Below are 144,179 nucleotides of genomic sequence, written 5' to 3' on the forward strand. Positions count from 1 at the left end.
CACGGAGTAACTGGTATACCGTGGAGTGTTCAGGCCGGAAGCCAAATTGTTCCACGATTATTAAATTTTGATCACGGCAGAATTCATTCAGGCGTTTAAGTAAAACAAATTCATTTTTGAGAGAGATGATATGAGGCTAATAGGCCTGTAGTTGACGGGAAGATTTAAATTTTGACCCGGTTTTGGAATAGGAATGACTGCGGCAATTTTCCAAAAAAATCAGGGAAGTAACACCTTTTAAGCAAAAGGTTAATCAAGACCGTAATCCATACAATATACATAATGGGGAAATTTTTACTCATGCGGTTCAAAATTTATCTATACCAGGGGCCTTCTTCAGCTTCATTTTATCGATGAACTCTAGCAGCTCAGTTGGATCAGTCGGCCTGAGATCAGGCGTGATGAGTTGTGTTAACCTTGTAAGGTCCCTCACTTGAAATTCTAAGTTAATGTTGGAAGTGATAAGCGAATAATCGCTAGAGTTCGAAGACAGGAAACAACAAAAGAGAAGGGTAAATAACCCTTTATTAGTTCTATAAGATTTAACAAAAGTCCGCCTGGGAGTGAACAAATAAAGTCCGCACTTTGGACTTGAACTTAAAAGACTAAGAATTAAACTAAAACTAAGATTAACTAATTAAGTATAGCCAAAGCTATCAAGATACAATGAGAGTTGGCCCCTTAACCTATTTTACTACGAAGCTTAGCAAGGGCCTGAGTACGGCCGAGCGTATAACAGCTTTGAGAGAGAGAGAGCGGCCAAAAAGGCAGACGCGCGTAGTTCAGAAACTCTGTTTCTCTCTCTGTCTCGGTAAGTAACTTCGTGGTTTAAATACCGATCCTTCTCATTAAATATTCAGCAAATTCCAAAACTACGTTCTGGCCGGAAGTAGTAAGTTGAAGTTAAGAATTTGACAGGAAAGGAACTTTAACTTAAAATTTAACTGTTAATAAAATTAACATAATCCTTACATAGCTTCCGACCAAACTTTAAATACTCGAAGAATAAGGTCTCAAAACGACCTTGTTTAAGACTTTAAAGTCTGAAAACTTACATTAACTACACTCTTCCAACTTGTACATTAACTAAATGACTTTAAAGTTTCGTTTTTAGGGCCAACTTTACAACAATTCTAAAAGCTAGACTAAAGCTAGGAAAAATGAAAATTTACAATGCATTCTTTCTGGACATTATATCTTGACATAAATCTTCTTCCTACATACTCTTTATTCAGTTAGACTTATTTCAGGTCTTGATCCTTCCATATCTGGAAGGAAATGTTATTAGTAATGCATTTTTACAAAACTTGACTTTAAATCGTAGCTTTACGCTTTTAATTCATTATTTGGCCCTTATGCACTTTCATTCATCTACAGATTTATTTCACCCATTCTCTCCAGCAAATGTACTGAAATGTACTTAGGGTCTTCTATGTTGTGTTACCGCAAACAAACTACCGCTACACAACACCTAACTTTGTTAAAATTTGACATACTAGACCTGCCAAGACTCCCTACACGAAAACTGTTTCCTACTGTAGTAAGCAAAAGCTTATATTTTACTTTTAAACGTGTTAACTGGAGATCCTAACATTAAACACATATAATCCTTACATACTCTTGACTCCACAGGTCCACATATGTGGACCTTCAATTTTGCAATGCTGGAAATATTCAAGCACACTTTTACTCAATTGCAATTCGATTATCACGTACGGGGATATTTCAGTTTTTCATTTTTACCAATGGATAGCAGCACAGGTGCATACTTTTGAAGAAATCAGAGCTACAAGCGTATTGTTTTTCAAAAATTGCGCCGTCTGAAAGTCTTCGAAAACGTAAGTAATAATTAATTAATTAATAATTTAATTAATGTTTAAAGTGAATATTTAGAGCTATTTAGTTTGAGCTTTTGTTTGACGTTGTTGTTTGCTCGTCAAAGTTATTTTTTGTGGCAATGCATTGAAATGTGTATAGGTCCACATACGTGGACGTCAGTCCGTTAGGGAAGTTATGCTCAGTTGGTTACTGTTATACGTTTTTTTAGTATTACAGAATTTTAGTCACTGTTTCTGAAGTTTGTGTTTCAGAAACAGCTCACTGATGGTCTAACTGATTACATACATCTAGTATGTAATTGTAATCTTAAATTATTTGTATTTTTACAGGGTTTTTTTACCCTTTTCTCGCTTTATTTTTGAATTAAAATAGAATATTCATAATATTGGACTTCTATTCTTCATATTTTTTACCTATTAAAATAAAGACAATGCATAGTTATAACTGACCTGATTTTATGTTTTTAATATAATTTATTGTTTGTAATTTCTTTGTTATTTCATGTGATTAGTTGTAACTGATAGTAACTCAAGTTAACATGTTTGCAGGATGACTTTGAGAATGCTCCACAGCCTTTTCAAACCTTGGCTTCGTTTTTTGAATACCTGAGCGTGGAATGTTTTGAAGAAGTAGCTGTTCCAACTAATTTGTGTTCTGTTCATTAGAAATACGTATAAATCTGTAAACACGAACGCAAATGAAATAATGCGACTTGTTGGTCTCAATACTTCGATGGGCACACTCAAATTCCCTCAAGCAGAATTATATTAGTCAAGAAACTTATCAACAAGATGTTTTCAGGAAACAATGGCAAGAGACAGACTATTCACTCTGCCCCAAAATTTTCATTTTGCAGCTAATTAAACATTCCATGAAAATGATGATAAACTTTGGAAAATACAAACGTTTTTAAATCCCATCAAGGAAAAATGTCTTATTTTGCCTTGACCGCAAAACATTTCTTTGGATCAGCAAATGAGTCATTTCACGTACTATCGGTGTGTAGCGGCAGCGCCAAACAGGCGATACAGGCTCAAAAACTCTGGAGAAAAGCGCCAATTGGCGAAACAGTAAACCTGCTTGACAACCCTACGGGCTGACGTGAAGAGAAGAATTTTCCCCGGCAGTTCTGGGTAAGGCTCCTATATACCAGGCTGAATCATCAGGCATTCGCGCTCCCAAGTGGGAGATTTAATGGCGGCTGTGTAGTTACGGTGCAACAATTGTTTGTGTTTTTTGTGTAAAATGGGCGGATGTACAGCTATTATTTGTTCAAATCATTCACGGAAAGGTCATACATTGGTAAAATTTCCTAAAAATGAAGAAAGAAGAAAAATATGGGTAAATAATTGCCGAAGAGACAATTGGAAACCTGGTCCAGGCGCTGAACTTTGCTTAGTAAGTATAATGTTAATTACGCCTTCATTTAGAGTTTATATCTTCTCTGATGTTTATAATGTGCAAGTAAAGTGAAATTCTTCTGTACAATAACCTGAGTATCTGCTAATTTCTGTAATAATAGCTATAATTAAATTAGTCTAGGGTTAATGTACCCGTCGCCAAACATCGCCAATGTAGATGTTTTGAATGTGCAAAAGAAATTTCTCTTCTAATATAAAGCGCGGATTTTGTTTTCCTGTTCTAATTGTGGAATTTATACTAATGTAACATGAAAATCATTAGCATATTGAAATTTATTAAAAAATAAATAATAATTTGGAAAGTCAAGATAAAATATGAATACTAATTCAGAAGTCAAACAACAAAAATCAGCGTTAATTTACAAAGTTTTCACAGGACTAGTTTCGATGGTTTTACCGAACCATCATCTTCAGCTGCAAAACCGCAAATGAACAGGATAGGAAATAATGTTTAGATAAGATAAGAAAGCCTGGACAAGAATAAGCAAGTGGCGCCATCTGTTGGCGAAACCAGAACTAAAACATAATTTCTCTAAAAGCCGAAGGCAAATTTGGATTGGAATTAGGATCGTTAACTAGAACAGAAAGATTTTTATAAATGTGAAATGCCTCTAGAAAATCCAGTTCTCCAATGGAAGATGTTTTTCGAATAATTTTGGCAGCAGAAAAATTGAAAGTGTGATTTTCGGACCAACAATGTTGAGCAACAGAAGATTTCTGTGTTTCCTTTTTTCTAACATATGCCTCATGTTCTTTGACGCGAAATTTTAAGGCTCTCTTAGTTTGGCCAATGTAAATTAAACCGCACTGGCAAGGAATTCTATAAATACCCCAGGAATTCATATCCGGAATGGGGTCCTTGAGTATAGAAGTTGGAATTTTATTGATGGGAGAGTAAACAACCCGAAAGTTAAATTTCTGCAAAATATGTGCAACTTTATAGCTAATTGATGGAAAGAAGGGAATGACAACAGAATTTTTATAATCTCCTAAAATAAGAGTGTGGCTTTTAGTGTGTTGAGATGAGAATTTTTTAACTGCTTGATTAATAATGTTGGGTGAAAAGCCCCTGTCAATAGCTATTGCTTTTAAATAATTTAGTTCTTCATCAAGGGCTAGTTTGGAGGAGCAAACTTGAAGAGCACGGAAAACATAGGAATAAAATGAAGCTAACTTTTGTTTAGTCGGATGACATGATTTAAAGTGTGGTGGAAGGCAAACCGATGAAGGTTTACGGTAAACTGTAGTACTGAAGTTGGATGTGTTACGTGTGACCAGAATGTCGAGAAACGGAAGAGAATTGCAAGTCTCAAGTTCAAAAGTGAACTGAATAGCAGGATCAATAGAATTCATTGTTGAAAGAACTCTATTTAAATCATCTTTATTACCTTCAAACAGGGTAAAAGTATCGTCTACGTAGCGGAACCATGCCGGGAAGTTTAAAGTTTCAAACAATTTTAATTCATAATAATGCATGTAGATATCAGCCAAGATGGGACTGAGGGGGCTTCCCATGGCTAATCCCTCAGTTTGCTTGTAATATTTATTTTGGAAAACAAAATGTGTTTGTTTCAAACAGAGTTGAGTGAGAGAAATTAGCTCATCAATTTCGATGCAAGAGAAATGAAATTCGCGAAGTCTGGTTTCTAGACATCTTAATGCACCCTCCACTGGGACATTGGTGAATAATGATTTTACATCAAAAGAAACCATGAGTAAATTACGAGGAGAAATGTTTTTAACCTTTTTTACAAACTCTATTGAATTTTTTATGGTGTAAATGTTATTGTCTAATAGAGTGGAAAATCTAGAAACTAAATATTTAGCTAATGGATACGAGGCAGTACCTAAATTTGATACAATAGGGCGGAAAGGTATGTGTATGTGTGTGTGTGATTATGGCAAAGCCTCGAGGGCTATCTGCCTAAGGGGAGGGATGCCTTCGTGGAGGACTTTCTAAGGGAAACTGGCTCGCATACACGTTACACATGGGGAAAACCACGAAAACGCCCATGCAGTCAGCTCGTTCGCGGGATTCGAACCTCGGACCGAACTACCAGTGTTCAGCGACTTTACCGCTCGGCCGCTGGTGGGCAGGGCGGAAAGGAATACCACTTTTATGAATTTTGGGAAGAGCATATAATCTGGCACAATTCGCAACAGATGGGATAAGCGAATGTTTTAAGTTGCTTGAAATGATTTGCGAAGATTTGATCGCAGTTTTTATTTTGAATAAGTCCGAAGGTGAAGGATCTTTAGGGATAGGATTATATGGACCTTCGTTTAAGAGTTTAGTGACACCATCGATGTAAGTGTTCTTATCCATGACGACTATCTAGCCACCTTTGTCGGCCTTTGAAACGACAATATCCGGGTTAGAATGAATCTCGCGCATTGTAGCTCTTTCTCTCGCAGTTAGATTTGGTTTCAAAGGTTTATTATTGAATTTCACATTATGAGCGATAAGATGCCTAATCATTTCTTTCTGTGAATCTGAAACTTTACTGAACTTGAAAGCTTTTTCGATAGGAGCCAAAATCTTTGGAATCGAGGGTTTACAGGTTTGTGAGAAGTTAAAATTATATTTTAGAATTCTCTCTTGTTCTTCTGAAAGACTAACATTAGAAATATTAACTATTGGCTTGATGTTTACAATGGGAAGATTTTTTGAACTACTTGAACTGGAAGACTGTAAAAGAAGTTTTTCGAATTTAACTGCAAGGGTGTTTTTATGACGGTTAACTGCATTCTCCGTTCTAGACCAAGACTTTTGTTCAAGGGCAGTGAATTTTGGATATGTTTTAGCGAGTTCCAGATGAAGCTTATAGAGTTCATGTTCAATTTTGGACAATTGTTGACGTGTATCCCTTATCACGGACCGAAGTAAGGCAAGTTTGCAATTTAACAGAATTCTTGAAACGCGACTCGAAGGTTTTTGATTAGATTTGATTTGAATAAAATTGGGGATCAATTTTTTACATTTACATTATATGTTATATGCTCTTCACAAATTTTACATTATATGCTCTTCCCAAAATTCATAAAAGTGGTATTCCTTTCCGCCCTATTGTATCAAATTTAGGTACTGCCTCGTATCCATTAGCTAAATATTTAGTTTCTAGATTTTCCACTCTATTAGACAATAACATTTACACCATAAAAAATTCAATAGAGTTTGTAAAAAAGGTTAAAAACATTTCTCCTCGTAATTTACTCATGGTTTCTTTTGATGTAAAATCATTATTCACCATTGTCCCAGTGGAGGGTGCATTAAGATGTCTAGAAACCAGACTTCGCGAATTTCATTTCTCTTGCATCGAAATTGATGAGCTAATTTCTCTCACTCAACTCTGTTTGAAATAAACACATTTTGTTTTCCAAAATAAATATTACAAGCAAACTGAGGGATTAGCCATGGGAAGCCCCCTCAGTCCCATCCTGGCTGATGCATTATTATGAATCAAACTTACATGCATTATTATGAATCAAAATTGTTTGAAACTTTAAACTTCCCGGCATGGTTCCGCTACGTAGACGATACTTTTACCCTGTTTGAAGGTAATAAAGATGATTTAAATAGAGTTCTTTCAACAATGAATTCTATTGATCCTGCTATTCAGTTCACTTTTGAACTTGAGACTTGCAATTCTCTTCCGTTTCTCGACATTCTGGTCACACGTAACACATCCAACTTCAGTACTACAGTTTACCGTAAACCTTCATCGGTTTGCCTTCCACCACACTTTAAATCATGTCATCCGACTAAACAAAAGTTAGCTTCATTTTATTCCTATGTTTTCCGTGCTCTTCAAGTTTGCTCCTCCAAACTAGCCCTTGATGAAGAACTAAATTATTTAAAAGCAATAGCTATTGACAGGGGCTTTTCACCCAACATTATTAATCAAGCAGTTAAAAAATTCTCATCTCAACACACTAAAAGCCACACTCTTATTTTAGGAGATTATAAAAATTCTGTTGTCATTCCCTTCTTTCCATCAATTAGCTATAAAGTTGCACATATTTTGCAGAAATTTAACTTTCGGGTTGTTTACTCTCCCATCAATAAAATTCCAACTTCTATACTCAAGGACCCCATTCCGGATATGAATTCCTGGGGTATTTATAGGATTCCTTGCCAGTGCGGTTTAATTTACATTGGCCAAACTAAGAGAGCCTTAAAATTTCGCGTCAAAGAACATGAGGCATATGTTAGAAAAAAGGAAACACAGAAATCTTCTGTTGCTCAACATTGTTGGTCCGAAAATCACACTTTCAATTTTTCTGCTGCCAAAATTATTCGAAAAACATCTTCCATTGGAGAACTGGATTTTCTAGAGGCATTTCACATTCATAAAAATCTTTCTGTTCTAGTTAACGATCCTAATTCCAATCCAAATTTGCCTTTGGCTTTTAGAGAAATTATGTTTTAGTTCTGGTTTCGCCAACAGATGGCGCCACTTGCTTATTCTTGTCCAGGCTTTCTTATCTTATCTAAACATTATTTCCTATCCTGTTCATTTGCGGTTTTGCAGCTGAAGATGATGGTTCGGTAAAACCATCGAAAGTAATCCTGTGAAAACTTTGTAAATTAACGCTGATTTTTGTTGTTTGACTTCTGAATTAGTATTTATTCGGCGTGTTATTGTGTCTTAAAATATGAATGTTTGCTAAAGATATATGTAACATTATACTATAGTTGCAATATCGTTGGAATGATATATAATTTTTTTCTTTATTTTATAAACACTATTGTTAAAAAGTTAGATGAGTTGTTTATGCACGGTGCCCACTACTCTTTCTTGGTTAAAATAACTTCCAGAATTTTGACATCTGAAGTCAATAGATAAAATTAAATAGTGTGAGACAAAATATATATAATCTGACTTCAATAATTGCAAGGATTGTGCAAGTTTATTTATAATCACAGTATTATACAATTTGGCAATGGAGTAAAGATTTGGAAATGAATGCAGAACATTCAAATTAGTATTTTCTTGTTTCTAATATATAGAAATATAGTCTATTTGCCAGTATAAAAGTTTTACTTAAAAGTATGGGAAAGCAGATTTGTTTCATGCATGATCTTTATAATACTGGTATGAAATGAATGAATTTTAATCTGTAAACAATTTTTTGTTAATATTGAAATGCGTTTCTTTGGGTACATTTTTAGGCACTTGTGGATCATGTCAAACAACATGCAATAGAAAAAAGATGTCCGTGTGCATAAATTTTCCCATTGTGTTTCTTCATTTTATCTAAATTTCAAGGATAATTCTTTTCAATTTTATATGGCATGTTATCAGTATAAAGGCTAGTGAAAATAAATTGGTATGTGTATCTGTTTTTGAAGTGTAATGCTTAAATATAAAGATGGTGTGTGTTTCTTCATTTAAACAAAATTTCAAGGATAGTATTTTTCAGTGTTGTACTGTTTGTTATTTCTCAATGTAAAGGGTAACAAGGGGAAAAAAACTGGTATGGTATATCTGTTTTTTAAGCATGATAATTTTATTTATTTCTTTAGTGATGCATATATATAGAGAGAAGGTGTTTGGTCCAACTGAAATTATAATAAATCTAATTTTACTAGATCTCTCCCTCCCCTCAGGTGTAGAAAATTTTCAAGTGCAGAAAGTTTATTTGCAGAATTAATTCATTTCTGATAAACTTATTATCATTATTTTTTTATATAACATGTTATTAAGTTACACATTTAACTACTGTGTAATAAAATTGTATTTAGGGCAAAAAATTAACTATAATTTTGCATCTGGTGACTAATATCATATGCTTCTAAGAATATTACTTTAACTTTTTCCATGATTTTTGTATTTCAGGAACATGAAACTGTTATTTTGATATACTTAAATAATAAAAGTGTGTATCTGAATCAATTAATGGATACAAATATTTTACAGTTATTTTTAGAAGATATTTGCCATATCGCTTCTAATAATTCATAAAGTATGTTAAAATATAGGTAAATAATTTGGTGCAGAATTCAAATTTAGGGTTTAAAATATAGTGAATCATAAGACTAAATGATTTTTATTGTCATGATTTGCCTGGGCTTAAGAATGTACTTTTCGCCCGGTGGAAATTGTCATCAAACTGTCCTGAACAGGCTTTTTGTTGATAATAACTTCCAGGCTTATCAGTACCTCCTTTTGAGTGGGGGGTATGCAAATATAGTACCCAATTTAAATTACATTGTGATTGTAATAATATTGTGGTATTAAATAAGTGATTATAATTACAATTTAGGTAATTGCATTGTAATTATATTACATTGTATCTGTGAACTCTTAATTTCATTACTTTATGCAATTATGTTGTAAGTGCATAATCTAAATGCAATAATATAATCTATTCGCAATTACAAAATAATTATAAATGCAGTTACATCTTAAATAGAGGCCATTTTAATACTTTTAAATTTTCGCAAGATAACTTCCCATTAAGGTTCATTTGGAGGAAACTATGCAAATACTAAAAGAGAAGTTATGCTAAATTTACATATTTTGTACAGTACTTTCTTGTTATAATGCTGTTCAATATATCTTCAATACTTTTGTAAATTTAACGACATTCTTTGCAATCACTGTGATGCTTTAAAAAGAAGTTTCTTAGCTATGCTTTCTAATAAGAATGGGTTTAATATTAAGTATTACATATAATAACTAGCAGTTAAAAAAACTTGACTGCATGAAAATGCTGTTGCTGTGTAAAATAAAAAATAAGCTTTCTTTTATGCTTTGAAATGAATTACATGTGGTTAAGTCGTCCTTTTACAATTTAAGAATGTGGTTAACACACATTCTTAAATTGGACAGGTTTTATCTAAATTATTAGTATAAAATATATAAACTATGAATTATTTTGTAACATAACTCAAATTACAAAATTCATTCTGTGTACGTTCAAAGTTATTATCTTTTATGGAATAACTGTTTTTTAATTTAGGTAAAAATTGGATTTTTAGAAGTATTACAAATACAATGCAACACAAAGGTGATCTGATTGAAGAGGAAGGACTTTTTATTACGGTTTCTAGTTCGTATTTATATTACATTTGATGAAAAGCATCCAAAACACAGAATGCTGTACTTTCTTCTTCCATATATGTTATGAAATATTTCACACATTTAAAAGAAAGTGTTTCTTCAGAATCTTGCACAGTTATTTCCATATACCTCAGACTTAAATGACAACATATTCTTAAGTTATTTTTTTAGTATGAATTTACAGTGTTTTTATGGAAATTTTTGTTAAAATGTCATTAAGATAAATTTATTTGCACACTCTACGCTTTAACTATTTTCCCATTTGACACTATTGAAAGTTTTTATTCATATCTTATTTATTTTAGTCTGCTAACGAAACTGAAACATCTAAAGAATAAGTTATTTTGAATATGTTTACAAAATCTACGCGAAATTTTTATTTAAGTGAAAACGTCTATGTACTATTCGAGAATTAATAAATCATCCGAAAAGTTTATATGCGCTGAATGCCGCGCGTCTATAAAATAAATCTTTAAAAAGACAGCAGACATTCAGCCAGCGTGTGCGATAAACGCGCCAAAATTGGCAGCGCGTTCACTCCCTCGCCAAGAGAGAAAAGTTGGTGATTCAGCCTGGTTTAGAGGAGCCTTAGTTCTGGGTAACGACTTCAGTCTGTGTGTGTGCGTCTGTGAAACAACTCTTTTGCCTTCCACGCGATATTAAGCCATTATTATGTATTTATATTACTTCTCCTTATTAAATCTCATTCTTAATGTTAAATGCCTATCTCAATTAAGATTGCTATTTTTCTAGGTAAGGTTATATATACTTTTGTAGGCACGCGTTACTCGCGCGTACCTCACTGGTGACCGTGTCTCTCGCTCCTTCAATTTCGGATTCTTAAGGGCTATCTGTCTCAATCTCTCTTATAAAGCTAAAAATATGCCTTATTTTGATGGGAATGCTCTTTTTTCTGAATAATAACTGCTCCATCCTATTTATTTTCCTTAATTTCTTTCTCATTTTATGGTACGGATTACACACTGTTAAGGAGGATTTACAGGTATGTAGTCAAATGTTCTTCCTTATCTGTGATTGGTCTTAATGTGCTATTGTGATATATTTTGCTCTAAAATTATAGTTTTAATTTAAGCTTAATTATTCATTGTTTAAAACTGATCTTTATGTAATATTGGTGTTCGCAATTTTATTGAGATATTGAATGACTTCATTATTTTATTCTAAACTGATACGTAAGTCCTAAAGCATAGCGCAAAACATTAAGTTAACGATTTACGATATATTTATAATTGTTAACCATGCCAGGATCGGAAGGCCAAACGAACGACGAATCGAATGTGGTGGCACAGGAGCCACAAATCTCACATGTGGCGCTTAAAATTCCCCCTTTATGGAAAAATAATGTTAAACTTTGGTTTATTCAAGTTGAAAGTAACTTTGATCTAGCAAAGATTAGTAACGGTGTTACAAAATATAAACATGTAATTTCTTTCATAGACCCTGAAACTCTTTCTGCAGTATCAGATATTTTATTTAATCCCCCCCGCGACGGAAAAATATAATGCCCTAAAAGCTAGGTTAATAGCGGAATTTTCGGATTCGGAAAACGAACAAATACGCAGACTTATTTCTGAATTGCATTTAGGGGATGACAAACCATTTCACTTATTGAGAAAAATGAGAGTTGGGTGGAAAATGTATAACTGACGAATTTTTAAAATCATTATGGCTGCAAAGTTTACCTTCGGAGGTGCATGCCATTTTATCAATAAGTTCTGAATCCTTACATAATTTAGCAAAAATGGCTGACAAGATAGCTGAAGTGCGCACGCCAACGAGCAATAGCGTGTTCGCTGTCCAGGCAGCTTCGTCGAGTTCCCCCAGCGATCCGAACGATTCTTGTGGCCCCCTAACCAGCCACTGCACCTGAGTCCTATCGTCCCATCAGCCTCCTGAGCTCTGTCAGTAAACTAATGGAGGCAATAATACTGAGCAGATTGAATAAATATCTGGAGGAGCAAAAAATCATCATTCCATACCAATTCGGTTGTCGTCAGAAGCACTCAACCACCCACCAGCTTTACAGAGTTGTGGAGATGATCAGTGATGGCTTACAAAGAAGCAAAGTGACTGGAGGTCTGTTTCTAGACATTGCTAAGGCCTTCGACCGTGTGTGGCTAGAAGCCTTCACATACAAGTTACACAACCTGGGGTTACCAGGCTACATCACTAACGCGATCAAATCCTACCTAACAGGTAGACACTTTGTCGTTCACGTTTCTGGCACATTATCCACCAGCCGCCCTATAAGGGCTGGCGTACCACAAGGGTCCCTTTTGGGCCCCACTCTATTCAACATTTATATGAACGACATACCCACTACACCCAACACGACACTCGCAATGTATGCAGACGACACTGCGATCCTTACACAAAGCGCATTTGTTGGTTCAGCTATACAACACTTACAAGAACACATCCAGGTATTAGAGGCTTGGCTTGTCAAGTGAAGAATTAAGGTTAATGTTGAGAAAACATATGCTATATTGTTTACAACAAAAAAGAAATTTCCAGTCTGCCTGCAGATGTATGGAGAAAGCATCCCCTGGGTCAAGCAGGTCCCTTATCTTGGGGTGATCCTCACTAAATCTCTTACATGGAACCCACATATTACAAATATTATCAAGAAGTTTCGAGCTAGTAAAGCTTTACTCTTCCCTTTAATTGCTCGAAACAGCGTTCTATCTATAGATAACAAGTTGTTCATTTACAAATCTATGTTACGCCCCATTCTGAGTTATGCCTGCCCGGTATGGGCATACTCTTGTAAATGACTTAGAAAAAGACTGCAAGCAGCCCAGAATGGGGCAATTAGACAAATTTGCAATGCCCCCTGGTATGTTAGGAATAGACAGCTCCACAAGGAGCTAAAACTTGAGGAACTCAAGGATTATTACAGCCGCCTATCGCAGAATTTTTATGACAAGCAGGAGGCTATTGACAATCCTGCGATAACTAAGTATAACTATGATGTAAATAATCCGATGAATATTAAGCGCCCGCGGGCCATTATGTGTGTTAACCTGCCTTAATTTCTGTGTGTAATGACTGATTATTATTATACATATATAATCTACAAATTTTTGTACTGTTATTGTATTATATATTATTTTTTCGTATCATGCATGTTGTCAGTTTAGCGGCACCAAAGTAGCGCAGTTACCTCTTTTGTTTTGCCATGTTTGTCTATGCCATGTTTGCCATGTTTGCCTGATATTATATGCCATGTTTGCCATGTTTTGCCATGTTTGTTTTGCCATGTTTGTCCAGCTCTACCACTCGACAGCTTCTGTGCTTGACTGGCTTTCTATCCAGATTATTGCTTTAATTACCGTTAGGAGATATGCTGTCAAAAAATTATGTACCATTACCTGATAATTATGTATATCCACAACATTTTAAGATATGTTCATTAATGCATTCAGTTATAATTCACATATATTCGAAACTATACTATAATTTGTTCGATGAGGGGTAGGGTTAGTAATACCCAGGTATCCTGGTATCTGGCACCACTTTAGATTCTAAAGAAGTGTTGTGGCCCCCTCGAAGAGCTTAAGGCTTTAAGGAGTGAAATTTCTGCCCTAAGTAAACAGGTCGAGCGACTCGCTTTTTCACAAAGCCTACAGACCGTTTCTTCAGCTGTTTGCTCCGATTGGTTAAAACAGGAAACGTAGGGTTACAGAATCTAGCGCTTGGCAACTTTTGGTTCATCGTCTTTACAATTTGTATCTGAGCGTCGTGTACCAAAAAGTGTGCATAACCCACCGGAGAAAGTGCAGCTCAGCGGTAACGAGCGCGAGAAAATTTTTCAGACTTCTAGGTCATCGGTTCTATCCCCGCTCGTAGCTTTCATAAACTCTGTTCTGAACGGATTTATTTTTATTTTAACTTCATTGAATGTTTTTGTCATTATTTGTCTTTTCGCCTTCGGGTGCGGTGTTAAAAATTAAACGCCTTTATTTTCTCTATTTTTGTTAATGTTAATTTTACTTATTTTTATTTACTGGTTTGTAGTCTTTGTACTAGGTACCAGTAGCAAGATTACGATCCAAGATCCCGAAAAGCGTTTCAATATAAATAGCGCATAATGGAATAAAATACAATTTTAGTTATACTTACTCATAATTTAGGCAAAAAGAATGGGTATCTTACGCCCTTAAATGTTTACTGAATGTTTTCATTTGGTTAGTTTTTTAATGTTCCTTTATTTGTATAAATTAATGCGCTATGGAATTTTACACAACAGACTCTTTCTAACAGAAATGACGAAAAAATGCGTATGTTATCTCCATGTAAACACCTTTTCCTTGTAAAACAGTTACGTACTTTTAAAAGTTTAAATTCAAATACAAATAAACTATTAATAAGATCAATAGGTTATTTAAAATATATTCCACACAATTGCTCTAAGCTTTCATTCATAAACTAAAAAAATATCGAATGAAATAAATGCTGTTTCCGTTTGTTTGGCGTTAATTACGACGCCTACAGGGCGATAACTCGCCATTTCAAATATGACCGCCAAGCAGATGTTTCCTCCAATGAGAGCAGCCCGTAGAGAAATGGTCTGTAGGCTTTGTGAATATGCGAGCTACTCTCCCGCGAAAAAACGAGGAATAAATTCCCTCGGGATCCACATAACAGACCATGTAGTTTTTCACGTGAGCATTCTCGAGAGCGCGTTAGGAATTATTGTTATGTTCATTCGCGATTTGGTAATATCGCACGAAAATGTCGAGCACCTTGTTCTTTTTCTCAGAATACTACGGCCCAGGAAAACTAGAAGTAGCGGCTGTCGACCGAAACTCATCGGCAGTCGCGCATTCATGTCATTTACATGTTTACGATAACAGATTAAATTTAAAATTTTTGATTGATTCGGGTTCAGATGTCTCATGTGTGCCAGCGACTTCTAAGTTTAAGAAAATGTATCCTGATTCGTTACAATTATTTGCTGCGAATAATTCCAGAATTTCTACGTATGGAACAAAATTGTTAAATGTGAATTTAGTACTTAGACGAAACTTTTCTTGGAAGTTCTTAATAGCCGATGTACCAGTGCCTATAATAGGAGCCCATTTTTTAAGACATTTTGATATTTTAATCGATTTAAAACGAGGTAGGCTTATCGACAATATTACGAAATTAACTCGAATTGGTTCTCTTTCCGATTCTGAAAATTATTTTTCGGTAAAGCTAATATCAGGTGATTCACCGTATCACAGAATCTTGAAAGACTTTCCGGATTTACTGAAGTTAAAATCTGATTTGGGCAGAGTAAAGCATAGTACGGTTCATTACATAGAAACAAACGGTCCTCCCGTGCATATCGCGCATACCCGTGCAACCGCGTAGGTTAAGCCCTAAGTTATAAGAAGCAGTAAAAAAAAGAATTTCAATTTATGATGGATCAAGGTATTTGCAGGCCATCAAAATCAGGATGGTCATCAGCTCTCTATGTAGTTTCTAAAAGTTCGGGCGATATACGGCCAGTAGGAGACTACCGAAAATTAAACGCGTGCACCGAACCCGATAGATATCCTATCCCGCATTTTCAAGACTTTAATAATACGCTTAGCGGAAAGAAAACTTTTTCAAAAATTGATATCGTTCGGGCATATCCTTATATACCAGTTCATCCAGATCATATACCGAAAACTGCAGTTTGCACCCCATTTGGTCTTTTTAAATTTCGGACTGTGCGAAGCAGCTCAAACCTTTCAAAGGTTTATGAACGAAATTTTTGGAGATCTAAAATTTGCCTATGTCTACTTAGATGATATTTTAATATTTAGTGATACAGAAGATGATCATAAATCTCACTTACGTACTGTTTTTGAAAGATTAACTACATATGGATTTACAATAAACGCTTCGAAATGTGTTTTTGGCGTTCCCGAAATATCTTTCTTAGGACATTTAATTAATAAAGATGGTACCAAACCTCTGACGAACAAAGTTGAACCGATACTTAACTACCCACTTCCTGAAACGGTAAAAGATTTGCAGAGATTTTTAGGATTTTTAAATTTTTACCGCCGGTTTTTACCCAACGTAGCCCAGAATCAAATACATTTAACTTCGTATTTAAAAGGGGCTAAGAAAAATGATAAGACAATTCAGGATTTAAAATCCTGAATTTGCCTGAGGAAGCGCGTAATGAATTTCAAAAGTGTAAACAGTTAATCGCGAATGCGGTTCTTTTAGAACAACCGAAGAAAGATGGCCAGTTGGTTTCACAGGTTGATGCGTAAGACTTCGCGATAGGCGGAACGCTATTACAAATAGTTGATGGAAACTTACAGCTTCTCGCATTCTCACGAAAGTTTTCGCAAGCAGAAAGAAACTATAGTGCGTATGATCGGGAGCTTTTGGCAGCTTATGCTGCTATTAGGCATTTTAAGCATATGTTGGAAGCACGGAACTTTTCTTTAATCACCGATCACAAACCGCTTACGTACGCATTCCGACAGCGTTTGGATAAGTATTCACCTCGTCAGGATAGACAGTTAGACTTTATCTCACAATTCACCACTTATAAAAGGTTCGGATAATATCGCCGCGGACGCACTTTCGCGCATAGAAGCGATAAGCATGCCTAACCCTATCGACTATGAGGAAATTGCTAAAATGCAACAAATTTATACAGAATTACAAACTTTACTTCAAGATTTAAAAGTTCTACAAGTCAAAAAAGTTACCTTACCTAATTGTAGTTTTCCAATATATTGTGATTTGTCAACAGGAACCGCCAGGCCCTTACATTCCCTCGGCATTCCGTGAGAAAGTTTTTGCCACATTGCACAATTTGTCTCACCCCGGCATTCGTGCATCAACAAAGTTAATATGTTCTCAGTTTGTTTGGTCTTCCATCCGTAAAGATTGCGCACAATGGGCACGGCAGTGCATTCCATGTCAGAAAGCAAAAGTAAGCAGACATACTAGAACCACGTTAAGGAAGTTTCCAGACCAATGACAGAGATTTGATCACGTCCACATTGACCTCGTTGGTCCGCTACCTCCTTCTCAAAATAATTACTACTGTTTAACTATGATGGATAGGTTTACTAAATGGCCCGAAGCAGTACTCATCCCAGACATAACTGCATGCACAGTAGCACAAGCTTTCTATGACCACTGGATTACACGATTTGGTTGTCCAGCTGTTATTACTACTGACCAAGGGCGACAGTTTGAAAGCGGGTTATTTCGAGCCCTTTCCCAATTATTGGGAATCAAGAGAATCAGGACGTCTCCGTACCATCCACAGGCGAATGGACTTATCGAGGAATTCCACCGTCCTTTGAAAGCTGCCTTAAAAGCGTATGATACCAGTAACTGGGTAACGGCTCTTCCAACCCTTCTGATGGGTTTCCGGTCCGCTGTCAAGGAAGACATAGGTGCAACCACTTCTGAACTTGTGTATGGAAAGACGATTCGTCTCCCAGGAGAATTTTTCGATTCGACACCTATGGACACGTCCCCCAAACAGTTTGTGGAGGATTTAAAATCTAATTTTGCCAGTGTCCGCCCGACTACGACTTCTAGCCACGGTCAGCGAACCTATTTCATTCATCCACGGCTTCACGAATCCAACGCATGTGTTTGTTCGACACGACGGAGTTCGAAAACCACTGCAAGCTCCCTATGATGGACCATTTAAAGTGCTAGAAAGACGAGATAAAACGTTTGATCTCGAAATAAAAGTGACTAAGCAAACAATCTCCAGAGATAGATTGAAACCCGCTTTTGTAACCATGGACTCTTCACAAGTTGTTCCAAAGAGTGTAAAAAAACCTTCGGACATTGGTATCACCCGTTCTGGACGATTAATCCGACCCACACGTCGGTATGTCACATTTCGTTGACACTGCGGAGGGAGTATGTAACGGCAGCGCCAAACAGGCGATGCAGACACAAAAACTCTGGAGAAAAGCGCCAATTGGAGAAACAGTAAACCTGCTTGACAACCCTACGGGCTGACGGGAAGACAAGAATTTTCCCCAGCAGTTCTGGGTAGCGACTTCAGTCTGTGTGTGTGCGTCTGTGAAACAACTCTTGTGCCTTCCACGTGATATGTAACTTCGATCTGGGACTGTACGCTTCCTTAAGCCATTATTATGTATTTATATTACTTCTCCTTATTAAATCTCATTCTTAATGTTAAATGCCTATCTCAATTAAGATTGCTATTTTTCTAGGTAAGGTTATCTATATTTTTGTAGGCACGCGTTACTCGCGCGTACCTCAGGTGTTACTGAGAGGACAAAAAATATGGCCAGTTCGAATCTCCTCCCATTTTGTGGATTTGATGATATCAAAAAGTTGGGCGATGCATGTACGCTATTACAAGCGAAACAATCTTACGGGTGCTAAATTCCTCATGGAATATCTCATGCTAGATGTATCAGCATTGCGCAGATATGAAGGAAATTTAATAACTAATAGAGAGAGGCTAAGACTCCCTTCAAGTTCAGGTGAGGAAGAATACCCTAAAAAAGCAGAGGAAAGTAATTTCTCAACCAGTAAAAAACAGGAATCTGGATGGGGTAAATCACTTACCAAGACTCATGGATAACAAAAATGCATCTAAACATAGAATGTCAGGGCACACATCAAGAACAAGAATATTCTGTATGAAATGTAAAATGTATTTACGTGTATTAAACACAGTTATTTTGAAAAGTTTCATACAAAATAATGTGTTGATAAAGATAAAATATTAGTTAAAGTTACTTAAAATTAATAAAACAATCATACATTAGGATGTTATTGTGAAATTATATTGTGTTCATGTTTTATTTTACATTTTAAACTAATGGCGGCTTATTATATATTAAAATTTTTAAGTGTTAAAATATGAGAATATTTACTTATTTGAATCCCAAGGTACACATATGTCTACCTAAATTGTTTGGTCCCCAAATATACATCTACCAAAAACAAACTCTTTTTCCCATCTATAGACGGGCCCACCAGCGGCCGAGCGATAAAATCGCTGAACACTGGTAGTTCGGTCCGAGGTGCGAATCCCGCGAATGGGCTGGCTGCATGGGCGTTTTCGTGGTTTTTTCCATGTGTAACGTGTATACGAGCCAGTTTCCCTTAGAAAGTCCTCCACGAAGGCGCTCCTCTCTTTAGGCAGATAGCCCTAGTGTGCTTTGCCATATTCTCAATACAATACACCACCCATTTACCCCAATACATACACCACGATTTTGAATATTTAGGGTAATCAAAACAGGGAAGTGATCAGAACCTAACTCTTGAAGCACTTTTAATTCCATGCCGAAAATAAACATTATAAAAAGCAGCCAGATCAATAACTGCGGGGGACCCTTTTACAGGGTAGTAAGTCGGGACAGTAGGAGCTATGATCTGTACATGGGAGCTCCGAGCCCATGAATTTAGACTAATGCCAAATCTGTTCCTATTAGGACAGAACCAAGCGGCATGGCGTGAATTTAGATCACCAGCAATGATTAGGTGATTTGAGATTGTGAGAAGTTTATCAAAATCACTGATAGGAAAAACATACCTCCCACGAGTAGCTCCTTTTGGGGGAAGGTATGCCGAAACAATTGTAAGGGGGGAAGAATTTTGTATGAAAATTTTGATAATAGTCGCTTCCACATATTTCAAATTTGGGGGGGGGTTATCATGTGACGTTTAATCGAATGTTTCACATAGATACAGGTGCCATCACTTGCATGTCGGCCATATGACATCCTGTCAGTCGAGTATATGTCATAGTTCCCAATTCTAGGAATTTGCCCTGGGATAAAATGGGTCTCTTGGACCAACAGTACATCAAGATCTTGCTTTGCAATGAAATCTCTCATTTCATGGATCTTATTATAGATACCATTTGCATTCCAAGTGCAAATGGAGAGTGAGCTTTTTGTGACAGGTCTTATATCACGATGGGAGTTGAATTTTAGGCCGTAAATTGTAGGTTCTGCAAATATAACAGGAGACATAGGCCGAATATTTAGCTGAATCAGACTGAAAGTTCAGTATAACTTTCATATACATACACTGACTACCAATAAGTATTTGGACACCTATGCAAATGACGATATCTGCGGTCCTAAGGTACGTCACGGTCTCCGCCGGTATATATAGTGTAGGAAACAGCATCGGCTTTAGTCGCATGCAAGATGCCTCACAGTTCGGAGCTTTCTGATTTCGAGAAAGGTATAATTATCGGGTATCACAAATGTGGCCGATCCTTAAGGGACATATCTAACGATCTGAAGTGCCCAAAATCGACAGTGGCCTATATGATTAAGAAGTGGAAGGTGAGGGGTGATTGTCGGAATGTGCCCCGAGTCGGCAGACTAACGAAACTGGGAGATAGAGACCGACGAGTGCTGTCCAGAGAAATTCGGAAGAACCGCACCCAACCGATGGCCCTCATCCGCGAGGATTTTCAAAAGGCATCCTGGAGTATTGTTTCAATGAATACCATCCTTAAGGAAGCATATCTGCTTGGTTTTCATGGTCGTGCTACTGCCCATAAGCCTTTGATTACAAAGTCCAACCGCGCTGCTCGGTTAATGTGGTGCAAAGCACATCGAAATTGGACCGTACAGATCAGTGGAAACGGGTTCTTTGGAGTGACGAATCAAGGTTCACCCTTTACCGTTCTGATGGCAGGGTCTGGGTCTGGCGTCTACCTGGAGAACGTCTCCTGCCAGAATGCATTGTGCCAACAGTCAAGTTCGGCGGAGGTGGATTTATGGTCTGGGGGTGTTTGTCCTGGTATGGGCTGGGACCCTTGGTGTCCATTCATGGTAAGCTCAACTCCGATGCCTACTGCACTATTTTGGATGACAATGTGCTTCCTACGTTGTGGCAGTTTTACGGGTTGGACCCCTGTTACTTTCAGGACAACAATGCCAGTTGTCATGTTTCGACGTTAACCAAGGCTTGGTATGGGGCCAATGGAGTTCATCGAATGGACTGGCCTGCTCAGAGTCCAGACCTGAACCCTATCGAGAACCTCTGGGACGAGTTGCATCGCCGAATTCAGGGGTGCACTGCCCGTGCAAAATCGGTGAAAGAACTTCTATGTCTTCTCCAAGCCGAGTGGAAGAAAATACCATTAGCTGTCATACAAAGACTTGTGGAAAGTATGCCATGGAGGGTCCACGCTGTAATTACTCTCGTGGAGGCTCACACACACACAGATCGTATTTTATTCTCGAGTGTCAAGATGTAGAAACATCTTTTTACTCGACTTCTGATAAAGATCGGGAGGGGGAAGAAAGAGAAGGGTGAAAGAAGTGTGGGAAGCGGATGAAAGAGAGTGAATTCCGCACTAGCGGCGGCGAAAAAAGAGGGGGGGTGTCAAGTTCAGTGTCGTTATAAGATGTTGCCGCGGGTGGTAAAACCGCAGAGTCAGTTTTGCGTGAATGAGTCAATTAAGGTTGTGAATCTTATGTGGGGAGGATATCACAAGGGTAGCGATGTTTTTCTATGGGACGCGGGGAGTGTCTGAGAGTGCTAATAAGGCTATTATGGAGGCTCTACCAACTATTGATTTTAAATAAAGTTAGTTTTTCTTTTCTATCACAGGTGTCCAAATACTTATTGGTAGTCAGTGTAGAATGCCCTCATTAAGGTGTCAGCCTGCCTAAGCTCTAAAACGCTCTAACCTCTAAAACGACAGTCAGAAAGCTAAACAGCAGCCACTCAGCTGACGGAAAATTTCACACGTGTCGATCCCTGTATTGATCGAGACGATGATACGAAATCCAAGAGATGTTTCTAACAAGTAGATCCAAGGCCAACTCGGCCGTCTCGACAGTGTCCAGTTTAGGGCCCATGAATGCACTGAAATGAACTATATATCTGCTCCAAGAAATTGTTCTTAAAATTTCAATACAATTTGGACTTCTGCATCGATAAATGATGCATCAGTTGTTTTATTCAGTTTAGCTTCAGCATTATTTATATATTTTTTTTTTAAAATGCATCTGCTCCAGGATGATGTATTCTTTTATCTGTATTTTTCTAATTTTAGCGTAATGAAGGTATTCTACAACTAAACTGATTTGCCATTTGTGACCTCCAAGATGGCAGCGAAAAGGTTTGTAAAATCGTCTATAGATTGGGCTGCTTTCGCTGAAAGAGTTCCTGCTCATGAAAAAGCTAAATTTCACCTTTTTAAAGCGAAAGTCGATGGCTACACTAAAAGGTAAAACGTTTAATTTTTCAGTATATTTGGAATTTTTTTAAAAGAACGATGTCATAGTTACTCCGATCAAATTTAAATCTCTGACGATAAATAATACAAGTATTCTTGCAACCACTGCTCACTAAATACTGTTTGTTAATGAAATAAATTTTAAAAAATGTGTTTATTAGTACAAAGAGTGTAAGTGAATTTACGAATGTAATCTGTCTACATATTTTAAAAGGCAAAACATTTGCATGTACAGAGCAAAGCCAGTAAAAACTTGTTCCTTATTCATTATATATTGGATGACAGTATTTCCATGAGACAAAAATGGAGTAGTACAATCGGCACGAAGATTAATTAACCTTCCAGCACGCGCACTTAGCAATTTTACATGACCACGCGCGTCTTATTTTTTATGACATCTGTTATTTTACCGTTTTTGGCACGAAAAATGACAGAAATGAGTGAATATTGATAATAAATTTGTTAAAACATAAAATATTAGCCTTATTATTGAAAAGTACAAATGATGTCACATTCAAATAATAGTAAATTATTTTTAAACGCTTGTATTAGTCTGGTGGAAAAGCAATGATGTATTTTATTATAGAAATTTAAAAAATTTATTTTTAATAACTATATTTTAAAACATAAGCTAGTTTTAATATTCATCTGTCCTGTTGATTTATCAGCGAATCGAAGACAACTTGTCAGAAATAAAAGTTTCTTGCAGCTCTTATTATTTCAATTCCAATGCTCCAATCCCATCACTTGAGAGCAAGTCTTTTGCAGTTACATGATGTCCTTTTTTGGTTGATTAGCAACAAATTTTGGTGCTGAAAACCTCGTTTTTGGTTACCATGACAGTTTTAACTTTGTTTTAGCTTCCTGATTTCTTTTTTTTAAGTGAAAATAGATTGATGTGTACATGGACAAAGTTAAGGCAGTATGCATTGCCTAGTTTGTGCAATTCTCTGATATTTTTTTTAAGTGAAAATAGCTCGATGTGTACATGAACACAGAATTTGTGCAATTCTTCGACTACTTATTTTGGTTCTGTGTAGTGGGCATCTTAAAATTGTGCATTCCTGCCGCTAATCCTAGCATAAAAAAAAAATCTTCGAAAGGCAAGGGCCACCCAATTGTAAACTTTTACCATCTTTATCTTATTAATTGACTTCTGTGGGGATTTTGGGTGCATGGGCTTTGATTTAGGAAGCAATAATAGTAAAAAAAAGGGAATGGGAATTCTAATGCTCATGGTGGTTCTGAAACACATGGGGGGATACACTGAATAGTAAAACTGATGATGATATCAGTAAGGATGGCAGTGGCATAAAAGCTGTACAGATAACCGGATAGAAAGTTAATATTAGTATGGAACCTCATTGGAATGTAGGTTTCTTTTAAATAAATAATTATGTGATAGTTACTGGTAGTTTATTCATGAATAATTTTCATTTTGTATGTTCTTATTCTAACCACTTTATATAAATATATAACAAATATTCTCTATTTGTATAAAGCAAATCTAAAATTCTCTATTTGTAGAAAGCAAATATAAAATTAGAATTAAAAATTTAATGAAGAAAATTTCATGAAAGAAATAAAAATAGTTGCTGTGAACTAATTTACAATATCATTGAAATTCTAAGAGCATATGTAAATTAATTGCACTTATCTAAAACCATGAAAAAATATATTATTCCAAAAATTTAAATTTATTATTCCTAAAAATTGCGTAAGTGAATAATTGTTGAGCAGCAATATACACTTAGTCACAAAAGTAAGTATGCAACTCATAGCTTAAGTGAAAAAAGCTCTAGTTCTCAAATAAATATAAGAAAAATATTATTTTGGAGAGTGTTGTTTATAGCTTGTGATTCAAGTCATAGAGTAATGAAAAATAAACCAAATCATTATATTTTAAAAACTTTTTAAGAGTAATTTTGTTAACTACCAGTAGAAATTTAAATCACAAAAGTATATATGCACTCTGAATTTTTGACTTTTAAGTAGGCTGAATGAAACTTCTCGAGTGATTTTTCGTATTTCAGTGATAAGTTTAGAAGTTCTGCTAAAAAGCTTGTAAGTTTGAGCTTTAAGTACATCAACAATTCACCAATGGCTCCACGTGAAAAAGAATTATCAAAAGATCTAAAGGATGCAATAATAAAGCTCTGCAATAATAAAGCTAATAATACTGTCATTAATGATAAGGAAAACAAGTCCCAAAAACAAATCGCTAAAATCATAGGCAAAAGTCCTGCAACAGTGCAAAAATTCATTGAAAAGTTCCAGGCTGAGGGAAATACTCTAAACAAGCCAAGAACAGGACGACCGCCCATTTTGACGGATCGAGAAAGGCGAATTATTATTGGAAATGTGAAAAAAAAATCTGATCATTAGTGCACCAAAATTGACAACTGATCTGAAAAACAATTGGTTGATCTTTACATTATGGTAACTTGGCGATTTTTTGGCGAAAATTTGGCAACCAACTCTCCTACAGCAACCCTCTATTTTTTTTTCCCCGCCTCTATTTTGTCTTCACGAAGTAAAGACATGTTTCTTTTCTTCTTATCTACTGAACACTTCTTCCAACAATCTACTAGCCGAATTACACTTATGCTAGAAATTTTATCAAACAAAACTGCTTAATCATGACAAATATTCACTGCAAAATTGGGAAAAAGTGCACAATACCATACACCTTACGCATTTTTCAAAATAACACATACACATAAACCATGTACACGCCGACTTATTTTTACTTAAAAAAAACATCCCAGAATTGCACAAAAATGGCATTGCGCACACTCTTCACTATATCCATGTACACTGCTTTTTTCTCATAAATTAGAAAAATTTCACGAAAATACATGACAATTTTCTCAATCTTTAAACCCGGTAAAAAGAACATATATGAAATTACCTGATCGCGAAAAAGTATTTACCCTTTACAAATATGAACATTTCCACATATAAAATAAATAAAATATCCAAAAACTTTTACCTCTAAATCATCTATTACATTATACACGTCACCAACGAATTCATACCGCAAGTATAACAAATACTTAGTATCAAATATTTAAATTATTTCCATGCACGTTTATTTCAACTTAAATGTATACCAAATTCCTACAAACATAAAATTCACAAAATAACTATCATTTCATTAAAATATAATTAAATTCAAAAACACTACTTAAAATATAAATGAGCACATACGTTAAATTAATAAAAATTACCTTACAATCCTAATTACTTTAAACTAAATCATTGCTAATAGCAATTTTCCCAATAATACCAAATTCCTTTCCACCTTACATTTAGAACAATGCATAAAAATAATATCCTCAAATAATTAAAAATACTAACTTACCTAATCTTCTTCAGAATCTTGATTACGTGGCGGATACACTTTTCTAATTCATTCAATAAAATTATTGAAAGATTTTTCCTCCATACTTCCTCCGCTAAATAAAAAGCAAACTTCTCTTTATCACAATGCCTAAATACCCATTTCGAATTCACTTTACTTAGGGCCATGAGATCCAAAAATTACACAACACTGTTTCACACAACACAGAATAAAGCTAAATACAAAATTTCCACATTTTTTCCCGATTTCCCCCCTTTTCCGATTAAAGAACCGTAATTCGTCCATTAATATCACATGACATATCCCATGATCTCTCATTTCCCTCACGCAAAATAATGCATAATCAGAACTGAGTACTGCCCACATTATTACCAAAGTCCCAGGTAGTAACCTTTATCGCCTCCAAAATGTCGCCAAACTACCAGTTACCATATTGTAAAGATCAACCAAACAATTTTTCGAAGTCATGCAATCCTGAAACAATTCGTCGTGTGTTACGGAAGGCAGGATACCATGGTCGAAATATGGGAAGAAAACCATTTGCTAGCAAAGTGAATCGCAAAAAGGGAATAGATTTTGTAAAAGAAAATGTAAAGCAGGACACAAATTTTTGGAATTCTGTGATTTTTTTGGATGAAAGTAAATTCAACATCCATGGGTCAGATGGACACCAAAAAGTTTGGAGGAAAGCAAATGCAGCTCTAGAACCAAAAAACGTGAGAGGAACTGTAAAACACGGTGGTGGTTCGATTATGGTTTGGGGTTGCATGGCAGCAACTGGAGTAGGAAATTTAGTTATAATCGACCGAATAATGAATCAATATAGCATTTTAATATTTTAAAGAATAATCTAAGCCAAAATGCTTCTAAATTGGGACTCGATGGATCCTTCACTTTCCAACAAGATAATGATCCCAAACATACTGCTTGGGTTGTTCGGGAATGGCTGGTATATCACGTGCGAAAATAGCTAAAAACCCCACCTCAGTCACCTGATCTTAATCCCATTGAACACTTGTGGGATTATCTCGATCGCCAAGTTAGAAAGCAAGAGATCAAAACTAAGAATAATCTAAAAAAAACTCTTTTGAAGGAGTGACAGAAAATACCATCTTCTGTCACTCAAAATTTAGTAAAATCAATGCCATCTAGATTGAGAGGTGTTATAAAGGTCAAAGGCTATCCAACAAATTACTAATTTTATTTGAAAAATTATAAAATTTGCAATATTAACGTCTTTGTTTTTGTTTGCATACTTACTTTTATTATGTAAATTACATCCTATTTTAAGTTAAGCTCATCTTGCTAATTAAATATTTGTATTTTTTAATTACTTTTCATTTTATTATTAAGCTTGATTTTGCTGTAGTCGAAATAAATCGTTAATTTGAAAACTCTAATATTGTAGGTCTGTTTTTTTCATAGGACATCATCACGTACACTCTGCATACTTACTTTTGTGACTAAGTGTATATATTAGTTCTAAATTTCTCATTTTATGTCATTAATGATAATTTTTCTGCAGCTTAATGCATGAAAATACTAGACATGTTTATATTTTGCTTTCAAAAGAATTGTTTTGTAATTATGAAATATATATATGGATATACTCTAATACTTTTTTTTAATAGGCTAATGAGTTATCCTGAAAAACCACCTGCTATTGATTTCTCAGCATATCGTGCACGGTTGCCTAACCGAGCTATGGTAGATGAATTTGAGAAACAAGTATGTTTTTCATATTATTGGTTTGTGGTGAACTTTATTTTTGTGCTCTTGATATATGTTGTGACTGGCTATCAGTTGTATCATCAGAATCCCACTACCCTTTTTCTACAAATGGGAAAGGCGATTATAATATTTAATTCAATAAACTTGTTTTATATTTGTAACAGATTTTTAAAAGTGTCTTTGGAAGAGAGGAAGTAAATTTTTCATTTAAAACTAAGTTTTTCCCAAGGAAAAAAAAAAAAAAAAAAAAAAAAAACTTAAAGTGTTAACACTGTCGCCACGCTACCTGGAAAACCAGAAAAAGTCAGGGAATTCGAAAATTGACCAAAAAATTCAGGGAAGAGTCAGGGAATTTTGTGCAAGGATCCCACCAAAAAAAGCGAGTTTTGCGCCGACATCGGAAGAGATAACTTTTTTGGCGAATTGTGTATCACGTGAGCGTCATTCGGGCAGCTGGCATAGAGCCAATTTTCGCAGCTCCAATTTGATTGTCTTTTAGAAAGGCAAAGCAAGCTTCCCGTAACTTTTGGTTTCCAGCAACCTCGAGAATCGAGAGAATCGCATGTGCAATGCACGAACTAAAGAAAGTACTTGTTCTCGTATAAAACAAAATGGGTTATATCCTAGTATACGGTACCATGGAGGTTAGGTTAGAATCAAAGAATTATGTATTGTAAAGAAAGAAAACCTCTCTGCAACAGACTTGGCTCCGTTCCATCATAGAGGGAAACAGCTGTGCATGCGCGATATGTCTGTCGGCAAAGCTTAAAACTGGTGAAGTTCGAAGGTCACGTTATCAAGCGTTCATACAATGAATATCGTTTAAAATTTCTTTAAACTCTAAAGGAAAAGAAAATATTTTTTGGCACAAGTAAATTAATTCATAAATTAGTTATTTTGAGGGGGGAAAAAAAACTACGAAAATCCGTTTTTAAAGTTATTGCGAAAAATCCAAGAAGAAACGTTTCTTGGATTTTTCGCAATAATTTAAAAACGGATTTTCGTAGTTTTCTTTTTTGGATTGGATTAGGATTATTCATTTATGGCAAAGCACACGAGGGCTATCTGCCTAAGGGGAGGGATGCCTTCGTGGAGGACTTTCTAAGAGAAACTGACTCGTATACACATGGGGGGAAACCATGAAAACGGCCATACAACCTCGGAGCGAACTACCAGTGTTCAGCGTCTTTACCCCTCGGCCGCTGGTGGGCCGTTTTCTTTTTTGTCAAAGAACAACATTCTTAACATGTGTTTCTTAACATGTGTTCTTAACATGTATTCTTAACATGTGTTCTTAACATGTGTTCTTAACATGTTTCTTAACATGTGTTTCTCAATTTCCTGTACACATCGCGGAGAGGGAAATTCTAGCCTCCATGTTCCGTCGCCAAATCCCTTGGCAAATTTTTCCTCCGCATTCTAGTTACTTCTTTGGTTAGACTAATCTCCATGTATGGTACAACAGGATTTGGCGACATGATGATGAGCAGTAAATGGGTCATTTTGGTCTTGGCGACAATTTTCAAAATCGTGCCAAGGCCTTACCGTATACTAGGAATTTTACCGCGAAATCTTTTTAAAACTTCTTTTTTTTTTTCTTTTTAATAAATACCTTGTCATTTTGCAGTAAAATTAAAAAAAAAGTAATCAGTCTAATGATGTAATATAACTATATTCGCTAAAATATCGTTGATTATTCTAATTCAATTTTTAAGTAATTATCTTTATTTTTATGTTATTCGTATCATTTAATGTTGCTTCTTCTCTCTAAATTTATTTATTATTAGTAAATAATATTTCCAAATTTCAGGAAATTTTCTCTGGCATAATCCTGAAATTAATTCTAGCAGTATGATGACATACCATCACGAAATTTAATGAACATATTTTTTCCTTATGTATGCTGCGAAATAAATATAAAATACCTAAATTTATTAAAAAATATCATTAAATAGATTTCTTTCTTTCGTTTAGCTACAGAATGTCTGCAAAAAAAGCCTTATTTTATTCCAGGTTAAGTAGATTCTAATCTCAATCTTCAGTGGAGAAAACAACTCCTATTATAATTATATTTGTGTTTTCAAGTGTTAAGGTGTCTTTTAAGAAGACACCTCACACAAATTAAATTTACCTAAAATCTAACCTAACTATTTAGCATTGCATTGTGATTTATAACGACCGGATTTGCCTCGTGTTGAACTGGTGATGATCATGAGTAATAATTAAATAAAACATACAATTGTTATCCAATGTGTATATCTTAAATTTTATTAAGTCTCTTAAGTGGAAAAGTAAACAAAATTATCAAACAAAGTATACCAAGAATAATTAAGAATAAATGTCCTCTGGGATTTATTGAATAATTAAGTGAATTTGCTACACAATACTAGTAATACCATAATTAATTTACCTCTTAGCACAGCCAATGTACATTACGCATATAGACTGGAATTTTCTTGAAACACACCAGGAAAATCTGGAAAAGTCAGGGAATTTCATTCTCCTGTTTGAGTGGCAACCCTGTATTAAACAAACGTAATTTGTTGATGAAAACAATCATGCATGAAAGAACTATCGATCATATAGAAGGTAGATTTAAATTTTCATATTTATTTGTTAAATAGAATGTAATAATATTAAGATTACCATTAATCTATTGTATTTGTAAAAATGAATAATTTGACACCTCATGATTTACAAAATAAAAAACTTTTGATTAAATCATTTAAATGGACTTTACAAAATGTATCAGATGAGAGTTTTTGTGCAAGTGTGTATTTGTATGGTTTCTAACTTTGAAATTAAGTTAAAAATTTATTTTGCTTATCATAAAATTTGATAAAGCAACAAATCTTTTTTTGCCATAGATTTTAGTCAAGACTTACCAATTTCGAGGGCAAAGGTCTCTTTCTCTTGCTTATTTTGACATTTTAAGTTTTCTTAAAAATACCATTCAATTTTTTGGGGGGTTATATTGATTTCTTATTTTACTGTTTCAGTATACCTAGACTTTCTCTAGAATTGTCTGTTTATTCTTCACAGTATCCATGAAAAACAATTTATGAATTATAGTGAAAGGTTTATCGTAATTATCTGTTTGCTTTGGATATTGCAGGATTTTAGTTAAAATTCTGGTTTGTCATTGCACAGAAGAATAAGCGGTAAAAATATATTTACGAGTGCCCCTTGGCAATAAATAGCGATTTTTGGTGCTACAGGGACACTGAGTTTGTGCAGTTCTTTGACTTGTTATTTTGGCTTTGTGTAGCGGTGGCATGAAATTATAAATCCACTCATTAAGCTTTTGATATCCGAGAAGGACCTTTAGCACAACAACATAATTTATTACTATTTACAAAGAATTAAGAAAATAATGGAAGGAGATTGCTTACAGATGCGCTAAACAGCCTTCATTCGTGTTTCCATTTCTAATTAACACACTGTCTCTGTATTTTCAAATCACTATCCTTTTTTCTTCTGATGTTGCTATTCCGGAAAAAAACAACTTTCTTTTATTTATAACTAGCAGCTTCGCTGCTAGCCTTCGTCTGGATTTTAAATGTACTGGAAAAATGGCTGAAGGGAACACCAAATGTTAAATTTAAAAACTGCATAGAATTTTACTCTGCAGAACAACTTCATAAAAAAAAGTTATGTATAACAAAATTACAATGAAATAAGCAATATCCCTTAATACAAATATTAATTATCCTAATAAATAAATTAACCAACTTCCCTTTGCAAAATCTTACGAACTCAAATGGCATAAAGGAGGTTAAGAACTTTGTTTCCTAAAAAATCACTCAAAACTTTTCAATATCTTAAAAACAGTGAAATGAGCAATAAATAACATAAAAGAATACAAAAAAATTCTGAAAAGCAAAGTATAATTAATGATAGTTTATCTTATATTTTCAAGAGAAAAAAATTACAATGAAATAAGCTATATATCCCTTAATACAAATATTAATTATCCTAATAAAAAAATTAACCAACTTTCCGTTGAAGAAAAAAAATCATGCAAAACTTTCAATATCTTACAAACAGTGAAATAAGCAAAAAATAACATGAAAGCAACTCAAAAAACATAAAATTCCACGCAGAATTTTAATCTGCAGAACAACTTTATCAAAAAAAAAAAAAATTAATAAAAATGTATTATATATAAAAATAACAATGAAATATGCCAATCTCTTAAAACAGTGATATAAGAAATACAATGAAAAATTGTTGCCAAATATCATTTCTAAAAGAACGAAAGTATTCAAAATGATGGGATTTCATCAAAATCTATCAACAACAATAAGACGGGAAAATTGTTGCCAAAATCACATTTTTAAAGATGTGAGAAGTGTACTCAGAAGCTTCATTTAAAAATTTTTTAAAAAATACAAAATATTATCATTTTTCCAAAATTCTTTCTGTAAAAGCAGTCGCAAGGATAAAAGTTTAACGTGTCCAAAAATCAAAGAAAAATAAACTGTACATTTTTAAAAATAAACTTTTTTAGAAAAAATCTCTTTGAAAAGGTGTTAAGCTCACTTTGTTAAATAAACTCATATTTAATCGATTTATTGAAACACGGAGTTCATTTTAAGTTCTTCGAAAAAATCACTTCGAGGTGCACTGGCTCTTATCTAGATGCCCCTATGTACCAAATTTCGTAGCCGTGGGTCTATTAGCTTACGCGAATATAGGCATATGAAAGCCCAAATTTGGAATGTATTTTATTATCTATTTCATATTTTGTAAAGCATTTATGAGTTTTTGTTTAAGAAAGTTGGGGATTTCGAAACAAGCAAATGGCAACACTGTGTGAAAAAAAAGCATTTTTATCTCCAGCGCACCAGACTGTGGATCAGAATTTTTAGATGTGCGGTTTTAAATATTTTATGATATTTATCATAATTATCTGTTTGCTTTGGATATTGCAGGATTTTAGTTAAAATTCTGGTTTGTCATTGCACAGAAGAATAAGCGGTAAAAATATATTTACGAGTGCCCCTTGGCAATAAATAGCGATTTTTGGTGCTACAGGGACACTGAGTTTGTGCAGTTCTTTGACTTGTTATTTTGGCTTTGTGTAGCGGTGGCATGAAATTATAAATCCACTCGTTAAGCTTTTGATATCCGAGAAGGACCTTTAGCACAACAACATAATTTATTACTATTTACAAAGAATTAAGAAAATAATGGAAGGAGATTGCTTACAGATGCGCTAAACAGCCTTCATTCGTGTTTCCATTTCTAATTAACACACTGTCTCTGTATTTTCAAATCACTATCCTTTTTTCTTCTGATGTTGCTATTCCGGAAAAAAACAACTTTCTTTTATTTATAACTAGCAGCTTCGCTGCTAGCCTTCGTCTGGATTTTAAATGTACTGGAAAAATGGCTGAAGGGAACACCAAATGTTAAATTTAAAAACTGCATAGAATTTTACTCTGCAGAACAACTTCATAAAAAAAAAGTTATGTATAACAAAATTACAATGAAATAAGCAATATCCCTTAATACAAATATTAATTATCCTAATAAATAAATTAATCAACTTCCCTTTGCAAAATCTTACGAACTCAAATGGCATAAAGGAGGTTAAGAACTTTGTTTCCTAAAAAATCACTCAAAACTTTTCAATATCTTAAAAACAGTGAAATGAGCAATAAATAACATAAAAGAATACAAAAAAATTCTGAAAAGCAAAGTATAATTAATGATAGTTTATCTTATATTTTCAAGAGAAAAAAATTACAATGAAATAAGCTATATATCCCTTAATACAAATATTAATTATCCTAATAAAAAAATTAACCAACTTTCCGTTGAAGAAAAAAAATCATGCAAAACTTTCAATATCTTACAAACAGTGAAATAAGCAAAAAATAACATGAAAGCAACTCAAAAAACATAAAATTCCACGCAGAATTTTAATCTGCAGAACAACTTTATCAAAAAAAAAAAAAAAAAAAAAACCAATAAAAATGTATTATATATAAAAATAACAATGAAATATGCCAATCTCTTAAAACAGTGATATAAGAAATACAATGAAAAATTGTTGCCAAATATCATTTCTAAAAGAACGAAAGTATTCAAAATGATGGGATTTCATCAAAATCTATCAACAACAATAAGACGGGAAAATTGTTGCCAAAATCACATTTTTAAAGATGTGAGAAGTGTACTCAGAAGCTTCATTTAAAAATTTTTTAAAAAATACAAAATATTATCATTTTTCCAAAATTCTTTCTGTAAAAGCAGTCGCAAGGATAAAAGTTTAACGTGTCCAAAAATCAAAGAAAAATAAACTGTACATTTTAAAAAATAAACTTTTTTAGAAAAAATCTCTTTGAAAAGGTGTTAAGCTCACTTTGTTAAATAAACTCATATTTAATCGATTTATTGAAACACGGAGTTCATTTTAAGTTCTTCGAAAAAATCACTTCGAGGTGCACTGGCTCTTATCTAGATGCCCCTATGTACCAAATTTCGTAGCCGTGGGTCTATTAGCTTACGCGAATATAGGCATATGAAAGCCCAAATTTGGAATGTATTTTATTATCTATTTCATATTTTGTAAAGCATTTATGAGTTTTTGTTTAAGAAAGTTGGGGATTTCGAAACAAGCAAATGGCAACACTGTGTGAAAAAAAAGCATTTTTATCTCCAGCGCACCAGACTGTGGATCAGAATTTTTAGATGTGCTGTTTTAAATATTTTATGATATTTATCATAATTATCTGTTTGCTTTGGATATTGCAGGATTTTAGTTAAAATTCTGGTTTGTCATTGCACAGAAGAATAAGCGGTAAAAATATATTTACGAGTGCCCCTTGGCAATAAATAGCGATTTTTGGTGCTACAGGGACACTGAGTTTGTGCAGTTCTTTGACTTGTTATTTTGGCTTTGTGTAGCGGTGGCATGAAATTATAAATCCACTCGTTAAGCTTTTGATATCCGAGAAGGACCTTTAGCACAACAACATAATTTATTACTATTTACAAAGAATTAAGAAAATAATGGAAGGAGATTGCTTACAGATGCGCTAAACAGCCTTCATTCGTGTTTCCATTTCTAATTAACACACTGTCTCTGTATTTTCAAATCACTATCCTTTTTTCTTCTGATGTTGCTATTCCGGAAAAAAACAACTTTCTTTTATTTATAACTAGCAGCTTCGCTGCTAGCCTTCGTCTGGATTTTAAATGTACTGGAAAAATGGCTGAAGGGAACACCAAATGTTAAATTTAAAAACTGCATAGAATTTTACTCTGCAGAACAACTTCATAAAAAAAAGTTATGTATAACAAAATTACAATGAAATAAGCAATATCCCTTAATACAAATATTAATTATCCTAATAAATAAATTAACCAACTTCCCTTTGCAAAATCTTACGAACTCAAATGGCATAAAGGAGGTTAAGAACTTTGTTTCCTAAAAAATCACTCAAAACTTTTCAATATCTTAAAAACAGTGAAATGAGCAATAAATAACATAAAAGAATACAAAAAAATTCTGAAAAGCAAAGTATAATTAATGATAGTTTATCTTATATTTTCAAGAGAAAAAAATTACAATGAAATAAGCTATATATCCCTTAATACAAATATTAATTATCCTAATAAAAAAATTAACCAACTTTCCGTTGAAGAAAAAAAATCATGCAAAACTTTCAATATCTTACAAACAGTGAAATAAGCAAAAAATAACATGAAAGCAACTCAAAAAACATAAAATTCCACGCAGAATTTTAATCTGCAGAACAACTTTATCAAAAAAAAAAAAATTAATAAAAATGTATTATATATAAAAATAACAATGAAATATGCCAATCTCTTAAAACAGTGATATAAGAAATACAATGAAAAATTGTTGCCAAATATCATTTCTAAAAGAACGAAAGTATTCAAAATGATGGGATTTCATCAAAATCTATCAACAACAATAAGACGGGAAAATTGTTGCCAAAATCACATTTTTAAAGATGTGAGAAGTGTACTCAGAAGCTTCATTTAAAAATTTTTTAAAAAATACAAAATATTATCATTTTTCCAAAATTCTTTCTGTAAAAGCAGTCGCAAGGATAAAAGTTTAACGTGTCCAAAAATCAAAGAAAAATAAACTGTACATTTTTAAAAATAAACTTTTTTAGAAAAAATCTCTTTGAAAAGGTGTTAAGCTCACTTTGTTAAATAAACTCATATTTAATCGATTTATTGAAACACGGAGTTCATTTTAAGTTCTTCGAAAAAATCACTTCGAGGTGCACTGGCTCTTATCTAGATGCCCCTATGTACCAAATTTCGTAGCCGTGGGTCTATTAGCTTACGCGAATATAGGCATATGAAAGCCCAAATTTGGAATGTATTTTATTATCTATTTCATATTTTGTAAAGCATTTATGAGTTTTTGTTTAAGAAAGTTGGGGATTTCGAAACAAGCAAATGGCAACACTGTGTGAAAAAAAAGCATTTTTATCTCCAGCGCACCAGACTGTGGATCAGAATTTTTAGATGTGCGGTTTTAAATATTTTATGATATTTATCATAATTATCTGTTTGCTTTGGATATTGCAGGATTTTAGTTAAAATTCTGGTTTGTCATTGCACAGAAGAATAAGCGGTAAAAATATATTTACGAGTGCCCCTTGGCAATAAATAGCGATTTTTGGTGCTACAGGGACACTGAGTTTGTGCAGTTCTTTGACTTGTTATTTTGGCTTTGTGTAGCGGTGGCATGAAATTATAAATCCACTCGTTAAGCTTTTGATATCCGAGAAGGACCTTTAGCACAACAACATAATTTATTACTATTTACAAAGAATTAAGAAAATAATGGAAGGAGATTGCTTACAGATGCGCTAAACAGCCTTCATTCGTGTTTCCATTTCTAATTAACACACTGTCTCTGTATTTTCAAATCACTATCCTTTTTTCTTCTGATGTTGCTATTCCGGAAAAAAACAACTTTCTTTTATTTATAACTAGCAGCTTCGCTGCTAGCCTTCGTCTGGATTTTAAATGTACTGGAAAAATGGCTGAAGGGAACACCAAATGTTAAATTTAAAAACTGCATAGAATTTTACTCTGCAGAACAACTTCATAAAAAAAAAGTTATGTATAACAAAATTACAATGAAATAAGCAATATCCCTTAATACAAATATTAATTATCCTAATAAATAAATTAATCAACTTCCCTTTGCAAAATCTTACGAACTCAAATGGCATAAAGGAGGTTAAGAACTTTGTTTCCTAAAAAATCACTCAAAACTTTTCAATATCTTAAAAACAGTGAAATGAGCAATAAATAACATAAAAGAATACAAAAAAATTCTGAAAAGCAAAGTATAATTAATGATAGTTTATCTTATATTTTCAAGAGAAAAAAATTACAATGAAATAAGCTATATATCCCTTAATACAAATATTAATTATCCTAATAAAAAAATTAACCAACTTTCCGTTGAAGAAAAAAAATCATGCAAAACTTTCAATATCTTACAAACAGTGAAATAAGCAAAAAATAACATGAAAGCAACTCAAAAAACATAAAATTCCACGCAGAATTTTAATCTGCAGAACAACTTTATCAAAAAAAAAAAAAAAAAAAAAAACCAATAAAAATGTATTATATATAAAAATAACAATGAAATATGCCAATCTCTTAAAACAGTGATATAAGAAATACAATGAAAAATTGTTGCCAAATATCATTTCTAAAAGAACGAAAGTATTCAAAATGATGGGATTTCATCAAAATCTATCAACAACAATAAGACGGGAAAATTGTTGCCAAAATCACATTTTTAAAGATGTGAGAAGTGTACTCAGAAGCTTCATTTAAAAATTTTTTAAAAAATACAAAATATTATCATTTTTCCAAAATTCTTTCTGTAAAAGCAGTCGCAAGGATAAAAGTTTAACGTGTCCAAAAATCAAAGAAAAATAAACTGTACATTTTAAAAAATAAACTTTTTTAGAAAAAATCTCTTTGAAAAGGTGTTAAGCTCACTTTGTTAAATAAACTCATATTTAATCGATTTATTGAAACACGGAGTTCATTTTAAGTTCTTCGAAAAAATCACTTCGAGGTGCACTGGCTCTTATCTAGATGCCCCTATGTACCAAATTTCGTAGCCGTGGGTCTATTAGCTTACGCGAATATAGGCATATGAAAGCCCAAATTTGGAATGTATTTTATTATCTATTTCATATTTTGTAAAGCATTTATGAGTTTTTGTTTAAGAAAGTTGGGGATTTCGAAACAAGCAAATGGCAACACTGTGTGAAAAAAAAGCATTTTTATCTCCAGCGCACCAGACTGTGGATCAGAATTTTTAGATGTGCTGTTTTAAATATTTTATGATATTTATCATAATTATCTGTTTGCTTTGGATATTGCAGGATTTTAGTTAAAATTCTGGTTTGTCATTGCACAGAAGAATAAGCGGTAAAAATATATTTACGAGTGCCCCTTGGCAATAAATAGCGATTTTTGGTGCTACAGGGACACTGAGTTTGTGCAGTTCTTTGACTTGTTATTTTGGCTTTGTGTAGCGGTGGCATGAAATTATAAATCCACTCGTTAAGCTTTTGATATCCGAGAAGGACCTTTAGCACAACAACATAATTTATTACTATTTACAAAGAATTAAGAAAATAATGGAAGGAGATTGCTTACAGATGCGCTAAACAGCCTTCATTCGTGTTTCCATTTCTAATTAACACACTGTCTCTGTATTTTCAAATCACTATCCTTTTTTCTTCTGATGTTGCTATTCCGGAAAAAAACAACTTTCTTTTATTTATAACTAGCAGCTTCGCTGCTAGCCTTCGTCTGGATTTTAAATGTACTGGAAAAATGGCTGAAGGGAACACCAAATGTTAAATTTAAAAACTGCATAGAATTTTACTCTGCAGAACAACTTCATAAAAAAAAGTTATGTATAACAAAATTACAATGAAATAAGCAATATCCCTTAATACAAATATTAATTATCCTAATAAATAAATTAATCAACTTCCCTTTGCAAAATCTTACGAACTCAAATGGCATAAAGGAGGTTAAGAACTTTGTTTCCTAAAAAATCACTCAAAACTTTTCAATATCTTAAAAACAGTGAAATGAGCAATAAATAACATAAAAGAATACAAAAAAATTCTGAAAAGCAAAGTATAATTAATGATAGTTTATCTTATATTTTCAAGAGAAAAAAATTACAATGAAATAAGCTATATATCCCTTAATACAAATATTAATTATCCTAATAAAAAAATTAACCAACTTTCCGTTGAAGAAAAAAAATCATGCAAAACTTTCAATATCTTACAAACAGTGAAATAAGCAAAAAATAACATGAAAGCAACTCAAAAAACATAAAATTCCACGCAGAATTTTAATCTGCAGAACAACTTTATCAAAAAAAAAAAAAAAAAAACCAATAAAAATGTATTATATATAAAAATAACAATGAAATATGCCAATCTCTTAAAACAGTGATATAAGAAATACAATGAAAAATTGTTGCCAAATATCATTTCTAAAAGAACGAAAGTATTCAAAATGATGGGATTTCATCAAAATCTATAAACAACAATAAGACGGGAAAATTGTTGCCAAAATCACATTTTTAAAGATGTGAGAAGTGTACTCAGAAGCTTCATTTAAAAATTTTTTAAAAAATACAAAATATTATCATTTTTCCAAAATTCTTTCTGTAAAATCAGTCGCAAGGATAAAAGTTTAACGTGTCCAAAAATCAAAGAAAAATAAACTGTACATTTTAAAAAATAAACTTTTTTAGAAAAAATCTCTTTGAAAAGGTGTTAAGCTCACTTTGTTAAATAAACTCATATTTAATCGATTTATTGAAACACGGAGTTCATTTTAAGTTCTTCGAAAAAATCACTTCGAGGTGCACTGGCTCTTATCTAGATGCCCCTATGTACCAAATTTCGTAGCCGTGGGTCTATTAGCTTACGCGAATATAGGCATATGAAAGCCCAAATTTGGAATGTATTTTATTATCTATTTCATATTTTGTAAAGCATTTATGAGTTTTTGTTTAAGAAAGTTGGGGATTTCGAAACAAGCAAATGGCAACACTGTGTGAAAAAAAAGCATTTTTATCTCCAGCGCACCAGACTGTGGATCAGAATTTTTAGATGTGCTGTTTTAAATATTTTATGATATTTATCATAATTATCTGTTTGCTTTGGATATTGCAGGATTTTAGTTAAAATTCTGGTTTGTCATTGCACAGAAGAATAAGCGGTAAAAATATATTTACGAGTGCCCCTTGGCAATAAATAGCGATTTTTGGTGCTACAGGGACACTGAGTTTGTGCAGTTCTTTGACTTGTTATTTTGGCTTTGTGTAGCGGTGGCATGAAATTATAAATCCACTCGTTAAGCTTTTGATATCCGAGAAGGACCTTTAGCACAACAACATAATTTATTACTATTTACAAAGAATTAAGAAAATAATGGAAGGAGATTGCTTACAGATGCGCTAAACAGCCTTCATTCGTGTTTCCATTTCTAATTAACACACTGTCTCTGTATTTTCAAATCACTATCCTTTTTTCTTCTGATGTTGCTATTCCGGAAAAAAACAACTTTCTTTTATTTATAACTAGCAGCTTCGCTGCTAGCCTTCGTCTGGATTTTAAATGTACTGGAAAAATGGCTGAAGGGAACACCAAATGTTAAATTTAAAAACTGCATAGAATTTTACTCTGCAGAACAACTTCATAAAAAAAAGTTATGTATAACAAAATTACAATGAAATAAGCAATATCCCTTAATACAAATATTAATTATCCTAATAAATAAATTAATCAACTTCCCTTTGCAAAATCTTACGAACTCAAATGGCATAAAGGAGGTTAAGAACTTTGTTTCCTAAAAAATCACTCAAAACTTTTCAATATCTTAAAAACAGTGAAATGAGCAATAAATAACATAAAAGAATACAAAAAAATTCTGAAAAGCAAAGTATAATTAATGATAATTTATCTTATATTTTCAAGAGAAAAAAATTACAATGAAATAAGCTATATATCCCGTAATACAAATATTAATTATCCTAATAAAAAAATTAACCAACTTTCCGTTGAAGAAAAAAAATCATGCAAAACTTTCAATATCTTACAAACAGTGAAATAAGCAAAAAATAACATGAAAGCAACTCAAAAAACATAAAATTCCACGCAGAATTTTAATCTGCAGAACAACTTTATCAAAAAAAAAAAAAAAAAAAAAAAAAAAAACCAATAAAAATGTATTATATATAAAAATAACAATGAAATATGCCAATCTCTTAAAACAGTGATATAAGAAATACAATGAAAAATTGTTGCCAAATATCATTTCTAAAAGAACGAAAGTATTCAAAATGATGGGATTTCATCAAAATCTATCAACAACAATAAGACGGGAAAATTGTTGCCAAAATCACATTTTTAAAGATGTGAGAAGTGTACTCAGAAGCTTCATTTAAAAATTTTTTAAAAAATACAAAATATTATCATTTTTCCAAAATTCTTTCTGTAAAAGCAGTCGCAAGGATAAAAGTTTAACGTGTCCAAAAATCAAAGAAAAATAAACTGTACATTTTAAAAAATAAACTTTTTTAGAAAAAATCTCTTTGAAAAGGTGTTAAGCTCACTTTGTTAAATAAACTCATATTTAATCGATTTATTGAAACACGGAGTTCATTTTAAGTTCTTCGAAAAAATCACTTCGAGGTGCACTGGCTCTTATCTAGATGCCCCTATGTACCAAATTTCGTAGCCGTGGGTCTATTAGCTTACGCGAATATAGGCATATGAAAGCCCAAATTTGGAATGTATTTTATTATCTATTTCATATTTTGTAAAGCATTTATGAGTTTTTGTTTAAGAAAGTTGGGGATTTCGAAACAAGCAAATGGCAACACTGTGTGAAAAAAAAGCATTTTTATCTCCAGCGCACCAGACTGTGGATCAGAATTTTTAGATGTGCTGTTTTAAATATTTTATGATATTTATCATAATTATCTGTTTGCTTTGGATATTGCAGGATTTTAGTTAAAATTCTGGTTTGTCATTGCACAGAAGAATAAGCGGTAAAAATATATTTACGAGTGCCCCTTGGCAATAAATAGCGATTTTTGGTGCTACAGGGACACTGAGTTTGTGCAGTTCTTTGACTTGTTATTTTGGCTTTGTGTAGCGGTGGCATGAAATTATAAATCCACTCGTTAAGCTTTTGATATCCGAGAAGGACCTTTAGCACAACAACATAATTTATTACTATTTACAAAGAATTAAGAAAATAATGGAAGGAGATTGCTTACAGATGCGCTAAACAGCCTTCATTCGTGTTTCCATTTCTAATTAACACACTGTCTCTGTATTTTCAAATCACTATCCTTTTTTCTTCTGATGTTGCTATTCCGGAAAAAAACAACTTTCTTTTATTTATAACTAGCAGCTTCGCTGCTAGCCTTCGTCTGGATTTTAAATGTACTGGAAAAATGGCTGAAGGGAACACCAAATGTTAAATTTAAAAACTGCATAGAATTTTACTCTGCAGAACAACTTCATAAAAAAAAGTTATGTATAACAAAATTACAATGAAATAAGCAATATCCCTTAATACAAATATTAATTATCCTAATAAATAAATTAATCAACTTCCCTTTGCAAAATCTTACGAACTCAAATGGCATAAAGGAGGTTAAGAACTTTGTTTCCTAAAAAATCACTCAAAACTTTTCAATATCTTAAAAACAGTGAAATGAGCAATAAATAACATAAAAGAATACAAAAAAATTCTGAAAAGCAAAGTATAATTAATGATAGTTTATCTTATATTTTCAAGAGAAAAAAATTACAATGAAATAAGCTATATATCCCTTAATACAAATATTAATTATCCTAATAAAAAAATTAACCAACTTTCCGTTGAAGAAAAAAAATCATGCAAAACTTTCAATATCTTACAAACAGTGAAATAAGCAAAAAATAACATGAAAGCAACTCAAAAAACATAAAATTCCACGCAGAATTTTAATCTGCAGAACAACTTTATCAAAAAAAAAAAAAAAAAAAAAACCAATAAAAATGTATTATATATAAAAATAACAATGAAATATGCCAATCTCTTAAAACAGTGATATAAGAAATACAATGAAAAATTGTTGCCAAATATCATTTCTAAAAGAACGAAAGTATTCAAAATGATGGGATTTCATCAAAATCTATCAACAACAATAAGACGGGAAAATTGTTGCCAAAATCACATTTTTAAAGATGTGAGAAGTGTACTCAGAAGCTTCATTTAAAAATTTTTTAAAAAATACAAAATATTATCATTTTTCCAAAATTCTTTCTGTAAAAGCAGTCGCAAGGATAAAAGTTTAACGTGTCCAAAAATCAAAGAAAAATAAACTGTACATTTTAAAAAATAAACTTTTTTAGAAAAAATCTCTTTGAAAAGGTGTTAAGCTCACTTTGTTAAATAAACTCATATTTAATCGATTTATTGAAACACGGAGTTCATTTTAAGTTCTTCGAAAAAATCACTTCGAGGTGCACTGGCTCTTATCTAGATGCCCCTATGTACCAAATTTCGTAGCCGTGGGTCTATTAGCTTACGCGAATATAGGCATATGAAAGCCCAAATTTGGAATGTATTTTATTATCTATTTCATATTTTGTAAAGCATTTATGAGTTTTTGTTTAAGAAAGTTGGGGATTTCGAAACAAGCAAATGGCAACACTGTGTGAAAAAAAAGCATTTTTATCTCCAGCGCACCAGACTGTGGATCAGAATTTTTAGATGTGCTGTTTTAAATATTTTATGATATTTATCATAATTATCTGTTTGCTTTGGATATTGCAGGATTTTAGTTAAAATTCTGGTTTGTCATTGCACAGAAGAATAAGCGGTAAAAATATATTTACGAGTGCCCCTTGGCAATAAATAGCGATTTTTGGTGCTACAGGGACACTGAGTTTGTGCAGTTCTTTGACTTGTTATTTTGGCTTTGTGTAGCGGTGGCATGAAATTATAAATCCACTCGTTAAGCTTTTGATATCCGAGAAGGACCTTTAGCACAACAACATAATTTATTACTATTTACAAAGAATTAAGAAAATAATGGAAGGAGATTGCTTACAGATGCGCTAAACAGCCTTCATTCGTGTTTCCATTTCTAATTAACACACTGTCTCTGTATTTTCAAATCACTATCCTTTTTTCTTCTGATGTTGCTATTCCGGAAAAAAACAACTTTCTTTTATTTATAACTAGCAGCTTCGCTGCTAGCCTTCGTCTGGATTTTAAATGTACTGGAAAAATGGCTGAAGGGAACACCAAATGTTAAATTTAAAAACTGCATAGAATTTTACTCTGCAGAACAACTTCATAAAAAAAAGTTATGTATAACAAAATTACAATGAAATAAGCAATATCCCTTAATACAAATATTAATTATCCTAATAAATAAATTAATCAACTTCCCTTTGCAAAATCTTACGAACTCAAATGGCATAAAGGAGGTTAAGAACTTTGTTTCCTAAAAAATCACTCAAAACTTTTCAATATCTTAAAAACAGTGAAATGAGCAATAAATAACATAAAAGAATACAAAAAAATTCTGAAAAGCAAAGTATAATTAATGATAGTTTATCTTATATTTTCAAGAGAAAAAAATTACAATGAAATAAGCTATATATCCCTTAATACAAATATTAATTATCCTAATAAAAAAATTAACCAACTTTCCGTTGAAGAAAAAAAATCATGCAAAACTTTCAATATCTTACAAACAGTGAAATAAGCAAAAAATAACATGAAAGCAACTCAAAAAACATAAAATTCCACGCAGAATTTTAATCTGCAGAACAACTTTATCAAAAAAAAAAAAAAAAAAAAAAACCAATAAAAATGTATTATATATAAAAATAACAATGAAATATGCCAATCTCTTAAAACAGTGATATAAGAAATACAATGAAAAATTGTTGCCAAATATCATTTCTAAAAGAACGAAAGTATTCAAAATGATGGGATTTCATCAAAATCTATAAACAACAATAAGACGGGAAAATTGTTGCCAAAATCACATTTTTAAAGATGTGAGAAGTGTACTCAGAAGCTTCATTTAAAAATTTTTTAAAAAATACAAAATATTATCATTTTTCCAAAATTCTTTCTGTAAAATCAGTCGCAAGGATAAAAGTTTAACGTGTCCAAAAATCAAAGAAAAATAAACTGTACATTTTAAAAAATAAACTTTTTTAGAAAAAATCTCTTTGAAAAGGTGTTAAGCTCACTTTGTTAAATAAACTCATATTTAATCGATTTATTGAAACACGGAGTTCATTTTAAGTTCTTCGAAAAAATCACTTCGAGGTGCACTGGCTCTTATCTAGATGCCCCTATGTACCAAATTTCGTAGCCGTGGGTCTATTAGCTTACGCGAATATAGGCATATGAAAGCCCAAATTTGGAATGTATTTTATTATCTATTTCATATTTTGTAAAGCATTTATGAGTTTTTGTTTAAGAAAGTTGGGGATTTCGAAACAAGCAAATGGCAACACTGTGTGAAAAAAAAGCATTTTTATCTCCAGCGCACCAGACTGTGGATCAGAATTTTTAGATGTGCTGTTTTAAATATTTTATGATATTTATCATAATTATCTGTTTGCTTTGGATATTGCAGGATTTTAGTTAAAATTCTGGTTTGTCATTGCACAGAAGAATAAGCGGTAAAAATATATTTACGAGTGCCCCTTGGCAATAAATAGCGATTTTTGGTGCTACAGGGACACTGAGTTTGTGCAGTTCTTTGACTTGTTATTTTGGCTTTGTGTAGCGGTGGCATGAAATTATAAATCCACTCGTTAAGCTTTTGATATCCGAGAAGGACCTTTAGCACAACAACATAATTTATTACTATTTACAAAGAATTAAGAAAATAATGGAAGGAGATTGCTTACAGATGCGCTAAACAGCCTTCATTCGTGTTTCCATTTCTAATTAACACACTGTCTCTGTATTTTCAAATCACTATCCTTTTTTCTTCTGATGTTGCTATTCCGGAAAAAAACAACTTTCTTTTATTTATAACTAGCAGCTTCGCTGCTAGCCTTCGTCTGGATTTTAAATGTACTGGAAAAATGGCTGAAGGGAACACCAAATGTTAAATTTAAAAACTGCATAGAATTTTACTCTGCAGAACAACTTCATAAAAAAAAGTTATGTATAACAAAATTACAATGAAATAAGCAATATCCCTTAATACAAATATTAATTATCCTAATAAATAAATTAATCAACTTCCCTTTGCAAAATCTTACGAACTCAAATGGCATAAAGGAGGTTAAGAACTTTGTTTCCTAAAAAATCACTCAAAACTTTTCAATATCTTAAAAACAGTGAAATGAGCAATAAATAACATAAAAGAATACAAAAAAATTCTGAAAAGCAAAGTATAATTAATGATAATTTATCTTATATTTTCAAGAGAAAAAAATTACAATGAAATAAGCTATATATCCCGTAATACAAATATTAATTATCCTAATAAAAAAATTAACCAACTTTCCGTTGAAGAAAAAAAATCATGCAAAACTTTCAATATCTTACAAACAGTGAAATAAGCAAAAAATAACATGAAAGCAACTCAAAAAACATAAAATTCCACGCAGAATTTTAATCTGCAGAACAACTTTATCAAAAAAAAAAAAAAAAAAAACCAATAAAAATGTATTATATATAAAAATAACAATGAAATATGCCAATCTCTTAAAACAGTGATATAAGAAATACAATGAAAAATTGTTGCCAAATATCATTTCTAAAAGAACGAAAGTATTCAAAATGATGGGATTTCATCAAAATATATAAACAACAATAAGACGGGAAAATTGTTGCCAAAATCACATTTTTAAAGATGTGAGAAGTGTACTCAGAAGCTTCATTTAAAAATTTTTTAAAAAATACAAAATATTATCATTTTTCCAAAATTCTTTCTGTAAAATCAGTCGCAAGGATAAAAGTTTAACGTGTCCAAAAATCAAAGAAAAATAAACTGTACATTTTAAAAAATAAACTTTTTTAGAAAAAATCTCTTTGAAAAGGTGTTAAGCTCACTTTGTTAAATAAACTCATATTTAATCGATTTATTGAAACACGGAGTTCATTTTAAGTTCTTCGAAAATATCACTTCGAGGTGCACTGGCTCTTATCTAGATGCCCCTATGTACCAAATTTCGTAGCCGTGGGTCTATTAGCTTACGCGAATATAGGCATATGAAAGCCCAAATTTGGAATGTATTTTATTATCTATTTCATATTTTGTAAAGCATTTATGAGTTTTTGTTTAAGAAAGTTGGGGATTTCGAAACAAGCAAATGGCAACACTGTGTGAAAAAAAAGCATTTTTATCTCCAGCGCACCAGACTGTGGATCAGAATTTTTAGATGTGCTGTTTTAAATATTTTATGATATTTATCATAATTATCTGTTTGCTTTGGATATTGCAGGATTTTAGTTAAAATTCTGGTTTGTCATTGCACAGAAGAATAAGCGGTAAAAATATATTTACGAGTGCCCCTTGGCAATAAATAGCGATTTTTGGTGCTACAGGGACACTGAGTTTGTGCAGTTCTTTGACTTGTTATTTTGGCTTTGTGTAGCGGTGGCATGAAATTATAAATCCACTCGTTAAGCTTTTGATATCCGAGAAGGACCTTTAGCACAACAACATAATTTATTACTATTTACAAAGAATTAAGAAAATAATGGAAGGAGATTGCTTACAGATGCGCTAAACAGCCTTCATTCGTGTTTCCATTTCTAATTAACACACTGTCTCTGTATTTTCAAATCACTATCCTTTTTTCTTCTGATGTTGCTATTCCGGAAAAAAACAACTTTCTTTTATTTATAACTAGCAGCTTCGCTGCTAGCCTTCGTCTGGATTTTAAATGTACTGGAAAAATGGCTGAAGGGAACACCAAATGTTAAATTTAAAAACTGCATAGAATTTTACTCTGCAGAACAACTTCATAAAAAAAAGTTATGTATAACAAAATTACAATGAAATAAGCAATATCCCTTAATACAAATATTAATTATCCTAATAAATAAATTAACCAACTTCCCTTTGCAAAATCTTACGAACTCAAATGGCATAAAGGAGGTTAAGAACTTTGTTTCCTAAAAAATCACTCAAAACTTTTCAATATCTTAAAAACAGTGAAATGAGCAATAAATAACATAAAAGAATACAAAAAAATTCTGAAAAGCAAAGTATAATTAATGATAGTTTATCTTATATTTTCAAGAGAAAAAAATTACAATGAAATAAGCTATATGTCCCTTAATACAAATATTAATTATCCTAATAAAAAAATTAACCAACTTTCCGTTGAAGAAAAAAAATCATGCAAAACTTTCAATATCTTACAAACAGTGAAATAAGCAAAAAATAACATGAAAGCAACTCAAAAAACATAAAATTCCACGCAGAATTTTAATCTGCAGAACAACTTTATCAAAAAAAAAAAAAAAAAAAAAAAAAAAAAAAAAAACCAATAAAAATGTATTATATATAAAAATAACAATGAAATATGCCAATCTCTTAAAACAGTGATATAAGAAATACAATGAAAAATTGTTGCCAAATATCATTTCTAAAAGAACGAAAGTATTCAAAATGATGGGATTTCATCAAAATCTATAAACAACAATAAGACGGGAAAATTGTTGCCAAAATCACATTTTTAAAGATGTGAGAAGTGTACTCAGAAGCTTCATTTAAAAATTTTTTAAAAAATACAAAATATTATCATTTTTCCAAAATTCTTTCTGTAAAATCAGTCGCAAGGATAAAAGTTTAACGTGTCCAAAAATCAAAGAAAAATAAACTGTACATTTTAAAAAATAAACTTTTTTAGAAAAAATCTCTTTGAAAAGGTGTTAAGCTCACTTTGTTAAATAAACTCATATTTAATCGATTTATTGAAACACGGAGTTCATTTTAAGTTCTTCGAAAAAATCACTTCGAGGTGCACTGGCTCTTATCTAGATGCCCCTATGTACCAAATTTCGTAGCCGTGGGTCTATTAGCTTACGCGAATATAGGCATATGAAAGCCCAAATTTGGAATGTATTTTATTATCTATTTCATATTTTGTAAAGCATTTATGAGTTTTTGTTTAAGAAAGTTGGGGATTTCGAAACAAGCAAATGGCAACACTGTGTGAAAAAAAAGCATTTTTATCTCCAGCGCACCAGACTGTGGATCAGAATTTTTAGATGTGCTGTTTTAAATATTTTATGATATTTATCATAATTATCTGTTTGCTTTGGATATTGCAGGATTTTAGTTAAAATTCTGGTTTGTCATTGCACAGAAGAATAAGCGGTAAAAATATATTTACGAGTGCCCCTTGGCAATAAATAGCGATTTTTGGTGCTACAGGGACACTGAGTTTGTGCAGTTCTTTGACTTGTTATTTTGGCTTTGTGTAGCGGTGGCATGAAATTATAAATCCACTCGTTAAGCTTTTGATATCCGAGAAGGACCTTTAGCACAACAACATAATTTATTACTATTTACAAAGAATTAAGAAAATAATGGAAGGAGATTGCTTACAGATGCGCTAAACAGCCTTCATTCGTGTTTCCATTTCTAATTAACACACTGTCTCTGTATTTTCAAATCACTATCCTTTTTTCTTCTGATGTTGCTATTCCGGAAAAAAACAACTTTCTTTTATTTATAACTAGCAGCTTCGCTGCTAGCCTTCGTCTGGATTTTAAATGTACTGGAAAAATGGCTGAAGGGAACACCAAATGTTAAATTTAAAAACTGCATAGAATTTTACTCTGCAGAACAACTTCATAAAAAAAAAAGTTATGTATAACAAAATTACAATGAAATAAGCAATATCCCTTAATACAAATATTAATTATTCTAATAAATAAATTAATCAACTTCCCTTTGCAAAATCTTACGAACTCAAATGGCATAAAGGAGGTTAAGAACTTTGTTTCCTAAAAAATCACTCAAAACTTTTCAATATCTTAAAAACAGTGAAATGAGCAATAAATAACATAAAAGAATACAAAAAAATTCTGAAAAGCAAAGTATAATTAATGATAGTTTATCTTATATTTTCAAGAGAAAAAAATTACAATGAAATAAGCTATATATCCCTTAATACAAATATTAATTATCCTAATAAAAAAATTAACCAACTTTCCGTTGAAGAAAAAAAATCATGCAAAACTTTCAATATCTTACAAACAGTGAAATAAGCAAAAAATAACATGAAAGCAACTCAAAAAACATAAAATTCCACGCAGAATTTTAATCTGCAGAACAACTTTATCAAAAAAAAAAAAAAAAAAAAAAAAAACCTAATAAAAATGTATTATATATAAAAATAACAATGAAATATGCCAATCTCTTAAAACTGTGATATAAGAAATACAATGAAAAATTGTTGCCAAATATCATTTCTAAAAGAACGAAAGTATTCAAAATGATGGGATTTCATCAAAATCTATCAACAACAATAAGACGGGAAAATTGTTGCCAAAATCACATTTTTAAAGATGTGAGAAGTGTACTCAGAAGCTTCATTTAAAAATTTTTTAAAAAATACAAAATATTATCATTTTTCCAAAATTCTTTCTGTAAAAGCAGTCGCAAGGATAAAAGTTTAACGTGTCCAAAAATCAAAGAAAAATAAACTGTACATTTTAAAAAATAAACTTTTTTAGAAAAAATCTCTTTGAAAAGGTGTTAAGCTCACTTTGTTAAATAAACTCATATTTAATCGATTTATTGAAACACGGAGTTCATTTTAAGTTCTTCGAAAAAATCACTTCGAGGTGCACTGGCTCTTATCTAGATGCCCCTATGTACCAAATTTCGTAGCCGTGGGTCTATTAGCTTACGCGAATATAGGCATATGAAAGCCCAAATTTGGAATGTATTTTATTATCTATTTCATATTTTGTAAAGCATTTATGAGTTTTTGTTTAAGAAAGTTGGGGATTTCGAAACAAGCAAATGGCAACACTGTGTGAAAAAAAAGCATTTTTATCTCCAGCGCACCAGACTGTGGATCAGAATTTTTAGATGTGCTGTTTTAAATATTTTATGATATTTATCATAATTATCTGTTTGCTTTGGATATTGCAGGATTTTAGTTAAAATTCTGGTTTGTCATTGCACAGAAGAATAAGCGGTAAAAATATATTTACGAGTGCCCCTTGGCAATAAATAGCGATTTTTGGTGCTACAGGGACACTGAGTTTGTGCAGTTCTTTGACTTGTTATTTTGGCTTTGTGTAGCGGTGGCATGAAATTATAAATCCACTCGTTAAGCTTTTGATATCCGAGAAGGACCTTTAGCACAACAACATAATTTATTACTATTTACAAAGAATTAAGAAAATAATGGAAGGAGATTGCTTACAGATGCGCTAAACAGCCTTCATTCGTGTTTCCATTTCTAATTAACACACTGTCTCTGTATTTTCAAATCACTATCCTTTTTTCTTCTGATGTTGCTATTCCGGAAAAAAACAACTTTCTTTTATTTATAACTAGCAGCTTCGCTGCTAGCCTTCGTCTGGATTTTAAATGTACTGGAAAAATGGCTGAAGGGAACACCAAATGTTAAATTTAAAAACTGCATAGAATTTTACTCTGCAGAACAACTTCATAAAAAAAAGTTATGTATAACAAAATTACAATGAAATAAGCAATATCCCTTAATACAAATATTAATTATCCTAATAAATAAATTAATCAACTTCCCTTTGCAAAATCTTACGAACTCAAATGGCATAAAGGAGGTTAAGAACTTTGTTTCCTAAAAAATCACTCAAAACTTTTCAATATCTTAAAAACAGTGAAATGAGCAATAAATAACATAAAAGAATACAAAAAAATTCTGAAAAGCAAAGTATAATTAATGATAGTTTATCTTATATTTTCAAGAGAAAAAAATTACAATGAAATAAGCTATATATCCCTTAATACAAATATTAATTATCCTAATAAAAAAATTAACCAACTTTCCGTTGAAGAAAAAAAATCATGCAAAACTTTCAATATCTTACAAACAGTGAAATAAGCAAAAAATAACATGAAAGCAACTCAAAAAACATAAAATTCCACGCAGAATTTTAATCTGCAGAACAACTTTATCAAAAAAAAAAAAAAAAAAACAATAAAAATGTATTATATATAAAAATAACAATGAAATATGCCAATCTCTTAAAACAGTGATATAAGAAATACAATGAAAAATTGTTGCCAAATATCATTTCTAAAAGAACGAAAGTATTCAAAATGATGGGATTTCATCAAAATCTATCAACAACAATAAGACGGGAAAATTGTTGCCAAAATCACATTTTTAAAGATGTGAGAAGTGTACTCAGAAGCTTCATTTAAAAATTTTTTAAAAAATACAAAATATTATCATTTTTCCAAAATTCTTTCTGTAAAATCAGTCGCAAGGATAAAAGTTTAATGTGTCCAAAAATCAAAGAAAAATAAACTGTACATTTTAAAAAATAAACTTTTTTAGAAAAAATCTCTTTGAAAAGGTGTTAAGCTCACTTTGTTAAATAAACTCATATTTAATCGATTTATTGAAACACGGAGTTCATTTTAAGTTCTTCGAAAAAATCACTTCGAGGTGCACTGGCTCTTATCTAGATGCCCCTATGTACCAAATTTCGTAGCCGTGGGTCTATTAGCTTACGCGAATATAAGCATATGAAAGCCCAAATTTGGAATGTATTTTATTATCTATTTCATATTTTGTAAAGCATTTATGAGTTTTTGTTTAAGAAAGTTGGGGATTTCGAAACAAGCAAATGGCAACACTGTGTGAAAAAAAAGCATTTTTATCTTCAGCGCACCAGACTGTGGATCAGAATTTTTAGATGTGCTGTTTTAAATATTTTATGATATTTATCATAATTATCTGTTTGCTTTGGATATTGCAGGATTTTAGTTAAAATTCTGGTTTGTCATTGCACAGAAGAATAAGCGGTAAAAATATATTTACGAGTGCCCCTTGGCAATAAATAGCGATTTTTGGTGCTACAGGGACACTGAGTTTGTGCAGTTCTTTGACTTGTTATTTTGGCTTTGTGTAGCGGTGGCATGAAATTATAAATCCACTCGTTAAGCTTTTGATATCCGAGAAGGACCTTTAGCACAACAACATAATTTATTACTATTTACAAAGAATTAAGAAAATAATGGAAGGAGATTGCTTACAGATGCGCTAAACAGCCTTCATTCGTGTTTCCATTTCTAATTAACACACTGTCTCTGTATTTTCAAATCACTATCCTTTTTTCTTCTGATGTTGCTATTCCGGAAAAAAACAACTTTCTTTTATTTATAACTAGCAGCTTCGCTGCTAGCCTTCGTCTGGATTTTAAATGTACTGGAAAAATGGCTGAAGGGAACACCAAATGTTAAATTTAAAAACTGCATAGAATTTTACTCTGCAGAACAACTTCATAAAAAAAAAGTTATGTATAACAAAATTACAATGAAATAAGCAATATCCCTTAATACAAATATTAATTATCCTAATAAATAAATTAATCAACTTCCCTTTGCAAAATCTTACGAACTCAAATGGCATAAAGGAGGTTAAGAACTTTGTTTCCTAAAAAATCACTCAAAACTTTTCAATATCTTAAAAACAGTGAAATGAGCAATAAATAACATAAAAGAATACAAAAAAATTCTGAAAAGCAAAGTATAATTAATGATAGTTTATCTTATATTTTCAAGAGAAAAAAATTACAATGAAATAAGCTATATATCCCTTAATACAAATATTAATTATCCTAATAAAAAAATTAACCAACTTTCCGTTGAAGAAAAAAAATCATGCAAAACTTTCAATATCTTACAAACAGTGAAATAAGCAAAAAATAACATGAAAGCAACTCAAAAAACATAAAATTCCACGCAGAATTTTAATCTGCAGAACAACTTTATCAAAAAAAAAAAAAAAAAAAAAAAAAAAAAAAAAAAAAACCAATAAAAATGTATTATATATAAAAATAACAATGAAATATGCCAATCTCTTAAAACTGTGATATAAGAAATACAATGAAAAATTGTTGCCAAATATCATTTCTAAAAGAACGAAAGTATTCAAAATGATGGGATTTCATCAAAATCTATCAACAACAATAAGACGGGAAAATTGTTGCCAAAATCACATTTTTAAAGATGTGAGAAGTGTACTCAGAAGCTTCATTTAAAAATTTTTTAAAAAATACAAAATATTATCATTTTTCCAAAATTCTTTCTGTAAAAGCAGTCGCAAGGATAAAAGTTTAACGTGTCCAAAAATCAAAGAAAAATAAACTGTACATTTTAAAAAATAAACTTTTTTAGAAAAAATCTCTTTGAAAAGGTGTTAAGCTCACTTTGTTAAATAAACTCATATTTAATCGATTTATTGAAACACGGAGTTCATTTTAAGTTCTTCGAAAAAATCACTTCGAGGTGCACTGGCTCTTATCTAGATGCCCCTATGTACCAAATTTCGTAGCCGTGGGTCTATTAGCTTACGCGAATATAGGCATATGAAAGCCCAAATTTGGAATGTATTTTATTATCTATTTCATATTTTGTAAAGCATTTATGAGTTTTTGTTTAAGAAAGTTGGGGATTTCGAAACAAGCAAATGGCAACACTGTGTGAAAAAAAGCATTTTTATCTCCAGCGCACCAGACTGTGGATCAGAATTTTTAGATGTGCTGTTTTAAATATTTTATGATATTTATCATAATTATCTGTTTGCTTTGGATATTGCAGGATTTTAGTTAAAATTCTGGTTTGTCATTGCACAGAAGAATAAGCGGTAAAAATATATTTACGAGTGCCCCTTGGCAATAAATAGCGATTTTTGGTGCTACAGGGACACTGAGTTTGTGCAGTTCTTTGACTTGTTATTTTGGCTTTGTGTAGCGGTGGCATGAAATTATAAATCCACTCGTTAAGCTTTTGATATCCGAGAAGGACCTTTAGCACAACAACATAATTTATTACTATTTACAAAGAATTAAGAAAATAATGGAAGGAGATTGCTTACAGATGCGCTAAACAGCCTTCATTCGTGTTTCCATTTCTAATTAACACACTGTCTCTGTATTTTCAAATCACTATCCTTTTTTCTTCTGATGTTGCTATTCCGGAAAAAAACAACTTTCTTTTATTTATAACTAGCAGCTTCGCTGCTAGCCTTCGTCTGGATTTTAAATGTACTGGAAAAATGGCTGAAGGGAACACCAAATGTTAAATTTAAAAACTGCATAGAATTTTACTCTGCAGAACAACTTCATAAAAAAAAAGTTATGTATAACAAAATTACAATGAAATAAGCAATATCCCTTAATACAAATATTAATTATCCTAATAAATAAATTAATCAACTTCCCTTTGCAAAATCTTACGAACTCAAATGGCATAAAGGAGGTTAAGAACTTTGTTTCCTAAAAAATCACTCAAAACTTTTCAATATCTTAAAAACAGTGAAATGAGCAATAAATAACATAAAAGAATACAAAAAAATTCTGAAAAGCAAAGTATAATTAATGATAGTTTATCTTATATTTTCAAGAGAAAAAAATTACAATGAAATAAGCTATATATCCCTTAATACAAATATTAATTATCCTAATAAAAAAATTAACCAACTTTCCGTTGAAGAAAAAAAATCATGCAAAACTTTCAATATCTTACAAACAGTGAAATAAGCAAAAAATAACATGAAAGCAACTCAAAAAACATAAAATTCCACGCAGAATTTTAATCTGCAGAACAACTTTATCAAAAAAAAAAAAAAAAAAACAATAAAAATGTATTATATATAAAAATAACAATGAAATATGCCAATCTCTTAAAACAGTGATATAAGAAATACAATGAAAAATTGTTGCCAAATATCATTTCTAAAAGAACGAAAGTATTCAAAATGATGGGATTTCATCAAAATCTATCAACAACAATAAGACGGGAAAATTGTTGCCAAAATCACATTTTTAAAGATGTGAGAAGTGTACTCAGAAGCTTCATTTAAAAATTTTTTAAAAAATACAAAATATTATCATTTTTCCAAAATTCTTTCTGTAAAAGCAGTCGCAAGGATAAAAGTTTAACGTGTCCAAAAATCAAAGAAAAATAAACTGTACATTTTAAAAAATAAACTTTTTTAGAAAAAATCTCTTTGAAAAGGTGTTAAGCTCACTTTGTTAAATAAACTCATATTTAATCGATTTATTGAAACACGGAGTTCATTTTAAGTTCTTCGAAAAAATCACTTCGAGGTGCACTGGCTCTTATCTAGATGCCCCTATGTACCAAATTTCGTAGCCGTGGGTCTATTAGCTTACGCGAATATAGGCATATGAAAGCCCAAATTTGGAATGTATTTTATTATCTATTTCATATTTTGTAAAGCATTTATGAGTTTTTGTTTAAGAAAGTTGGGGATTTCGAAACAAGCAAATGGCAACACTGTGTGAAAAAAAAGCATTTTTATCTCCAGCGCACCAGACTGTGGATCAGAATTTTTAGATGTGCTGTTTTAAATATTTTATGATATTTATCATAATTATCTGTTTGCTTTGGATATTGCAGGATTTTAGTTAAAATTCTGGTTTGTCATTGCACAGAAGAATAAGCGGTAAAAATATATTTACGAGTGCCCCTTGGCAATAAATAGCGATTTTTGGTGCTACAGGGACACTGAGTTTGTGCAGTTCTTTGACTTGTTATTTTGGCTTTGTGTAGCGGTGGCATGAAATTATAAATCCACTCGTTAAGCTTTTGATATCCGAGAAGGACCTTTAGCACAACAACATAATTTATTACTATTTACAAAGAATTAAGAAAATAATGGAAGGAGATTGCTTACAGATGCGCTAAACAGCCTTCATTCGTGTTTCCATTTCTAATTAACACACTGTCTCTGTATTTTCAAATCACTATCCTTTTTTCTTCTGATGTTGCTATTCCGGAAAAAAACAACTTTCTTTTATTTATAACTAGCAGCTTCGCTGCTAGCCTTCGTCTGGATTTTAAATGTACTGGAAAAATGGCTGAAGGGAACACCAAATGTTAAATTTAAAAACTGCATAGAATTTTACTCTGCAGAACAACTTCATAAAAAAAAGTTATGTATAACAAAATTACAATGAAATAAGCAATATCCCTTAATACAAATATTAATTATCCTAATAAATAAATTAATCAACTTCCCTTTGCAAAATCTTACGAACTCAAATGGCATAAAGGAGGTTAAGAACTTTGTTTCCTAAAAAATCACTCAAAACTTTTCAATATCTTAAAAACAGTGAAATGAGCAATAAATAACATAAAAGAATACAAAAAAATTCTGAAAAGCAAAGTATAATTAATGATAGTTTATCTTATATTTTCAAGAGAAAAAAATTACAATGAAATAAGCTATATATCCCTTAATACAAATATTAATTATCCTAATAAAAAAATTAACCAACTTTCCGTTGAAGAAAAAAAATCATGCAAAACTTTCAATATCTTACAAACAGTGAAATAAGCAAAAAATAACATGAAAGCAACTCAAAAAACATAAAATTCCACGCAGAATTTTAATCTGCAGAACAACTTTAACAAAAAAAAAAAAAAAAAAAAAAAACCAATAAAAATGTATTATATATAAAAATAACAATGAAATATGCCAATCTCTTAAAACAGTGATATAAGAAATACAATGAAAAATTGTTGCCAAATATCATTTCTAAAAGAACGAAAGTATTCAAAATGATGGGATTTCATCAAAATCTATAAACAACAATAAGACGGGAAAATTGTTGCCAAAATCACATTTTTAAAGATGTGAGAAGTGTACTCAGAAGCTTCATTTAAAAATTTTTTAAAAAATACAAAATATTATCATTTTTCCAAAATTCTTTCTGTAAAATCAGTCGCAAGGATAAAAGTTTAATGTGTCCAAAAATCAAAGAAAAATAAACTGTACATTTTAAAAAATAAACTTTTTTAGAAAAAATCTCTTTGAAAAGGTGTTAAGCTCACTTTGTTAAATAAACTCATATTTAATCGATTTATTGAAACACGGAGTTCATTTTAAGTTCTTCGAAAAAATCACTTCGAGGTGCACTGGCTCTTATCTAGATGCCCCTATGTACCAAATTTCGTAGCCGTGGGTCTATTAGCTTACGCGAATATAGGCATATGAAAGCCCAAATTTGGAATGTATTTTATTATCTATTTCATATTTTGTAAAGCATTTATGAGTTTTTGTTTAAGAAAGTTGGGGATTTCGAAACAAGCAAATGGCAACACTGTGTGAAAAAAAAGCATTTTTATCTTCAGCGCACCAGACTGTGGATCAGAATTTTTAGATGTGCTGTTTTAAATATTTTATGATATTTATCATAATTATCTGTTTGCTTTGGATATTGCAGGATTTTAGTTAAAATTCTGGTTTGTCATTGCACAGAAGAATAAGCGGTAAAAATATATTTACGAGTGCCCCTTGGCAATAAATAGCGATTTTTGGTGCTACAGGGACACTGAGTTTGTGCAGTTCTTTGACTTGTTATTTTGGCTTTGTGTAGCGGTGGCATGAAATTATAAATCCACTCGTTAAGCTTTTGATATCCGAGAAGGACCTTTAGCACAACAACATAATTTATTACTATTTACAAAGAATTAAGAAAATAATGGAAGGAGATTGCTTACAGATGCGCTAAACAGCCTTCATTCGTGTTTCCATTTCTAATTAACACACTGTCTCTGTATTTTCAAATCACTATCCTTTTTTCTTCTGATGTTGCTATTCCGGAAAAAAACAACTTTCTTTTATTTATAACTAGCAGCTTCGCTGCTAGCCTTCGTCTGGATTTTAAATGTACTGGAAAAATGGCTGAAGGGAACACCAAATGTTAAATTTAAAAACTGCATAGAATTTTACTCTGCAGAACAACTTCATAAAAAAAAAGTTATGTATAACAAAATTACAATGAAATAAGCAATATCCCTTAATACAAATATTAATTATCCTAATAAATAAATTAATCAACTTCCCTTTGCAAAATCTTACGAACTCAAATGGCATAAAGGAGGTTAAGAACTTTGTTTCCTAAAAAATCACTCAAAACTTTTCAATATCTTAAAAACAGTGAAATGAGCAATAAATAACATAAAAGAATACAAAAAAATTCTGAAAAGCAAAGTATAATTAATGATAGTTTATCTTATATTTTCAAGAGAAAAAAATTACAATGAAATAAGCTATATATCCCTTAATACAAATATTAATTATCCTAATAAAAAAATTAACCAACTTTCCGTTGAAGAAAAAAAATCATGCAAAACTTTCAATATCTTACAAACAGTGAAATAAGCAAAAAATAACATGAAAGCAACTCAAAAAACATAAAATTCCACGCAGAATTTTAATGTGCAGAACAACTTTATCAAAAAAAAAAAAAAAAAAAAAACCCAATAAAAATGTATTATATATAAAAATAACAATGAAATATGCCAATCTCTTAAAACAGTGATATAAGAAATACAATGAAAAATTGTTGCCAAATATCATTTCTAAAAGAACGAAAGTATTCAAAATGATGGGATTTCATCAAAATCTATCAACAACAATAAGACGGGAAAATTGTTGCCAAAATCACATTTTTAAAGATGTGAGAAGTGTACTCAGAAGCTTCATTTAAAAATTTTTTAAAAAATACAAAATATTATCATTTTTCCAAAATTCTTTCTGTAAAAGCAGTCGCAAGGATAAAAGTTTAACGTGTCCAAAAATCAAAGAAAAATAAACTGTACATTTTAAAAAATAAACTTTTTTAGAAAAAATCTCTTTGAAAAGGTGTTAAGCTCACTTTGTTAAATAAACTCATATTTAATCGATTTATTGAAACACGGAGTTCATTTTAAGTTCTTCGAAAAAATCACTTCGAGGTGCACTGGCTCTTATCTAGATGCCCCTATGTACCAAATTTCGTAGCCGTGGGTCTATTAGCTTACGCGAATATAGGCATATGAAAGCCCAAATTTGGAATGTATTTTATTATCTATTTCATATTTTGTAAAGCATTTATGAGTTTTTGTTTAAGAAAGTTGGGGATTTCGAAACAAGCAAATGGCAACACTGTGTGAAAAAAAAGCATTTTTATCTCCAGCGCACCAGACTGTGGATCAGAATTTTTAGATGTGCTGTTTTAAATATTTTATGATATTTATCATAATTATCTGTTTGCTTTGGATATTGCAGGATTTTAGTTAAAATTCTGGTTTGTCATTGCACAGAAGAATAAGCGGTAAAAATATATTTACGAGTGCCCCTTGGCAATAAATAGCGATTTTTGGTGCTACAGGGACACTGAGTTTGTGCAGTTCTTTGACTTGTTATTTTGGCTTTGTGTAGCGGTGGCATGAAATTATAAATCCACTCGTTAAGCTTTTGATATCCGAGAAGGACCTTTAGCACAACAACATAATTTATTACTATTTACAAAGAATTAAGAAAATAATGGAAGGAGATTGCTTACAGATGCGCTAAACAGCCTTCATTCGTGTTTCCATTTCTAATTAACACACTGTCTCTGTATTTTCAAATCACTATCCTTTTTTCTTCTGATGTTGCTATTCCGGAAAAAAACAACTTTCTTTTATTTATAACTAGCAGCTTCGCTGCTAGCCTTCGTCTGGATTTTAAATGTACTGGAAAAATGGCTGAAGGGAACACCAAATGTTAAATTTAAAAACTGCATAGAATTTTACTCTGCAGAACAACTTCATAAAAAAAAGTTATGTATAACAAAATTACAATGAAATAAGCAATATCCCTTAATACAAATATTAATTATCCTAATAAATAAATTAATCAACTTCCCTTTGCAAAATCTTACGAACTCAAATGGCATAAAGGAGGTTAAGAACTTTGTTTCCTAAAAAATCACTCAAAACTTTTCAATATCTTAAAAACAGTGAAATGAGCAATAAATAACATAAAAGAATACAAAAAAATTCTGAAAAGCAAAGTATAATTAATGATAATTTATCTTATATTTTCAAGAGAAAAAAATTACAATGAAATAAGCTATATATCCCTTAATACAAATATTAATTATCCTAATAAAAAAATTAACCAACTTTCCGTTCAAGAAAAAAAATCATGCAAAACTTTCAATATCTTACAAACAGTGAAATAAGCAAAAAATAACATGAAAGCAACTCAAAAAACATAAAATTCCACGCAGAATTTTAATCTGCAGAACAACTTTAACAAAAAAAAAAAAAAAAAAAAAAAACCAATAAAAATGTATTATATATAAAAATAACAATGAAATATGCCAATCTCTTAAAACAGTGATATAAGAAATACAATGAAAAATTGTTGCCAAATATCATTTCTAAAAGAACGAAAGTATTCAAAATGATGGGATTTCATCAAAATCTATAAACAACAATAAGACGGGAAAATTGTTGCCAAAATCACATTTTTAAAGATGTGAGAAGTGTACTCAGAAGCTTCATTTAAAAATTTTTTAAAAAATACAAAATATTATCATTTTTCCAAAATTCTTTCTGTAAAATCAGTCGCAAGGATAAAAGTTTAACGTGTCCAAAAATCAAAGAAAAATAAACTGTACATTTTAAAAAATAAACTTTTTTAGAAAAAATCTCTTTGAAAAGGTGTTAAGCTCACTTTGTTAAATAAACTCATATTTAATCGATTTATTGAAACACGGAGTTCATTTTAAGTTCTTCGAAAAAATCACTTCGAGGTGCACTGGCTCTTATCTAGATGCTCCTATGTACCAAATTTCGTAGCCGTGGGTCTATTAGCTTACGTGAATATAGGCATATGAAAGCCCAAATTTGGAATGTATTTTATTATCTATTTCATATTTTGTAAAGCATTTATGAGTTTTTGTTTAAGAAAGTTGGGGATTTCGAAACAAGCAAATGGCAACACTGTGTGAAAAAAAAGCATTTTTATCTCCAGCGCACCAGACTGTGGATCAGAATTTTTAGATGTGCTGTTTTAAATATTTTATGATATTTATCATAATTATCTGTTTGCTTTGGATATTGCAGGATTTTAGTTAAAATTCTGGTTTGTCATTGCACAGAAGAATAAGCGGTAAAAATATATTTACGAGTGCCCCTTGGCAATAAATAGCGATTTTTGGTGCTACAGGGACACTGAGTTTGTGCAGTTCTTTGACTTGTTATTTTGGCTTTGTGTAGCGGTGGCATGAAATTATAAATCCACTCGTTAAGCTTTTGATATCCGAGAAGGACCTTTAGCACAACAACATAATTTATTACTATTTACAAAGAATTAAGAAAATAATGGAAGGAGATTGCTTACAGATGCGCTAAACAGCCTTCATTCGTGTTTCCATTTCTAATTAACACACTGTCTCTGTATTTTCAAATCACTATCCTTTTTTCTTCTGATGTTGCTATTCCGGAAAAAAACAACTTTCTTTTATTTATAACTAGCAGCTTCGCTGCTAGCCTTCGTCTGGATTTTAAATGTACTGGAAAAATGGCTGAAGGGAACACCAAATGTTAAATTTAAAAACTGCATAGAATTTTACTCTGCAGAACAACTTCATAAAAAAAAGTTATGTATAACAAAATTACAATGAAATAAGCAATATCCCTTAATACAAATATTAATTATCCTAATAAATAAATTAACCAACTTCCCTTTGCAAAATCTTACGAACTCAAATGGCATAAAGGAGGTTAAGAACTTTGTTTCCTAAAAAATCACTCAAAACTTTTCAATATCTTAAAAACAGTGAAATGAGCAATAAATAACATAAAAGAATACAAAAAAATTCTGAAAAGCAAAGTATAATTAATGATAGTTTATCTTATATTTTCAAGAGAAAAAAATTACAATGAAATAAGCTATATATCCCTTAATACAAATATTAATTATCCTAATAAAAAAATTAACCAACTTTCCGTTGAAGAAAAAAAATCATGCAAAACTTTCAATATCTTACAAACAGTGAAATAAGCAAAAAATAACATGAAAGCAACTCAAAAAACATAAAATTCCACGCAGAATTTTAATCTGCAGAACAACTTTATCAAAAAAAAAAAAAAAAAAAAAAAACCAATAAAAATGTATTATATATAAAAATAACAATGAAATATGCCAATCTCTTAAAACAGTGATATAAGAAATACAATGAAAAATTGTTGCCAAATATCATTTCTAAAAGAACGAAAGTATTCAAAATGATGGGATTTCATCAAAATATATAAACAACAATAAGACGGGAAAATTGTTGCCAAAATCACATTTTTAAAGATGTGAGAAGTGTACTCAGAAGCTTCATTTAAAAATTTTTTAAAAAATACAAAATATTATCATTTTTCCAAAATTCTTTCTGTAAAATCAGTCGCAAGGATAAAAGTTTAACGTGTCCAAAAATCAAAGAAAAATAAACTGTACATTTTAAAAAATAAACTTTTTTAGAAAAAATCTCTTTGAAAAGGTGTTAAGCTCACTTTGTTAAATAAACTCATATTTAATCGATTTATTGAAACACGGAGTTCATTTTAAGTTCTTCGAAAAAATCACTTCGAGGTGCACTGGCTCTTATCTAGATGCCCCTATGTACCAAATTTCGTAGCCGTGGGTCTATTAGCTTACGCGAATATAGGCATATGAAAGCCCAAATTTGGAATGTATTTTATTATCTATTTCATATTTTGTAAAGCATTTATGAGTTTTTGTTTAAGAAAGTTGGGGATTTCGAAACAAGCAAATGGCAACACTGTGTGAAAAAAAAGCATTTTTATCTCCAGCGCACTAGACTGTGGATCAGAATTTTTAGATGTGCTGTTTTAAATATTTTATGATATTTATCATAATTATCTGTTTGCTTTGGATATTGCAGGATTTTAGTTAAAATTCTGGTTTGTCATTGCACAGAAGAATAAGCGGTAAAAATATATTTACGAGTGCCCCTTGGCAATAAATAGCGATTTTTGGTGCTACAGGGACACTGAGTTTGTGCAGTTCTTTGACTTGTTATTTTGGCTTTGTGTAGCGGTGGCATGAAATTATAAATCCACTCGTTAAGCTTTTGATATCCGAGAAGGACCTTTAGCACAACAACATAATTTATTACTATTTACAAAGAATTAAGAAAATAATGGAAGGAGATTGCTTACAGATGCGCTAAACAGCCTTCATTCGTGTTTCCATTTCTAATTAACACACTGTCTCTGTATTTTCAAATCACTATCCTTTTTTCTTCTGATGTTGCTATTCCGGAAAAAAACAACTTTCTTTTATTTATAACTAGCAGCTTCGCTGCTAGCCTTCGTCTGGATTTTAAATGTACTGGAAAAATGGCTGAAGGGAACACCAAATGTTAAATTTAAAAACTGCATAGAATTTTACTCTGCAGAACAACTTCATAAAAAAAAGTTATGTATAACAAAATTACAATGAAATAAGCAATATCCCTTAATACAAATATTAATTATCCTAATAAATAAATTAACCAACTTCCCTTTGCAAAATCTTACGAACTCAAATGGCATAAAGGAGGTTAAGAACTTTGTTTCCTAAAAAATCACTCAAAACTTTTCAATATCTTAAAAACAGTGAAATGAGCAATAAATAACATAAAAGAATACAAAAAAATTCTGAAAAGCAAAGTATAATTAATGATAGTTTATCTTATATTTTCAAGAGAAAAAAATTACAATGAAATAAGCTATATATCCCTTAATACAAATATTAATTATCCTAATAAAAAAATTAACCAACTTTCCGTTGAAGAAAAAAAATCATGCAAAACTTTCAATATCTTACAAACAGTGAAATAAGCAAAAAATAACATGAAAGCAACTCAAAAAACATAAAATTCCACGCAGAATTTTAATCTGCAGAACAACTTTATCAAAAAAAAAAAAAAAAAAAAAAACCAATAAAAATGTATTATATATAAAAATAACAATGAAATATGCCAATCTCTTAAAACAGTGATATAAGAAATACAATGAAAAATTGTTGCCAAATATCATTTCTAAAAGAACGAAAGTATTCAAAATGATGGGATTTCATCAAAATATATAAACAACAATAAGACGGGAAAATTGTTGCCAAAATCACATTTTTAAAGATGTGAGAAGTGTACTCAGAAGCTTCATTTAAAAATTTTTTTAAAAAATACAAAATATTATCATTTTTCCAAAATTCTTTCTGTAAAAGCAGTCGCAAGGATAAAAGTTTAACGTGTCCAAAAATCAAAGAAAAATAAACTGTACATTTTAAAAAATAAACTTTTTTAGAAAAAATCTCTTTGAAAAGGTGTTAAGCTCACTTTGTTAAATAAACTCATATTTAATCGATTTATTGAAACACAGAGTTCATTTTAAGTTCTTCGAAAAAATCACTTCGAGGTGCACTGGCTCTTATCTAGATGCCCCTATGTACCAAATTTCGTAGCCGTGGGTCTATTAGCTTACGCGAATATAGGCATATGAAAGCCCAAATTTGGAATGTATTTTATTATCTATTTCATATTTTGTAAAGCATTTATGAGTTTTTGTTTAAGAAAGTTGGGGATTTCGAAACAAGCAAATGGCAACACTGTGTGAAAAAAAAGCATTTTTATCTCCAGCGCACCAGACTGTGGATCAGAATTTTTAGATGTGCTGTTTTAAATATTTTATGATATTTATCATAATTATCTGTTTGCTTTGGATATTGCAGGATTTTAGTTAAAATTCTGGTTTGTCATTGCACAGAAGAATAAGCGGTAAAAATATATTTACGAGTGCCCCTTGGCAATAAATAGCGATTTTTGGTGCTACAGGGACACTGAGTTTGTGCAGTTCTTTGACTTGTTATTTTGGCTTTGTGTAGCGGTGGCATGAAATTATAAATCCACTCGTTAAGCTTTTGATATCCGAGAAGGACCTTTAGCACAACAACATAATTTATTACTATTTACAAAGAATTAAGAAAATAATGGAAGGAGATTGCTTACAGATGCGCTAAACAGCCTTCATTCGTGTTTCCATTTCTAATTAACACACTGTCTCTGTATTTTCAAATCACTATCCTTTTTTCTTCTGATGTTGCTATTCCGGAAAAAAACAACTTTCTTTTATTTATAACTAGCAGCTTCGCTGCTAGCCTTCGTCTGGATTTTAAATGTACTGGAAAAATGGCTGAAGGGAACACCAAATGTTAAATTTAAAAACTGCATAGAATTTTACTCTGCAGAACAACTTCATAAAAAAAAGTTATGTATAACAAAATTACAATGAAATAAGCAATATCCCTTAATACAAATATTAATTATCCTAATAAATAAATTAATCAACTTCCCTTTGCAAAATCTTACGAACTCAAATGGCATAAAGGAGGTTAAGAACTTTGTTTCCTAAAAAATCACTCAAAACTTTTCAATATCTTAAAAACAGTGAAATGAGCAATAAATAACATAAAAGAATACAAAAAAATTCTGAAAAGCAAAGTATAATTAATGATAATTTATCTTATATTTTCAAGAGAAAAAAATTACAATGAAATAAGCTATATATCCCTTAATACAAATATTAATTATCCTAATAAAAAAATTAACCAACTTTCCGTTGAAGAAAAAAAATCATGCAAAACTTTCAATATCTTACAAACAGTGAAATAAGCAAAAAATAACATGAAAGCAACTCAAAAAACATAAAATTCCACGCAGAATTTTAATCTGCAGAACAACTTTATCAAAAAAAAAAAAAAAAAAAAAACCAATAAAAATGTATTATATATAAAAATAACAATGAAATATGCCAATCTCTTAAAACAGTGATATAAGAAATACAATGAAAAATTGTTGCCAAATATCATTTCTAAAAGAACGAAAGTATTCAAAATGATGGGATTTCATCAAAATATATAAACAACAATAAGACGGGAAAATTGTTGCCAAAATCACATTTTTAAAGATGTGAGAAGTGTACTCAGAAGCTTCATTTAAAAATTTTTTAAAAAATACAAAATATTATCATTTTTCCAAAATTCTTTCTGTAAAATCAGTCGCAAGGATAAAAGTTTAACGTGTCCAAAAATCAAAGAAAAATAAACTGTACATTTTAAAAAATAAACTTTTTTAGAAAAAATCTCTTTGAAAAGGTGTTAAGCTCACTTTGTTAAATAAACTCATATTTAATCGATTTATTGAAACACGGAGTTCATTTTAAGTTCTTCGAAAAAATCACTTCGAGGTGCACTGGCTCTTATCTAGATGCCCCTATGTACCAAATTTCGTAGCCGTGGGTCTATTAGCTTACGCGAATATAGGCATATGAAAGCCCAAATTTGGAATGTATTTTATTATCTATTTCATATTTTGTAAAGCATTTATGAGTTTTTGTTTAAGAAAGTTGGGGATTTCGAAACAAGCAAATGGCAACACTGTGTGAAAAAAAAGCATTTTAATCTCCAGCGCACTAGACTGTGGATCAGAATTTTTAGATGTGCTGTTTTAAATATTTTATGATATTTATCATAATTATCTGTTTGCTTTGGATATTGCAGGATTTTAGTTAAAATTCTGGTTTGTCATTGCACAGAAGAATAAGCGGTAAAAATATATTTACGAGTGCCCCTTGGCAATAAATAGCGATTTTTGGTGCTACAGGGACACTGAGTTTGTGCAGTTCTTTGACTTGTTATTTTGGCTTTGTGTAGCGGTGGCATGAAATTATAAATCCACTCGTTAAGCTTTTGATATCCGAGAAGGACCTTTAGCACAACAACATAATTTATTACTATTTACAAAGAATTAAGAAAATAATGGAAGGAGATTGCTTACAGATGCGCTAAACAGCCTTCATTCGTGTTTCCATTTCTAATTAACACACTGTCTCTGTATTTTCAAATCACTATCCTTTTTTCTTCTGATGTTGCTATTCCGGAAAAAAACAACTTTCTTTTATTTATAACTAGCAGCTTCGCTGCTAGCCTTCGTCTGGATTTTAAATGTACTGGAAAAATGGCTGAAGGGAACACCAAATGTTAAATTTAAAAACTGCATAGAATTTTACTCTGCAGAACAACTTCATAAAAAAAAGTTATGTATAACAAAATTACAATGAAATAAGCAATATCCCTTAATACAAATATTAATTATCCTAATAAATAAATTAACCAACTTCCCTTTGCAAAATCTTACGAACTCAAATGGCATAAAGGAGGTTAAGAACTTTGTTTCCTAAAAAATCACTCAAAACTTTTCAATATCTTAAAAACAGTGAAATGAGCAATAAATAACATAAAAGAATACAAAAAAATTCTGAAAAGCAAAGTATAATTAATGATAGTTTATCTTATATTTTCAAGAGAAAAAAATTACAATGAAATAAGCTATATATCCCTTAATACAAATATTAATTATCCTAATAAAAAAATTAACCAACTTTCCGTTGAAGAAAAAAAATCATGCAAAACTTTCAATATCTTACAAACAGTGAAATAAGCAAAAAATAACATGAAAGCAACTCAAAAAACATAAAATTCCACGCAGAATTTTAATCTGCAGAACAACTTTATAAAAAAAAAAAAAAAAAAAAAACAATAAAAATGTATTATATATAAAAATAACAATGAAATATGCCAATCTCTTAAAACAGTGATATAAGAAATACAATGAAAAATTGTTGCCAAATATCATTTCTAAAAGAACGAAAGTATTCAAAATGATGGGATTTCATCAAAATATATAAACAACAATAAGACGGGAAAATTGTTGCCAAAATCACATTTTTAAAGATGTGAGAAGTGTACTCAGAAGCTTCATTTAAAAATTTTTTAAAAAATACAAAATATTATCATTTTTCCAAAATTCTTTCTGTAAAATCAGTCGCAAGGATAAAAGTTTAACGTGTCCAAAAATCAAAGAAAAATAAACTGTACATTTTAAAAAATAAACTTTTTTAGAAAAAATCTCTTTGAAAAGGTGTTAAGCTCACTTTGTTAAATAAACTCATATTTAATCGATTTATTGAAACACGGAGTTCATTTTAAGTTCTTCGAAAAAATCACTTCGAGGTGCACTGGCTCTTATCTAGATGCCCCTATGTACCAAATTTCGTAGCCGTGGGTCTATTAGCTTACGCGAATATAGGCATATGAAAGCCCAAATTTGGAATGTATTTTATTATCTATTTCATATTTTGTAAAGCATTTATGAGTTTTTGTTTAAGAAAGTTGGGGATTTCGAAACAAGCAAATGGCAACACTGTGTGAAAAAAAAGCATTTTTATCTCCAGCGCACTAGACTGTGGATCAGAATTTTTAGATGTGCTGTTTTAAATATTTTATGATATTTATCATAATTATCTGTTTGCTTTGGATATTGCAGGATTTTAGTTAAAATTCTGGTTTGTCATTGCACAGAAGAATAAGCGGTAAAAATATATTTACGAGTGCCCCTTGGCAATAAATAGCGATTTTTGGTGCTACAGGGACACTGAGTTTGTGCAGTTCTTTGACTTGTTATTTTGGCTTTGTGTAGCGGTGGCATGAAATTATAAATCCACTCGTTAAGCTTTTGATATCCGAGAAGGACCTTTAGCACAACAACATAATTTATTACTATTTACAAAGAATTAAGAAAATAATGGAAGGAGATTGCTTACAGATGCGCTAAACAGCCTTCATTCGTGTTTCCATTTCTAATTAACACACTGTCTCTGTATTTTCAAATCACTATCCTTTTTTCTTCTGATGTTGCTATTCCGGAAAAAAACAACTTTCTTTTATTTATAACTAGCAGCTTCGCTGCTAGCCTTCGTCTGGATTTTAAATGTACTGGAAAAATGGCTGAAGGGAACACCAAATGTTAAATTTAAAAACTGCATAGAATTTTACTCTGCAGAACAACTTCATAAAAAAAAGTTATGTATAACAAAATTACAATGAAATAAGCAATATCCCTTAATACAAATATTAATTATCCTAATAAATAAATTAACCAACTTCCCTTTGCAAAATCTTACGAACTCAAATGGCATAAAGGAGGTTAAGAACTTTGTTTCCTAAAAAATCACTCAAAACTTTTCAATATCTTAAAAACAGTGAAATGAGCAATAAATAACATAAAAGAATACAAAAAAATTCTGAAAAGCAAAGTATAATTAATGATAGTTTATCTTATATTTTCAAGAGAAAAAAATTACAATGAAATAAGCTATATATCCCTTAATACAAATATTAATTATCCTAATAAAAAAATTAACCAACTTTCCGTTGAAGAAAAAAAATCATGCAAAACTTTCAATATCTTACAAACAGTGAAATAAGCAAAAAATAACATGAAAGCAACTCAAAAAACATAAAATTCCACGCAGAATTTTAATCTGCAGAACAACTTTATCAAAAAAAAAAAAAAAAAAAAAAAAAACCAATAAAAATGTATTATATATAAAAATAACAATGAAATATGCCAATCTCTTAAAACAGTGATATAAGAAATACAATGAAAAATTGTTGCCAAATATCATTTCTAAAAGAACGAAAGTATTCAAAATGATGGGATTTCATCAAAATATATAAACAACAATAAGACGGGAAAATTGTTGCCAAAATCACATTTTTAAAGATGTGAGAAGTGTACTCAGAAGCTTCATTTAAAAATTTTTTAAAAAATACAAAATATTATCATTTTTCCAAAATTCTTTCTGTAAAATCAGTCGCAAGGATAAAAGTTTAACGTGTCCAAAAATCAAAGAAAAATAAACTGTACATTTTTAAAAATAAACTTTTTTAGAAAAAATCTCTTTGAAAAGGTGTTAAGCTCACTTTGTTAAATAAACTCATATTTATTCGATTTATTGAAACACGGAGTTCATTTTAAGTTCTTCGAAAAAATCACTTCGAGGTGCACTGGCTCTTATCTAGATGCCCCTATGTACCAAATTTCGTAGCCGTGGGTCTATTAGCTTACGCGAATATAGGCATATGAAAGCCCAAATTTGGAATGTATTTTATTATCTATTTCATATTTTGTAAAGCATTTATGAGTTTTTGTTTAAGAAAGTTGGGGATTTCGAAACAAGCAAATGGCAACACTATGTGAAAAAAAAGCATTTTTATCTCCAGCGCACCAGACTGTGGATCAGAATTTTTAGATGTGCTGTTTTAAATATTTTATGATATTTATCATAATTATCTGTTTGCTTTGGATATTGCAGGATTTTAGTTAAAATTTTGGTTTGTCATTGCACAGAAGAATAAGCGGTAAAAATATATTTACGAGTGCCCCTTGGCAATAAATAGCGATTTTTGGTGCTACAGGGACACTGAGTTTGTGCAGTTCTTTGACTTGTTATTTTGGCTTTGTGTAGCGGTGGCATGAAATTATAAATCCACTCGTTAAGCTTTTGATATCCGAGAAGGACCTTTAGCACAACAACATAATTTATTACTATTTACAAAGAATTAAGAAAATAATGGAAGGAGATTGCTTACAGATGCGCTAAACAGCCTTCATTCGTGTTTCCATTTCTAATTAACACACTGTCTCTGTATTTTCAAATCACTATCCTTTTTTCTTCTGATGTTGCTATTCCGGAAAAAAACAACTTTCTTTTATTTATAACTAGCAGCTTCGCTGCTAGCCTTCGTCTGGATTTTAAATGTACTGGAAAAATGGCTGAAGGGAACACCAAATGTTAAATTTAAAAACTGCATACAATTTTACTCTGCAGAACAACTTCATAAAAAAAAGTTATGTATAACAAAATTACAATGAAATAAGCAATATCCCTTAATACAAATATTAATTATCCTAATAAATAAATTAACCAACTTCCCTTTGCAAAATCTTACGAACTCAAATGGCATAAAGGAGGTTAAGAACTTTGTTTCCTAAAAAATCACTCAAAACTTTTCAATATCTTAAAAACAGTGAAATGAGCAATAAATAACATAAAAGAATACAAAAAAATTCTGAAAAGCAAAGTATAATTAATGATAGTTTATCTTATATTTTCAAGAGAAAAAAATTACAATGAAATAAGCTATATATCCCTTAATACAAATATTAATTATCCTAATAAAAAAATTAACCAACTTTCCGTTGAAGAAAAAAAATCATGCAAAACTTTCAATATCTTACAAACAGTGAAATAAGCAAAAAATAACATGAAAGCAACTCAAAAAACATAAAATTCCACGCAGAATTTTAATCTGCAGAACAACTTTATCAAAAAAAAAAAAAAAAAAAAAAACCAATAAAAATGTATTATATATATATAAAAATAACAATGAAATATGCCAATCTCTTAAAACAGTGATATAAGAAATACAATGAAAAATTGTTGCCAAATATCATTTCTAAAAGAACGAAAGTATTCAAAATGATGGGATTTCATCAAAATCTATCAACAACAATAAGACGGGAAAATTGTTGCCAAAATCACATTTTTAAAGATGTGAGAAGTGTACTCAGAAGCTTCATTTAAAAATTTTTTTAAAAAATACAAAATATTATCATTTTTCCAAAATTCTTTCTGTAAAAGCAGTCGCAAGGATAAAAGTTTAACGTGTCCAAAAATCAAAGAAAAATAAACTGTACATTTTAAAAAATAAACTTTTTTAGAAAAAATCTCTTTGAAAAGGTGTTAAGCTCACTTTGTTAAATAAACTCATATTTAATCGATTTATTGAAACACAGAGTTCATTTTAAGTTCTTCGAAAAAATCACTTCGAGGTGCACTGGCTCTTATCTAGATGCCCCTATGTACCAAATTTCGTAGCCGTGGGTCTATTAGCTTACGCGAATATAGGCATATGAAAGCCCAAATTTGGAATGTATTTTATTATCTATTTCATATTTTGTAAAGCATTTATGAGTTTTTGTTTAAGAAAGTTGGGGATTTCGAAACAAGCAAATGGCAACACTGTGTGAAAAAAAAGCATTTTTATCTCCAGCGCACCAGACTGTGGATCAGAATTTTTAGATGTGCTGTTTTAAATATTTTATGATATTTATCATAATTATCTGTTTGCTTTGGATATTGCAGGATTTTAGTTAAAATTCTGGTTTGTCATTGCACAGAAGAATAAGCGGTAAAAATATATTTACGAGTGCCCCTTGGCAATAAATAGCGATTTTTGGTGCTACAGGGACACTGAGTTTGTGCAGTTCTTTGACTTGTTATTTTGGCTTTGTGTAGCGGTGGCATGAAATTATAAATCCACTCGTTAAGCTTTTGATATCCGAGAAGGACCTTTAGCACAACAACATAATTTATTACTATTTACAAAGAATTAAGAAAATAATGGAAGGAGATTGCTTACAGATGCGCTAAACAGCCTTCGTTCGTGTTTCCATTTCTAATTAACACACTGTCTCTGTATTTTCAAATCACTATCCTTTTTTCTTCTGATGTTGCTATTCCGGAAAAAAACAACTTTCTTTTATTTATAACTAGCAGCTTCGCTGCTAGCCTTCGTCTGGATTTTAAATGTACTGGAAAAATGGCTGAAGGGAACACCAAATGTTAAATTTAAAAACTGCATAGAATTTTACTCTGCAGAACAACTTCATAAAAAAAAGTTATGTATAACAAAATTACAATGAAATAAGCAATATCCCTTAATACAAATATTAATTATCCTAATAAATAAATTAATCAACTTCCCTTTGCAAAATCTTACGAACTCAAATGGCATAAAGGAGGTTAAGAACTTTGTTTCCTAAAAAATCACTCAAAACTTTTCAATATCTTAAAAACAGTGAAATGAGCAATAAATAACATAAAAGAATACAAAAAAATTCTGAAAAGCAAAGTATAATTAATGATAATTTATCTTATATTTTCAAGAGAAAAAAATTACAATGAAATAAGCTATATATCCCGTAATACAAATATTAATTATCCTAATAAAAAAATTAACCAACTTTCCGTTGAAGAAAAAAAATCATGCAAAACTTTCAATATCTTACAAACAGTGAAATAAGCAAAAAATAACATGAAAGCAACTCAAAAAACATAAAATTCCACGCAGAATTTTAATCTGCAGAACAACTTTATCAAAAAAAAAAAAAAAAAAAAAAAAAAAAAAAAAAAAAAAAACCAATAAAAATGTATTATATATAAAAATAACAATGAAATATGCCAATCTCTTAAAACAGTGATATAAGAAATACAATGAAAAATTGTTGCCAAATATCATTTCTAAAAGAACGAAAGTATTCAAAATGATGGGATTTCATCAAAATATATAAACAACAATAAGACGGGAAAATTGTTGCCAAAATCACATTTTTAAAGATGTGAGAAGTGTACTCAGAAGCTTCATTTAAAAATTTTTTAAAAAATACAAAATATTATCATTTTTCCAAAATTCTTTCTGTAAAATCAGTCGCAAGGATAAAAGTTTAACGTGTCCAAAAATCAAAGAAAAATAAACTGTACATTTTAAAAAATAAACTTTTTTAGAAAAAATCTCTTTGAAAAGGTGTTAAGCTCACTTTGTTAAATAAACTCATATTTAATCGATTTATTGAAACACGGAGTTCATTTTAAGTTCTTCGAAAAAATCACTTCGAGGTGCACTGGCTCTTATCTAGATGCCCCTATGTACCAAATTTCGTAGCCGTGGGTCTATTAGCTTACGCGAATATAGGCATATGAAAGCCCAAATTTGGAATGTATTTTATTATCTATTTCATATTTTGTAAAGCATTTATGAGTTTTTGTTTAAGAAAGTTGGGGATTTCGAAACAAGCAAATGGCAACACTGTGTGAAAAAAAAGCATTTTTATCTCCAGCGCACTAGACTGTGGATCAGAATTTTTAGATGTGCTGTTTTAAATATTTTATGATATTTATCATAATTATCTGTTTGCTTTGGATATTGCAGGATTTTAGTTAAAATTCTGGTTTGTCATTGCACAGAAGAATAAGCGGTAAAAATATATTTACGAGTGCCCCTTGGCAATAAATAGCGATTTTTGGTGCTACAGGGACACTGAGTTTGTGCAGTTCTTTGACTTGTTATTTTGGCTTTGTGTAGCGGTGGCATGAAATTATAAATCCACTCGTTAAGCTTTTGATATCCGAGAAGGACCTTTAGCACAACAACATAATTTATTACTATTTACAAAGAATTAAGAAAATAATGGAAGGAGATTGCTTACAGATGCGCTAAACAGCCTTCATTCGTGTTTCCATTTCTAATTAACACACTGTCTCTGTATTTTCAAATCACTATCCTTTTTTCTTCTGATGTTGCTATTCCGGAAAAAAACAACTTTCTTTTATTTATAACTAGCAGCTTCGCTGCTAGCCTTCGTCTGGATTTTAAATGTACTGGAAAAATGGCTGAAGGGAACACCAAATGTTAAATTTAAAAACTGCATACAATTTTACTCTGCAGAACAACTTCATAAAAAAAAGTTATGTATAACAAAATTACAATGAAATAAGCAATATCCCTTAATACAAATATTAATTATCCTAATAAATAAATTAACCAACTTCCCTTTGCAAAATCTTACGAACTCAAATGGCATAAAGGAGGTTAAGAACTTTGTTTCCTAAAAAATCACTCAAAACTTTTCAATATCTTAAAAACAGTGAAATGAGCAATAAATAACATAAAAGAATACAAAAAAATTCTGAAAAGCAAAGTATAATTAATGATAGTTTATCTTATATTTTCAAGAGAAAAAAATTACAATGAAATAAGCTATATATCCCTTAATACAAATATTAATTATCCTAATAAAAAAATTAACCAACTTTCCGTTGAAGAAAAAAAATCATGCAAAACTTTCAATATCTTACAAACAGTGAAATAAGCAAAAAATAACATGAAAGCAACTCAAAAAACATAAAATTCCACGCAGAATTTTAATCTGCAGAACAACTTTATCAAAAAAAAAAAAAAAAAAAAAAAACCAATAAAAATGTATTATATATATATAAAAATAACAATGAAATATGCCAATCTCTTAAAACAGTGATATAAGAAATACAATGAAAAATTGTTGCCAAATATCATTTCTAAAAGAACGAAAGTATTCAAAATGATGGGATTTCATCAAAATCTATCAACAACAATAAGACGGGAAAATTGTTGCCAAAATCACATTTTTAAAGATGTGAGAAGTGTACTCAGAAGCTTCATTTAAAAATTTTTTTAAAAAATACAAAATATTATCATTTTTCCAAAATTCTTTCTGTAAAAGCAGTCGCAAGGATAAAAGTTTAACGTGTCCAAAAATCAAAGAAAAATAAACTGTACATTTTAAAAAATAAACTTTTTTAGAAAAAATCTCTTTGAAAAGGTGTTAAGCTCACTTTGTTAAATAAACTCATATTTAATCGATTTATTGAAACACAGAGTTCATTTTAAGTTCTTCGAAAAAATCACTTCGAGGTGCACTGGCTCTTATCTAGATGCCCCTATGTACCAAATTTCGTAGCCGTGGGTCTATTAGCTTACGCGAATATAGGCATATGAAAGCCCAAATTTGGAATGTATTTTATTATCTATTTCATATTTTGTAAAGCATTTATGAGTTTTTGTTTAAGAAAGTTGGGGATTTCGAAACAAGCAAATGGCAACACTGTGTGAAAAAAAAGCATTTTTATCTCCAGCGCACTAGACTGTGGATCAGAATTTTTAGATGTGCTGTTTTAAATATTTTATGATATTTATCATAATTATCTGTTTGCTTTGGATATTGCAGGATTTTAGTTAAAATTCTGGTTTGTCATTGCACAGAAGAATAAGCGGTAAAAATATATTTACGAGTGCCCCTTGGCAATAAATAGCGATTTTTGGTGCTACAGGGACACTGAGTTTGTGCAGTTCTTTGACTTGTTATTTTGGCTTTGTGTAGCGGTGGCATGAAATTATAAATCCACTCGTTAAGCTTTTGATATCCGAGAAGGACCTTTAGCACAACAACATAATTTATTACTATTTACAAAGAATTAAGAAAATAATGGAAGGAGATTGCTTACAGATGCGCTAAACAGCCTTCATTCGTGTTTCCATTTCTAATTAACACACTGTCTCTGTATTTTCAAATCACTATCCTTTTTTCTTCTGATGTTGCTATTCCGGAAAAAAACAACTTTCTTTTATTTATAACTAGCAGCTTCGCTGCTAGCCTTCGTCTGGATTTTAAATGTACTGGAAAAATGGCTGAAGGGAACACCAAATGTTAAATTTAAAAACTGCATAGAATTTTACTCTGCAGAACAACTTCATAAAAAAAAGTTATGTATAACAAAATTACAATGAAATAAGCAATATCCCTTAATACAAATATTAATTATCCTAATAAATAAATTAACCAACTTCCCTTTGCAAAATCTTACGAACTCAAATGGCATAAAGGAGGTTAAGAACTTTGTTTCCTAAAAAATCACTCAAAACTTTTCAATATCTTAAAAACAGTGAAATGAGCAATAAATAACATAAAAGAATACAAAAAAATTCTGAAAAGCAAAGTATAATTAATGATAGTTTATCTTATATTTTCAAGAGAAAAAAATTACAATGAAATAAGCTATATATCCCTTAATACAAATATTAATTATCCTAATAAAAAAATTAACCAACTTTCCGTTGAAGAAAAAAAATCATGCAAAACTTTCAATATCTTACAAACAGTGAAATAAGCAAAAAATAACATGAAAGCAACTCAAAAAACATAAAATTCCACGCAGAATTTTAATCTGCAGAACAACTTTATCAAAAAAAAAAAAAAAAAAAAAAACAATAAAAATGTATTATATATAAAAATAACAATGAAATATGCCAATCTCTTAAAACAGTGATATAAGAAATACAATGAAAAATTGTTGCCAAATATCATTTCTAAAAGAACGAAAGTATTCAAAATGATGGGATTTCATCAAAATATATAAACAACAATAAGACGGGAAAATTGTTGCCAAAATCACATTTTTAAAGATGTGAGAAGTGTACTCAGAAGCTTCATTTAAAATTTTTTTAAAAAATACAAAATATTATCATTTTTCCAAAATTCTTTCTGTAAAATCAGTCGCAAGGATAAAAGTTTAACGTGTCCAAAAATCAAAGAAAAATAAACTGTACATTTTTAAAAATAAACTTTTTTAGAAAAAATCTCTTTGAAAAGGTGTTAAGCTCACTTTGTTAAATAAACTCATATTTATTCGATTTATTGAAACACGGAGTTCATTTTAAGTTCTTCGAAAAAATCACTTCGAGGTGCACTGGCTCTTATCTAGATGCCCCTATGTACCAAATTTCGTAGCCGTGGGTCTATTAGCTTATGCGAATATAGGCATATGAAAGCCCAAATTTGGAATGTATTTTATTATCTATTTCATATTTTGTAAAGCATTTATGAGTTTTTGTTTAAGAAAGTTGGGGATTTCGAAACAAGCAAATGGCAACACTATGTGAAAAAAAAGCATTTTTATCTCCAGCGCACCAGACTGTGGATCAGAATTTTTAGATGTGCTGTTTTAAATATTTTATGATATTTATCATAATTATCTGTTTGCTTTGGATATTGCAGGATTTTAGTTAAAATTCTGGTTTGTCATTGCACAGAAGAATAAGCGGTAAAAATATATTTACGAGTGCCCCTTGGCAATAAATAGCGATTTTTGGTGCTACAGGGACACTGAGTTTGTGCAGTTCTTTGACTTGTTATTTTGGCTTTGTGTAGCGGTGGCATGAAATTATAAATCCACTCGTTAAGCTTTTGATATCCGAGAAGGACCTTTAGCACAACAACATAATTTATTACTATTTACAAAGAATTAAGAAAATAATGGAAGGAGATTGCTTACAGATGCGCTAAACAGCCTTCATTCGTGTTTCCATTTCTAATTAACACACTGTCTCTGTATTTTCAAATCACTATCCTTTTTTCTTCTGATGTTGCTATTCCGGAAAAAAACAACTTTCTTTTATTTATAACTAGCAGCTTCGCTGCTAGCCTTCGTCTGGATTTTAAATGTACTGGAAAAATGGCTGAAGGGAACACCAAATGTTAAATTTAAAAACTGCATAGAATTTTACTCTGCAGAACAACTTCATAAAAAAAAGTTATGTATAACAAAATTACAATGAAATAAGCAATATCCCTTAATACAAATATTAATTATCCTAATAAATAAATTAACCAACTTCCCTTTGCAAAATCTTACGAACTCAAATGGCATAAAGGAGGTTAAGAACTTTGTTTCCTAAAAAATCACTCAAAACTTTTCAATATCTTAAAAACAGTGAAATGAGCAATAAATAACATAAAAGAATACAAAAAAATTCTGAAAAGCAAAGTATAATTAATGATAATTTATCTTATATTTTCAAGAGAAAAAAATTACAATGAAATAAGCTATATATCCCTTAATACAAATATTAATTATCCTAATAAAAAAATTAACCAACTTTCCGTTGAAGAAAAAAAATCATGCAAAACTTTCAATATCTTACAAACAGTGAAATAAGCAAAAAATAACATGAAAGCAACTCAAAAAACATAAAATTCCACGCAGAATTTTAATCTGCAGAACAACTTTATCAAAAAAAAAAAAAAAAAACCAATAAAAATGTATTATATATAAAAATAACAATGAAATATGCCAATCTCTTAAAACAGTGATATAAGAAATACAATGAAAAATTGTTGCCAAATATCATTTCTAAAAGAACGAAAGTATTCAAAATGATGGGATTTCATCAAAATCTATCAACAACAATAAGACGGGAAAATTGTTGCCAAAATCACATTTTTAAAGATGTGAGAAGTGTACTCAGAAGCTTCATTTAAAAATTTTTTAAAAAATACAAAATATTATCATTTTTCCAAAATTCTTTCTGTAAAAGCAGTCGCAAGGATAAAAGTTTAACGTGTCCAAAAATCAAAGAAAAATAAACTGTACATTTTTAAAAATAAACTTTTTTAGAAAAAATCTCTTTGAAAAGGTGTTAAGCTCACTTTGTTAAATAAACTCATATTTAATCGATTTATTGAAACACGGAGTTCATTTTAAGTTCTTCGAAAAAATCACTTCGAGGTGCACTGGCTCTTATCTAGATGCCCCTATGTACCAAATTTCGTAGCCGTGGGTCTATTAGCTTACGCGAATATAGGCATCTGAAAGCCCAAATTTGGAATGTATTTTATTATCTATTTCATATTTTGTAAAGCATTTATGAGTTTTTGTTTAAGAAAGTTGGGGATTTCGAAACAAGCAAATGGCAACACTGTGTGAAAAAAAAGCATTTTTATCTCCAGCACACCAGACTGTGGATCAGAATTTTTAGATGTGCTGTTTTAAATATTTTATGATATTGCTGTTGAATTGAGTTTTATATTTTAAGTGCGAAGAACATGATATTGTGCGGTATTTCGTCGCGTATTTTTCTGTTTTATTTTAAACTAATTTTTGTTGGCATAAATTTTTAGCCCAGAAGTTTTATTAATATCCATGGTTAGTTTTACATCGAATCAGTTTTGTTGTCTTTTTCACTTTTCCAATAACAAGGCCCATGAATTAGTAAGGTATAAAAAAGATCAGTACATGCTACTCTTACAAAATCCAGCTAATGTCATTTTGCATATACAACTGTAAATAAATGAAGCAGCTTTAAAAAATGCGCGTTTTGCTTTCATGCCACTAAACAAAACTAAATAGCTTATGCTTCGCCGAATGGCAACCAAGTGACACTTGGAATATAAAAATATATTATTGAGAGCAGTGGCAACACTCTTCATTTAAACAGCTGAGTTTTTTTATTAAATTTAAAAGGCAAATATTTTACGATTTACTAAGTGTCAATACATTTCTTTTAAAGCGTCGAGTTTTTTATTAAATTTGAAGTGCATTTATCTTATGTTTCTATGAACAGTTATGTTTCAGAATGGGAAAAAAATAAAATTATTTTCTTCGCATTTAAAGTAAAATCTCGCTTTCCTATAGCCCATTATGTCTCAAAATGACGCGATTTCGTCATAAAACATAAAATTAAAAAAATTCTAATTCAAATTTCGAAAAAATCGCTTCAAGGTGCACTGGCTCTTGTCTAGATGCAGCTATGTACCAAATTTCGTAGCCATGGGTCTGTTAGCTTACGTGCAGCGTGAACTAAAGACACGCACACAGACGGACTCTTTCTTTTATTATATGTAGAGATTGACAATCCTTTCTTCTGATGTTGCCATTCCGGAAAAGCACAATTCTTTTATTTATACTCGACGATCCTTACGGTTCTCTTCTGGAAACTTTTAATTTTGCCATTTGAGTTGTAATTTCCATATTCATGAAAATCTGACAGTTTTAATAAATGATTTAAATCATAGAACATAATTTTCTGAACATGTTTAAAAACCTGTAAGTAATAAATTAGTGTATAGCTTCTTTTTTCTTTCCACCTAATGCATTGAGAATTGGATTTATATTATATTTATTTTAATCGTTCGCCACGTAAAGATCGTAAATAGTAGATGGAATCAAATCTTAATTATTCTCTATTATATTAATATAAATGAAATGAATTTTAACCTGTTGTTACAATTTTTAACAATAACAATTATATAGTGATATGGTGAATAAGTAGTCTTCTATCTGTGTGGGGTTATGAGGTTTATAGCCCATATATTTAGGATGGATAGAGTTATCTGGTTTCTCATCACATGATCCCATACTGTACAGAGTTGAGTTGAAGTGCGAGGGGAATTTGGTGACATCAAAACTCACCAGCTTACATAGTAACATTGGTTTTTGATCTTACTAAATAGTTATTGCATTATTTCTGATTGTGTCATGTGATGTAACTTAAGCACAGTGCATGGTTAATTTCCTTTATAAAATGAGACACATCACATGGTTGTTTGAAATATGTCTTTGAGTTTATAAGCTTCTGCATTTAATATCAGTGTGAAATAAAATTTTATTAATCTAAAGTTTATAATAGTATGTTTCTTTTATATATGTTAATTTACTTTGGTACTGTAAAGTTCTGGTTCTTTTGCATATTATCATTACAATAATATTGAAAATACTGTGAAATGTAAATGCTTTATTAGTAAAAGTAATATAGTTCATCTGAAGTGTAATGCATTTATACAGTAGAACGTCAATTGGTAGTTTTCCATTTTGCCGGCACAGGCGATAAAGTCACCTAAAATGTTACAACTGATGCTAAACGGAATATCCTCGCTGGTAACATTTTACGCCTCATTTTCAAAACAAATCACAGCCATTTCTTATCAGATTGATTGTTTCTTTCAATATTGGCATACAATTACATAGAAGTAATAGAAGCCACTCACCTGAAAGCGAAAATATAGAAAAGGCAAAGTCAAGGGTTAAATTCATCAATTCTAATGAGAATGCATTAGCGAAGTAAAGCACTGCAGTTTTACATAATTTCTGAGTAAGCTATTCGTACAAATTGCAATAATTCTTGCATTTAACACTTGTATTCGGAATTAAGATTTAACTTGAAATTAATATAGATAATAACTGGGAGAATTTTGTAGTGTAGTTTATGGGAGACGAGATTGCTTGGGGTCACGGGATAAGAACTGGAGAATCAGGATGTTGAGTCATGAAGGCATAGTACATTCTTAATGTCTTTTTACAAATTTATTGTCTTTATTTGTTGGCTTTTTACAAAATTTTAAACGATATTAAAATGTTTATGCCTTCAAAATAAAAAATTCTTAGAATTAACATTTGTTAACATTTCTTATGTTTATACTGTATGTTGTCACCAATAAAGTCTGCTTAGAGAGATTTGTGCCGGTGAAACGGAAAAATACCCCTCGATCTGTTCTTTCAATGTTTGTTTTTGCACATGTATCCCAAATGAAATCGCATGAATATCATTATAGATTACTTAAACCTTTTTTTAGCTACAATTTTAATGCATTAATTATTCGAAAGTCATGTTCCCATTGCATTTTTACATATATATAGAAGAATACAAACAGTTTGAAAAAAGTTCTGAAGAGAAGTATGTATTAACTATTAATTGGAGTACAGGCGAGGGTGAGGCAAATGATGCACTTGTCTCAGGTGAACAGCTGAGATTGGTGCCAAATTATCTATGAAATTTTACCAGTGCATTTAAAAAATAAACTATGATTATTAGCTTTCAGTTTTGAATTTGTATCGAGAAGAACCATTTTGAAGTAGCACATTTAAAGCAATAAAAAGTTGAACTATTCTTCAGCACTTCTGCACAAAAATTCCAGTCTTGTTAGAGCAACCCTTAGAACTTCATGAACCATCACGTACATAATTTTATATTTGGCAGGCCACTAATATGAATTTAAAAAAATACCACTTAAATCCCCTAAAAACAACATACTAATACGCAAAAACAATATTCAACTTTCCAATACATGTAATTCTGATTTTCATTTGTTAATATAATTTTCAAAACATTTGGTGTTCAGCAGCATGCATTTATGGAAATTCAGGTTATGCCCCTAATTATAGGTAACAGTTAAAACACTAGTAACATCTCACTGATAGACATATTACGTACACATTGAAAAATATAAAAATCTTACCTTATATAGAAAGCTTCATATTTTCATATCACTGAAAAGGAACTTCACGAAAAGCAAGAACAACCCGGCAAACGCAAAGCAATGTTAATAAACTAAAAATGATATGCCGACAGTTTTCAATTATTGTAAACATCATAATCATTGCTTACTCAGCAATGGCCCCATCCGACAATTTTTAATTATTGTAAACGTAATAATCATTGCTTACTCAATGGTTCCATCGATGAACAGTTAGACAAAAATGGAAACTTCGAGTGATGCATTTATAAACAAGAATGCAGATGGTTCTCATAAAAATCCATCAAGTTGCCTATTGACACGGAGAAAAACTGTGTTATTAAAGACTACGATAGCATATGTTTGTAATTCAAAAGGAAACAGAATTTTAGTTTGCGCTATTATTGATAACAGCAATCGTAGTCTTTAATAAAAGTCACTAAATTCCGATGGAATTTCGCTAAAAATAGTAGCTAAAATTTAGAAAAAAGAGTGTAATCCATAGTCCATAATAGGTTTCCTTGTCATTTTTTAAACTAAAACTTCATAAAAATATAAGCAATGTCCCAATTTTTCTGTGGGCCATCAAAAAGTTTTCACGGACCACCAGTGGTCCGTGGATGTCCAGTTGGCGACCGCTACGTTAGAGGAATTGATCTAATGTCAGATCCTGTTAAGTCGGTGGCAGCATGAATGATTTCATGGTTTCTCTAACATGTAGTGTAAATATGTGCGAGTTTCAGCTAGAAAGTCCTCCATGATGGAATTTCTTTACTTAATCAGTCTTTGTATGTTTTGCATGTTTTAATTAAACTAGTAAAGTAGAAAGAATCTCTTTACAAAAAAAATGAAAGAAAATATTCTTGTGAAATGTGAAAATGTGAATGTGAAATTCAAATGTGAAATGTCAAAACATATCAACTGAATACGAAAATAAGTAAAAAAGAAAAGTTTATAGATCAGATTGTCAATAACCAACTGATAAAAGCATTAATTTTGTCAAAAAAACATTTTTTTCAGAGTAAAAATGAAACAAGTGGGAGGTATTTTAGTTTCAGAACTAAAGCTGAGATATCAAAAAATAAACTTGATAACTTCTGATTTCCATTTTCTAACTGATGAAGAATTTGTCATAAGATTTGAGTGTTTTGAAAATGACTAGCCTTAGCATTTAATATCCAAATGTTGAAAATGCTTCCGATATTTCATCTGAAACTAGTTTTAAAAACCATACTACTTCAATAATTCTGGTAGTTAAAGCAAAATCAGATCCTTTAAAGATAATTCAGGAGTGCAGTCTAGTTCAATCGTACTTGAAATTTGAAAATTATGTAAAGGATATTTTAAATGCCAGTTTATAATATCAGAGTGAAAAAAGCATAACAAATTCCTTTTAAAAATGTTCAAATATTCCTGTGCAAAACATAAATTAAATAATGAAGTAGATTTTGAAAATAATTATTTTCAATTTTATTTCATTAAAAACAAGAAAAATAAAATTGCAAAAAGAGCTTGATAATTAATGTAACAATTTTGCATTAATTGCAGTGCTAATTACATTATTTGAATATTTGCTGTCATTAAAAAAAGTAATTTTTAATGTTTTCATTTAAAAATTCAAAATTATACCGGCATTAAAAACATATACATAATCTTCTTTTAAATTATCAGTTTTGATTGAAATGCAGTAAATATAAAAGGTTCAGCATATGTGTGTCATATATTTGAAGATGTGAATTTTTTCCTACCCTCCAATGGAATTTATGAATATTCAAACATGACTTTGAAAGAGGTATATTAATTTCATAACTGCAAAATATTGAGCATTCATAGGGTAGTGCTGCCATTTAGAATCAAAAGGAAATGCTAGAAACTTATGATTACAGCTTTTGGTGTAGAAAAATTAGCATTTTTTAGGAGGTTAAAAAATTGACAAACATCCGGTATATATTATATACTGGTGCCCTTCAAAGGATTAAATATCCAAATGTTGAAAATGCTGCAGATCTTTCATCAGAAACTAGTTTTAAAAGCCATACTATCTCAATAATTCTGGTAGGTAAAGCATAATCAGATCCTTTAAAGATAATTCAGGAATACAGTCTACTTCAGTCATACCTGAAATTTGAAAATTATATTAAGGAAATTTTAGATGATGCCAGTTTCTAATATCAGACTTAAAAAACTTCCATTAAAAATGTTTAAATATTCCCATGCAAAACATAAATTAAATAATGAAGTAGATTTTGAAAATAATTATTGTCAATTTTATTTCATTAAAAACAAGAAAAATAAAATTACAAAAAGAGCTTGATAATTAATGTAACAATTTTATATTAATTGCAGTGCTAATTACTTTATTTGAATATTTGCTATCTAAAAAAAAAAAAAAAAAAAAAAAAAAAAAGTAATTTTTAATGTTTTCATTTAAAAATTCAAAATTATTTCATGCATTAATTTTTTGAGTATCTAAAGTTATTATTAAAAATATTATAGTTACAGTAAGATTTTGTATAGCATCCTTTATTGAATATATAGGCGTGTATGGATATAGTTAATTTGATTGTATATAGGAGCATGCGTTTTTTTATGCCTTGAGTGAAAAAATGTCTAGGCATGTCTCTGCTATTAATAATGAAATTAGTAAGCAGTGATATTTAGCTTCACCAAATTTATAGAGTTTTACAAAAGATAAAAAAGTTTTTCTATGTCCAAAGTGGAAATGATACAAACAGTGTAAACATGTTGTCATTTGGCGGTACATGGATACCGATTTTGTGCAATTTTTTGACTTGTTATTTTGGCTTGCCAAAAATCGCCACTAAACAAAGCCAAAATAACGAGACAAACAATTGCACAAACATCGTATCAATGTACACATCGACTTATTTTCACTTAAAAAAAAAAATCCCCAAATTGCACAAAAATGGCATTGTGCACTCCTTTGACTTTATCCATGTACACGTCGACCTATTTTCACTTAAAAAAAAAAAAAAAAAAAAATCCCCGAATTGCACAAAATGGCATTGCGCACTCTTTTAACTTTATCCACGTACACGTCGACCTATTTTCACTTCAAAAAAATTCCCAGAATTGCACAAACTTGCATTGCACACTCCCTTTACTTTGTCCATGTAGACATTAGGGGCATAGCTAGAGGGGGGCATCTGTTCCCGGGTGCAGAATCCAAGGGGTGCCAAACTTATGTTACAACATTTTAGAATTAAATGTTTTCAATCCTTGGCAAGCAGTAGGGGGTGCGAAATCTTCAGTTGTCCCTTGGCGCTGAAAACCATAGCTACAACTCTGGTAGACACTGATATATTTTCACTTAAAAAGTCAAAGGAGCACCCAATTCTACAATATAGGCAAACAAAAAATACATAATCTCAATAAAATACATTTTAAACCAAACAATAAAATAACATAAAAAAGGAAAAACATGTTATACATTTAAGTACTACCAAAATCAAATATTCACTTATCATGATTTTCGAGTTCACTTCATACACCCATAGCCATGTAGAAATCAAAATATCAATCATACTCAAATGACTTTTTTCAAACCAGGTACTCTTTCTGATCGAACGCTTCACATAGTATCTGAACCTTTCTTCCTACAAACCCATTCAAATCCATCTAAACGGATTTTACGTTCGACTAGACGCATATCCTTCCTACATACAGGACACTTATAATGGCTACTAAGTAAACCTTCATTTACACACCAGTCAATTAAAGCTCTTTTCCCCTTTCGCTGTATGATTTATACAGAAACTTCAAATTAATCTTACTACATTCGGCCATTCTACCGTCTAAAGAATCAAACTAACACACACCACAAAAATGCTTACAAAACATCTCATGATTCAAAATTTCCGAGAATCATGCAACTGATTACGTCACAATAGGGTTTCCATAACATTTAACTACTCAGGCTACCATAAATGAAAGAACAACTTGGCGATAAATCAAACAACTTCGCCATAATACAAGGGGTACCTTAAAGTCTACTCTACCCAATCCCACTCTTGGCATAAAGTTAGAAGTTTTCAACTTTATGTCGACTTGGGATAAGCGTGACCAGTCTGAGCGAGTGCGCAAAACCTGAATGGGGAAAGCTCTAGACACTTCCGTGCATGTGCAAATTTAGTTTCTCTAAGTGGGTTCGGCTTAAAACCTGTGTCGCAGCCATGAACGGAATTTCCACATTTTATTCTTTGTGACTATGCCTCTGTGACATTTACGTCGCCGTCTGAACGTAGCCTTACGAACCCGTGTGCACACAACAACAGTGGCGTAGTGAGGGGGGCTAAGGGGTGTATGATGCCCAGAGGGGCACCAAATGGTCTCCAAACAAGATTTTCCATAAAATTTCAGTTTTTATTTTGATGGATTTCTAAGAAATATATTTAAAATTAATAATTGTAATATAATTCATTATTTATTTTCTTGATTTGTCTGATAAAATGTGTAATAAAATGTTTGCAGTACATCAACCAAATATCCCCACATACAAAACGTTCTTTCTGTTCCCTTTATTTCTCTAAAATAGATATATATCTTTATTTTTTTAAACGAAATGCATGTATAGCTCCCGCTTTTTATTTTAAACTGATAACACGACCTTGTCCCGAATTTCCCAAACATTTCCAGTTTCCAAAACCTACTCCATAGTCTGGAAATGACATTTTGGGAAACTTCTGATGCTTCCACTACAATGGCTTGCGTTTGACTCTGCTGTATGGTCTTTCTGGCTACCGATTCAACTAAGTCATCTTGCCGAGACATATATTCACTGCTACAAAGCATTCAACGCATGTCAATTGTTTTTAATCTCCTACTACAAAAGGAACAAAAGGAATACTGCAGGTTGCTTCTTACACCCTATCTAAAACGCACAGTTTTCGACGTTTCAGACTAAATTTACATATTTCCAACTTTGTAAACATTATAATTTTCCTTTAAAATGTCTTTTATTTCCTTTTGTTCAAAAGATTGTCGATTAGATGGTTATTTCATACCGAACTCACAATATCCCCTAATTGTTTTGAGTAGTGAATGTGACTGCAAGATGTTACTCCGCAGTAGAAATTAAACTGAACCTGAAACTCCATTACAGATCTATGGAAAAAATGTTTTCCTAAACCTGAGTTGCATTTCAAATACTCCTTACTATTTCATTATCAAATGAATGAACGTTCATTCAGCAAATAAAAATAAATTTTGTCATATTTACAATCAACGATGGGACAAGATTCCCTAAGTCATCTACCATTTTTAAATGTGAAAAGAGAAAAATTTGAAATGATCGACTTTGATGAAGTGATTGATAAATTGGCTTCATCGAAGGCAAGAAAAATGTATACATAGTAATTAATTGTATTAATGTATTATAATATTATATTATTATTAATAAATATATGTACTTATCTATAATATATATTAAACTTTTAATTGTTTAAAAATTGTACTTTTTTAAAAACAGTTATATAAATAAGCAAAATAAATAATACTTTTTAAACTAATGCTATAACATCGTATGTCGGATTTTTCCGCCGACACGGATACATTTCCGAATCCAATGCTACTGTAGTTGGGTAGTGATTATTCTTAATACATTTTAGAGTATTGTATGGCAGATTCAGCATTTTATTATTATTTGCATTATTTTCTTATAACGAATGTGTTCTATACATTATATTACTGTGTTTTTTTTGGGGGGGGGGTTGCCAAAAAGGTATTTTGCGCAGAGTTCCAGTTATGCTCGCTATGCCATTGCACAACAATGCTTTCCTATCTTTCCCATTTTTTCTTATTAATGATCGGGAAAATGACAGATAGAGATGCTATTTATAATATATTAAATTATCCATGAGATATTAAGATTGATTTATTTTTAATTTGACTTATTTATGCATTACTTATTTTTGCTTTTAGTATAATTCCTTGAAAGTTCCTTATCCAGCTGATAAACTTACACCCGCTATTGATGATCAAGAAAAGAAACTGGTAAGCTTTTTTCCTTGTTCTTTTAGATTTTTGTGTATAATTACTGAAGGAGCTTTGAGCAGTCATTATTAAAAAAAAAAAAAAAAAAAAAAAAAAAAAAAAAAAAAAAAAAAATTATAGTATCGTAACTAAATTGGTAGTTCTTGAGAGCTAAAATATCAAAAAACTGTGTACTGATTTATTGCAGAGTTCTATTCATGTTTTGTCTTTTTGGTGCATGCATAGACACACATTGCACGTTTCGCACATGTATCTAGTTCTGTGAGGTTTTCACTGGTAATAAGTCCAGCGTTATTTAGTATCTTTTCATCTGGCACATGAAACTTGTGGTTTTTTTATGTTAATGGGGGGAGGGCAAGGCTTGGTCTTTTTGCCTTTGGTACAATCATTCGTTTCCCATTCACACTTATTTTATTCATATTTTGTCCCAAAATATTCAGAAAGTATTTTTAATTTAAATAAAATGCTACACGATTTTTATTTTTAATCATAGCAAAGTATATTCAGAAAATATTTTTGATTGAAATAAAACTTTGCACAATTTCTATTTTTAATCATAGCAAAATATATTTACATTAAATTTAAACCACATGAAATAATTTATAAAATTACAATACTAGCTCGGGGAGCAAGTGTGTTGAGGTCAGAGAAAAGTCTTTGGAAAAGAAAAACCTTTTTACTGGGCAGGTGCATGTATTATTTAGTAATAAAATAACTCTGTGGTTTCAAAGCCCCTTATCTATATCCAGGTAAAAATAAACATTCCTATTTGAAAAGCAAGCAAACGCCATTATGAAGAGCAGTAGTTTCAAGGTGCGACCACCGAGCCACTAGAGGATTGTGAGCATTGTGACACAATGCTCTAGTGGTGCAGTGGTTGCGCCCTGAAACCACAAAGCAAATACCATACATATAAAGGGGTTTTTTATATATGCAGTTTAATTATTGAAATTTTGTATTGTTTATGATAGAAATCATGATGTGCGATGAATAACTTCTGAAATTTAAAGTTGTTTATATTAATAAAAGGAAGTTATATTGTCCCATTGAAAATTAATATTAAAAGGCATCTGATTTGAAGTACTAAGACCTAAAACATGTATGATTCTGCAGTCATTTTGTATTATTTAGAGGTAAAAGATCAGTAATCAATTGATTTTCATTAAAAAATTTCAGAAAGAAGAGGAGAAAAAAAATTCGAAAATTGGTGGTTTCAGGGTGCGACCACTGCACGTCAAAGGGTTAAACGAACTGGAGGATTATCATTATTTGTTGTGTATGGTGTTCTGCAGCAAATGATAGTGATTATACATGCTCTAACAGTACTTCATCAATGGAAGATGCTGGAGTTTATGTGGTAGTATCAACTGTAGACTTCTGCGATAGGCAGAAAGTAACTTTCTCTGATAAATCACAGTTTGCATTATCAGATGGATGACATGAGTGCATAAGGTAAGGAACACAGGAGAACAAATATCGATCAACTATTTATGGACAAATACTAGTTAGTGAATGTAATGTAATGGTCTGGGGAATGTTTGTATAATATTCTTTAGATTCAGTTCACACTGTGGATGACACTAGAGATACAGTGATCCTTGCAGACCACATGCACCCATTATATGCTGATTCCCCCCCTTGGGATTGATGACATCTTCCAGAACTACAATGTAATGTGTCATATAGCTAAAAATGTACACTCATGTGAAAAATTAGGAGATTCAAATATCTGAAAAATTAATGGATAGATTTTAATTAAATTTGGTGTATTACGTTTAAAACAGAGAATGGGATGTACCATACAAAAGTCATTTTATGTATGCATGGTTATCAGTAAGTACAGGGATGTCCAAGATCGACGTTGTGATGTCGAATTGATGGGGTATGATCTGAACTTACAGCTAGACAGGTTATGGTGCCTGATGGCATACCAGACTGGAGGCAGTTGATCCCACTCCTGCAGCAAGGCAGTTTCCAACTCTGGGATGATTCTCAGATGATTCAAGATGAAACTGCCCTCTTAGGAACGTTTCAGGACTTGCTGTGTAAGGTAAAGGTCAGGAGATCTGTCTGGGCAATCCATGCAGCTGTACCCTCACTTTCCAGGTAATCATCTGTCAGTTGAGACTAATGTAGAAAAGCATTATCATCTGTCTGGGCAATCCAAAACTCGGGCGTAGGGGGTGACTGAAAAACAAAATGCATGGGGGCAAGGGAGGGTGGTGAGAGGTCCTGAAGCATTTCCCCCCTTTCTTTTTACTTTTTTCACTTCCCTTACCTTTTTCTAGTTATATTGGCATCAGGTTATGCAGCCTTCAAAAAGGAAAGCCCACATCTAAATAAGATTGTCAGATGTCAACTTCTATTTAAGCCTAAATGAACTATTTTTTAATATAAATTATATTTAATTGATAAATTATTTTAAAATAAAAGCATTTTGTGATATATTAAAAAAACTTTGAAGTTGCAAAAAGTAGCATAAGAAAATCATTGATGTCGCAAAAATTTCGCAAATACTTAAATTTTAGTAGCACAAGTTCATCACAAATTTATGCAAAAACGCATGATCTGGCAACACTGATTCAACCTACTAAAATGATGCTGTGGTTCAGTAATGTATTCTGTGAAGATCAAGGGCAAAATTTTCCTAACTTGCTAATGCCATCTGGATGACCTCTATCACATTCCATCGAGGTAGCTAACAGTTTGTGAAGTCACTTAATTTCCTGTGTTTAAGTATTCTATTTAAGGAGGTATTGCAACTGTAGGCTATAAAACTTTGGAGTCTGTAGTCCATAAAACTCAGGACTGTAGAAGTCCCGTGTCGCCACACTGAAAGTGCCAAATAATGATCATCATTGTGGATTTTAATTGTGTCATTGTGTCAATTCATTGTATCATTGTGGATCTTAATTGACCTTGTCCAGGTCTTCTCGATATGGTCCAGTGTCCTGAAAGCGTTTCCACAAATTGCAGACAACATTGAGCACTGTATTCACCTGTGATTGTGGTTGTCCCGCCTCCAATCTCTCAACAATTTTCCATCTCATTCTGTCATCCATATGTTTGTGGCTACTCATAAAATGATAACTCTTAAAATTTACCCGACTCTTCTGAGAAATACGGTGAATGTGGTTAAGAAATACAAGCACAGAAACAGCTCAAAACCTCTCGTATCTCTTCCGCTATCATAGCTTGGCAGACAATCATGTGTACGTTTATGCGTTTAATTATGATTATCTGCATAATTCTTTGGCAGCATGCTTCAGTACTTTTCGTAAAAATAGACATAATTGGCAAATTCTCATGATTTTGCACACGAGTGTACATAAGTAGTTGGAAGTGCACAAGGTAGAAATTTTTAAAAACGTGTCAAGCAGTGGGTGATTCTGCACTTTACTGCAGACTTTTCGTCATGGGCAATTCCTAAATTGTTAAATCCATAGGATATCAAAAACAGATTTAAAAATTATACAATATTTCAATGAAAATTAAACTTATATATAGTTATTATAGTCTTAACAAATATAGAACTATACACTGGTGTGCAAAAATTAAGGACGAAGTCGAAAAATTAGCATATCAGCTGAATGAAGAGGCAGAGTGGACAGAAAGACCAATCAGGAGATTAAGTAAGGTGATGTACGGTAGCACATGCGCAGATATGCAGGTAGACGTAATGGGGGTGTCTCTGAGTAGTATACAGCATGTTGTCGATGTAAGATCAGTATTTCTGGCAAAGAGATTGCACGCCGTATAGCAGTTAAAATCACACCGAGTTGCTGCCTCAGCGAGAAATGGCGAATAATCAATCTGTTAGAGGACATCTGGATGCTTTTATCCGAGGTCAAATCATTGGGAAGTTGGAGGAAGGCCGCAGTGTGACAAGTGTGGCTGCAGAGTTCGGAATTGCTCACAGCATCGTTTCACGACTTTGGAGACAATTTCAACCTACAGGAACAGCTATCCGGGGGTTTAGTAGTGGTCATCCACGACGAACACACCCGCAGATGACTGGTATATTGTCTTACAGGCCAGAAGAAATAGGCGGCAGACAGTGGGAGAAATCGCTAGACACACAACACAGGTGACTGGACAACCGATATCGCGTTTTACCGTGGCCAGAAGACTGCACGGTGGTGGTCTGTTTGCAAGACGCCCTGTACGGTGTGTACCTCTAACGCCTGCCCATCGGAGAAGGCGTTCTCTGTGGTGCTGGGAACACCGGAATTCGAGAGACAATGAATGGGGACGAGTACTCTTTACAGATGAGAGCAGATTCAGTCTGAGTAGCGATTCTCATCGCATACTCATCTGGAGAGAGCGGGGAAGCCTCGATCATCCCTCGAACATCATTGAAAGGGACAGGTATAGAGGTGGCGGTGTTCTCGTTTGGGAAGGCATCATGCTTGGTAGTCGTACAGACCTTCACGTCTTCGACGCAGGTTCAATCAACGGGACCCATTATTGTAACGAGATTCTTCTTCCACATGTGCGTCTTTTTAGAGGCGCTATTCCGCAGTTCCTTTTCATGGACGACAATGCACTATGTCATCGCACAGTAGCTACCGAACAGCTCTTAGAGAGTGAGGATATTGAACGTATGGATTGGCCGGCACGATCTCCGGATCTCAGTCCCATCGAGCATGTATGGGATTTTCTAGGCAGACGCTTGGCAGCTCGTACCTTACCACCAGTAATGATTCTGGAGCTTCAATTGGCGCTGCAAGACGAATGAGCAGCAATGCCTCAACAACTCATTGACACCCTCATTCTCAGCATGGGCAGACACTGTGAAGCCTGCCTAGCAGTCAGGGGAGATCATATCCCCTATTAAAGACCGGATGTTTATTGCTGGACACCCATCACAGGGATGTTTCGGCCTTCAGTCGCATCGCGCTCCATGCTACTTTTTCAATAAAGCTTCTTTTTATCCCTCTGATTTCTCTTTTAGTAAGTGTTGCTTACATTACTCATGTCCTTACGTATTGGGGATCTTTACGGTATTAAATGTGTTGATTTGGAAAGCTTTTGTTCAAAGTTATATTGAAAAAACCATTTTGTCCTTAATTTTTGCACACCAGTGTATAAACTTACGCAATCTGAAATCAGCGCATATTCTATTGGCGTGCTGTTAAGTGAGCGCGCTTGCTAGATTTGGCGCTTTTGAGCATTTATTTTTGCTGCAAGTTTTTTCCTCAAAATGGAATAGTACCCAAATTATTTATATTAATTAGCATTTATTATGAAATGGAAAAACTGACATTAGTAATTTCTAAGAAACAGTATGGCTTTGGCAAGATCTTTTTTGGAGGGCCATAGATCTGATTTGATAAACTTCAGAGCTGAGAAGAGTCTTTCCACACTAACTTGAGCAGGAGGAGGAGCTGTTACTGTTTGGGCTACTTCTTTTAACTTTTCAGGATAGATTTTTATAAGTTCTAAAAGAAGTGTCTTGCAAGCCCAATCATATTTCTCTATTTCTTCAAAGGCCGTGTAAAAATTTTGTTTGTACTTTTTCATTTTTATAACTTAAGGCTTTAGGTTCTTTGTTTTCATTCGCTTTGCCTTAGCCTTTTCAATATTATCCAAATATATTTCAGTCTAATTCATCACTGGAAGAGGATGATAGAGACTTGGTTGCAATGTCTGCAGTTTGTCTGTCCTGATTTGAATACTCCCAATTGTTCTGAGAATAATTTCACTTTTAATGAAAGTTCATAGGTGGCTTTCTTTGCCTTTTTAATTTTTCCGTCATCCAACAAAATTCGGTGATTTGAATCTACATATATTGAACCCAGCAAGTTCTCATTGTCTAGCAAACTAGTTGCTCTTTTCTTCATTGAAGAAATGATTCCTTCTGCAGTAAGCCCTCCATTTCCGAAAGAACAAACATCACATTCGTCTCTTCTCGCCCCCTGTTAATTCTTCAGATTGTAGCTTTTTTGTGGTTATATATGGTATGGGGGGATAATTGAAAACATTGGTGTAGAAAGAGTTTCCAGTTCTGCAAGATCATTCCACAGTTTTTCTGTTGGTAAAACATTAGGGTTATCTACATCTTCTAAAGAAGTTTCTAATTCTGACAACCTCTGTATCATCAAATATGTACTTCCCCATTGCATTACGTGATCAAAAATTGCTCCTTTTCCTGTTTGCTTCCTAACAATGGCGTCAATTTTTTGGGAGTTTTTGTTGCTGCTTACCTAAATTTATCAGTGAGATTTGTAACTAAATTAATGAGTTTAATCAATAATGGCAAATATCACATCCATCATCCTCTCTTATTATTTCCTTGTCCTAAATAAAAAGGAGGTATTGTAATCGCGAAAAGTTTCGGGCATCATATTTCAACAAAAATAGCCATTTTGACCACTATCGAATGCAATTTAACGATGTTTTTACGTGACATCTGTACGTAAGGACAGAATAAAAGACTCTTTTCCTCCCAAAAAATTATAAAACTGATTTAAAATGAATTCTGAAAAGAATTTTTCATGCTGTATGTACACACGTATCTATCTTGCATAACTCAAAAACAAGTAACCTCAGAACGTTGAAATTTTGTATACTGACTGCTATAACATGTAGATGTGCAAGCTTGTATTTTGGTTGCAATGGGCCACACCAAAAGTATATAAATATATATATATTCACTCTGTTACCCGGCTCAGTGATCTTAGTTTATTTTCCTATACATTTGTAAATTGTTCATTTTTTGCTATAAAAATGATTGAATTATGTTCTTATCTTCTGGTTAAGGTTTTTATGCCTTTAGTAAATCTGCATGCAATATTTATAGAGTTATCAACAATTTAAAAGTTCTTTCAGTGCAGCAATTGGAAATTAAAATAGAATTGCCATCGGAAAATGGCAATTTTACTTTTAATATAAGACCATATATTAAACCGGGACTCGTCGGGACCAGGACTATATTACCAGGACTCGTCGGGACTCGATGCATTTGTGTTGCTGTGTATGACGATGTTGTGATATTTAATGCCTTGTAACAATTCAGTATCTGACTCATGTTTTGTATCTTGTCATAAATTTTCTTTCAAGGTAGGAAACTATCTACAGGATTTTTTTTTTTTTTTTTTTAAAGCTCTCAATACTCAGAGAGCTCTGCAGCTTGAACTATCAGCTGCAAAGCCATGAAATTTTGTACAGGGACTATTGACGACATGGGGAAAAGGAATCCCTGGGAAAAATGTGGTGCTTTACACTTTAAGATAATGTGACTTTTTCCTGTGGGGCTATTTTAAGTCTAAGGTTTATCTTGGTGGACAGTTTTAAAGGAAAACATAACACAAGCTGTGATGAACATACCTTCTGAAATGTTCCATTCAGTTGTAGAGAATATGGTAAACAGAATGCAATGCTTAGTCCAAGAAAATGGAGGTCATGTAAAAAATAGCCGGTGTCTTTCCTGGAAAAGCAATTATACTGAATAAAAACAAAAGAACAAAGAATAAAAAGGAAGTCGAATAGAATGTTCTCTCTTTTTTTTTTTAAATTTGTAACTATTTACAAAATTATATTTTAGAATAAAGCACATTTGTGAAAAAATTAATTCTTTGTTATTCATATACAGTCAAAAGTCGTTAATCCGGACTCGTCGGGACTTCGACAATTCCGGATTATCGATTTTTCCGGATTATCGATTTTTCCGGATTATAGATCATCAGTTTAAATCTGGTAAGATGGCATGCAGAAATTACAAAATTAAAAATGTGAAACCGTAATTTATGAAATAAAGAAAAATTATGATCTAAAGGGTATCAAAATTTACAAAAAGAAAAAGCTTAATATTTATTTGTGTACTTTATTAAACATTTCTTTCAATGTAAGTTGTTTAAGTTGCTTCGTTTCATGTGATAATACTTTCTCTTTAATTCTATTAAACAGACATAATTTCTTTAGTTACAAAGTTCCGCTGTTCAAGTCCTATAATTGCTGTGTCGAGAATACCGACTAATTTGTCAATCGAAATTTTTTCGGTTTCAATAACCTCTGTGTCACTTTCTTCACTATCAGAAGCAAATTATAACGACGAGCAACTTGTTTTAAATCATATCAAAGACGGAGTACATCGAGATGAAATACTACATTTAGTAAGGAATTATAAGCCAAATAAAATAAAAACATCTGCCCTGAAGATAAGGATAGTGCTGACAGATCAATTTTCAATTCATTGCGTGCCGCAGCGCTCCCCCCGCCAAGGGCAGTGTGAAATTGATAAACAGATTTCGGATTTCAAAACATACTTTCGCTTTAGATCGTTTACATATTAGCAAATATATATCGGAAATTCTATTTGATATAATCGAAAGTTCAAGCTCACTTTTATAAAATTGCTCCAACAGTATGCAAAAAATAATAAGCCGGATCCATTTCAAAGATTAAGGAATAACGCAATCTGCAACATTAACTGAATTAGATAATTTTAGCTTAGCGTATACAGTCCGTTATTCATTAAACGCGCATGCATTAACATTTTATGCGCATGCGTACATGCATATTCGCAGCCGTAAAGGTCTTGCGCGCACACGTAAACGCCTATGCGCATGCGTCAACGCAACGCCTATGCAGGAAGTTTGTAGCTTTGATATCCGGATTATAGATCATTCTGGATTATGGGTGTCCGAATTAATAACTTTTGACTGTATCTGTTTACTATAGCTTTTTAAAGTGGTCAGAAAATTTTTCGTGTAGTTAAAATTAAAATCAAAAGTGCCATATTCCTTTCTTTGGGCAACTTTTAGAACTAAATTTTTTTTCGCTGATTCCTGTTTCCCATGGCGTCACTAGTCTCCGTACAAAATTTCGTAGCTTTGCATCTGATAGTTCAAGCTTCTCCGAGTGCCATCTGATATTTCAAGCTTATCTGAGTACCACTAATTTAAAAAAAAAATCTGATGTGTACACCACATGACTTCCTTGCACGGAATATTTAATTATATGCATTTTTTCTTGCTTTTAATTGGGGCCCACCAGCGGCCGAGCGGTAAAGTCGCTGAACACTGGTAGTTCGATCCGAGGTTCGAATCCCGCGAACGGACTGGCTGCATGGGCATTTTCGTGGTTTTCCCCATGTGTAACGTGTGTACGAGCCAGTTTCCCTTAGAAAGTCCTCCACGAAGGCATCCCTCCCCTTAGGCAGATAGCCCTCGAGGCTTTGCCATAATCACACACACACACACACTCTTGCATTTAATTTAAACTTATTGGATTGAATTAAATCTACATCGTCAATAGTGCATAAACCACAATAGAATAAATGCACTTTTTAAAATTTGCTATATTAGTTTACCATAGTGACACTCTAGGCGCTAGGTTCACTTAACAGCGTTACATTTCGTCCATGTTATATAACTCAGAATGCATATAAATTTATATTATTTGAAGAATTATCTAATCGTTGCCACATGTTCTATTTAAATACTATAATAAATCTAAAACAATGCGTAAAAGAAATTAAGCAAACAAAACAGAAAAGAAACAGCTTTTCACTGACGATTCAGTATTTCTCATTCAATTAATTCAGTTCTCACTTCCTGACAAAAATTACCAAATTAATCTGAAACACTTTATTTCCTCAACTAAGTTCCAGAATGGATTAAACATGATTTAATTCGCAATAATAAAAGAAGGTGTTATCTTTGTTGTTGTGAAGCTTAGTTTCTCTACATTGGCGACAAATCCTCTATTTTGCCAAGTTTGAAATGTAAACAAACATGTCCACGTCGCAAAGTAGAAGAACTTTTAAATTGTTGATAACTCCACAAATATTACATGCAGATTTACTGAAGGCATAAAAACAAAACCTTAACCAGAAGATAAGAACAACCTAATTCAATCATTTTTAAAGCAAAAAATGCACAATAATAATAAAGAAACTGAGCTCACTGAGCTGAGCAACAGAGTGGGTATACATATATTTATATACTTTTGGTACGGCCGATTGCAACCAAAATATGAGGTGCACAGCTACATGTTGCAGCAGTCATACATACAAAATTTCAACGTTCTGAAGCTAGTCGTTTTTGTGTTATGCGAGGTACGTACATACGTACGCACAGATGCCATTGAATATTCTCTTCAGAATTCATTTTAAATTAGTTTTATAATTTTTTGGGGTAAAGAGTCTTTTATTCTGTCCTTACTTGTGGATGTCATGCAAAAACATCATTAAATTGCATTGGATAGCAGGGAAAATGGATATTTTCGTTGAAATATGATGCCCGAAACTGCTTTTGCGATTACAATACTTCCTTTGTACAAGGAAGTAAAAAGCACTCTGTGTATTGCATTAAGATAATTTTATGTATTGTTGTAACTGTGTGTTTATCTGTTATTTATTTATTTATTTTTTTTGCAAAATGAAACTTTTGTAATTTGCGTATTATGAAAACTATAGAAAACACTTTTATCTTTTTTTTTTTTTTTTTTTGTTCATTCATATTATATGACAAATGAAATTTTCCTTTTAGGATGTGTTTCTTAAATCCTTTGCTGAACTGTGTGATTTGCGTTCTAAGTATTACGAGAAACAGGTGAGTTATTCTAAGTTTTTCATGAAACATTTAAATACTCAGAATGCTCTTAGTGTATTTAAATACTCTTATTGCTGTATGTTTTTCAGTCCTGTCCCCTTTATTTGATATTTTTCAGGCTGAAATAATTTTAGGTATTAAATTTTATTGCCTCTTAACCCTTTGGGCTATAATCACAAGTCCAACTCGTGGTAAAGAATTTGTGCCATAAACAAAAGCCACGAGTCTGACTCGTTGTCAAGAATTCGTGTCATAAACAAAAGCCACGAGTCTGATTCGTGGTGAGCAATTTGTGCATAAAATGCTGCGTATTACAAGGTTTGGCTATTAATTTCCAGGACTGACATAACTGTAAGAGAATGAAAAGTAGGAAGATGTAGTTAATGATTGCATATTGAAGAGCGTTTTCCTGCGCATGTGCAGTGCAATTGGCACCGTTCTGAAGTAAGTGGTTCTCGTGGAAAGGCGCATTAAAATGTAACTCTTAAATTCTTGTAGTCGAAGTGAATATGGAACAAAGAATTAACATTTAATTTTGCTTCAAATTGGGCAAGACAGCTGCAGAAACCTACGAAATGTTAAAACAAGTTTACGGCGAGGAAGCATTATCCCGCTCAAGAACTTTTGAATGGTTTAAACGCTTTTGGGACGGGCGCGAAAGCGTCGAAGATGATCCACATACAGGTCGGCCGCAGTCCTTACGCACGCCGGAAGCAGTCGAAAAATTTCATGATATGATGAAATGTGATTGTCGATTGATTATTCGAGTACTCGCTAATGAATTCAACATGGACAAAGAGATGGTTCGGCGAATTTTGATGCAAGACCTAGGCAAATGCAAGTTTTGTACCAGATTCGTTCCTCACCATTTAAGGTACAAGCAAAAGAATTGAGACTGGATGCATGTGGCAAACTTATCAACAATGCTGATGCTGACTGACCCTGCATTCCTGGATAGGATAGTCACGGGAGACGAGTCTTGGTGTTATCAATATGACCCTAAAACCAAGCGTCAAAGCTTCGAATGACTGTCTCCAAGTTCACGAAGGCAGAAAAAATTTCGATTCGAAAAGTCAAAACTCAAAGTCATGTTAATCACTTTCTTCGATTGCGATGGACTCATTCATCATGAATTTCCTTCTCCTAACATGACTATCAATGGTCAGTTCTACACAGAAGTTCTTGACCGACTTCGAAAACGAATTCATAGAGTGATGCCTCATTTTCAACAAAATGGGAGTTGGCTGCTGCTACATGACAATGCCCGCCCACACATTGTGTTGCCTGTGAGGTAATTCTTAGCCCAGCATGGTGTCATTGAAATGCAGCATCCACCATACTCTCCAGACCTAGCAGCCGCAGACTTTTTCCTGTTTCCTAAGCTGAAAAATTCGCTGAAGGGAACAAGATTTCAGGATGTCGAAGCCATCAAGAAAACTCTTAACGTCACTATTAAAGAGCATTCCAAAAGAGGACTTTAAAACTTCTTTCCAAAATTTGTACAGCCGAGCACAGACGTGCATTACGATTGATGGGGATTACTTTAAATCATATTAAATAGCTATGTGTTTAATCTTTTTTTCTTCTGAGTTATTCCACGAGTCCTGTAAATTAATAGCCGGACCTTGTATTATTATTAGAACAAGCAATTGGGCTTCTTCTACATCAAAAATTTCTTCCTTTGATTATAACGTCAGTATTTTTTTTTTTTTTCCAGTTATTTCTGACGAAACTGTATGATCTGTTACTTTAGTTCCCCGTAAAGCTTTGTTAAGTTCACGTTTCAAATATAATTTCGTATAAAGAATTAAAAAATCTCTTATTACTATCATGCCAAACTCTTATACCCATCATACTCATCATGCAATTATATTTGTCAACTGATCAATTGATTATGATTACACTCTAGATGTCTTAAAATTACTATTTGTACCTAAACATTGTTTATTATTTCACAGTTCCTTTCGTTACACTGAAATGTATATGCCATGAAAAGTATACATTTTGCGCCAGTTCCAGTACAAGGCTGAACAGTTGAATGGCATGACGTGCGACCGAGTTTCTTGTTTGCTATAGTTCGTACAATTGGCAGATATCGTGTAGGCCAAGGGGTTACCGTATTTGATGGCATATAAGACACACCCTTATTTAGACGGCCACACACAAGGAAAAAAAGTTTCAATAGCGTGGTTTCTTTTAGTTCTCATGTTTCGTAAATGCCAAATAAACAATTATTGAATGCAATTACCTTCACGTATAAGACTGTGTCCTTCACGTATAAGATGCAGGTAACTTTTTTGAGACCAAATTTAGGAAAAAAAGTGCGTCTTATATGCCGTCAAATACGGTAATTGTGTCGGAGATTCATCAATGCCATTTTGACACTGAAGCATGTTTCTTATTTTATAATAGAAATGAGTTTTTTTTTTTTTTTTTTTTTTCAGATCAATTAGAAAGGATCATTTGATGTTGTATTTTTGCAGGTTAACTTAAAATATAATGAACATAGGGACTGCTGTTCAAAGATTGGAAAGTGTTATTGGAAAATTACCAGTACATCATCTGTGCATACAAAATTTAAGTATTTTTGCACGTGAATGAAAACAACAACAACCAATTGAAAAGTCTGCACACTTAGGAAAATTGCCTTTCCCAAATTAGGTTACCAGTTGGGTTAAAAATTTTTAAGTTTTAAATTAATTTGATTCTATGCTCTTTACCCATTAAATTAGAAATGATTTTTTAAAGCTTTAGACAAAAAGGTTGGCCATTTTTAACCTACTTTTTCTTTCAAGTTTTATTGATTGCATTTGATGTTAAAATCTGTAAAGGAATTTTTGCTGATTATCAGGTTTGAAAGCTGATGTAAGATCTGATGTAATCTGTGTCAGCATTGAATAGCTATGTTGAAGAGGTACCCTGGATAAGTGTGAAAAAAAGAAGGGAATTTTTTTTAAGGAACCAAATATGATCCAAATCTACAAGCATTTTCAGAAGGTTCATTAGAAACTTTAAGATTACTTAGTTGCAACACAAGTGTTATGTTGTATTTTTTCCTTTTAGGTGTAGATTATTTTCCAGAAGGCAGTTCTAAGTAACCAAGTGAAAAAGTTAGAATTAATTATCATAAGTAATTATAAGTAAGCTATAATGAGTATTACAGTATAGTAATTATCCTTATCACTAGTTATTATAAGTAAGGCGAATAAAAACATGATGACAGATTATTGTTGAATCTTAAAAAGAGATGTAAATCAAATCAAAGGGCATTCAGATTTTAAATAAAACAGCAGAAAGAGAATTTTTTGCTACACTTAAATGGGAATATTAAAATTTCCATCTAAGTTCTGAAGGTTGGCACTTGCATTTTTTTTATCTATAACATTTTCTAATTAAATTGCTTTTTATATCATAATGTACACAAAAAAAAAAAAAAAAAAAAAAAAAAAAGAGTTGGGGTACAGTTCTATATCTCCCGTTCTATTGGGCCGATTGAAAAAATTCAAATTGTGTTTTTAATGTCTTAAAGTGCAACTTAGGACATATATTAAATTTATATATAGCATCGTTCTAACATAGGTATTTTGACATAAAATCGGACATTTTCTGAAATAACATACCAATTTTTTTTCCATATTTCTATTCTACGACTCAAATTATGCCTAGATATTAAATTTTGTAAAATTTGGTACAAAATTTCTGGAAAAATTAAAAAATTTCTCTTGGTGCAATTTTTTCAGTTTGCACCAAGAATAATGCCCTTGGTGAACATCTTAATGTATGGCAACCCATTTTACTTTCCCTTTCATTATTCCGGAGCAGAAAACAAGGCACCTGTTTTTCTATCTTTTTACATTGTGCATGAGCGGGAAAAAAGTCACATTGTTTCTACTTCCAAATAATTTTAGAAAAGTGTCTAAACCACATTTGATGTTTTATTGCTTTCAACAAACATGCCAAATTTAAAAACACGGCAATATATAAATTCACATATATCATCGGAAATTTTGAATAAAAAACTAATTTTTGCACGCATGCTTAGAAATACGTCTACTTTAAGATGATGGTAAAAATTTTATAGATTATAATCCAAATATTTTTTGAAAAATTTAAAAATTATTTAAAAATACAAATTTTAAAAATAAATCATAAAAAATTGGTGAATTTTATTTGGAATGAACCTGAATTTCGAAATGTGAAAGGAAGAATCAAATAAATTTAATAAAAAAAAAAAGAGTAATAGATATATTCCAAACTCAATTAATATTGAGGAGCTAACGTTTTGAGAGCTAATTTTCTACTAGTGTGATTTTTATGAAATTTGGTAGTTTGGTGTAATTTGAGTCGTAGAATGGAAATATATTTTAAAATATTTTAAAAATTAAAATTTCTGAAGAATATAAATTTTAGAATATCTAGTTAAATATTAATATATTTTACATCAAAACTGAGTTAAAAATAGTTCAGTAACATGAACCATGCATTATAAAGAAAATTAAAATCGCTTTGGAGTTGCTTAGAGATGGTGTTGACAGTTGATTTCAAGGATCAGAAGATTTCAAGTTTGGCTGCTATTCACAAAGTATTGTATCTAGAAATACATATTGTAAAGTGAACTACAGGGTGTTCATAATTAAACTTGAAATTTGTAAGCAGTCCGTAGCAAAAACTATACAGTGGAATTGCATGAAAATAGGGTAATGGCAGAAAGAAATTTTATTGAGGGGGGGGGGAGTTTTAAAAACCACTCCTAGGTGGCGCATCATAGCTTTATTGAGAACATATAAATAATCTACAAAAGTTTACAGAACATGCTCGGTGTCCACCATTGTCTGCTACTATCTGGAAGCGTAAAATGGCATGTTCAATTGTTGAAATTGGCATGAAATGGGCACATAGTGTTTTATGCTTTCTCTGAGGTTGGGTATAGATGTGGTTGGATTAAGGCCTTGAGGTATCCCCACAGCCAAAAGTCACAAGGATTCAAGTTGGAGGATCTAGCAGGCCGAGCTGCAGGAAATTGCCAGGTGATGATTCTGTCATCTTTGAAATGGTGGCGGAGCACTTATTTCACACAACATGCAGTGTGTGGAGGAGCACCATCTTGTATAAACACTGTGGTTGTATCACACCACCTTACCTGAAGAGTCGGAATAACGGATTGCTTTAATAATGAAGAGTATTGCTGACCGTTGATGTGCATGTCACAGGCCCTGTGCTCTTCTAGAAAAAAACATACCCACAATGAAGGTTGCAGTAAAGCCGCACTAAACCTTTACATGCGAAGAGTGTAGTGGAATGTGTAGGAATTGCTGTGGGTTTGTAGCAGCCCAAATACTGCAACTGTATTTAACCGCACCTCCCATATGACTGTTAACTGTGTTAACTGTTTAACCGCACCTTAACTGTGTTAACTGTGTTAACCGCACCTTCCATATGAAAGTGGGCCTCGTCCGTCTACAAAATGTTCCATAGCCATTCATCCTGGAGCGACAGTTTATAGGGATAGTATCGTAAGACCTTTTAAAGAATCTTATGAACCTTGGAATGAGGTTCATCAATAGATGCTGCAATACACTGAACACTAGTGCTGTCGATGGTTTGCGATCTGTCTTCTTCCACTTGTGTCACTACATCATCCACTACCTGTGCTGCAACACACTTTCGTACCCTTCCCGGCTGAATTCCCAATGTTCCCGTTGCTTCAGATTTCCTAATGATGTTTGTTAGTCCTTGACTAGTGAGAGGACCTTCTCATAACCGCTTCAAATACCCCAAATTTTTGCAAAGCTTTAGTAACAGTCTCCGCTTTGGTAAAACAATTTCACCAGTAAAGCACGTTTCTGGAGAGTCGTCATCTTCCTTGACTTGGAAATGAGTTTGATTGCAGTTCGCCTCTTGCATCTTTATAGGGTATTACACAATGCCGTCTAGTGGTGGTTTTTGAAACTTATTGTTTTTTTTTATCCTCGATAAAATTCCCATAATTTCATTCTGTCATTACCCAGTTTTCATGCAATTCTCCTGCATAGTTTTTGCTACAGACTGCTCGCAAATTTCAAGTTTAATTATGGACACTCTGTACATATTTCATAACTATAAAAGTTTTTTTTGCAGATATTATTATTTTTATTGTATTGTGAGATTAGTTTTCAATGAGTAGTAACTGGGCGTCTGTACATACGTATCTTGCATAACTCGAAACTGAATAGCCTCAGATCATTGACAATCTGTATATAGGACTGCTATAACATGTAGATGTGCACCTCGTATATTGGTTACAATCAGCCGCACCAAACATATATATATCCCCTATCTTAACCGGCTCAAGGATCTCAGTTTCTTTACTCTTATGTGTTTGTAAGTTAAAAATGATTGAATTATGTTGTTCTTATCTTCTGGTTAAGGTTTTTATGCCTTTGGTAAATCTGCATGCAAAATTTGTGCAGTTATCGTCAATTTAAAAGTTGTTTAAGTGCAGGTAAGCCTAATTGATTTTGCGAAGGTGGACATGACTGTTTACATTTTAAATTTGGCACCGGCAAATAGCGGATTTGTTGCCAATCTAGATACATTAAGCTTTGCAACAACAGAGATAATGCCTTCTTTTATTATTGCGATTAAATCATGTTTAATTCATTCTGAAATTTATTCGAGGAAATAAGTGTTTAAGTTTTACTTCGTAATTTTTAATATAGATATTTTGAATTTTTTATGTATTTTTGCCTTGTCGGGAAGTGAGAACTGAATTAATTGAATGAGAAATACTGAATCATCTGTGAAAAACTTTCTTTTTTGTTTTGTTTGTTTAATTTCTTTTATACATCATATTATAGTATTTGAATAGAACATGTGGCAACAATTAGATAATTCTTCAAATGATATAAGTTTATCTGCATTCTGATTTATAATATGAACGAAATGTAATGTTATTATGTGAAGCTAGAGCTGTGGTAAACAAATATAGTGAATTTTAAAGAGTGTATTTATTCTATGTTGGTTTATGCGCTATCGACAAAGTAGATTTAATTCAATCCGATAAGTTTAAATGAAATGCAAGAAAAAAAGGCATGTAATTTTATATTCTGTGCAAAGAAGTCATGTGGTGTACACATCAGATTTTTAATACTGCATTTATGTTTTACTATGAATATTGATAAAGAAATTTGCAGTTGGCTTGTAACTATGTATACCACTGTGAACTAATCGGCATAGAAATTTTGTTATGATCTATTACAGAGGCGGGTGAAACTATGGGCCAACTATTGTAGAGTGTGATGATGCTTATATGACAGTCTTTTGCAGTGCCTCTATTATTTGCTAGGATGCGACTGGGGAAAGCACCCCTACCTGACAGACATTAAAAAAAAAAAAAAAAAAAAAAAAAAAAAAAAATTTATGCACTTAATTTTATTATTATTATTATTATTAAGTCTCAGACCATGAAAGGGAGTCATAATGGCCTTACATGCAGGTCAGCTGATGAAATATAAGATATACAAATAAATTTCAAGGACTATGAAGGAAGAAAATACATCGATGATTAATCAAACATTTTAACCCTTTGCGGCACAGTGGTGTCCGGTCTGGACACACCTAAAAATTTCCTTCTGTACGCACAGAAAAATTGAATGAAAAAAGATTTATAGGTTACTATAGGTTTTATCTTGCCTGAAATCAAACGGCGAACCTTAGGTGTGCCCAGATGGCCTCACCGATAATCTAGGACAACTGAGAGCCTGTGTTCTTTGTTTCTCCGTATCTCATCGGTCAGTTCGTTGGCAACAATGTTCGTTTCGAAGCTCTATTCAATCAGTGTGCCACTTTGGGCACACCCCCAGAATTAAACGATAAGTGCTATCTTCACAAAATCTTACTTGTGTACTCCTCTAGGCCTAATTAGACTGCCTGCCTATTTTTTTAAATCAAAACTCCAACTTTAAAAGGTAGCGTGCTGGAAAGGGTTAAAAGATTATAGCTCTGCATACATTTTTATTTTTACTACAAATATTGTGTTGTGAAACAATCTCTGTCTTTACATATAATAAAAGAGTGAGTCTGTGTGTGTCTTTTGTTTGTGTTGTGTGTAAGCTAATAAGATCCAGGACTACAAAATTTGGTACATAGGTGCATCTAGACAAGAGCCAGTGCACACTTCAAAGCGTTTTTTTTTTTTTTTTTTTTTTTCAAAAATTCAAATCAGATTTTTTCATTTTATCTTTTTTGATGAAATCGCATCATTTTGAATAGGTTCATTCTTTTAGAAATGTGGTTTTGAAACAGTTTTTCATTCAATGCTTTGTATATTGGACTATTGAAAATATGGGATAAAATATTTATTAATTATTGGTCCAAAGGGGCAATTTGCCTTTAAGAACTATTAATTCCGTTTTGGCATTTTGTGTCAAAAACTTTAAAAAGCTGTATCACTCTTCAAATCATTGCCACCATATATCATCGCTCTGTCGTATATTTAAAGAAATTAAATAATGAACAATCTACATGAATGTGTATATGATTCTTGCATTCTGATAAAACAATGGTAGTTAGAGCCATCAAAATTTGAATAACGTAATCTTCCATAGAATATGGGCATGTGGAAGCCCTAATTTGAATTTGAAATTTGTTTTATTATCAATTTCATATTTTGTAACTTTTCAGCAAATTTTTGATTAAAAAACTTAACGATTTCAAAGCGAGCAATGGCAACACTGTGACCAAATCATGTGTATAGCTTTAGGCACTAATGTTGTATCATATGTCACTGTGAAGGTTCAGTACCGAAAGTCCCAAAACAAGGACTATGACATTCAAGAAGCAGAGCGTTCTGGCTGCCTACTAATTTTGATGAAACCCGCCTGCGAGAACTTGTCGAAGAAGATCAGTATGCAACCATATGAGAGCTTGCTAAGGATTTAGACATGAGTACCATGTCCGTTAGTCGCACTATGCATCGCATAAACTTGATGTACAATTTAAGTTGCTGGATGCTGCATGAGCTAACTCAACCAGATAAAGACACATATGTTCAAACCTGCACTAATCTGCTTGAATATGTGCAGATTGTCACTTGTGATGTAAAGTGAATTTACTTCAACAACACTGGTCAAAAATGGGGTTGATATACGCCTAGTGAGCCCTTCGGCAGCACCACAAAGCAAAACATGACTAACAAAAAGATCATGCTTTTGCCATGGCATTATCCACAAAGAATGCTTGGAAAAAGGTAAACCCTTCAACAGTAAGGTGTACAGTGAGGTGCTAGTTTGTGTTGACTCTGCAATCAAGAATAAACGCAAAACTGAGTTCCGGCACAAAAATGTAATGTTCCATGAAGATAAAACAAGACCACTTGTGTCTTCGTTCACCCTCCTGGACTGTTTATTGTAGAGTGGGATCTTTTGCCACACCCTCTGTATAGCCCCGATATCGCTCCTTCAGATTTCTACCCTTTTTAACCCATTCACAACGGGCATCTCTGTTACCGAAGAGCTGTCTTGGGATGGTGCATTAACCAGATGCATCGTCTTGTGAGGACGGACAATTCGCACTGCTAAGCCTAACTTTGGAAAAAAATTCGTATAAATTAAATTTTTCATCCAATTGTTGGTACATTATGAGAAGAACATTTCAGGTAGTTGTCAGAATTAATTTTAAAGCTTTATTATTATATTTTCTTTAAAAATTTAATAAAATACTCATTCTAGAATAATACAATTTTCTCCTTATCCCACAAATAAATATATATGGAAAATTATGTTCTACGGTTAGATAGTGCTTTCGTCTTGCCATTAAAAAAAAATCGCTAAGCTTGTCTCTAATGATAGAACAGCTACTCCACTATAACGGGATTAAAAAGTAAAAATAAAAATAAGAAAATTTAATAAATTAAAAAATATTCCAGAGCATTGAGAACATGTTCATTTGTTTATGTAAAATGATGCAGTAAGAGTTATTACATCACTCAACACTAACGAATTAGCATTTGTGTATATTCTGCGTTCAGATACTGCTTTTGTTTGCCATAAAAAAAAGTATGTTTCGCTGACTATACAAAATATTCATCTCAATGCCGGAAAAATCTAAGAGTAATAAAAAAAATCTCTAATGATAAAACATCTATCCCAGTATACCGCAAAAATAAAAATAAATGTACCTGAATGCAGGGTGCATTTGATAGTGCATTTGTTTATATCAAATGAGGCAGTTAAAGAGACATTACATTGCTCAACACCCACCCACGAATCTCGCTCTTGTTCCGAAACAAAATACCAAAAATAAAATACACTGCATAGGAATGAAGGTAAACATACTTAACTTTCGATATATTAGAGTGAATTAAATGGCGATTCAGATATGACACACCCGGCCGTGAGATAATGTTTGCTGCTGATGCATGTATGACACGCCCGTACTGAACGGGTTAACACCTGTAGCTACATTTTGCTGGTGCTATCTTCCATTCTGCACAGAACGTCCAAAACGATGTTGATCTGTTTTTGGTTTCACGGCCACCAAGTTTCTGGGCCGTAGGCGTTGCAGAACTACCAAAATGTTGGCAGAAAATCATAGATTTGGGTGGCAATTACTGCTTACATAAAGATACTGCTTTCATGTTTTTTTTTCTTCCTAACTTTATTAAGAACGCTTTTTGGTGGAAAACTTTCGTTACAAGACATTTTTTGGTGGAAAGCTTTCATTACAAAATGTTTTTTGGTGGAAAACTTTTGTTACAAGAAGCTTTTTGGTGGAAAACTTTCGTTTTCATTATATTCTCATGGATTATAAATACAACTTGGGTAGTAGATAACTGATGTATGCATTTGATTGCACGTTATCATTTTGGAGCATTCTGATAAAATGGAACATATGGGAATAATTAATCGACATTGAATTTGTATACTCGACTCGGAACTTTTTTTTGGATTAAAGGGGGTTGTTGTTTCATTAGAGAAACAATGTATTTTCCTCTTCCTTGTTAATGTAAAAGAAACACGTTTTTTCTGGAATGAGTTTGATGGTTATGCTTTGTTTTATTAACCCATTAACTGCCAAAACTACAAGGAATGTTTCTTTTCTCATGAAAATAATAACAAATATTAAATTAAGCATTTATAACATAAATATACATTGAAAATAAAAAAAAAAAAAAAATGCTCTTACCTGTGGAAAAAGCGAATGTTGCGCTCGCGCAACGTCAGCAGAATAAGACTACGGATGTTTAGTGAGTAGGATTGTACTCATGTGATGTTTCTTTTGAGTGGAGCGCAGGATTACTGTTTAGCTGTATAACGTTTTATAAATCTACAAATCACTTTACTTGTAATTAATTTAATACTAAAATATACATTGTATTTCTTTTACAAATACATATTATTTCATTTGAAAGATTCAAGCATGAAAAGCTTAATTACAATCATGATGTAAAGCTACATTACCTACTTTGCATCTATAAACAGTCTGGCTATGGTACTCTTTACAACAAAGTCTTTTGTTATCAACGGACTTTACGGACTCTACCATTTCCATGCAATTGTTTTTGAATGCTGAATTTACTAGGTTTTCCTGTTGCTGATCTATTTCTGGCTGATTCTACACTCTCAATAGGAGTTTGCAAAAGGAATAATGCATTCTTGCTTCTGGAATCTAAAAGAGACATTATATTTTCAGTAGCAAAAAGTGGTGATATTTAGTAAGTTTAGATACGGTCTCACCTCATATAATTTATCAGTATTGTCAATTTGACTATTGTCAAATGCAAATTCTGTTTCATATTCCTGTACTGCAAACGTGATATCAATTCTTGTACAACAAGACCAGAAATGTCCTTATCAAAAGACCAATACATTTTTTCTTGAGGTAAAGAATGATATCCTGTAAGCAATAATATTCCAATAAATCTTCTCATATAGGCTTCAGATGCAATAAATTATGGGCATTTTTTTTTTCCCCTGAGCGTATATATTTGTCTGTTCAACGAGAAGAGAGTAAATGTCTAAACCAAAAAGAAAATCGAAAATCTGTGCACTAGTTTTACTTTGTGTTTTGTCTTTTATAATTTCTCTTCCATGTCTTTCTTCATGTTCTTCCTGAGACATAACTAACAGTTCCTTTTTTATCCACTTCAAGATCTCAGTCTTCTGCTTTTTAGACTTTTTAGTATGACTATAACTGCTTTTAGAAGGCTGACACTTACTTCTTAGGTGAATTTCAACTTCCCTAGCAGTATCATTTGTTAAAATATCATTATCAATATTTAAAACACTGCCATTCCTTTCTTCTTCGTCAGTAGCCTCTGCAATTTCTGGGGGAACAACAACAATATCAGTTTCATTCTGGTCATTATTAACATTATCATCATCATCTGTTTCTTCATCAAAAAATCTTTGAAGGACTTCTTCTAATGTAAGATATCTTGTTCTAGGCATTTTTAAACAACCAGAACATCGAAAGGAATGAGTGAAAAAGGAGATTGACTATCCGTTTTCCTGCTGACGTTGTGTCAACGCAACACCTGTTTTACCTTCCTTCCCAACACAAATATAAACATCTGACTGATAGATTGTTCTGATAAATGGTGACCTTGACTAAAAATAGATCACTCATAAAGAAGGCAATTCTTTCGTTAAATATTTTTAGCAAAAATACCCGGTTGAAAACTTTGCTTAAAGTATGAGATTAGTTATTATAAACAAAATGATTGTTGAAGGAAAATATTTTTTGGCAGAAATAATCTTCATAATATTCCCTACACAAAATCATCTGCTGGTATAAAAGATCTTAGGTAGTTATATTTATATACGCATTTATTTTGACCGTTGCGTCAACGCAACACCAGGGGCTAGGGTTAAGTTTTGATTTTTATATGGTGTGGTTGACAACTACTTTTTATTTACCAGCAACTGGATTTAATAGCGTTCCTGTGCAAAGAAAAGCTTTACAGTAGAAAGTCCGAAATACGAAATCCAGTTACACGATATCCGTACCAACCATCAAAACAAAAAATACATAAAATAACGTAAAAAAATCTGGGAATGGAGAATATTGATTAACACTTTACCGACCGATCACCTATTAATCAGCTTTTTATCGCCAGTGCCTACTGACCAATCACCTACTAATTTTTTTTTTTTTTTTTTTTTTTGCCAATGCCTACTGACCAATTGCCTATGAATCGACTTTATTTCACCAACACCTACTGACCGGTTGCTTATTAATCGGCTTTTTTCCGCCAACAGCTACCAGCCGATAACCTACTAATCGCTTTTTTCTTGAGGTTACCAAAAAATAGCCTATGAATCGGTAGCCATGGCGATAAACAATTGCCATTTGCTATATCATCTGTATTTTATTATTAGCATTGAGGTACATTGTTCACTTGCATTAAGTGCATTGCTTTGTAAACTCCTACATTTTCACACCGTTTTAAAAAAATTTACTGTTCACGATGAGCGAAAAAAAATGGCATTGGAGAGTTTTATGTAGATGATTTATCAGATTATCCTAACAGTTATTCAGAACAGGGAGAATCTATGGTTGAGGTGGCTGGTCGGATGTGTGTATGCTGTTGAACTGCTGGTGGTCGGTAAATTGTTAAAACACCTACTTCCTCAAGAAAAAGAAATAGGTATGATGTGATTTCTGACATTCCTGCATGTAGCATTCAAATACTGCTGGCTAGAGAAGTTGTTCCATGGCCAGTAACTATATTGATTGATGCTGTACTGATGTGCCCCAAGGCCACACTTTCTGCTATTGTTGACTGGTTGTGGGGGTTTTCTGTCTAACCTTTAAACAATTAAGGAAGGCCACCAGTAGCTGAGCCCTAAAATCGCCAAACTCTGGTAGTTCCGATTCCAAGCAAAGGGCATGGGCATTTTACTACTTGTGTAATTTTTACAACCCATCTTGCTAATAAAATTAATTCTACAACCTCCTATAATTCTATAACCCATCCTGTTAATAAAATTAACAACAGATCAATACTAGATGAACATATTGAATCTGATCACAAATATATTTCTTTTGATATAACTGACATGTGTCTTTTACCGCACTTACAAGATTTAAAATCAATAATAACAAAAGAAATTTCAACAAAAGTTCAGTCCAATTTCAAATGACTTTACCAATTCTGTTATTCAATGTACAACCAAAACGGAACTTATAACTGACATGCATCATTTACGGCACTTACAAGATTTAAAATCAATAATAAAGAAAAGAAATTTCAACAAAAGTTCAATCCAATCTCAAATGACTTTACCAAGTCTATTATTCAATGTACAACCAAAACAGAACTTAATATTACCAAGGAACTTATCAGAAAGATTCAAGATACCTGTGAACAGACCTTATTCAAACGATCATCAGTTCCCATTATAAAAATCAACTGGTGGACAAAAGTACTCCGCAAAGAAAAACACAAAACACGAGCATTATGAAAACTCTAAATCATCACAAACTGCTGAAGAACAACTAATCATACTCTAAAAATACAGAAAACAACAAGCCTCGTATAAAAAGCAAATAATATCTGCAAAACTCGAAGCAGGGCACCACTATTTTTCAAACAACCAGGATATATATGGCTCATTGTACAAAATTGCAATCTTTCGCAACGGTAGAAAGTTTCGAGATCTGATCTCGTCCGGTGGGCTAATAATTGATTTACCCACAACACAGTAACCCTTCTAATGACCCTTTTGCTAGTTTTCTTCTTTTTCTTCTAGTAACCTTTCTCCCTTCCTCTTCTAAATCTCCCTCTAAAGAACGGCCACCAAGTTTATGGTTTCTAATGGCAACCAAGTTTGCGGGCCGAAGGCTTTGCAAAATTACCAAAATGTTGGCAGAAAATCATAGATTTGAGTGGCAATTACTACTCACTCATAAAGATACTGCTTTCATGTTTTTTCCCTAACTTTATTAAGAATGTTTTTTGGTGGAAAGCTTTTGTTGCAAGAAGTTTTTTTGGTGGAAAACTCTTCTTCTGTCCTTGCTCTATTCGATTATTGATTGGGAGCTATACCTATGCAATCTTTAATGAAGTTCTTTAGCATACAACACTTTTACATGTACCTGTGTAACTTTTACTGCTTGTGTATTTACTGCTATGCGGGAATTACTACTTGTGTAATGTGAATACGAGCCAGTTTCCCTTAGAAACTCCTCCACAGAGGCATCGCACCCCTTAGGCAGATAGCCCTAGTGTCAACTAGTGTCTAATTAACTAAACCAAAATCAAACCTAAAATACGGAAATATCAAGAAATTTGGAATTGCAAAGATTGCTGTGTATTGAATTGATATACCTTGATATGCTTTACTTATACCTATTCCATGCTGATAACCACATCTGAGATTTCACTGAAATGAAATGTTATGTTAAAGGAACTGTTGTGTCATATAAACTGCATTAATTTTTTTGAAAGCCATTTAACACAAATTGTCTAAGGAAGTCATTTTTGACTGCTTTTCAATTTCAGTTAGAAAAACAATTATGTATATAATAACATAACTTATAATTTTGTGACTTTTATAACTAATAATTTTGTGACATATAAATGCTTTTATTAATCATTATAGTTGCCTAACCCCTCGTTCATTTCCAGTATATATATATATATATACACGACGGTTGGGGTAAAAGTCATGGCAACTATTTTTTTCTTGTAGATATGTGAACGGATCACAAAGCGTATATGTTTCGTGTGGAAGTTCTGCAGGCATAGTGTGTATGCAGAACATCAGATGGCTCTGTGGTAGCGAGGGCTCTGAAATCAGTCCGTTGGTGAGTGCTGTGCAAGATGGAAGTAACCCGTGTTGAGCAGCGCACTTTCATCAAAATAGCCATTCTCCGAGGGAGAAATGCGATGGAATGTCACAGTGTTAGTAGAAACCCTTGGGAATAATGCCTTATCATATCGTACAGTAGCACGGTGGGTAGGAAAGTTTCAGCAAGGATGTGTGTCAACCAGTGATGAGCAACGTTCGGGACGACCGGTGAGTGTGCGGACTGACTTGGCACATGCCGTCATCGAGCACCTCATGGATGAAGACAGACGATGGAAGTTACCGGAGTTAGAGAGGGCAAGTGGCATCGAGAAACGCACCATCCACAGGATATAGCATAATGAGCTAGCGTTCTTCCTCAGTCATGACGTCAGGGGTGTCATTGTTTGCCACTTTGTTCCTCTTGGCAGAACAGTGACCGCACAGGGGCTTCCTGGTGCAACAGGTACGATGTGGCGTTCGGGATAAACGTCTGGATCTTCTGGACAGTACAATAATTCTGCACGAAAATGCAAGACCACATAAAGCAAAGTGTGTACGGCAGCTACTCCGACGCTGGGGATGGGAAGAATTGGAGCACCCACCGTACTCTCCTGACCTTTCGCTCTGTGACTTTGATCTCATTCCCAAGATTAAGGAACCAATACGTGATAGGCGGTTTGCAATACGAGAGGACATTGCTAATGCTGTGCACCAACAGATGACCCGATTCACACATGGTGTGGCAAATGCTGAGGCTGATGGTATTCAGCGCCTCCCACATCGTTGGCAGCGTGTGGCGACAGTAGCAGGGGACTACATTGAAGGCCTTTAGGCCCAGGTGTGTCATGTCAACTTTATGTGTATTGTGTTATCATTCTTTTGCACAGTGAAGGCTATATTGCCCTGTATACTACCGTAATAAATTCGTATGTTACGCTTTTTCAGTGCTATTCATTGTCCACACATGTAGTTAAGACCTTGTCCTTTCGTCTGTATATGTCACATTTTCCAACCGGACTGGTATCTTCAAGAAAGAAAATAGTTGCCATGACTTTTGCCCCAACCTAGGTATATATATGTGTGTGTGTTATACTTGTATTGCCCAAAAGCAGTCATTTTGACTACTCGGAAAATTTTAAATAATCAAATGACTTTTATTATTGAATTGAGTAAATTTCTTATATGACCAATTCAGCTCTGGATTGGAATAACAGTTTATATTTTTTTATTACTGTTACATGATAACATACAAGTTCATGATAAATTGTCGATTTGGGCATATCCATGATAAGTTGCAGCTGTGGCTGCTATAAATGCCTTTACAAAGAAGCAACAGGAATACAAATACAAAGAAAACAATTCTTCTTTCAATTAGCAGAACAGCTTTCCACCGATTACAGAGCTGCAAGACAGAAAAATTCACCAGAACATAAAGACCCACAAAGATCAACTGCAACATCATCAAATACAACATATTCTAAAAAACGAAAAATTTGTCAAGTATGACTTTGCCACAACAACAAAACAAATAATATATGTCAAAAATGTCAAAAGTATGTTTGCGGAAGATGTACACATAAAAAGATTTCCACTTTCATTTGCTTAAAATGTATAAATAATGCATAAATTATTTTTTTTCCAAGCAAAATAATTTTAATACTTACTAGTAAGTAAATAATATAAAAAATTATGAAATTAATTTTAAACAAATTTCTTTACACATTAGCTATTCTCTCACAATGCAGTCATTTTGACTGCTTTTGGGGCAATATAGTTATATATTAAGTTTCAGTCTTTCTAGTGTTAATAAATAATAGAGAAATGTGATACTGAATTTGTACTTTTCTTTTTCAATATTGTTGCTTATGCCTTTAATTTTTTGTTTTTTTAAATAAAATTCTTTGAGATTATATTTTAATATTATTTATTTTGTAGCTGAATTGGTGGAAAGATATGATGCCGTTCGACGAGATGACGATGGAGGATTACTTTGATTACTTCCCAGATTCTAAGGATAATGTTTACAAGTATCCGAACTTCTGGCCACACGATGAACCGCCGGTCCCGGTGTTTCCTTATTTAGACCGTAAAGATCACCATTAACATTTGAAATTATGTACAACTTTTGTAGGTGTAAAGTAGAATATTAATAAATTAAAATTTGTGGAATTACATACAAAATATTTGAATAAAGCACCTGATTTAGTAATGAACTGTCTGAAAATTATTTACTTTGTATCATAGCTTCAAAGTAGATATTCAATTAGAGATATCCTTCATCTTCCTTTGAATAAGCTGTTTGATTTACTTTCTGATTCAGATCTATCTATGTAGAACGCAGGGTTTTGATTGCAGATATTTATATCATTGAGTCCTGAAATATTTTGGATATTTAAGAACTGCTGGAACTATTAATAGCACACATTTGTTGTATTCTTATTTTTCTGTTAACAGTATAAGACTTGGACACTTGTGTAACCAATCAAAATCAAAGTCCAACATTAAGAATCAAATTTTTAAAAATTTCTGCTGATTCTTCATGCTGGACTTTGTTTTTGATTGTTATTCAGTGTGATATTTAAACTAAAGTTGTGTTATGACCTTTTGTATGATAAGCAGTTAAATGAAATGATTAAATTTTGGGCCACCAGGGTATGAGGTATGTTAAAAGTTTTATAATTTTTTAAAAGACCTATAACCGTATTTTCAAAAACAAGTAACCCATCTTGTTTTCAGCTATATTTTCATTCTAAAATTTGATAGGGTTTTACAAGCATCTATTTTCATGAACAATATTACTGAGTAAGTGGAAGGAATTTAATTATTCAAAATAAAATAACACTGTTTGAATATTAAATAAACCATGTACGTAGTTACTGGATATATGAAAACTGCATTACTGCCACTAATTATAATAGCCAGGTCTTGCTGAGCAATTTTAGTTCAGGCCTATTTCCATTATGCAGTAAGATTCTGCTTAACCCTTTCCGACATGCTACTTTTTAAAGTTAGAATGTCGATTAAAAAAAAAGGTAGGCAGTTTAATTAGGCCTAGAGGAGTACACAAGTAAAATTTTGTAAAGATAGCACTTATTGTTTTAATTCTGTGTATGTGCCGGAGCGGGCACACTGATTGAATAGAGCTTCGTAAAGAGTGTTGAAACGAACATTGCTGGGAAGCACGTAAAAGAGTAAGAGATTTTGCCTATGATTAAAAACACTAGATTCTGAATACTGTAGCAGATTAAGCATAACCCAGGGTGTGCCACGCGGAGATCTGCTACTCTACACTCCCCTAAAAAGCTCATTTTTGATTATACGATGATTACATGCTTAGGAATGGGAAAAAAAAGTAAGTTGGGTATATATTTACATTTCATATTTACACTTTAGTCTATTTTTTTTCATCCTAGTACTTTCGAAGAAAGTGACACCACCTTTGAAAAAGCACAATCCAACATTGCATGTTTTGCACATGTACCGGTGTCCGTATCAGATTCACTATCTGAAAGCAATTTGTGTAGCACTTTCAATGCTTTAGAAATGGGCAGCCCTCTCTGATCCGTTTGGAAAATAATTAAAAATCCGAAAAAATAAACTAATGTTATGTCTACAGTTTGAAATTACAAACTATAAAATAAAAATATAAATGTCTACAACTCGAAACTATTAAACGTAACGCTAAGTAAACTTCTTTGAACCAAAGTGAAAGAGAACTGCTCTAATGAAAAACTAAACAGCTAACTGATAAAATTATCCCTGACCTTCAGAAAATCCCCCCAACAATTTCTTAGTTAATAACCAAACCTCCCCTCCAAAAAATAAATAAATAAAGGAAAAAAAGAAAGAGAAAAACAGGAAATGAAACACAGATGTGGACCCACCTTTCTATGTTAATGAGCTGACCGATGAGCAATCTCGGATCTAGCCATGGAGATAGGAAGTTGGATGGAGTGGCCCTAAACCAGTTTCCCCATACCCTGCTTTGAAGCACTGGCGATCTCTTTGGTGACCAAAACATTGGGTAATTTACCATTGAGTTCAATCATGGAGGAATCATGTTGTAAATATGCATATAAATGTATATATTTTCTTTTTCTATAATACTTCAAAGTATATGAAAAGAATACATTTTTAAACAACATTTCATTCTGAACGGAATTAAATGCTATACGTTTCACAGAACAGTTTGCTCAGAATGGTTTAATTTGAAATATTTTTCACAAGTTTTCGTTAATTACATTAGAAAAAAAATTAAGGTAATTCGATTTAATTCGGTTAAGGATTACAAAAATTAAGATCAAAGTTTATTGTATTATTAAAATTATGCATTATTTCTTTTCTATTTATAGAGCTTCTTCCTAAAATACTTTCTCATATATGACATGTTTTTATAGCTTCTGAGGCATCTTTTAAATCGAAAACTATTTCAATTTATAATTAATGCTCTATTCGGTCCATTTCAAATTAGAGCATCTTTTAATTTAATAGCGAAATACTTTAAATAGTACTTAACTTTCTCTGAATATTTCTGAAAGGGAATAAAATAGGGATTTTTTTAAAAACATTATTTAAAACTTGTAACTGACTTATTATAAAGTGGTAAGGGAAATAATTCTTTTAATTATACTTATTAGATTTTTTTTTACCCTTAATTTCAACAATACATATTCCAAAACTCTTCTTTATTACTTTCTTAAGTATGCATTATGAAGTATGTGTCAACAGGATGTCAGTTTATGTTTGCAATTCAATGTTAAGGTTATTATGTATTTAGATAATATTTATAGTCATTATAAATTTAGATACATTTAATAATTAGATTTCTTCACAGTTATTTATGAATGGATAAATCCTTCATTTCAAATACATTTATAAATAATTTGATAAATATTTATGTATTTTGTTAAAGGCAGATAGATACATGCTTTTTGGAAGCACATGTATAAAAATACCCATACATATTTCACATTTTCCATTTTCGGCATGTGGAAATCAAATTTCTCTGCATTCACTATATTTTTCGAGTAGAGTAATTTACACTAATTTTAAAAAGTACATGTTACAATAATATGTGGATGTGAAAAAAAGTTATTTTATTTAAAACATTTTGGCGTTTGGAACATAAAATAAAAGTAGAGAATACTGTATTAAGGTTATCGAAAAATGTATACAATTTGAAAGGTACGGTGAAATATTTTTCATTTTTTAAGCATAACATTTTTGCTAAAATCTATATTTTTGTAGTTCAACAGCTTAGAATTTTATAAAACAAATTCATAATCAAAATCGCTGTTGTTGGTTATCGAAAAATAACCAAGATGTGATTTTTGACTATACAAATTGCTATTATCCATCATAATAGGAATGTTTCTTTTATGCAGAAGTGTCCCGCTTTTCGATTTGTATGGAACTGTCGTGTGTCGAAATACTATCGGAGCGCTGTCAAGCCAAAGAACGTCTATGTAAAGAAAGAAAGGCTCCATAATGTAAACCAGTTTGTCTTCTATGCCGCTAGAAAGAAGAGGAAAATTTCGCCAAGGGATTTGGTGACGGAACCTATTGGCGAGAATTTCTCCCTCTGTGATGTACTGGACCTGGCCGAGATTTTCCTCCTCTGTAACGTGTACAGGAAATTGAGGAACACGGGTTAAGATGAATGTAGTGTCTGTCGCTTCAGTTCCGTTAAGTTTCTAATGAAATTTAGTTAAAGCGGAATGGCAACACCTTCTAGTCTCCGCGAAGAACGAAGTAAACAAACTTCGAGTTTTTGTCACGCGATGCTACGTGCATGTAAAATGTAAATAAATCTTATGAATAAGAATCTATAACTTTCAAAGGAATAAAATATTGGTTCCATTGGAGTCGGAGAAGTGTTATTTTTCTATATTTGCACACCAGACACTTCACTGGTGTATCCCGGCGTGATCGAATTCTACAATGGCTGACGAAGACGAAACCGAAATTAAAGCAACAACTCCATCTGTCGCCAAGGTAAGCGTTAAAGTTCCTCCTTTTTTGAAGCCAGATCCTAAAATATGGTTTATTCAACTAGAAGCACAATTTAGAAATGCAAAAATTAGTGCAGGTCAAACAAAATATGATTATGTTATAAGTTCCATTGAACCCGATATTTTGTCATAGGTAACTGATATTTTGCTAAGTCCACCACAAGATAATAAATATGAGGCAATTAAAAATAGACTAATTTCATTATATGCTGATTCAGAGACTCAAAAAAAAACCCAAAAATTACTGAGTGAGTTAGAACTGGGTGACAAAAAGCCATCTCAATTGCTATGCGAGATGCGTAATTTGGCTGGCGATAAAGTAACAGATACTTTCCTAAAAACATTGTGGCTACAACGTTTACCCGTTAATATGCGTAGCATTATATCTGTTAGTAGTGAAGATTTGTCAAAAGTGGCTACAATGGCCGATAAGATTTGGGAATTAAACCCTGTTACTCCCCAAATAGCTGCTGTATCATCCATAACGGTAAAAACGGAAGTGATTGAAAGTTTACAAAAACAGGTTAGTGAACGTAGCTTACAAGTTTCTGCTTTAAACAAGCAACGCCACAGTCGTCCCTATTGTCGTAACCGATCCAAATCACGAGATAGGAGTTACAGTGCTAACAGATCTAGTGATATTTGTTACTATCATAAAAAATTCGGTGATAAGTCATTTAAGTGTAAACAACCCTGCAACTACTCGTCAACATCACAGACAAATAGTCCGGAAAACCAGCTCCCCGTCTCTCATTGACGACGGAGGGACAAGGGGTGCAGCTGAGTCGTCTTTTCATCAGCGACAAAAAATCGGCTACCCAATTTTTAATAGATACCGGGGCAGAAATTTCTGTCATTCCTCCCTTACCTGCAGATAAAAAAAAACATCTCAAAATTAGAACTCTTTGCTGCAAATGGTACGAAAATTAAAACATATGGCCAAAAATTACTCAAGCTTGATCTTGGACTCACACGATCATTCACATGGCCTTTTGTAATTGCTGAGGTAAACAAACCGATAATAGGGATGGATTTTCTTGCAAATTTTAACCTTTTGGTAGATTCTAAAAATCGCAAGTTGATTGATGGTACTACATTCTTAACAACCAATGGAACTCCTTGTTTTCAAAATAACAATAATAATATTCCGATTTTAAATGCCGTAAATGATACATATAAACGTATAATTAACGATTTTCCGGATTTGTTGAAACTGAATGTAGTTAATAATAAAGTTAAAAATCATAACATCGAACATTATATCGAAACCAGAGGTCCACCAGTTTTCGCTAAAGCCAGAAGACTATCAGCTGAGAAACTTAAAGCGGCTAAAAAGGAGTTTGAATTTATGCTCCAAATGGGTTTATGCAGGCCATCCAAAAGTAACTGGTCGAGCCCACTTCATCTCACACTGTAAAAAAAAAGTTCGCTCTTTACAGGCAAAAGTTTTGTAAAGTTACAGAAATCAAAAAGTTACAGAAGAATTTCCTGTAATGGTAACAGGTTGAAAGCAAACTGTAGCGGTAAGAGCAGATTTGCTTGTAACATTACAGATAATGTTTCAGTAGCCGCGCGGAAGAATCACGTGACTGACTGGAAATTAGCCAATCAGGAGAAAAGTGTTTGAAAGCTAGTTGCAGAAAAAAACATGGCTGAATGCATGTTGGTTGTATAGCGCAGGTAAGTAAGAAAATGTTTACAATTACTACTTGAAATATTTTTTGTTCATTTTGTGCAGATTATTCTCATGCACTTTGCACTGTTATATGTAGTGAGTAAGTATTTAAACGTTTAAGCTTTGCGATTAATTAATATCAGTGTTCGTAATGTCTAATGAGTTGAAAGAGTGCAAAATATTTATTCCAAATGCAGATCTAATAGTAGTATTTTGTCATTGTGCATCCGATAAATTACGCCTTCAACTGCCCTTATTATTATTTAAAACTAATTATTCCAAAATTTAATCACTGTTTGTGGTATATAATTGAAATGGTTATGTGGTTGTTGAAAACAAAACTAATCATTTTAGCGTTCTTTTCCAATCGTCTGACCAAAGAACGTTTGACATCTTTTTCCCGGCAGGCCTTGCGAGAAACGTTTATATAAACATTTAGAATTCTGAATGTAATGTATATATTTTTTTGCTTACTAGGTTTAGTTTATTCTTTTTCTAGGATTATCTAATTAGTTATACCTGGTTTATAATTCAGTCTAATATGTTTATGTACGAGTGTGTTATGAAGTAAAATTACAAAAATTTGAACAACGCGGTCGAGAATCTCGTTTATTCCTTTAGTGTAATAATATTTTTTTCAGTGGTATTAATTTCTTACGAAAATATTATAATTCCAAAATGAAGTAATTATATTGATTAAAAATATGCCGTATCATACTTTTCGTAATGTTTTGTTTTACTAACTAGATGCAACTTAATTATTCCATATATTTTAATATACCAATATCAACAGGGGAAAAATGGAAATGACCTAAAATATTTTTCTAACAATTCGTTAAACTAATTATAAAACAAAACTAAAATTTTGTGCATTATTTCCAAAAATATCATTTCATTAATATTTTATAAATGACAACATATATTATATTGTATATATAACTACCATTGCATACTTATAAGTTTTTAAACATTTAATGTAGAATTTATGTTGATTTTATTTTGCCCAGTTTTAATACAGTTTTGAAGTATGATAGTCTTGTTACTAGGATAGCATGAATCTGCTAATACAAGTTTAATACATTTCTTGACAAATGTTTCTCTTATTCATGTAATATAATATATAAATCATAAAATAAGTTTTCTTAAAAATAAATTATTATTGTTTATTGGAATTTAAAACAATTCTGTATCTGTATGTTGTATTAAAAATAAAATAATAATGAATTTTTAATGAAGCATTGATTTTAGCATTAACAATATATATATATATATACACATGAATAAATGGAAATGCAAGCTACTTTTCCTTACAAAACCGCCTATGAATATATACTTTCCTTTAGGCTGATAGCCTTTGCATGCTTTGCCATATTCTATCAATCCAAATGATGCAAATATGCAGAAAAGTTTACTTTCTTTGAAAGTTAATACCGGAAATAAAATTCAGTGCATTTGTAAACTACATTAGCTCTCTTATAGCTTGGCATTTAATTGCCCAATGATTTACTAGTCCAAACTAAGGCAGAATTCAGATGTCGTTCAAATAAAAGAAAATTAATAAGGTCTGATTTTTAGACCTATATATGAAGATTTATTTTTTTTAAATATTATTTTAAGTCAACCAAATTAATTTCAAATTTAAGTAAGTATTCATGCCTTTCAGTGGCATTATTTTCGATATCTTAAATTAAATAACTGAATGCAATATTTCTTGTTAATAAAAGAAAAGCAATGTTATGAAAGACTAGCGAAGCAGATTTGCAAGTTCTAATTACGAAAGGTCCCATGCTTTAAGGGGTCATTTTTAAAAATACTTAATTAAAAAAAAATATTTAACGTAAAACTTCCAAACTTCACACATGTGGAATATTAATTCTATATATTTTATCTCATTCTTATTTTATTAATTAATTTCATAGCATTTTGTGTGACACTAGTAGTAATTATTAATTAAATTTTATGCTGTTTCTGATCTATGTTTTGATTTTGTTATTAATTACGTTAGTTTACATAAGATTTAAAATTATGTAAGGTACAAAAACCTTCTGCATCTATTAATATATGCTGAAGTGAATGAAATTATGCCAGTGAAATTTTTTAAAATCAAAAACAAATTTCTGTGGAAAATTAAAGTTATAAATTCTAAATGTAAACAAAGGAGTGAATTTGAAAGTTATCAAATAAGCCAAAGTGTTGGTCATTTTTTCAGTTTTGTAGAAGAATTTTTATACTTTGCAGAATGGGAATATGATGTTTGGTTTTGTTAGTATTAATTATTACAACTGAATTATTGCAATTTACATTGCAACACGTAATTTAGCTTAAAATTTATTTGAACTTAATTTTCTAATTTATTTTGATCATGTATATTTCATGTGTCATAAGTCTTTGAAATGAACTTAATTCTATTTATTTACACAATTTTTTTAAAGAAGAAAAAGTCAAATTTGTTTTGCTTAGTTGCACACGAAGATACATGTCTATATATATAGAGAGAAAGAGGAGTTATGTTTACTTCCAGACTATTTTCCTCCTTTTATATTATAGTATGAAAATCAAGGGGGAAATTAAGCAATCAATTTAATTTTGAAGGATGTGATTACAATAAGATCATAACCAATCAAAAATATTCATGAATGAACTACTGGTAATTATCATAGTATTATTATTTAAAAGAAACCTACATTCCAATAAGAACGCTTAGTAACATAACCATTTAAGTTATCTGATAAAAGTAATTTTCATTCCTACTTCCCTATACCTTGAATTTCACTCTTAGTATTGCCCACTGCTACTCCCTAGACCTCAAAGCATTTAATGCATCTGGAACTGCAATTTGTGTCTTCTTCTACAGCATGCAAGTTATCACCGTTTAGTTTGTACTGCCATGAGCAATGATCTTCAGAATTACCGTATTGCGTTGCATATTCTACCCCACCCAGCTTTAGAACCAGATTCTGAAAATTAAAAAAATATTTACATAATTTTCCCTCTTTTAATGCATTCAGAAAATGAATATCCCAAGATTTTAAAATGGATTTATCAACATAATGATTGTTTTCGTCATACTAACAAAGGCAAACTTTTGCACACTTAAGGCCCCGTTGATTCTTTCTCTTCTAACTGTTGAATATTATGTCAGCCTAATACAAACAATGATCTATGATAGTGAAAGCAAATACCAACTGCCATTCACTGTGCAATTTTGCCATATCAGCTGAATGTTCACCCTAGCAAGCATCGGACCACAACCTTCTCTAATTATTTATGTATGATCTGAGGCCTAAGGATTTGCAAGAACAACAATGAGAATGACAGAAGTTCAAATTATAAAGAAGAAATGAGATAACTTATTAGATGTTGCAATTATGTGTATTCTTATTGAAATAGAGGTTTCTTTTAAATAAATAATATTGTGATAGTAGTAGTTTATCCATGATTACTTTTCATTTGTTATATTCCTACTGTGAATGTGTCCTTTGGAAATTAAATTATTCGTTTAATTTTTCCCTCTTAATTTTCGGAAGATAAAATTAGTAAAAATAAGTGGGAATATGGCATCAAGAGCATTAGATATCCCCATTTTCTTGAAGCTGTTCACTATTATTGTTTCATCAATGATAGGCCATGCATCCAAAATCCACTAGCAAATCAGTTAGTAAGATGAAAATGACCACTATGCGGACAAAACATTTAGGGTAACTTGTTTTGTGAGCGCCTTAAGGAAGACAAACATTACCTAAATCTTTAAAACATATTCAGAATCCTGTGCTAAAAGAAAGCTAGGGGGAAAATGTTGTCCGAGTCCCAGTGATTCCTTTGGACGAATATGTAATATTGTTTTAGAAATTTAAGGTAATAAATATAATATTTTTCGAATGCTAAAACAGTTCGAGAAATTTATTCAAGTTCTGAATTCTGAATATAAGTATACTGTATATTATATTTAATAACTATGGTGGCTTCATTTATGAAAATATTTGAATATTGGCTGTTTTTGTACAATGAACCTTCTCTAAGCTACGTGATTCCTGAAAATTTTGATCTTTAAATGATAGTGGGCATCCTAGCGAAGTTATGTTTACTAATTAGTTATTTTATGAGGAATGCTGATTAAATTTAAAAAGTGATTGACTGAGGTAGCTTGTCGTAATGAGACGGTTCACTGTAATCCAATTTTTTAAAGAATTTAAGCTGTTCTTAATTAATTAAGATATTATAAAGAAATATGATTAAAAGTGTTATATCAGCACATGTTTAAAACATCTATTAAAATAATTTTTATAAGCTTTTTAAGAGCATGATTATGATTTTAAAAGAAATGTTTTTTTCTTTATTTAGGAGACATGGTTTACAAAGAGGAGAAAAACCATTCATTTTTTCCAAGCAGTCGAAACGAATTTTTATGAAATGTTTATTAAATTATGTTATTTTTTAATTAATTCTTTTTTTCAGGTTTTATGTAAAGTTTATGAATTAAGTAATAAATTATTTTTACTTCTGTATTTTAATTAGCATATTATTTGCTTCATAGTGTTTCACAATAAAATTATTAAATTCAATAAACTTCTTAATTAACATGCTGTAATATAGAGAGAGCATAAAGTTTGTTTTCTGTTGTCACATGTTTATTTCACAATTTTGTATGCGAATCTCGAAATTTATAATATCTAGGAATACTTTTTTAGTATCACTTTCGAAATGGTAAATATTAAGCTTAGATTTATTACATATTATGTTTGTAAAAAAATTATAGGTAAAATTAAAATACATTAAATTTTAAGCTAAACTGAAGTATTAATTTTAGAAATAAATTTCTTAAAGGCATAATTGTATTAAGAATTTTAAGGGAAACAAGGCTTTAAAAATTAAGGTCAGTTGGCAAAGTTTTATGCTTATTCAAAAAGCATGACATTAGGTTTTTAATGAAAGACTTCTATCTGTTAATGCAAAGGAAATTATTTGAAGGTAAGTAAAAAAGTTATGCATTATTTCAAACAATAGCAGACTGTTGACAAACACTGAGTGCAGATAAGAATAAAAAAATTAGTTAGACGTTGTAATTCAAGCGTATGAACAAAATTTGAATTCCTTGTAGTAACAAAATGAAGTTCATTGCTATGTTGAATTCTTTAATTTACTGAAAATGTAATTTTTTAGAAGGAGAGAATATATTTTTGAAATATGAAGAACAGCTGTTCTGAGTTCTTCATAGAAATATTTCACAAAATGTCTTTTACTGTAATAATATGATCATATCAACATGCAACACGTTTACTCATATAAGTTAAATCTAAAGCAACATGTGTCTATTTTAGCTAAAATTACTAAAAAGAAAGTTCTAGAACATATCTTATTAACTGACACTAACATGCAAATAAAACATACTATTTTTTTCAGCTATTTTACAGGGCAAATATAAGGAGTAGCATATCAATTTGAACTTTTAAATTAATCAAAATGATAATATGAAAGGCCTTTCAATAATATCAGACATAAGTTTCTCTTCATAAAACAAAAATACTCTGCAACAGACTAATGTTACTTTTTGAAAAAAGAAAATTGCTGTTGAAAGCACATCTTTTAAATTAATGCAATTCTGAGGTCAAATTGACTAATTTAAAAAGCCAAACTATTATGCTTCACTTGCATATATCTGTATAATGATATACACATGAAGATATTGTTTTACTCAAAACATCTTGATTTCAATATATTTTATTATAATAAGCATCATTTTAGACAAAAAATCTACTACTTTTATAAACATATCCTTTAGTATTATCTATGAAAAATATATTCTACACACATATTTACTTAATGGGATATTAGAAGGAAATAATCTGAAACCTTTACAGATACAACCATTGGAATTTTACGTAAGAAAAGTATCTTCTACTCACATAATAACTTGCTATAATAATACAAGTAAATGACCTGTAACGGTTACAGATATATCTGTTGAGATTTTACATGAGAAAAACATGTTCTTTCTACATAATTATTTGCTGTAATATTACACGCAAATAATCTGTAACCATTACAGATATATCGTTTGGGAATTTACATGAGAAAAATATGTTCTACTTACATAACTATATGCTGTGATATTACAAGAAAAAGATCTGTAACCATTACAGGCAAAACTCTTGTAATGTTACAAAGAAAACACCTGTTTCTGTTACTCAAATAACCCATGGCATCCCAGTTTCCATGAGTTTTCTTAGTAACTTTACAGATTTTTTTTTACAGTGCACTATGAAGAAATCAGGTGATTGGAGACCTTGTGGAGACTACCCTCTCCCATTTTTAACAGATTGCAGTTCCATTTTAGCTGGAAAAAAGTTTTCTCATCCATAGGCCTCATTAGAGCGTACCAACAAATTCCAGTTCGCGAAGAAGATATACCGAAAATGGCCATTCTCACTCCCTTTGGCTTATTCGAGTTCCCATTCATGACGTTCGGCCTACGAAATGCGGCCCAAACGTTCCAACGTTTCATGAACAGTGTGTTGAATGGACTAGAATTCGTGTTTTGCTATTTGGATGACATTCTAATAGCCTCTCCAGATGAAGAAACTCATCGAAAACATATACGAGCAGTCCTCGAGAGACTAAACGAATATGGCCTGTGTATTAATGCGGCAAAGTGTAAATTTGGTCAAACAAAACTTGCATTCCTGGGATACGAAGTGTCAGCTGAAGGACTTAAACCTCTTTCAACGAAAGTTGATGCCATCAAAAATTTCCCGGAACCAAAGTCATTTACTAGTTTAAGACGATTTTTAGGTATGGTGAATTTTTATCACAGATTCATACCAAATTATGCGAAATTGCAACAACCTTTAACAACATTGCTCAGTGGTATTAAAAAGAACTGCAGAAAAGAAATAACCTGGACGGCAGAAACAAGAAACGCCTTCCAGATCTTAAAAGATGCACTTATTCATGCCACAAACTTAACTCACCCATCCGAAAAGGCTGAAATATCGCTAACAACTGATGCTTCCGATACTGCCATTGGAGCCGTTTTACATCAGATTGCGAATAATGCAAAACAACCCCTAAGTTTCTTTTCCCGAAATTTGACATCAGCACAACAAAAATATAATGCCTACGACAGAGAACTCTTAGCCATCTATACAGCAGTAAAACATTTCAAATACATCTTAGAAGGGCGAACTTTTGCAATATACACGGATCACAAACCACTAACATTTGCCTTCCAACAAAATTTGGAAAAAGCTTCGCCACGACAAGCTCGACAACTATCATATATAGGCCAGTTCTCAACCTATATCCGATTCATACAAGGGCATGAAAATACCGTTGCTGACGCCCTCTCTCGCATAGACACCATTTCTGTACCATCTGCAATAGACTTACAAACTATAGTAGACTGTCAAGAAGATGACGACTTGGAGATACTAAAAAACAACCCAAACTTAAAAAATCCTACAGATCCCTATACCGGACAGCGACAAGAAAATTTACTGTGATACTTCTACAAATTATAATCGACCATACATCCCTGCAAAGTTTCGGCAGAAAATATTTTCTTCAATCCATAATTTATCTCATCCTGGAATATGATCCACGATAAAATTGATAACACGACGTTTCATATGGCCCAATATGAATAAAGACTGCCAACTATGGACTAGAGCATGTTTATCTTGCCAAAGATCTAAAGTTCACAGACATACACAATCATCTTTGGGAGAATTCAAAGTACCTCCACACAGATTCCAGCATTTAAACATAGATCCGGTGGGTCCGCTACCTCCTTGCAAAGGATTCAGATACCTTCTAACCATCATCGATCGTTATACACGATGGATCGAAGCGGTACCGTTAGAAGATCAATCAGCAGAATCTATTGCTAAAGCTTTGATTTATACTTGGTTTTCACGCTTTGGAATTCTAAATCGCATAACATCTGACCAAGGTCGGCAATTTGATAGCCAACTTTTTCAAGCTTTAGGAAAATATCTTGGTTTTCATGCAAACACTACAACTGCGTACCATCCACAGGCAAATGGCCTGATCGAAAGACAACACCGAACTTTAAAAGCAAGTCTCAAATGTCATCTACTCGAATCAAAATCATGGCTGGAAGCATAGCCTTTCGTTCTTTTAGGCATAAGATCTGCCATCAAGGAAGACTTAGGTTGCTCATCCGCAGAACTTGTATACGGAACACCTTTAGCATTACCTGGTGAATTCTTTTCAACAGTACCTCATATGAAACAGTCTGAATTTTCTCAAAACCTTCAGAAAATAATAAGAGCTATGAAGCCAAGTTCTACCACCACCCATGGAAATAGAACAGTCTTTGTTTCTAAACATCTTTCCAACTGTTCTCACGTATTCCTATACAACGTATTCCTATTAATAATTCGTCGCTACAGCCTGCCGATCTTGGACCGTATCCTGTAAGAGCAAGAAAGGATAAGTACTTTAAGTAAGTAGGATAAGTACTTTAAGCAAGAAAGGATAAGTATTGAAATCCAAGGAAAAGTTAAAAGAGTTTCAATAGACAGACTAAAGCCATGTTTCCTAGTGCAAGATTCTGATATTCCTTTCCAAAACTCCCATTCCAAGAAAGCGGAACTTGGGGAAACACCTGCACTCAAGAACACTGAAGAAAATTCAGAAACTCACCAAGACTACTCTCGAACCGGCAGACATGTGAAGTTTCCCAGTCACTTTAAAGATTATCTTCCATAATCGCTGTCACTGGGAAGGGGGTGTGTAGTATCGCTTCAGTTCCGTTAAGTTTCTAATGAAATTTAGTTAAAGCGGAATGGCAACACCTTCTAGTCTTCGCGAAGAACGAAGTAAACAAACTTCGAGTTTTTTGTCACGCGATGCTACGTGCATGTAAAATGTAAATAAATCTTATGAATAAGAATCTATAACTTTGTAAGGAATAAAATATTGGTTCCATTGGAGTCAGAGAAGTGTTATTTTTCTATATTTGCACACCAGACACTTCAATGAATAAGAAAATAAGGTGAAGTCTCACTTTCACTGGCTGTTGAACTTGCATTATCCATATCGCAGTTTGATGTCTGATTTGATATCCGTCAATATGGAGGGAAAACAATAGAGTCGCACAGCTTTAAACTCTTGATAAACGTGACCGTCGAACCTGTTCGAGCTTTGGCGTTTTTTGGCAACAGTTATTTTACGCATGCGCAGCTGTTTTTCTTTTCGTTCAAAGGGGGCCACTCTTGCTGCTGCGAGCTTTCCTTCTTAACAATACATATTCTTTGGTCAAGCAAACTTCTGAATGTAAACAAAAAACACCATTTGGTGACCTAAGCTTCGGAGCGATGCTTCACTTCTAATGCCGGTTTAGCCACTCCTTCCTTTCTTAAGCCGAGGCGGCAAATTCAAGAATGGCGCCGAATTGTATTTGGAATGTTGTCGAATTTTATGCAACATTAGTAGTTTTAACGGTAGGTTTAAAACCTCTATTAAGAATATTTATAATTAATTACTTGAAACATTTAATGGAGCAAACCGTTTTAAAAGTAAGCTAAGTACAGGCGAACACGACTCTAAAGATAAAATCAGGGAGAGGACAATAGAGGGACTCCAGGCGTCACTGAAAAAGTCAAAGGACCCTGTCCCTCTGCCAACTCAACATGTAATTTTATTACAACGGTACTCCGTGAACGACTTGGTCTTTCGGCCCTGTAAGTGACAGCTAGAGCAAAGAATCTGTATATCTTTCCTTTCAACTTCTTTGCCTAGAATCTCTCTGTTGTCCTCTCTCCTGGCGGGAATATTCAAATGAAAAACAGAACGATAGCATAAAGGCGCTTTGTTTTTATACCAACGCCTCTTGCGGAATAAATGGAGAAACATCGTAAATTGTAACTCTTTCCTAGCACCTAATACAAATTAACCTTGGACCAATGAAATAATTCAAATTAATGTACGTCGAGAATATACAACAGAAATGAAGTAAGGCGTTTTGATTTTTTGCAGCCAGTCAGCACCGTAGGTTTTAAAAATGGATTTATTATATTTATAGTTTTTTAATTTGGAAGTTTTTTTTTCCCTGTCTCATTTTCTTTTAATATGCCTGCTTCTAGTATTCCTCTTTATATGTAGTGAGAAGTGTTGGAAAATATAACTTATTGTAACCCTTTTACTGCATCATCTCTCTTCCTTGAAATGTTTATTAGGCTTAGTTCTTATTTTAATGTAATATAGTAGTTACTTCTACTTCTTTTTCTTACTGCCACTGTTTGTGTTGAGAACGGACTGTTTCAACCTAATTAAGATGCAAAAACGAAATGTGATGTAACGTCATCTGGAAAGCCGAATCGTGCAGGTTGCTGATTGGTTGCCGTGGGATGACGTCATGCCTACTTCTGGTATAAGTATTTCGCGTCGCTCTGGCTCAGCCTTCTTTCGATTTGGTAGTGCTGGCATGAGGTGTTGCTGTTGATTAGAGAAATTGTTCTTTCTGTCTACGGCGTTGCTTTATTCCTGCGATTTTGTGAAGTAAGGGAAAACGACATTGCTCTCACTACTGAAACTGATCCTGAGTTACTGTCGTCTCTTCTTGATGTTCACGATAAGTATGTGTTCTTTATTCTTTTCGCCATTAGGTTAAAAGTTAGGATTCATGCATATCATGGACAAGGAGGCGATCGAAAACCGTATCAAATCTGTGTGTGATCACAGAAATCTGGAAGTTACCTGCGATAACTTAGAAAAACTTAAGCAACTTATGCTTTCTGAGTTTCATGCTTATCAAAATTCATTTAATCCAAATAATGCGACTGAAGTTCACTTAGCCCACGTCAATGCTATGGAAAAGGATATACAAATCTTAGAATTATACATTAATGAAATGAAACAAAAAGAAACCCTAAATAATCCAACAGAGGAAACAAATCAATCTGATATTACTGCTAGTCAAAAATCTAGAATAAAAAAGAAAACCACAATGGATAAAGGATACATAACCCCTAGAAAAACTCATAAAAGAACTCTATCAAATTCCGAAATTGAAGAACCAGCTCAAAAAAATAAATTCGAGGAACTAAACCCTGAAGACAATATGGAAGCAGAGGAAGGTGAATTTATTACACCCAACAAAAAAGCAGGACACATTCCCACTATAGTCTTAGCAGACTTCACGGGGGATTGGGATAAGATGAAAGAAGATTTTGAAGAGCAATTAAATATCAAAAAATATCGTGGAAACCTAAGTGGAGGTACACTGACCATAAGAGTTTATGACTCAGACCACTACCGCACAGTTACTGAATACCTAACTAAACTACTTATTCCTTTTCATACTTTTAAACTCAACAGTGAAAAGCCTATCAAGGCAATAATTAAAAAACTTCCAAAAACAGCTAATATGGAACTAATCAAAAATGAAATTGCCCAAGAAGGTATCCCAATTCAAAAAATTCGACAAGTAATTCTCACTATTGAAGGAAAGAAAGTTCATCTTCCTGTTTTTATAGCAGAATGTACTAGAAATAAAGAAGGTAAAAGAATATATGATCTAAAGAAACTCAGAGGTCTGGATGTCTTCATCGAGCCTTTTAAAGCTCGCCTTGGACCCGTGCAGTGCCATAAGTGCCAAAGGTACGGGCACACACGGGACAAATGTCACTATAAACCTCGCTGTTTAAAATGTGCAGAGCCTCATGAAACATTCACTTGTAAAGAAACAAAAAATGACAACAAACTCCCTGTCTGTGCCCTCTGTGGGCAAAATCACGTTTCTTCCTTCAAAGGTTGCAGTAAACATCCTTATAATGTTCAGAAGCAAATCGAAGAATTTAAAGCTTTAAAAGAAGAAAAGAAAAAAGAACAATTTAAATTTAACAAAAAGGATTTTCCTTCACTTCCCTGAGAACAAACCAAAAAATGCATGGAATACTTCCAAGGAAAATGAAAACACTAGTAAAACAGAAGACACAAACTCAAACCCACTTGGCTTTTTTGACTGGATAAAAATCCAATTCACTCAAGTTAAAGAATTCTTCCAGAAATTTAAAACAGCAAAAACAATATTAGACAAACTAGAGGTCGGTATGGCAGCCTTCGAATATTTCTCAAATCTAAACTATGAATTTTAATCAAACTCATAGTCAAATAAATTTTATCTCAGCTACAAATAGCTTAAGATTTGTTACTATAATGCAAACGGCATCAGATACCAACAAGTGGAAATTTCAAATTTTCTTACTAGACATAACATTGATGTTATGCTAGTAAATGAAACCCATCTCCGCTCTTGCGACAAATTTAAAATACAAGGCTACCGCATCTACAGAAAAGACAGAAGACATAATAGAGGAGGAGGAAACGCAATTCTCATTAAAAACCATATCAAAACAGCCAAATATGATTTAAATCCTGCTTGTACTATAGAAAATGCTGCAGTACTTATCTATAGTGGTTTTAGAGAACCTTTTCTTTTTATCTCCGTCTACAATCCCCCCTCCAGCACTCTTGATCTCAATAATCTGAAACTACTTACTGAAAATAACTACCCCACCTTAATAGCAGGTGATTTATATGCTAAACATTCCTCTTGGAACTGTAGAGTCACAAATAGAAATGGAGAAAATTTAAACAACTTCATCCACAATAGTAACATCAATCTCATTGCTCCCAATCACCCAACGCACTATACGCACAACGGACTAGGGGATATTTTAGATATAGTTTTGATGAAAAACCTTCCTAATATTCCTAATCTTGATGTTCTCCCAGAACTTTCGTCTGACCATCTCCCTATAGTCTTCAACTTCTATGGATTTTATCACCCTCTCCCTAAAGCTCATACAAAAGTTAATTGGTATATGGTTACCGAACAGCTAAATTCTGTTAACAGCAGAGCCACACTTCGTTATGACTGCGATATTGAGCTGGAAATCACCAGATTAAACTCCAAAATTCAAAACGCTATCAATAATGCTACCTATACAGTCAAGAATAAAAATCCCTATGGCATCCCAGAAGAAATTAAATCCCTTATACAAGAAAGAAATAGACTTAGAAAAAGATGGCGTATTACTCGCAATCCTACTGAAAAACGTCATATTAATTATTTAAACAGAAAAATAAAAGAAGACATCGCCACCCATCGATCAAATTCGTGGGATAATTTCCTAGAAAACATGGATCTTTACCCAAACTCTGTTTGGAAAGTAGCTAAATCACTCAGAAATCTTTCACCCAATCAAATTCACCCCCTGTATCACATGGGCAAAATTCACCATTTCGAAGACTCCATTGCTGAAATTCATGCAAAAGAATTAGAAAACATTTTTAAACAACATGAAAATAAAAATTCTGATCACGAAAAAGATATTAATTACTCTGTCAATAGCATCCTCAACAGTCCCAGCATTAATTTTTTTATGCCTGCATCTCCAAACGAAGTTCAGAAAATTATTAAAAAATTAAAGAAGCGCAAAGCTAAAGGATATGACATGATTTCTAATGAAGCGTTGCAAGCTTTACCTAGAAGATGCATAGTCTTAATTACAAATATTTTTAATGCTTGTATTAGACTCAGCTACTTTCCATCGCAGTGGAAACACTCGATCATTGTTACGATCCCGAAACCAGGAAAAGATCCAAAGCTAGCAAAAAATTACAGACCCATCAGTCTTCTGCCAGCGCTTGGAAAAGTTTTCGAACGAGTACTTAGTGCTCGGCTCACCAATCATCTAGAACGCCTTAATCTAATAGACAAGCATCAATTTGGATTCCGCAAAGGCCACAATACCACACATCAAATATTAAATTTAGTTGAATTTATTGCCCAAGAATTTACAAAAAAGAACGGAGTAGCGGCATGCTTCCTCGATTTCGAAAAAGCTTTCGATCGAGTGTGGCATGCTGGCTTACTTCATAAGCTATCTAACTTCCTTTTACCAAACAGCTTTATTAAGCTTATGCATTCTTATTTTAAACATCGTACTTTTCAAGTGCGCTGTGGTGAAGCAATCTCTTCAAAAAAAGTGATTTACAGTGGAGTAGCTGAAGGCAGTGTTTTAGGACCGAAGCTTTTTACAATATTCATAAATGATATGCCTCTACCTTTTCATTCTAATATACTCAAATATGCCGACGACACAGTCATCCTAACCAGTTCACGAAGTCCAAATAATTCTTTAGAGAAACTTCAGCTCCAAGTCAACATTATTAACAAATTTTGTCAAGACTGGAAAATCAAACTAAATACTGATAAATGCTGCGTAGTTCTCTTTCGCAGATACAGAAAAAATATCCCAGTGAATATAAATATCCGACTCAATAACCAAGATATTCCTGTTGCCAACTCCTATAAATACCTAGGTGTCTATATTGACAAAACCCTAAATTTCAAAGATCATATTCAATATGTTACAAATAAGGCTAACGCTTCTTTCATTGCTCTCTACTCATTAATTGGAAGAAACTCTAAGTTAAACCTCCGTACCAAGAAAAATATCTACATCTCACTTATTCGCCCAAAAATCCTCTATGCAGTTCCAGCCTGGGCTACTGCCCGAAAAATAGACAGACAAAAATTAAATGTACTTCAAAACAAAATCTTACGTAGCATAGTGAACGCACCCTGGTTCGTGCGAAATTCTCAAATTCACTAAGACCTGGATATCAACCCAATTCACGACCAAATCCTAATTTCTGCACACAACTTCTTTGAAGATATGAGAAATTCTCCCTATGAAGCTATTAAATCGCTTACAGACTATGACCCTACTATTGAGAACGTAGTGAAAAGACCTCGAACGATCCACCACAATTCTAAGTGGTGGTAGTGTATATAATGTAAAAAAAAAAAAAAAAAATTACTATTCCTTTGCAGTTACTATTCAAGAAAGATGAACTTTGCAAAATTAGGACTTTATTTTTCATCGATGAATTCTTCGTTTTACTTCTTATTTAACCAAGATTTTTACTTTTACTTTTTATTTTTACTATTTCGTATCGTGTGTTTTAAAATCAAAGTTCGTGGTAACACCAAGTGCTTACTCTCATTCATTAGCCCTAGTGAGCTACATGACCTCATTTTCGCCTTTTACAGTTTCCTATTCATTTAATGATTATATCGCAAGTTTAGAAGATTTTCAAGTGTTTCAAAAGACATAGGACTCTTAAATTCACAACTAGATGTTGCTTTTACTATGTTCGAACTTTATTTATTGCCAAAAACTACAAAAACTTCATTTTTCGAACTCTGACTCCTCGACCAATCTAAATGCCGGACGCTGATCACGTGTTTCTGCTCTTCTTGACTCACGCAGAAGCTTAGACTTTCACTTCGCTTCTCGCCACCATTTACGTATATAATCACCCATGCTATGCAATTTAGCAAAACTTATTTTATGAGTTCTCTCATTTATTGATCTCGCCTTCGGGCGCGGTGTATTTTTAAATACACCTCTTAAATTTTTAACTTTATGGCCTATGGTAAAATGATAATATACTGGTAAGAGCTCCTAGTAGCTAAAGCCAGCAGTAAAGATATGATCCAAGATCCAAGCTCAGCCTTCTATTTCCTGCTTTCCTGGCACTTGGGTGTGCGGTTTCCAGCCCCTTTTGAAGGATGCATGCAGTCTGGTGAATAAAGTTCCTTGGTTCCTGTCCACAAGATGGCTATTCCTGAATAAAGTTTTTTGGTTCCTGTCCACTAGATGACTGTTCCTGAATAAAGTTCGTTGGTTCCTGTCCACAAGATAACTGTTCCTGAGTAAATTCCTAGGTTCTTGTCTACAAGATGACCTTTCAAGAGTAAGTTCCTTGGTTCCAGAGGATACAATGTGAGTGAATGCCGTGGGCGGCATCCATGTTCTTCATGAAGGTAGCATTTAAAATAAATTAGCGGCGATTCCTCGTGTTCAATTAATGTAAGCGGAGTTAGGCCGGATTTATGTGCTTTCAAGAACTTAATTTAAATTTCAGGTGCTTTCTTGACCATTGATCATGGACTTAATAAATATGTAGCTAATTTCATTTGAGACCGCATAATTACTGTTTAGGACATTTTGTTTGTATTGAATGCCAGTATTTTTGGAGACCAGGTAAAAATATTATTTGATTAAATGACGGTTATATTATATTTTTTCTAAGACTCTGATATTGTTTAAATTTATTTTTTGTGTTTTTATCCTTTTTTATATTGTTAATAAATTGGTTAAGTTTGAAACTTCTTTATTGTCTTCAATGTCTGCACAACATAGTATCTCAGAGAGCTTTTATTGCTACTATTGCTAAAATGTTTAATTTTATAAACTTTGCTTTAGCATCATTTTGGTTATGGGCCATAGCCCCTGAGTTATCTTTAGTGCAGACTTTTGAAGTTTAAATTTAATTTAGGACTTAAGAGATTGGGGGGGGCGGTTTTTGTTAAAATTCAAAGATGGCTACTGTTAATGTTATGCATAATATTGCTAAACTTGAGGCATGTAATTACTTTACTTGGTCTAAAGATATGAAGTTTGCTTTAAATGAAAAAAAATGCATGGCTTTTGGTTAAAGGTATTGAAAAATGTCCTGATTTAAATGATGTTAAGGGTATTACAAAAGAAATTATTGCCGACTATCAAAATAGAAGTCGTTTGGCATTATCTTTAATTTATATGAATGTAAGCCCTGAATATAGAAACTTGATAAGTGAAATTGATGACCCGGTAGTGGCATGGAATACGCTTGCCAAATACTTCCAGCCAGATTATCGGTCTAGACATATGTCCTTGTTTTCAAAGTCCTTAAATTGTAAAATTAAGCCAAATGAAAGTATTAGTTTCTTTTCTTCTAGATTAAAACGCGTAACTGAACAGTTAGCTGATATTAATCAGGCTGTAAGACATGTATACATATGTTTTCAGTTTCTTAGGTTCCTTCCAGATAAATTTGATCAAGTAGTTCAGAATGTTTTGAGGTGGCCAGATGAAAAGTTCATATTTAAAAATGTTGAACTTGAAATACTAGCAGAGGAAACGCGTCTTAATTTAAGAGAGATAGGGAAAATTCCAATAAGACTATAGAAGTCCAAAGTACTCACTGTGAACACAAATTTAAGCAGATTAAAGGGCTCAAGTGTTATAAATGTGGCCGTCCGGGTCATATTCAAAAATACTGTAGAATGAAAGGTAATTTTTCCAGATCACCCTCGCCTGCTTCTTCTGTTTCCTCAGCTGTATCTGGTAGTAATAAAACGTCTCATAAATGTAAGAATAAACCCAAGTTGAGTAAAGGTAAAAATAATTCCCATGCTCAGTCCCATTTTATAGCTCAAGCTAATGTTAACAATTTGGAGGAAAATGATGATAGTTGGATTTTTGATATTGCTGCATCTCAACATTTTTGTAAAAATCGTGAGTTGTTTGATACTTTTTCTCCTGTGAAAAATAAGAATATGCTGGTAGCTATTGATGGGGTAACTTTTCCAATTCATGGGAAGGGTACTGTTAAAATGAAATATGGGGATACAGTTATTTTGCTTAAGGATGTTTTATACTCACCTGAACTGAGACGAAATTTAATATCTGGACCTAGGGTGGATATCAATGGAGCGAGATTTTATGGTAAAAATGGGCAGTTACTGATGATGTTACTGATGATGAAAATGAAACCTTGTACAAAGCTAAGTTGATAGGAAGTAACTATCATGTATTCCCGAAAATAGTGAAAAAGGGGGGCAAATCTGTAAAATTTGAGGCATCCACATTTCAGCATAACAATAGTGAATTATGGCAGGGTCGGTTTGGTCATGTAAATTATGGTGCTATTGTCAGGACTAGTAAGAGACATTCAGTTCGAGGCCTTCCTGTGTTAAAGCACTCACCTAATTTGTTTTGTGAACAGTGCCAGATCAATAAGCAAAGACGAATCTCCTATAGACCCTTAGAAGGTATTCAAGTAAAGAGGCCGCTTGAAAGGGTTTTTTCTGATGTATGGGGACCTATTAACATTCCAGGTAGGAATAGTGAACGTTATTTCGTTTCCTTTATTGAACGAATATTCTCGTTATGTGGTAGTGTACCCCATTGTGGAGAAAAGTCAGGTGTTTGAAGTATTTGAAAGGCATATAGCACGTGCGGAAAGATCTTTGAACCTTAAGTTGAAATACTTTAGACTGACAATGGGCGAGAACATGATAATGATCAATTCAGGTCATATTGTAATAAAAATGGTGTAAAGCACGAATTTACAGATGTATATACTCCAGAACAGAATGGAATTTGTGAGAGATTTAATCAAACAGCTCTCAACAATGTACGTGCAATCTTACATGATAGTGGAAAAAGTTCTGAATTTTGGTCAGATGAATTAATGTATTTTGCATATTCATTTAATAGAATTTGTCATAAGGGCCAAGATAGAACCCCATTCGAATTGTACACTAAGCGAAAACCATCAGTACGTCACCTTAAGGCATTTGGAACGATTGCCTATGTGGGAATTCCAAAGGCTAAAAGAAATTCTAAGCTTGATCCAAAGGCAACGAAGGGCCGATTGATTGGGTACAGTGTACGAACAAAAGGGTACAAGATTTGGTTGGAAAATGAGCAAAAGGTAGTAGAAACTCTAAATGCTACTTTTAAAGAGTGAATTGGGATGCAGAAAAGTGGCAGTGGAGCTGCACTGGGCACCCTTCCTGATTTGGAATCTAAAGAGAGGATAGAGTTCCAATCTACTGATACTCCAGTTGGCTATTTTCCTGAAATAGAGGAAAGAACCGATCTACAATTGTCACTGATACTCAATCTACATTGAGACAAGTAACTTGGCTTCGTAAACCTGTTCCAAGGCCAGACGGCACTCGTACGGATGTGTATTATTTTGAGAGGGGGTCTAATCAAAGACTACGATCACCAAATGATGTAGAAAGTTATTGCACTGAACATAATATTCAGTATGATCCTAAATTGTTTGATTTCAAGGGAAGCAATACTTATAGCGGTGAAATCGATCCAACTGGCACTCCTTCAACGTCATATACCCGAGATAGCTGACTAGAGGTTTTAATTCCAAACACTTATAACCAGGCAATGAAATCCACAGAAAAGCTTAAATGGATGGAGGCAATGGAAGAGGAAATGGCAACATGCGAAAGCATAAGGTATGGCATCTTGTTCCACTTCCTAAAGACAAGACTCCACTAGGTTGCAGGTGGATTTTCAACATTAAACGTGACGAATTTGGAAACATTGTTCGTTTTAAAGCTCGTTTAGTGGCGCAGGGTCATCGGCAAATTAAGTACGATACCTATGATGAAACCTACTCTCCCGTAGTTAATTTTTCAGTAATAAGGCTCTTTTTCTCTCTTTTAGTTGCACACCTTGGATGGGCAAATATACAATGCGACGTAAAAAGTGCCTATCTCTACGCTCCTATCTCAGAGGAAATTTACATGTCCTAACCTCAGGGTTTTGTAGAGCGAGATAAAGAAACTTTTGTGTGTCGTTTAGATAGAGCCTTGTATTGTTTGCATCAGACTGGGCGATTATGGTACTACAAGTTGGATAGAACACTATGTAACCTAGGGTTTATCAAGTTTGAGTGGTGTAATTGTGTCTATCGTTTTAAAGATTTTGTCATTCTGTTGGTTTATGTTGATGATATAGTTGTGTTTGGAAAAAGTGAAGTTCAGGCTAATAGGATATTAAAAGTCCTGAATTCACATTTTGATTTGAAAATTTTAGGTAAAACAAGAAAGCTTTTGGGTGTGGAATTTGAATATGAGAACAATAGTGTTTTAATTCATCAGCAATTATATATAGAAGACATAGTTGATCGATTTAAGTCTTTTAAAATACAAATTACTTCCCGTCCAATAGTTAAAGGTGTGAAATACTCAAAGTCTCAAAGTCCCAGTACACAAGAAGAAACGACTGAAATGATGAATTATCCTTATAGAAATGTTTTGGGGTGTCTCTCGTTTCTTTGCAATCGTACTCGTCCGGATATAGCTTATGCTTTTAATATATTTTCTCAGTTCCAAAGCAATCCTGGTAAGTTTTACTGGGAAGGATTACTTAAACTTTTAGGATACGTTTCCAATACCAGACAGCATAAACTTAAACTGGTATGCAAGGAACTGAAGCCCAATATATATTCAGATTCGGATTTTGCTTCAAGCAGGGATGATATGGTGTCTATTGGTGGACAAATAACTTTGTTATGAGAATCACCTGTATCTTGGCGTACATTCAAAGAAAGGGGAGTGAGTTTGTCTACTACGGAGGCTGAATTTATCTCCATGACTGAATCAGCAAAAGAATTAGTTTGGTTTAGAAATATTTTGGATGAATGCATTCAGTTTAAAATTGCAAGTAACTATGTTTCAAAACCAATATTGTTTGCTGATAACATGGCTGCTATATGTTTTACAAAATCACCCATTGAAAACTCAAGGACAAAACATATAGATGTGAAACTATTTTTCATTCGTGATCTATTGAACAGGGAAATTTTTGATTTAAAATATGTTCCAAGTAAAGATAATCTGGCTGATCCCATGACAAAACCGCTGACTAAGCGTAACCTGATAAGATTTTGTGGAACAATTTTCTTATGAAATTTGTTTTTGTGTGTATTTAAATTAAGAGTTCTGTTTAGTTGAAAATAATATGTTATAAGTCATATTATGAAGAATATTAGGTAAATGTAAAATTGTATAGTGTAGAATGTTGTATGATTGACCAGGGCCCTGGGTAAATGTATTGAGTGTATGATCCTACATATGTCTTTGTATTGTTTTGTAACATGTTGGACTTTCTTGTTATGGTAAAATTTT

The 144,179-nt window shown here is 32.2% G+C and overlaps 1 protein-coding gene and 1 long non-coding RNA gene across 2 annotated transcripts; both read left to right on the forward strand.

Moving 5' to 3' along the window:
• The first annotated feature begins 22,395 nt into the window (after window positions 1-22,395).
• On the forward strand, window positions 22,396-117,903 carry LOC118179962 (ATP synthase subunit d, mitochondrial-like). Its single transcript, XM_085813542.1, has 5 exons — window positions 22,396-22,553; window positions 27,558-27,654; window positions 89,290-89,361; window positions 99,855-99,917; window positions 117,626-117,903. Exons 1-5 carry the CDS (start codon window positions 22,432-22,434, stop codon window positions 117,791-117,793), a joined length of 522 nt encoding a protein of 173 aa, XP_085669668.1. The 5' UTR covers window positions 22,396-22,431; the 3' UTR covers window positions 117,794-117,903.
• A 5,380-nt stretch (window positions 117,904-123,283) lies between these two features.
• LOC146998147 (uncharacterized) lies at window positions 123,284-127,881 on the forward strand. Its single transcript, XR_015040023.1, has 2 exons — window positions 123,284-123,381; window positions 127,718-127,881. It is a non-coding gene; the product is annotated as an uncharacterized LOC146998147 (long non-coding RNA).
• The last annotated feature ends 16,298 nt before the right edge of the window (window positions 127,882-144,179 follow it).

This window comes from Stegodyphus dumicola, chromosome 3, assembly GCF_044657685.1.
Source record: "Stegodyphus dumicola isolate Sdum_Otavi_A_Nest chromosome 3, ASM4465768v1".
Taxonomy (NCBI): domain Eukaryota; kingdom Metazoa; phylum Arthropoda; class Arachnida; order Araneae; family Eresidae; genus Stegodyphus; species Stegodyphus dumicola.

Bases quoted from the DNA above. Each gene is read 5' to 3' on its own strand.
- LOC118179962 (XM_085813542.1), top strand. From the start codon at position 22,432: ATGGCAGCGAAAAGGTTTGTAAAATCGTCTATAGATTGGGCTGCTTTC. The intron at 27,655-89,289 runs GTATGTTTTTCA...TTTTGCTTTTAG, and splicing joins TAGATGAATTTGAGAAACAA to TATAATTCCTTGAAAGTTCC. The intron at 89,362-99,854 runs GTAAGCTTTTTT...TTTTCCTTTTAG, and splicing joins ATGATCAAGAAAAGAAACTG to GATGTGTTTCTTAAATCCTT.